Source organism: Prunus avium, chromosome 3, assembly GCF_965620075.1.
Source record: "Prunus avium chromosome 3, drPruAviu1.hap1.1, whole genome shotgun sequence".
Classification (NCBI taxonomy): Eukaryota; Viridiplantae; Streptophyta; class Magnoliopsida; order Rosales; family Rosaceae; genus Prunus; species Prunus avium.
The window spans coordinates 7766442-7872019 of record NC_142286.1 but is presented as its reverse complement, the minus strand read 5'-3'; the positions used below and the strand labels follow the sequence as shown (position 1 = coordinate 7872019).

Below are 105578 nucleotides of genomic sequence, written 5' to 3'. Positions count from 1 at the left end.
GTTGACCGAAAAAACCGCAAACCGGCGGTTTCCGACCGTTTTTTTCGGGCGGTAAACCGCGTTGACCGAAAAGTCAACGCCGGTCCGGTTTTTATTACCGAGCCGAAGGGTCTCGGGCGCGAAACCGGTATCAATTTTCCCCAAACCGCGGTTACCGACCGAACCGACATATATATATATATATTATTTATTCATTATTATTTAAATTACACGTGTCAGCATGTTATTGGTTGTAACGGGAGAGTTGTATGGGATTACACTACAACCGGCTACACGGAATCACCCGATTTCTTCTCCTTTGCCAAACCCTTCGATCTGTTTCTCATTTTCAGCTTAATTTAGCCCATTCGAACCCTAAACCCTCTCTTCTCCCGTCGTTCTCTTCTCTCCCCTGTTCCGGTCCTGCGATATCTTCGCCTAGCGCCTCCTCTTGTTCTCGTGTTCCTCCTCTCCTCCGACCCGATTATCTGGTAAGAAAAAAAAAATGGATTGCCTCTCTCTCTGTCTCTGTCTCTGTCTCTGTCTCTCTCTCTTTTTCTCTTCTTTTTTCTCTCTTCTTTCTTATCGCCTCTCTCTTTCTCTCTTTATGTTAATTTGTTAGTTTGTAATGGATGAAATTTATTAGGGTTTTATATTTTATTTAGGGTTTGTGTAGGATATGAATTGGGGATTTCGGGATTTAGGGTTTATGTTAGAGTTTTTAGAGGGTTATGTAATCTGTTTAGGGTTTTATTTTTTTTGGGGTTCGTATTTTTTCAGTCTTAAGTTAATTATCATCTTGATTTGATAATTAGTTGTTTCTATTAATTGTGGACAGATAGCTAGCTTGTGGGACCCGTGAGCTGCTGCTATTTGTGTTGGTGTGAGCTGCTAATTGTGGGCAAAGCTTAAATTCAGGTATAAATCAAAATCACAATTGAATTAATCTGCTGGTGTTTGTTTGAGCTGCTGGTTTTTGATTTGAAATTGAATGAATCTGTTTTTCTTTTGATTTGAAGCTGCTGGTGTTTGTTTTAGCTGCTGGTTTTTGATTTGAAATTGAATGAATCTCTTGTTGCTTTGATTTGAAGCTGCTGGTGTTTGTTTGAGCTGCTGGTTTTTTATTTGAAATTGAATGAATCTGTTTTTGTTTTGATTTGAAGCTATATTGGTTTGAGAACATGTTGTTGTAGCTGCTAGTTGGTTAGGTTTTGTATAAATATATTGGTGTGTTTTTATGTTTTTGTAGCTGCTGGTTGGTTAGGTTGTTATCGTGTTTTTTGTGTGTAGTCTGCTGGTTGGTTAGGTTGTGTGTGATTGTTTTTCGTTATGGTGTCTTTTGTTTATAGGATAAGATGGAGTCTAGCCAATCCAACACTAATGCCTCAGGAAGTGCACCTTCCATTCAACCCCAAACAGAACCCCAATCCCAATCCCAAACAGAAACTGAAACTGAAACCCAATCACAAGTAGACTCAGGTACTGTGGGAGGGAAGAGAAAACCCCCAAAATCTGTGGTGTGGCAACACTGCAAGAAAGTCCACAAGAAAGATGATCATGGGATCGATAAGGTACTTGCAATTTGCAACTATTGCAAATTAGAGATGCCGGGTGATTCTAGGAAAAATGGGACAACTGTTGTGTAGATACAGCTGCACCAAAATGAATTCAGTTGCATCCTCAACTTGTGATACTCGCAAGTGCACGAACCGTTGGTAGTTTAGCGTATGTAAGTGCGAGGTCGATTCCACAGGGATTGGTGATTGAATGATCCAATTTAGTTTCCCTACACAAAACAGAAATGAAAAGGAAAGGAAATAAATAAAACAAGGAAGAAAGAAATAACTAACTCAAGCAAATAAGTTCCCAAGTTCAATTAGATTAATGGATTGGTTCTAGCTAAAGTATGATTAAGCCATGGTGTGTGGTCATAACCTTGTGTTCCTAATTCCCTAATTTGATCATTTGTTGTCTAACCTAAAATTAAGCATTAGGAACCCATTAAGCATAGAAGAACAATTTAAACAACCAAGCATGTATCTAATCCCTGTTGTCGAATGTCCATACATACTCTTCTTATTCATAGTTCAATTCGAATTAAAGCATGGTGTATACTCTTAATTCAAACCAAGATAGCTAACATGCAAGCCTAAATGGTGATCAATCATTCAAACTAGCATATTAACTTATAAGCATAATGAATAAGAACAAAAACCATAATTGAAACTTGGAAACTAATTCAACTTGAAAACTTAAGAAAATAATTTACATAACAAAGAAAAATAAATTACAACTAAGAAGCAAAAGGAAAGCTAGAATTGAGAACTAGAAAGCAAAATTAAGAGAATTTGAGGGAGAGAAGGGAAGGGAGCTCTAGAGAAGTGTTTGAGAGCTCCCCCCCTTGGGGTGTGTTTACAAGCTTGGGAAACCTCACTATATATAGGCCTAAGGAAGCTGAAAATCTGAATTAAGTATGGCTAATGCATACAACACTTGTTTTATAAAATCTGAAATGGTTGATGCACTTCACTAATGCATACAACATTTGCATTATAAAATCTGAATTGGTTGATGCACTTCACTAATAAATCCCACCAGCAGCCCTAGCTCATCTTCATGTCACCATGACCAAGCTTCCAACCAGAAATAATAGCTCATCCTGAGGTCAGCATGACCAGCAACTTCAAGGGCTTACAAATTGGGCTTCCCTTAAGCAAATTAAGACTTTAAGCACTCAAACTTGAAGTTCAGAATGTCTTCTTTCCAGCCATATATCATTTGGGCCAATCCAAGGTCGGAGGAGGAAGTTAAGGCCAAAACAAATTGCTAACTCATTTTGCGCGCTGATAAAATCCATCCTGAGCATGGCTCTGTGTTTGCTAGGTAACAGGCTCCACAATTATCCAATGGGGCTGAATTTCGGATATGTTATAGTATACACCCATTGGAACAACTTTCATGAAGAATGTGGCCTCATCCGAGCTATGTAGGTTGCTGAAACAAAGCTTGCAATATGACCTACGAAACTGGGCTGGCAGGGGACTGTAGCCAAAATTGAGTTTGTCTTTAAGCTCTTCATCCATTCATCCAAATTAGGCCCTAACATGCATGGATTGCATCATTTACTATCCAAAGCCATCATTATTACCTAAAGCTCAATGAACTGAAAGATAAACACAAAAAGGATTAAAAGCACAAGTTTAACTCAAAAACATAACCAAATCATAAGCTAGAAGGGTACAAAATGATATACAATTATGAACCGATCAACAACCGGTATAAAAAATCACCTAGAGAAGAGATGCAAGCTCTCTCCTCTTTTTGAGAGTGGAGATAGAACTCAATCGATCTTGACAAATGTCACTATGGGCGGTGATCGGTGCATATTTACATATCATTTTGTACCCTTCTAGCTTATGATTTGGTTATGTTTTTGAGTTAAACTTGTGCTTTTAATCCTTTTTGTGTTTATCTTTCAGTTCATTGAGCTTTAGGTAATAATGAGGGCTTTGGATAGTAAATGATGCAATCCATGCATGTTAGGGCCTAATTTGGATGAATGGATGAAGAGCTTAAAGACAAACTCAATTTTGGCTACAGTCCCCTGCCAGCTCAGTTTCGTAGGTCATATTGCAAGCTTTGTTTCAGCAATCTACATAGCTCGGATGAGGCCACATTCTTCATGAAAGTTGTTCCAATGGGTGTGTACTATAACATATCCCAAATTCAGCCCCATTGGATAAATATGGAGTCTGTTACCTAGCAAACACAGAGCCATGCTCAGGATGGATTTTATCAGCGCGCAAAATGAGTTAGCAATTTGTTTTGGCCTTAACTTCCTCCTCCGACCTTGGATTGGCCCAAATGATATATGGCTGGAAAGAAGACATTCTGAACTTCAAGTTTGAGTGCTTAAAGTCTTAATTTGCTTAAGGGAAGCCCAATTCGTAAGCCCTTGAAGTTGCTGGTCATGCTGACCTCAGGATGAGCTATTATTTCTGGTTGGAAGCTTGGTCATGGTGACATGAAGATGAGTTAGGGCTGCTGGTGGGATTTATTAGTGAAGTGCATCAACCATTTCAGATTTTATAATGGAAGTGTTGTATGCATTAGTGAAGTGCATCAACCATTTCAGATTTTATAAAACAAGTGTTGTATGCATTAGCCATACTTAATTCAGATTTTCAGCTTCCTTAGGCCTATATATAGTGAGGTTTCCCAAGCTTGTAAACACACCCCAAGGGGGGGAGCACTCAAACACTTCTCTAGAGCTCCCTTCCCTTCTCTCCCTCAAATTCTCTTAGTTTCTCTTTCTAGTTTTCAATTGTTATAATGAGATCTTTGTGCTGAAATTTTCCTTTAAGTCTTTCCAAGTTCTACTTTAATTTTCATTGTTATGTAAATTCTTTTCTTTAGTTTCAAGTTTGATTAGTTTCCAAGTTTCAATTATGATTTTTGTTCTTATTCATTATGCTTATAAGTTAATATGCTAGTTTGAATGATTGATCACCATTTAGGCTTGCATGTTAGCTATCTTGGTTTGAATTAAGAGTAGACACCATACTTTAATTCGAATTGAACTATGAATAGGAAGAGTATGTATGGACATTCGACAACAGGGATTAGATACATGCTTGGTTGTTTAAATTGTTCTTCTATGCTTAATGGGTTCCTAATGCTTAATTTTAGGTTAGACAACAAATGATCAAATTAGGGAATTAGGAACACAAGGTTATGACCACACACCATGGCTTAATCATACATTAGCTAGAATCAATCCGTTAATCTAATTGAACTTGGGAACTTATCTGCTTGAGTTAGTTATTTTCTTTCTTCCTTGTTTTATTTATTTCCCTTCTTTTTCATTTCTGTTTTGTGTAGGGAAAATGAATTGAATCATTCAATCACCAATCCTCGTGGGATCGACCTCGCACTTACATACGCTATACTACCGAACGGTTCGTGCACTTGCGAGTATCACAAGTTGAGGATGCAACCGATCAAATACCCCCAAACCTAGATTTTGCTAGTCCTCGAGCAAAACAACACAAAACAAAGTTTAAAACAAAACAAGAAGTTAACTAGACCACTTTCGTAGGTAACTCGATTGCATTGAGCGAATGCAACAAGCCTTTAAACCTCTAGGCATCCCTAGTAGGAGGAGTTGTGTCTCCTGAGGGTTTAACAGATACGATACCCACAAACGTTTTTCTAACTCTACAAAACAAAATGGTTAGAAAACTTAATAGATTTGTTAGTCCTTAAGCAAAAACAAAAACAAAAACCAAAACAAAAATAATTACAAAAACAAAAACAAAAATAAAAGAAATAAAAATACAACTCAAAACAATCTTTCCGAACATTTTCTGAAGAGAAATGACTCATGCACATGACTCAAAAATTTTAACAATAAAAACTCAATTTTAGAAATTATTTACAAGGCGGCAAAGTTCAAAACACAACATGCTCAAAGTGTGGTAGTGTGATAGCCAAATGTAACAAATTCCCCAATCTTAGTTTTCACACAATTTCAAAAATCATACAAAGCACAAATTCAACTTCAAATCTCACCAAAGTTGTCCTCTCACAAATGAATCACTCAGAAGAGGGCTATAATGCAACACTCAGTTATAAACATGAGATTAGAGTTAAACCATAAAGACTTAACTCGAAATAGAAAGATGAAGAACTTGCATTAATATGATCTCAAGAAGGATGCCAAACACTTAAAAGTAAGAAAATGCATGCAATTCAACCATATGACATTTAAGATCAATTTAGGTCTTTAGCATAGGTTGTAATGGGGCCAAGGGTGTAAGGTGAGTAAGAAATGAAGGGTATGGATAAAACAAAGTCCAAGAAACTCAAAATATAAGAGCATAAAACAATTGTTTACAAGACTTCGAATCATCACGATTAGATTTTTTCTTTTACACGATCAAAACTCCTTATACCTTCATTTACAATTATTCATACTCCTTTCCTTGAATTGAACAAACACCAATTTATTTAGAAGGCCCAAAAATGAAACCCAAAAATGAAATTTCATTCAACCACGAGTTTATCACAATTTTTTCTCTTTTCTTTTCTTTTCTTTCACCAATTGAGTGAATTTTTTTTTTTCTTTATGTAATATCCCTTCCCAAACTTAGCATGAAAAACACATCCGAATTAGAGCTCATGAGTTCCTTATAAAGGTAAATTCTTGTTTTTCGGGCTAAGGTGAGGAAATATAATTGGTAAAATGAAAGAAAAGGTTTACATGTAGGCTCAAAATGGTTAACAATGGAAAATCATGCTTAAGCATGCATAAGGTTAGCTTGAAAGGCACAAACGATCCAAAGAGGGCCTTAATATCACTTCTTAAATGTCATGAAATCAAATTGCATAAGAATGAATGACTTTTAAGTGTTCAACCAAATCAATGAATAATGAGATCAACAACTTTGATGACAAGAAAATAAGAGTATGTATATAACACTCATGAATTGAAGTACAAGGCTCAAAAGCTCACTTTATATAGTTGGTTAAATAAGTCTAATTTATGATTCATACAATTCTTTAGATCATGCAAATCCTTTAATTGGAAAATTATGAAACAAATGGCAAGTGCAAAGAAGGTTTCGAACATGTCATGCTAGAACGATGCCAAATTAATTAATTAATTAATTATTATTTTTTTACAATAAAAATTTACAAGGAAAAAAAATAAATAAAAAATAAAATTCAATTTTTTATTTAAGTCATGCAACATTTATCACAATCTCATCAAATGTGTTCGGAAAGTGACTAAACAAAACAAGATTCAAAACAAGAAAGAAATTTAATTTTTTTTTTATTTTTATTTTTTAAAAAAATTTAAGAAAAACCAAGTTTACTTGCTAAACTCCAATACCCCCAAACCTAGAAATGAGCATTGTCATCAATGTTTAAAAATTAGCCACAAACAATGTCATAACAACAAATGAAAGGTATTAAAGCAAATAAAAAAAAATCACAAAATCACAAAAGAAAAGAAAAACAAAATAATTATAAAATAAAAATTACAACACAAACAAAAAAAAAAAAAAAAAAAAAAATGAAACAGTAAACCCTAATCACACAATTCTGAAACCCAAAAAAATTTTGAAGCCCAAAGCCCACAATTTCGAAACACAAACCACGGTGAATTTAACCCACTTTGAAACCCAAACTAAAGTGAAACCCGACCCACAATTTGTTTACATTTCCGGCTTTTTATTATTATTTAGTTTTGTAAAAACAAACTATCGAACCGTGATTAGCAACACAAAGAGCGGGATTTTAACATGGGTCATGATGTCTCGGTTCAGTGTAAGGGACCAACAGACAGGGCGAGACACGTGTCGACGCATAGAGGCGCCGCAGACTCCACAAGCAAAAATTACGGGCTCATGGAAAGGCGCGAAGACTTTACTGAACGCGTTCGTTCAGAAAAGACACGTCATGATAAATGAGTTGGGTATGGTTGGAAGGCGAGAAGGTTGTGGGACTCAAGGAATGCTTGGAGATTCAGAAAATGCTCAGATGCTGTAATGGCTAGGGTTTGTCAAAGACTAAGTCTATAAGAAAGGGTGAAAAAAAAACGCAAACTCAGAAACACACAAAAGAGAAAAGAAAGAAAGAAGAAAAGAGAGTGAGAAATCAAATGGCCTCTAACTACCCATTTTCGTTGGATCTCAACCTAGCTCCACCGACTCAGACACGAGGCCAAGCAGCGGCACCAGTATGGATGCCCTACTTTGCTTCCGCACGGGGGCCTGTGACAGTAACTGACTCAATACTCCTGGACAACGATGTTGCCATTGGAGTGGCTAGAAATTTAGTGACTCCTAAAGATATACGTGTTCTGGGGACAAGGGATGACAACCGGGTCGTGAGCGATGCCCTGGCACTGAGCGTGCAGAGTACGGCAACAGTCGCAAGTTTGGGTCATCGCCTACTTGCGAAGTCCCATGAGGTAGAGGTGCTGAAAGGTCAGTTGGCGGCGGAGCGAAGTATGGTTGAGGAGTGTCAGACTGCTATAAAAAGCTTGAAAAGGGAGAGGTCAAGGATAGTGGAGGTGAATCGACACCAGCTAGAAGTATTGCGGGACGAGAATAGAAACCTATCAAAGATGGTAGAGTTGTACTCTCGCGACATGCGAAAACAGCTGGAAGACCTAGACCGACCGGGTAAACGCAAGCAAGCAGATCGTGAGAGTAGTTACGCTCAAGCTAAGATTGCGATCTTTGGGAGCTCAAGTGGTGAGCCCCAAGAGGCTGTGCATGAAGCCCAGGAAGAGGACAGCCAGAGGGCCAAACTCAAAGCTCCAATGGTCGAGACACCGAGCACTGTGAAGAAATGACTTCTACTGCATTATTGATGTTTTTATTTTAATTTATTTTATTTTTTTGGTTGTTTTTGTCTTTATTTTGTTTTGGAAATAAAAGAGTAAATTTGCAGAAGGAAAAAGAAAACGGAAAAGAAAGCACACTTTCCAAACTTAAATCAAACGAAGACGACAAACGGAAATGGAAGCACAGTTCCCTAACTAAAATAAAATAAAGATGATAGCCGAAAGGGAAAGGCAAAAACACAAAGCTCTAGAAAATGAAAGTAACGGGCAAAACAATAAAACACCAGAAAACACGGAAAAAAGAAAAGTAAAGTGAAAGTAAAGGTGCTCCCCCTTGAAGCGATTAGGTCGAGCATGCCCGGGAAATCCGAAATGGTGTTGGCTCTCTCTCATCAGCATATGTCTATTTAAACCACACCTCTGCAAGCGGATGATACCCAGCATTTCTTCCTGCAACTCAAGGAAAAACATCAAAAAATCCAGAAACAGAAAAAAAAAAATGGCATCCTCATGCACTCACCTTGATGATCTCAACCTTGAGCTCTCACTTGCACCACCGAATGCCCAGACAAGGGCTCCTCCAAACACTGTCTTTCCAAACTCTTCATATCATCACGGCACGGCCTCAAACTTTGCTGAGGCAATACCGAACTTTTCTGAGGCACTGTCGAACAGAGCAGTGCTGCTAGGAGGCATGATTAGCAGCAAGCTCACTCCGACAGATCATCTGCATGTGGCACAGAGGTCTGATAAGGCAGCGGTAGAGGAGTCCCACAATTTAACTGTGCTCCACGCGGTCTCCGCTACCAATTTGGGCATGCGATTACTGGCGAGGACAAGGGAGTGTGCCGCGATGAGCGAGGAAATAGCTTCCTTGAAGGCTATGGTGGCGGACTTGCAGAAGCGTCTCTACTGTGCCAATCAGCACGTGGAAGCACTGCAGAGGAAAAATGAGGACCATGTCGAGCTGCTGCAGATTCTGCAAGTAAGAGAAAATAGAGGCAAGCCATGATGATGATGAAGATGAAGATGAAGAAGAAGAAGAAGAAGAAGAAGTTTTTTTTTTTTTTTTTTTTTTTTTTTTTTTTTTTTTTAATGCAGCGTTTGAAATAAAAATGTGTTTTAACACTCAGAAATAAACTAACTAACAATACCACGTAAATAAATAAATAAACTAACTTAACAAAACAAAAACAAAGACTATACAGAAAAGAAAACAAAGAAAATAAATAAATAAATAAAACTTAATTTAAAAACACACGAATATACAAGCAACTCACGGATGACCAGTTAAGGGCCTCAGAAAACACAGCCAGGGGATCCGGGAAGGTTGGAGGGGTCACAATGGTCCCGCTTAAAACCCAAACTTCTTAGACACCGAAGGTGTCGCCTAAAGAACTCCTAGACACTGTATTGACGGAAGTGCTTACTGGAGTTACCATAAGTCGGCTCATATGAAAAATCTTTTTTTTTTTTTTTTTATTTATTTATTTTAATTTTTAAGATAAGAAATAAAAACAAATTAAGATAAAATGAAACAACAAACCATAAACAAAAATGAACTAAGTACTGTAAACAAATTCAAACAAACAACATAAATTGTTGTACTAAACCAAGAAACCAAAGAAAAAAAAAAAACAAACAGCACTTTCTATCACCCGTTTATCACCATTTGGACAGATTCGTTTCTATGTTTTTCAGCTTCGACCTCTGTTCCGTTTTTAGGCTATAACTTTCCAACCGTAAGTCCAAATTTTACGTTCTTTATATGGTTGGATTCAGCATAGAAAAACAAAGAATTTAGCGCGGACCAAAAGGTAAAAACAATGACGGAAATAAACATAATTCAAAGAAGAGAAAGGATTGAAATGCTCCCCCTTGAAGCGATTAGGTCGAATGTGATGCACTTGGAGGTCGCGACTTCTCCCATTGCTCCACACTTCCCATTCTTATGATTGAGGTTGCCATCTCTCTCCATTTTTATTAAGCTATCATAAATTGCTAAAACAAACACACAAACTTGAAATGGAATTAAAAGGATTAGGAAATAAAAACTAAAATGAAAAGGAAAATCAACACACATCCAATTCCATGCTTCAAAGCAACAAGCACCAATGGGTTGTGTAAGCTGGGACTTAAACCCAGTTCTCTTGCTTGTTGGGCAATTGTCCTTTTCTGTTGGACTACAAACACAACTTGTCCATTAACGTCATTAACTTTAAAACTTGAAATTGTCTAGAAAAACATGAAAATGAAAAATAAAAATAAAACAAGTAGGGAAAAGAAATAGAACCAAACTATGTTGCCAATCCCCGGCAACGGCGCCAAAAACTTGTTGTGTAGATACAGCTTCACCAAAATGGATTCAGTTGCATCCTCAACTTGTGATACTCGCAAGTGCACGAACCGTTCGGTAGTATAGCGTATGTAAGTGCGAGGTCGATCCCACGAGGATTGGTGATTGAATGATTCAATTCATTTTCCCTACACAAAACAGAAATGAAAAAGAAGGGAAATAAATAAAACAAGGAAGAAAGAAAATAACTAACTCAAGCAGATAAGTTCCCAAGTTCAATTAGATTAACGGATTGATTCTAGCTAATGTATGATTAAGCCATGGTGTGTGGTCATAACCTTGTGTTCCTAATTCCCTAATTTGATCATTTGTTGTCTAACCTAAAATTAAGCATTAGGAACCCATTAAGCATAGAAGAACAATTTAAACAACCAAGCATGTATCTAATCCCTGTTGTCGAATGTCCATACATACTCTTCCTATTCATAGTTCAATTCGAATTAAAGTATGGTGTCTACTCTTAATTCAAACCAAGATAGCTAACATGCAAGCCTAAATGGTGATCAATCATTCAAACTAGCATATTAACTTATAAGCATAATGAATAAGAACAAAAATCATAATTGAAACTTGGAAACTAATCAAACTTGAAACTAAAGAAAAGAATTTACATAACAATGAAAATTAAAGTAGAACTTGGAAAGACTTAAAGGAAAATTTCAGCACAAAGATCTCATTATAACAATTGAAAACTAGAAAGAGAAACTAAGAGAATTTGAGGGAGAGAAGGGAAGGGAGCTCTAGAGAAGTGTTTGAGTGCTCCCCCCCTTGGGGTGTGTTTACAAGCTTGGGAAACCTCACTATATATAGGCCTAAGGAAGCTGAAAATCTGAATTAAGTATGGCTAATGCATACAACACTTGTTTTATAAAATCTGAAATGGTTGATGCACTTCACTAATGCATACAACACTTCCATTATAAAATCTGAAATGGTTGATGCACTTCACTAATAAATCCCACCAGCAGCCCTAGCTCATCTTCATGTCACCATGACCAAGCTTCCAACCAGAAATAATAGCTCATCCTGAGGTCAGCATGACCAGCAACTTCAAGGGCTTACGAATTGGGCTTCCCTTAAGCAAATTAAGACTTTAAGCACTCAAACTTGAAGTTCAGAATGTCTTCTTTCCAGCCATATATCATTTGGGCCAATCCAAGGTCGGAGGAGGAAGTTAAGGCCAAAACAAATTGCTAACTCATTTTGCGCGCTGATAAAATCCATCCTGAGCATGGCTCTGTGTTTGCTAGGTAACAGACTCCATATTTATCCAATGGGGCTGAATTTGGGATATGTTATAGTACACACCCATTGGAGCAACTTTCATGAAGAATGTGGCCTCATCCGAGCTATGTAGATTGCTGAAACAAAGCTTGCAATATGACCTACGAAACTGAGCTGGCAGGGGACTGTAGCCAAAATTGAGTTTGTCTTTAAGCTCTTCATCCATTCATCCAAATTAGGCCCTAACATGCATGGATTGCATCATTTACTATCCAAAGCCCTCATTATTACCTAAAGCTCAATGAACTGAAAGATAAACACAAAAAGGATTAAAAGCACAAGTTTAACTCAAAAACATAACCAAATCATAAGCTAGAAGGGTACAAAATGATATGTAAATATGCACCGATCAGGCGGTCAAGCACAATTGGTTCCCCACACCTTTAATCAACAAAGGTGTGAAGCCAAATGTGTGAGGTATGTCATTAGGGATGAGATCCCTTTTAGGCATGTTGAGGGTGGAGGGTTTAAGGAGTTTGTGTATGAGTTAAACCCTAAATTCAAGATCCCTAATAGACAAAAGATAGCTGCTGGAGTTTGGGATTTGTTTTTAGTTGAGAAGGCCAAAATAATGAGTGTGATAGGTAATCACAGGGTAAGTATCACAACTGATACTTGGACTTCGATCCAAAACATTAACTACATGGTAGTCACAGCTCATTTCATGGACAGTGAGTGGAATTTGCATAAAAGGATTATCAATTTCACAAAGATCACCAGTCACAAAGGTATTGACATAGGCAAGACTTTATGTGCATGTTTGAATGCTTGGGGGATTGAAAAATTGTTTAGCATTACGGTTGACAATGCTTCGGCAAATGATGGGGCGGTTGTGTATGTGGGAAATAGGATGAAGGATTTTAATAACCTTTTACTTGATGGGAAGTATTTGCACTTGAGATGTGCATGTCATATCCTTAACTTGATTGTTAATGATGGGTTGAAGGAGCTTCTTAGCTCAATCGAGGGGATAAGGAATTGTGTAAAATATATTCACTCATCCCCATCAAGGTTAGATTCTTTTAGGGACCATGCCTTGGAGATGAGGATGGATGGTGTTGGCGCTAAATCTGAACAGATAGAGATGAGTGCAACTTACAAGTGGGATGGACGATCGAGGGATCGATTGGATGTTGGATGCCAATTCTTCCTGTCCTTGGATGCCGATCCTGAATATAAGATAAGCGAAGCTCGTGAGGTCTATGGAACCAGTGTGGAACCAGCCTAAGACCCTCCGATGCTCAAGTAAGATTGTTTTTAAGAGCTCTTGCTGTTGACCATATAGAAGTATAAAAGTCAAACTGAAAAGTCTTACCCCTGTATTGTAGTGAAGGGGCTTATTTATAGGAGGCATCTTGTATGCTCTTAGTACTCATTTCCGATGTGGGACTCGTGGGAGGGCCCTATGAGGTTGACATGAGTATTTAGATATTTCTGGCGGGTGCTTCGAGGCTGATTCTGTAGAATCGGTATGGGATACTGATTGTAGGCTGTGTTGGGCCTGTAGCGGCTGTATGTGGCTTTGAGACAATGCCATCGGTAGCCGATGCCGATTGTTCGAGGCCTTGGGTACTTGGGTGAGCTGAAGTGATCCACGTGTCGTTGTATGAGTGGAGGGTCAGATATGGTACAAACAGTAGTCCCCCAAGTTACCGATTGAGAAGCTTCTCGGTTGGGGACTTGAATCTGTCCTCGGCATTCTGATCCGGACTCGATGGTCTCAATGCTGCCGATGGTGGTATGTAGTCCCCCAAGTGCCCGAGCGAGTGAGCTTGGAAAAGGAAACGGCACGAATGATGATTAGGTGCCGAAGGCATCGCTTCTGCCGAATGATGACAGGGTACCGAAGGCTCCGCTCCTGCCTAATGATGACAGGGTGCCGAAGGCATCGCTCGTGTCAAATGCTGACGGGGTGCCGTAGGCAACGCTCGCGTCGTATGGCTATTGCCGATGGCTAATTGTCTTCAGCACATGGGTGGCCAACATGGTGGATTAGCGGAGCTTTGTGGTTGTTTGAGCATGGGTGGTGCCGAACGGCAGCTGGATTTGCTAATGATGATTTCATCCTTGACTTGGGTCTTTGGGTGCCTTGAAGGAATCACTGACATGGATGCCGATCAGTAATTGTCATCTTCAATATGCATGTTGGGCTTGGGTGCCGTTTGGTTCCCTTTGAAAGATTTTCCAAGCAATGAGTGTAGAATGCAAAAAGACACGGTAGCAATCAAAAGCTTCCAAACGACAGATAAAGGGCCAAGTCCCCCAGTGGGTTGATAGGGAAAGGCTACCGAACGGTATGAAGGTGGGCTCTTTAAGCCTCTTGGGTGCCGTGAGCAATCTCATGGTTTGGCCAGTCAATTTGTTTGGAGGATGCGGTGCCGATGGCTACCTTGGAGTTTTCCATTCTGTGCTTTGCCATTCAGCCTTAGTGTGAGGCATGTGGGATTGCCGAACGGTTGGGTGTCTAGAGCAATTCATCGGCATGGTGTACACAGCCAGAGGCATTGATTCTGTACAAGTGCATGGACTTCGATAGCCATGGGAGATTTTATTGCTCCGGTGGGATGACTTGCCATAAGAAATTCAGTCAAGTTGAGTTGGTGCTGAACGACATGATGCCGATCCCTTGACTCATTGTCCACTGCATGGGTATTCCATTGAATTGCCGAATGGCAATTGACAGCTCATGGTGTGGTGGGGATGCACGTGGGCATCCGTTAGATTGGAATAGATTTCTGCTCCGTTTGCCATGCAACGTGACAGCCATATTTGGTTTGAACGGAAGCTGCTCCCACAGTCATGGAAGCCATGCGAAGCGAGGTGCCGAACGGTAAGGGCTTGCGATTTGAAGACGCACAGTGCACTTCGAGGGGTTGAATATTGACATGCGCTACAGGAGCTATTTATTTGCCGTTCAGAATCTTTGACCAAGTGGATGTCTTGAGAAAGCTATTGGCATGGCTACCGTTCGGTAGCTAGTTGGGGGCATGTAGATGGTGGTTTCACTCTTGGTCACGCAAGCCATGCAAGCCATGCAAGCCATGCAAATTGAGTCACTTTCTGATTGGCTTTTCCTATATAGCCAATAGGACAAAATAGTATTAAAATAAGAAGAATTGAAGGTGACTGGGTCACCGATTGAGCCCATGGTTTATGTCAGCCACTTGAATAATATATGGAATTATTGAATCCCATGCTTATAAATATATTAAAGTATAAGATAAGAAAATGTGCTTTTATCTCTTGGAAATAATGCACGTGGCTTTTCTTGACCCCAAGAATAATAAGTTTCTCCAATAATGCTTTCCAAGGAATATGCCGAACGGTAAGGCATGTCAAGAAAAGATAGGGTGGCCCATGTGTTTCTTCTTCTTCTTAATATTATATTGCAAGGATTTATCTTCTACATGTCGCTGCTTTAGCATTCATGGTTGCTCCAGCATGGTAAGGCTGGTGGCCGAAGGCTGATGCCGATGGCCGAATGCTGAATCATTGAGGGGATGTGAAGACATCGCACACGCCGAATGATGCAAAGGGTGCCGAAGGCCGATGGCAAATGGCAGATGGCAGATGCCGAATCATTGGGAGGATGTGAAGACATCGCACGCGCCGAATGATGCAAGGGCGCCGAAGGCCGAAGGCAGATACCGAATCATTGGGGGGATGTGAAGACATCGCACGCGCCGAATGATGCAGGGGTGCCGAAGGCCGAAGGCAGATACCGAATCATTGGGGGGATGTGAAGACATCGCACGCACCGAATGATGCAAGGGCGCCGAAGGCCGAAGGCAGATGCCGAATCATTGTGGGGATGTGAAGACATCGCACGCGCCGAATGATGCATGGGCGCCGAAGGCCGAAGGCAGATACCGAATCATTGGGGGGATGTGAAGACATCGCACGCGCCGAATGATGCAAGGGCGCCGAAGGCCGAAGGCAGATGCCGGATCATTGGGGGGATGTGAAGACATCGCACGCGCCGAATGATGCAGGGGCGCCGAAGGCCGAAGGCAGATACCGAATCATTGGGGGGATGTGAAGACATCGTACGCGCCGAATGATGCAAGGGCGCCGAAGGCCGAAGGCAGATGCCGAATCATTGGGGGGATGTGAAGACATCGCACGCGCCGAATGATGCAAGGGCGCCGAAGGCCGATGGCAAATGGCAGATACCGAATCATTGGGGGGATGTGAAGACATCGCACGCGCCGAATGATGCAAGGGCGCCGAAGGCCGATGGCAGATACCGAATCATTGGGGGGATGTGAAGACATCGCACGCGCCGAATGATGCAAGGGCGCCGAAGGCCGAAGGCAGATGCCGAATCATTGGGGGGATGTGAAGACATCGCACGCGCCGAATGATGCAAGGGCGCCGAAGGCCGAAGGCAGATACCGAATCATTGGGGGGATGTGAAGACATCGCACGCGCCGAATGATGCAAGGGCGCCGAAGGCCGATTGTAGGAGGTGCCGAGGGCATGGCTCAAAAGGGTGCCGAGAGCACTCGTGAAGGAGAACGACATAGCGTTTTGTGTCGTTTCCCACAGACGGCGCCAATCTGTTGGCGCTAAATCTGAACAGATAGAGATGAGTGCAACTTACAAGTGGGATGGACGATCGAGGGATCGATTGGATGTTGGATGCCAATTCTTCCTGTCCTTGGATGCCGATCCTAAATAGAAGATAAGCGAAGCTCGTGAGGTCCATGGAACCGGTGTGGAACCAGCCTAAGACCCTCCGATGCTCAAGTAAGATTGTTTTTAAGAGCTCTTGCTGTTGACCATATAGAAGTATAAAAGTCAAGCTGAAAAGTCTTACCCCTGTATTGTAGTGAAGGGGCTTATTTATAGGAGGCATCTTGTATGCTCTTAGTACTCATTTCCGATGTGGGATTCGTGGGAGGGCCCTATGAGGTTGACACGAGTATTTAGATATTTCTGGCGGGTGCTTCGAGGCTGATTCTGTAGAATCGGTATGGGATACTGATTGTAGGCTGTGTTGGGCCTGTAGCGGCTGTATGTGGCTTTGAGACAATGCCATCGGTAGCCGATGCCGATTGTTCGAGGCCTTGGGTACTTGGGTGAGCTGAAGTGATCCACGTGTCGTTGTATGAGTGGAGGGTCAGATATGGTACAAACAGATGGGATGGCAAATGTGCCAATGGATGTGGTGGCAAGGTGGAATTCAACTTATAAAATGCTTGATTGTGCTTTCAAGTACAAGCTTGTGTTCAATAGGATGGTGGCGGAAAATGTAGCTTTTCAAGCTTACTTTGAGGAGATAGATAAGGATGGGATGAAGAGAGTGGGTCCTCCGAGTAATGAAGATTGGGAGAAGTCAATCTCATTTGTTCACTTTCTTAAGAAATTCTATGACACAACCTTGAAACTAAGTGCAACCAAAACGGTTACATCCAATATAATTTTCCATGAATTGGTTAGTTTACAAGTTGAGATTGAACTCAAAATGAGTGATCCTAGAGATCCGGTCTTGCAAAGGGTGGCTTCATCAATGAAGAAGAAGTTTGACAAGTATTGGGGGAGTTTTGAAAGTGTGAACAAGATGATTTTTGTAGCATTAGTGTTAGACCCAAGATTTAAACTTCAAATGCTTAAGATAAGCTTCCAAAATCTCAAGGCCGAAGAAAACAAGATAGATGAGGTTGTGCGTGAAGTGAGAACATGCTTGTTCAATTTGTATAATGAGTATAGAGGGGCGGATAGCTTAGTGAGCCAACCAATGAATGAAGGCGAAGATGAGAATGTTGGCAATGATCTTGAAGGCTATGATGATGTTCAAACCAAAATGTTTCATCAACTTGTGCAACAAAGGAAGGAGGAACAACTTGTGGAAATATCCAATGAAGTGGATAAATACTTGACCGACCCTTTTGAAAGCCCTTTTACCAAAGGTTTCAAACTCTTGAATTGGTGGAAAGGCAATGAGAGTAGATATCCAATTCTTTCAAAGATTGCCAAGGATATCTTTGCAATCCCAAGCTCAACCGTTGCTAGTGAGAATGCCTTTAGCCTAGGCAAGAGGATTGTTGATCCTTTTAGAAGTTCATTGACACCTAAAATGGTAGAGGCATTAGTGTGTACTAGTGATTGGCTTAGGGCGGATGAATTTTGCTTCTACAAGGAACCAACGGATGAAGAGCTTGCATTCTATAAAGAACTTGAAGCACTTGAAACAAGTAAGACATAATCTACTATTTTGTTTTAAATAAATTATGTTTCTATCTTATTTTTTTAACATTCATGTTTTTTTATAAACATAATTTACTTGTTTTACTTGTTTTTTTTACTAGATGTGGCCGGTACTCAAACTTCTACAACACTACCTCCTCGATTTGATTCCACATCTTAGCTCAAAATTTGTTGTATTGTAACAATTTAAGTTTTCATTGCACATTTCATATTTGGGTTGTAATTAATTTTAAATATTCTCATTGCACTTCATTAATCATTTCATATTTGGGTTGTAATTTAATTTTAAATACGTTTTCATTGCACTTCATTTTCTATTTGGGTTGTAACTTATTAAAGTTTTCATTGCACTTCAATTTTACTCAAGTATTTGAGAGTTGTAACTGCTAAGTTTTACTCAAGTATTTTGATGCTCGAAAATCAAAAGTTGTGAATGACAAAAATTAGGTGGCCTAAAAACTAGTATAATAAACAAAGGCTTGAAAGGTGAAACAAAGGCTTGAAAGTTGAAACAAAATATGGCCTGAAAATGAAGCAAAATCTACAAAACGGGCTTGAAATTGAAAACGAATTGGGCTTCGCGGTAAGCCCACACCCGAACCGAACCGGCCGGCATTGCGGTTCAACCGCAGTGCGGTAAACCGCAGCCTGCGGAACCGGTTGCGGTAGCCAAACCGTCCATTCCGATGGCTGTCGGACGGTAACCGGTTCAACATGATCGGTGCGGTAACCGAACCGAAAACAGCACTATACATGATCATCTCCAGTCACAATCATATCATCAACATAAATAATTAAAGCAGTTAATTTACCTTTATGACGCTTCAGAAACAAAGTATGATCAGAGTTACTTTGCACATATCCAAACTTCTTCATAGATGCAGCAAATCTTCCAAACCACGCTCTTGGAGACTGCTTTAATCCATACAAGGATTTCCGTAGCTTGCACACCACACCCTCCTTAGAAGTCACAGGGATACCTGGCGGAGGATCCATATATATTTCTTCCTTGAGATCACCATGGAGGAATGCATTTTTGACATCAAATTGTAGCAGCGGCCAGTCACGGTTAGCAGCTAAGGATAAAAGTACGCGTACAGTGTTGAGCTTAGTTACCGGAGCAAAAGTCTCTGTGTAATCCACTCCATAAGTCTGAGTATACCCTTTTGCTACCAATCTTGCCTTGTAACGGTCAATGGAACCATCAGCCTTGTGCTTCAAAGTAAACACCCATCTGCACCCAACTGTTTTTTTTCCTTTTGGTAAAGGAACTAACTCCCAAGTAGCATTCTTGTTCAAGACTTCCATCTCAACATGCATTGCATCTACCCAGTTTTGATCAGATAGAGCATCCTGCAACTTAGTTGGCACACATACACTAGATAATTGACACAAATATGATGCATATGACTTAGATAAACGATGAGTTGACATATAATGGTTAATGGGATATTTAGACTTGGCATGTATATCAGGAGAATATTGTACTTTAGGTTTCCCACGGGTAGTACGTGGGGGCAAAGAATAGGTAGGCATATCACTAGAAAGTACCTCATTATCACAACTTGATTGAGGCAATGGCAGGGCAGAGGGGGGTATATTATCAATTTCATCTGTACGAGAGTCGCCAATATCACTGTTATGTCCTTCTGAGAGAGGCTCGAAAAAACCACAATTTTGGTCTGGTGACCGGTCGTCGCTTTCCTCGCGACCGGTCGCTTCCCTCGTATCGTTACTGTTATCGCTCGTCGACGCGGGCGACCGGTCGCTTCCTATGTGCGACCGGTCGCTTCCAAGCAGATTCATTAGCGACCGGTCGCCCACTTCTACGCGACCGGTCGTATCCAGACAGATTCGTTCGCGACCGGTCGTTTCCTCACAGCGACCGGTCGCTTCCCTCGTATCGTTACTGTAGTCCCAGCTCGACGCGAGCGACCGGTCGCTTCCTATGGGCGACCGGTCGTTTTCATCCTGTTCTGGAAAAATTTCCTTATTTTTCACTTCGAAACTCTTCAATTCACTCCCCCTCTCCCCCTGAATTGAAGAGGAGGGAGACACATAATAGGGTACTTCTTCATGAAATGTGACATCCAAAGTGACATGTACCTTCTGAGTAGGCGGGTGATAACACTTATAACCTTTCTGAGTCGTAGAATAACCAATGAAGACACAGCGGAGAGCACAAGGATCAAGTTTACTCCTTTGATGAGAGTAAACATGAACATACGCAACACACCCAAAGACCTTCGGAGGTAACTTAGAGACCGAAACCGGAGGGGTAAGAGCACATAACACATCAAGTGGAGTCTTGAAATCAAGAACCCGACTAGGAGTACGATTAATCAAGTAGGCGGCAGTTAAGACACCATGTCCCCAAAGGTGATGGGGAACAGACATATCCAACATCAGAGAGCGAGCAACTTCAAGTAACTGGCGATTCTTCCTTTCAGACACACCATTCTGTTGAGGTGTAAAAGGAGTGGTAGTTTGGTGAATGATACCTTGATCACGAAAGAATTGGGCCAAGGTATGATTCACATATTCACCGCCATTATCAGTGCGAAATACTTTAACACGAGCACGGAACTGAGTAGACACCATGGCACAAAAGTCAGGAAGAATAGAGACAACATCATGTTTAGTCTTCATCAAATACACCCATGTTAAACGAGTGCAGTCATCAATAAAAGTCACAAACCAACGGAAACCATGAGAAGTCACACGAGCAGGACCCCAGACATCAGAATGTACTAACTCAAAAGGCAAAGCAGCTTTATTATTACTTAAGGGAAAAACAGTACGGTGGCTCTTGGCCATTACACAAGTCTCACATTTGAAACTAGACTCATCACATGAACTAAATAATGAAGGAAACAAATGTCTAAGATAACCAAAAGACGGATGTCCTAAGCGACGATGCCATAACCAAAGTTGGTGCTTGTCCTTGACACTGCCACTCAGAGCTTTATTAGCGACACAATCACGAACTGCTGCAGCCGGCAACTGTAAGTAATATAACCCCCCTATCCGTTTACCATGCCCAATCTTCTCGTGAGTCCTGAGATCCTGGAAAAAACAATGGGTAGAATAGAAGGTAGCAGAAGCGTTAAGTGTATCAAGTAAACGCCCAACAGATAATAAATTGCAATGAATATTGGGAACCAAGAGTGCATGAGATAAGGGTAAAGAAGGAGTAAGATGGATGGTACCTTCACCGGTAACTGGGGAAGGTAAACCATTAGCACTAGTAATATATGGGTCACGAGGGTTATGCAACAACTCATCAAACATTTTATCATTATAAGTCATATGATCAGAAGCACCAGTGTCAATTATCCAAGTAGTAGAACCCATACCTGGCATAGTATCAGAAGCACACAGATTTGCAGATGGAGTTGGAGGACGGGCCTCATCAGGAGTCACAGTGTAAGTGGCCTTGGGACCATACATACGAGCTTTGTAGTCAGCAAACCAATCAGGGTAACCATGCTCCTTAAAGCACTTTTCAGAGTAATGATCCCCATTACAATGGCGGCACTTAGGCGGACCTTCAAGAGAGGTGGAGGCAGAAGGACGAAACCCAGCAGAAGATCCAAACCTTTTTTGCGGCGGGCGACCGGTCGCTACTTGCGAGGCGACCGGTCGGTGACGTGCTGGATCCACCTTAAGAGCCAGCGATCCTCCTCCAAGCATAGCGGACTGACGGGTATCTTCCTCCATGACCATGGCATAGGCTTCGAGAGGGGGTGGAACAGGGCTAAGAGCAAGAATACGGCTACGAACACCATCATACGGTGGATCTAGCCCACCAAGAAAATCATAAACTCGATCGGCTTCAATTTCTTTCAGACGACGAGCCCCATCAGTAGAACAAGTAAACTCATGCGGACGCAGACAATCAATCTCTTGCCAGATAGCATGAAGTTTTTCATAGAACACTTTCACAGATTCACCATTCTGACCTATAAGGATAGATTGCCGTCGGAGTTGAAACAAACGAGAACTATTCTGAGTCACAGTATAGGTCTTCCGAGCAGCCTCCCATATATCAAAAGCAGTATCACCACGTTCGAACAAGGCACGAACTAGTTTAGTCATGGAATTTAGAAGCCATGACTGCACCAGACAATTATCTTCTTCCCATTCGGTATAGTCAGCGGAGTCCTGAGACGGAGCAGGCTTCTTCCCATTGATCCAACTTGCCATACGACAACTAGTAATCGTAATACGCGCACCACGAGACCAAGAGGCATAATTGGAGCCATCCAATTTGTCAGATGTAATCAGGGTAGAGTAATCACGTGAGGGACGTGCCTCCTTCGGTGTAGAGGCGCTAGGACCAGTCACAACTATGGAATCATCACCCATGATAGATAGCAGCGGAAACAAACACAACACAAAGCAGATACGATAAACACAGCATAGGCACGGGCACAAGAACCCTAAAAAAAAATAGGGCACAGAGTAGAACACGGCACAAGAACCCTAAAAAGAAATTAGGGCACAGAGTAGAACACGGGTGGGCACAACACACACAGGTCACTAGAAAGTCGGCTCTGATACCAAGTCAAACAATATGGTAGAATATTTTCAGATATATTTCATTCTCCGAAAGGAGGTATTTATATTACAGGTTACAAACCCTAGTAGGGTTTAATTAGGAAATAAGTGGAATCCTAATTACATAATATCTACACAAAAGGTAAAATAAATAAAACCCAAATAGAATAGGACTAGGACTCGCCAACAATATTCATCCCAACTTTCAGATAATGTTCGATTCGTCATCGGAACCTGATGGTACCCACCCAGGTAATGGTTCATCTTCATAACTATGTAAAATATCTCAAATTTTAGTGAACTTTCCCAGTATTTCAGAAACCATAAATTATACATTATGTATTTGAATTGATTGGAAATAGCAAACTTCAAACCAAAGAACCAACTTGAAGATAAGGGGGGAAATGCCTTAATTAGTAAACAATAAAAAAAAATCTGGAGATGCATTGAAATGTACATTAATTAGTTATGTAATAAAAAATATTGAAAGCTTAGGTAGAGGTGAAACTATAATTGGGAACTGAAACAACATCATAAAGTAATGCAAATGGGCATTGAAAACAAGAGTTGATGATTGAATTCTTGGGTATACTGTACATATTATCTGATATTTCAGATAAGAGTGATATATAACAACATAGATCATAATATAATAAAACATCTCAACAGAGTTCATGATTGAATTATTGCATATACATACATATCGGATATTATAATGATTTTCCCTACTATACAACGTACGCGCTTCCAACACGATTATCTTCAAAGTGTGAATTCAAATGAGACTTCCCTCTTTGCATGCCAGAAAATACCTTCAGCTGTTGACATAAGAAAATCAAAATTTTCTTCAACTTCAATAAGTGTAGATGACAGATAAAATTTATGCACAACATTCATCGTATAAGCAGTAGAGTACTACATACCTGGAATTCGGAAATGGGGGTTGTTGGCACGGATCTAGGCCTGGCTAGGTAGGGCCAGGCCTAGCCCGAGACAATTTTTGAGAAATTTTTTAATACCTACATAACCCAATGAATTTCAAACCATTAAAAAAATATATTATATTATATTATATATCCTCTTAAAAAATATTTGCAAAATTTTAAAAAATAAAAACATTATCCAATGACTTTATATTTGTCTTTACTTTGCGCCCACCGCATGTGAGTTTTTTAAAGCCAAATTAAAAAATTTGTTTCATCATCAGTTTGGAATTTCCCAAAGAAAAAAATAAACATAAAGAAAAGAAGAAAATTTGTGATGATAAATGAATAATATAGATAGACATTAACAAAATGAAATCTTAATAGACATTACCAGAAGAAAAGGTGGAAGCGGCACTTGGCGTCTCATCATCATCAATTTGGTAAACTCCGTCTTTTTGTACAAATTTGAAACCAACTTTGATGTTTGGGATGTGAGAAATTTTGGGCCACTCTCCTCTGCCTTTTCGGCAACCTTGTGCAAGTGTTGGAGAGTCGTTGATGACCAACTCCTTCAGTGGTGTATTTTGTAAGAAGTTTGGCAGTGTTTTAAGCTCTTCGCAATAAGTAATTTCTAAGGAAGAAAGGTAGGGCATTATTGTAATTGTCTTCTGAGAATCCTCTTCTTCACTCCACCCTGTCATTCCTTCCCACTCTTCCCACATGTCCATAAACCCGAATTCAAGTCTTTTCAAACTTGGGAATAAAATAAGTGATGACGACGATGATGTTTGTGTTTCTATTGTTCCATCTATTCCCAAAAACTCAACTCCTACCTTTTTCAAGCTCTGCCAATGGAATATCTCTAGTACTTCAAGGGACTCCAATCTCCCCAAAGGAGGCACAAACTCAACAAACATGCAATCTCTGAGGTAAAGGCTTCTCAATTTGTTTAACGACGTCATCCAATGGGGCCGGAGTGTGGTGCCACTGTATAATTCAATAGATAAGGATTCTAGATTTGGATGTGGTTGTAAGGCATTCACTATTCCTTCCTCGATGTGATGCGTTGTTCTAGGAAAGGGGAACGCGAATTCCAGACTGACAAGGCAATTTTTGTTCACCAAATGCGCTTTCTCGGCCTGCCTCACGTCCTTGAGATCCTCCAGAAATTCTATTCGGAAACTCCCACGAAGCTGGTCCATGTTTCTCAAATCACTTAACTCGAATAATGCTTCTTTGTTGTTATCAACGTCATCATCGCCATGGATGTGAACTACATCTAGCGTTCGTAGACTTGTTAACCTTGCAATCTCCTTAGGCAACTTTAGATAAACACAATTCATAACATGAAGATGCTGCAAGTTAATCAGCTTTTCCATGCCTTCAGGTAATCTTTCAAGATCACTGCACCCAATGAGTCTCAAGGTTTGCAAATTGATTAAATTACGCACAGTGTCTGGCAATTTCATCAAACCATAATTCCAGGACAAATCAAGATACCTCAAATGTACCAATTCTCCAACCTCATTTGGAACTTCTTTCAGGGAGTTACGACTCAGATTCAAGGAGTTACGACTCAGATTCAACGTTCTAAGGCATTTTACTTGTGAAATTAACTCTAGACCAAAACTAGTAATCTTTGAATCAAAAGTTGCAAGAGTCCGTAAATTCTTGCAGTTGCACAAGGAACTCAGAATTAGTGGACCTTCGGGTGCAAACATTAATGTCAAATGACGAAACTTATTATCTCCATTAAACTCCATTCTTCTCTTAGTAGTATTACCACCCTCAACCTCCAAAACTAAGCATTCATTCTTAGTTAGAAATTGTAGAAAGTCATGCACAACATCATGCATCTTGCACTGCGTTATATTTCCAAGTTCATCTTTCTCAAATTCTTGAAAGAAAGAGCGCATTACTAAGTTATCAAAGTACATTTCGCCTACCACTTCTTTTTCTTTGTTTCCAATTGAATTAAGATAATTTTGTGACATCCACAACTCAATCAACTCATCTTTAACAATGTTATAATCTTTTGGAAAAATAACACAATACAAAAGACAACGTTTGATTGCCGGGGCCAAATCATAATAACTTAGTAACAGTGGTTGGAACACTTGTTCCTCAACCCCGTCTAACTCCCATATCTTATTATTCAAAACGTCTTTCCATTCTTTCCTCGTTTTCTTGTAGCGCATGAGACCACCCAATGTCTTTGCAACAAGGGGCAGGCCCTTGCACTTTTTGACAATTTCTTTACCAATAAATTCTAACACTTTAGACTCATTTTTTTCTCTATCAGCCAGTGCAATGTGATAGAACAATGCCCAACAATTTTCCTCACTCAACACCTCCAAATTGACAATATCAGTGGATGCTCCCACCACCATCCTCGCAACTTCCTCTTTTCGTGTGGTCACCAATATTCTACTACCCACAACCCCGTTTTGTAAAGGTAGCTTTAATTGTTCCCACTTTCTATAGTCTTGGTTCCACACATCATCTAGGACAAGAAGGAACTTCTTGCCCTTAACGGACTCATGTATAATGGACTTTAGAGTGTGCAACTCATTTGAAGCTGGGGTCTCTTTTTTCAGACCCTCAATGATGGCTTTGGCAATTTTGATCTCATCAAAAGGATCTGAGACACAAACCCATATTCTATTGTTGAAATGGGCTTGAACCTTTTCATCATTATAGGCAAGTTGGGCAAGAGTTGTCTTGCCAATCCCTCCCATCCCTATAATAGGGATGACAAGGCAGGTCGCCTCTCCTTGACCACTGCCACTCAGCAACTTTTCTACTACTTTGTCCTTTTCGTCGACTCGACCAAATGTCTTATCAACGAAAGAAGAACTTTTTTCTCGCTCAATTTGTTCAATTTCTCTTTTCGTGTATTGCAAGTTATAGTTTTGCCTTTCACTAGCAATCAGAGCTAATCTTTCATTTAGTTCTTTTATCTTCACAGCAATGTCACGACGAAGAGTTACTTGACTGACTTGGCCAAAACAAAACCAAGGGGCAGGAATGCAGAAACATACCTTCTTGGTAGTATTAGTACTACCAGCATTACCAGCTTCTTTTTCTTGTTGCTGAATTTGTTGTTTTAGGATTTCAGTACTCCACTCGTCCAACACGTCGTCCATCTCGTAGGATACATCCTTCAACCTCTCCAGCCATTGTCTCACGTCCATCTCCTTCACCTGCCTCTCCTCTGCATTCTTGAGCACAACTTCAATAGTTTCGAAATTGCGGGTGAGTTTTGCCACTTCTTTCTCAACACCCACAACTAGTCTGACCTCTTGTTGTACTTGTTTTTGGATGATTGAGGCCAATTGTTCTATGAGCACGGAAATGAGTGCTTCAGCCATTTGTTTGCTCTAGAATTGGATTTCTAGTGGAAGAAAAAGGAAAAGGAAAGGAAAAGGGAAAGGAAGAAATCTTTTAATGCAAATGATAACAAGGTATGTGGTGTTGGGAATTGTCGTAGGCATTCTCATTTCTCCCCAGCTAGTTTTATAATGCTGAGGCTGAAGAATGCTTGTAAGGCAATTCAGGCACCGCGACAACAACAAACACACACTTGCCAATCAACAAGAACAGAATTTATCCCTTCCCTAACTTGTTTGTTTTATTTTCTTTTAGTTCCTTACTTTTTCTTTCCCCTACCTTGTTCCCTTATTCTTTTCTTGTTTGCTTGGTCGAAGCATCCTCTGAACAGCCTCTTATTCAAATAAATAAATAAAGGGCTGAAATCAACAAGTGGTTAAGAACTACTTTGATTCTCTGCTATTAACCATTTTGGTGAATTTTACTTTGCATACCTTAAAATTCACCCATATGGTTAAGAACTTCTTTGACACGTGTACAGCTCAACTTCCATCAAGTATAAATGTGCTCTCCCTAGCATTTTCCTTTATGGTATTCAATTTCATTATAGAGGGGAAAAAGGAGAATTCAAGTTGTAACAAAAAGATTAAACTTTCCTAATGGAGACTGGAAAGCATTCCTCTTCATACAATTTAATGAAAACAAAATCGTGATAATAATTGATTTGAAGTCATCTGTACTTTTCTCAGAAAGAGCCCAATGGTACGCTTACAAAAAGCCTCACCAACTAATTGTAATACTCCAACAACAAATAACTATCACAAGAAATTCAATAAACTGCTCTGAAAATGAGGTACATTAACTAAAAAATCAAATATTCATGTGCCCCTCTAACCAGCTGCTTCAATGATATAAATCAGTAAATGCATCTACCAGGTGATTCTGTAGCATCTCACAAATGTTAAATTACAAGTAGACCAAATAAAACCTCCGCTACCGCACATTCAATGTCTTCACTTGCTGGCAAGTTTGGTAAGGCGTCAGAAATGTTTGACGGCACCGCCCATCCAGTACCCTTTCTGGAAGAAAGAGGAAAAATCTAGAGCCAAATTTTGGTCAACGGTGACTAAGTTTGGAGTGGACCTCATAAACACACCAGACTAGAGGTTGTCTCTCAGCCATTTTAGAGCACCGTTTGCCACAGACCTGCGTATTCCAAATACTTGTTTGGTCAATTGCATTGCACATGATGAGTACAATAATTAATGAAGAGAAGATAAAAGTAATGCATCTGAAGAACAGAATACTCTACACATGAAAACAGAATATATATCATCTCGAGAGCTTGGGATCAATTGCAGACTATACATGTTTGGATATGCCAGGTTTAAAACAGAATAGCACAAGGAAATTTGGTAGCAACCAAATTTTCTATATATCTTTTTAGCCTTGTCTGGAAATAGATTTTAAATTTTCACTCAGTAGTTAATGACCATAATAAGTAGTATTAATACTCGGTAGTTGGAAGAAATGAGAGAGAGAGATTATTACCCAGCAAAGTCTTTTAACTTCTTCCATGGGTCATTTTGATCTTCTCCTTCATCTGTTTTCTCCTCAACTGTTCCCACCTCAGGTTCTATATTATTTGCTACAGAAGCAAAGGAACAAATTCAAGTCAGATAAATCTGTACACTGAACCCGAAACAGTATAAGGTGTTCTGTCATGCAAATCTGATGATTAATTACATTAAATTCACCCCAGTTCAGAGTTCGAAAAAGGTTTACGAAAGGACTTGATCACATCCACCGATTGCAACATTCACAGACAGAGAACACATCCTCAGATGATAAGTGATTACTTACTAGCTGGCTGCATTTTAGGGCGAGTGCGTGAACGTCTGGTGGTAGTATTATTCAGTAAAGCAAGCTCTTCAAGCAGTTCCCGCTCATTGGCACTAAAAAGGAACGAACAATCCGATGGTTAAAATTTCAATGAAAATGTTCATTGTTTAGAGGTTACAACTTTACAAGAAAATAGAAACTTAAGGATCTCTTTGATGTGCATTACTTGTGAGGCTTTTTTCATTGAGCAAACAAAAATGCCACCCTGAGTCTCTCAGTCTCTATCTCCCATCCAAACACGACTCATTTTTGTCTGCATGAATGTGCTTCCACAGCATGACTAGGTATGATGGTAGCTGACACTCTTCCTCTCAACAGTGTTCATCTCCCTTTTCTCTTATCGTTTGTTTGAAAAAATTTAGTCCTTTTACTCAGAAGCTACTACCATATTTCTGTTTCTTTTAAATTTTATCCTTTAATCATGTTCATGTGCTTTTTATTTCATAACGAAGTTCTACTGCTAGAAGAGTTAATATTGCCACAAAGCATACACTAAACACTTAGAATAGTTTATATCTGTAACAGTGCGTATATCTGGGGAGAGATGAATCTGTGACACTATCAGCTACAGCTAACCAGTTACAATGAAAACAACGAGAAAAAGAGACACCTGTATACCTGATACGATTTGGTATTGTTACTTTAATCGTAAATATGTGGTCACCACGTATTGATGGTTTGTTTAGCTTTGGTACTCCTTTTTTAGCCAGGACAAGAATGTCGCCAGGTTGGGTACCTGGTGGGATTTGTAGTGTCGCAATCCCTTCGACTGTATTTACCTGCCAGAAATTCAAATCAATTGATCATGCAAAAAGTACTGGTGAGCAATAGGGGGGCAAAAAGAGAGGGAAAAAAAAGCGGATTCCAGACTAAGGGAAACCCTTTAAATCTCTGAACTCAAGATGTTGGTTGAAAGAAATTAAATAGAATTCCAGCTTCTAAAAGCTGAGAAGGAAATGACAAAAGGACATATTGGAAAATCTGGAATTATTAGGTCTCAAGTCATAAGTGTAGATACATAATAGCCACTTCCACATGTCATACTGACAGTAGTTTTGAAGGAGCATTACGTTATGGAGATGTAGCTTTAATGAAAAACTAAATGTTGAAAGTCATATAGCATGTATACTTCACAATTTTACTACTCCAAAGCATTAAAAACAGCATACCTTTAAACTGGAAGCTCAATAGAAATACAAACTATACCTTAACAACAGCCCCCAATATGGCATCCAGATAGCAGATAGAAACTGTTGAGGAGAGATTTATGCCATCTCTTTGAATTCCTTCCATTTCTTCGACATCAAGATATACATAAAGATCCCCAGGAGGGCCCCTGATGGAATAACAAGATAAACAAATGATTCTAAACCATGTATCACAATATGAGACATATATGAACACTGATGTTATATGCCCAAATATATAATATGTGAATGCTTTGAATACATCTTATCTTTCAGCCAAAACAAGTACATCTCCCTCTTGGAAGAAAAAACATTTAATATTCTGTCAGAGGGGCTGGCACGCAAAAATACGAGAAATGATGAAATACTGGAGAATAAAATTCTTAAGAATATGAAATCCTCAACACATTGAACTAGGTAAAACAACGGCTTACATTTTCCCTACAGTACAGAGACCAACATGACAGGAAGCAGACAAGAGAATGGCTTAAAACAAGATACAAATTTGACACAACACATATGCAAAAGTCCATATGACATAAATTTTAATAGAACAACAGGAGCAAGAAAAGAAATAGGGAAATAAACTATACAAACAAGATGAATAAGTCTTCAAAGTCTCAATCATCTTCATAGAACTTTTCTTTCTTATGAGAATCTTCACATGATTTTTCTGTTCTAATCCTATTTGTGATTTTGACCGATGAGCCTTCTACAAACTTTGTAGCATAAATAGTGCTCCTACAAAGCAGTTATATTGCAATCAAAGAAAATCTGTATAACAATTCTCCATTTCTAAATATTGATTATGAGATTTTTAAATACTTGAAAAGCATGAATGATGAGAATATGTAGCTCCTAAATAAATCTCTCATGCATTTCTATTTCATAAACACTGGCAATATCTACCTTGCACATAAACAAAGTAATGGAGATCAAAAAAGTAAAACAAAACCACCTACCCTCTTGGCCCAGCGTCTCCCTCTCTAGCAACCCTCAGAATGCTTCCAGTGCTAACACCAGGAGGAACTTTAACTTTAATATTTTTCTTAACACGAACACGCCCTTCACCAGAGCACTTCCGACAGTATTCAGAAATGACTTCCCCGTCTCCACCACAATTTGGACATACAGAAACCTAATATGAACAGAAAGAACTCAAACAATCATGTAACTATTTTTGCACAGAAGATATATTGAGTAATGCAATATAAACATAAAAATATGCCCTTAGCAGTAACTACTTGGGGAATATATCAGATGTATCATAGATTCATAACATTCATGAACATGTAAAGCTAAATGATGCCACTAAAGCAATAAGTTCCATTTACGAGGTAAAGAATTGGCCATTATGTCATCCCATTATTTGGCCTTCCTATGCGCAGAGAGCACCTTTTTAATGAACCATATCATTCCTCATTGACGTATTCATCACATCAAAATTTACACCTCCACCAATATTTTCTTGTCTTATCCCCAATTGGTGCTATCTAGCACAGAGACAGTTTTACAGTCGAGCTACTCTATAGAAATGCAATCAGTGAAGTGAATGTGAATTCAATATGTTTACAAAACTGCACAAATTATAAACCATAGGCAACTAAGCAGTGAAAAAACTAAGAGATAAAACATGAGAACTTTACTATAAGCACTTATCACACTAGATGAATTTTTTGTGATTTTGATTCGATATGCAGATGCATAGTTTAAAAAGTGAAAAAAAAATATCAACAGAGGCATAGAAACCAGAAGCCCAAAGTTACCTGCGAAAACAAGCCAAAAGGTGTCTGTTCTGTTCTCATAACTTGACCCCTCCCACCACAAGTAGAACAAATCCTCATTTTGGAACCTATTTTCCCGCCAGTCCCAGTGCAAACTTCACATATTTCCAGATGGGAAAGTTCAAATTCTTTTTCCACTCCAAATATAGCCTCAGAAAATTCTAAAGTGATGTCATAACTGAACATATTTGGACCAGGAGTCAACTAAGAAGTCGTCCATGGTATATTCATTTTGTATCACAACAATAACTGAACAATATGAGAAGGAAGATAATGTCTAAGACAATGAAGACAAATCACCACAAATCACTAGGAGCGATATAACATGTTGCAAACAGTAAGAAGTGGTAGTAAGAGATTATACATGTGAACAATGTGGCATAAGGCATGATGGAAGTTATCAAATAAGGTTAATAAAGGACAAGTTACAACTGTGCTTGTGATTACTGAAAGCAACTCAAGACCCATCATAACAACCCAAGAAAATGAAATTTCCACACATTTACATGAAAATAATCTTCTCAAGCAATCAACCAATTCCAAACTTATTTTCTTAATCATTGCTTAGCCACATCTCGGCTCAGACAACAAAATCACTAATCGGACATCCATTAGTAATCCTAATAATTTAGCCTTACTTTTAACAAGGGAAAGATACTATACTAAAAGACGAGGAAAATATGAAATATAATGGATTGAATTAAAATAAGAATTTCATAATATTTTTATCATCATAAAGAAAGTTTTCTGTAAAGAACAAAGCTATCCTATCTATCCTGAGTTGATTGTATGTTATAACTACTTTAAGAACCAACTTCAAATGCAACTAATTAACAACTAACTTATTAACTTTACTATGTGGCAAATTGGTATGGACATAATCAGGCCACACAACTAAGCAACATGTACAAACAGTTGTTTTACATATAATTTCTTAAGTATCAAGTGAATATATTTGCTGAACGTAGCAACTGGTGGTTATCAAAACACATGTATTTTCAGCAACATTAGGAGTCATGACTCACCGTATATCTTCACCCTTAGTAACAGTACTACGACGACGTGTTCCAAAACCAGCATCCATACCACCAAATCCACCCATACTTGGCCCAAAAAATGTCTCAAATAAATCAAAAGGATTAGTCTGCAACAAAATAAGAGTAAAACCGTGTAAATTTTGAACTTTCTATCAGCATTATCATTAAGCATACGATTAGAGAAACCTTGCACAGCTCTATACTTTCTTATTCAGGTACCTAACAATTATGTAAACAAATAACATCTTTTACCCATATTGAAGAATAAGAAGAATATAGTATTTAATTAAATTCAACATTCAGCAAAGAACTCAGATTAACGGTCGAGGAAACAGCTAAATGCGGTTTTTCTGATTTTAATACTTTTCGAAGAAATAAATTGATATTGCATAAAGGAAATGGGAAGCAATTCTCTCCCATGGACTGCAGGTGAAAGGGAAACTAGGCATGCATTTCAGGTGATCAGCATATGCTAATAAAATACATACATTCTACGGGCCATTCAATCGAGGGAAACTAGTGGACATATGAACTCAGAAAGAATATCAACCAAGAATCAATGCAAATATAAAACTAAAACTAACTAAAACTAACCAGAAACAAACCAGAAATTAACTAAAACTAACATAAGTACTCTAAATGATTGGTATGTTTCCCAAATAATTCCTCTATGTAGGGAAAATTGCAGAGACTGTAGCATATACCTTTTCAAATAATACTGCTACGTAAAGAATGTTGCAGAGGAAGTAACATATATACCTTAAAAATTAAATAAGGTTATTTATGAGAAAAATATTCCCTATTTTTGGATGACTCTGGGGCAAAGCAGCCTCTTATTATCTCTAAAGATGTGTGTGTGTGTGAAGACGCATGTTTGTTGTTGTTTACCATCATGCTTATAACCTTATATACATAAAGGAGAATGACCAAACGGAGGCCACATTGCATCAGAATACGTCCAAAACTGGACGCTGCATGGTGTGCAACGATATGATTGACATGTAGATGCGATTTTGTACATGCATCAAGTGACTGCCACACTTTTATTTATCAGATGAAATTAGGAAAAAGAATCTGCGACTACACCCAATACCGTATAGGCACTTGAAGATCCCCCTACAGTGCTCTTAACGCCAGCTTCACCATATTGATCATATAAAGCTCGCTTCTTATCATCTGATAGCACCTGACAGGGTTGTACTTCAGAATTCAACAGACAATATTATAAATGTGAAAAAGAAAAGATGAGCACGATAATGTATTTCATGGGAGAATAAGCAAAAAGAGCATATAACCCAATATTCACTGATTGCAAACTAAGAGAGTTTATGCATGTTTCAAAATTAGAATCCTGTTAATGAAGGAAAATCCAGAAATACAATCTGACTGCATTATTAGTGAAAGTGGGAAGTTGATTGTTGGTTTTTATCCTCACTGTGTCATTCATAGAGATGGAGGTCATGCTTGTAAAGATGATGAGCATATGCACTAATACAAATAAGAATAACTAAGATGAGTTGAGCTATTGTCGGCACTGTAGGCACAAGTTTAGGTGGATGTTGCTCACTGATTCAGAGTCTAACTTAGAGATATGCAGCATATGCTTCTCTTGCAGTTCTGTTGACAGTACCCCCTTTATAATTTAAAAGGGAAACAATATAGGAAAGAAAAAGGTGAACCACATTTACAAAATCAAATATTAGGCAATAAATTTAAAATGAGGTTTTAATGCTAAAGTCAAAATAAGGAGGAAAAGGTGAAATACCAGGAAATACAAGATTTTAAGGCAAAACCTCCTACATGATAACAATCCATATATGATACGTAAAAGGATCGGACTGAATGTTGATATTTTTTTTATCCTGTAAATATTTTTTTGTGCATTTAACTAAAGTCAAAATAAGGAGGAAAAGGTGAAATACCAGGAAATACAAGATTTTAAGGCAAAACCTCCTACATGATAACAATCCATATATGATACGTAGAAGGATCGGATTGAATGTTGATATTTTTTTTATCATGTAAATATGTTTTTTGTGCATTTAACCAATGTATGCCAGTAAAAGCTAATTGAACAACAAGTACCACAAGTATAGCCACTAGAATGCACCAACTGCATTTTCAAATATTTCGATTAAAATGCATTAACAATAAAACCTATCGTATATTACAAAGGTCATCACTTTCTATAGATATGCAACAAGCATGTCTTTAGGAAAGAAGAGAAAAAGAAAAAGATGTTCATACCTCATATGCAGCACTTATCTCTTTAAACTTTTCAGTTGCTCCTGGTTGCTTGTTTACATCAGGGTGGTACTTGAGAGCATAATAATACATAGAAGGTCAGGATTACATTCAAACTTATAAGATGAATGGTTATGGTGCTAATTACTACTTTGAAAAGCTAGCATCAAAGGAGAAGCAAATATCCTATGCTTCTCTATTGTATCACATAATGGAAGAATAATGCTAACTTTGGACAGTCAAAAGCACAAGATCAACTACAATGGGATCCGAATTTCCGCTGCAAGTCCCTCCTCTTAACAGAAAATCATACCGCTGAATTTTAAAGATACAACGTGCCTAAAAGCAAGCCAAATCTTTTGTAAACTTACTTAAAAATTCTTACTATACCAAAAGAATTCAAGTGGTACGGGACACATGACTCGCTGAGTCAAAGTGGATGTCAAAGGATGTATTTTGCTGTCATTTAATCTATTAAATTTTATTGACATTGCAAGTTACCAGTTGTTTGGTTGCTGAGAAAATTATCCATAATCACATGATAACCGACAATTGGAACTTCAGGTACTCACAATTTCCGGATTAATTTTCTTTTCCAAAAGGGGGTGAAAATAAGTACCTGGCGAGCAAGCCTTCGATAAGCGGTTTTGATTTCCTTGCTAGAGGCAGATTTGGGAACCCCAAGAGTGGCATAGTAATCCCCAGAAGCAGCAAAAACAATCCCAACGCGGCGTTTCGTGTTGAATTTCCATGACGAAGTGGTAGAAGAAGAAGAAGACGGCGACCAAGAATGAAGAGAAACGAAGCTCTTGTGGGTCCTTAAGTGGGTCCCGCCCAATACAAACGAAGAGGAAGAAGAGGAAGAAGAAGAAGAAGAAGAAGACGGTGGGAAGAGAAGGTGGGGAGAGGAGGAGGGGAGGAGAGAAAGAGCCGCGGCCGACATTGAAGCTCGGAGAATCAATCGTGAGATGAAGTGATTGAGTAGGCTAAATTGTCCATGGCTGAGCCTGAGAAAAAGAAACTACTGATACAAAGAAGATTGGTGTTGGTGAGATGGCAGAGCTTGGAATACAAAGAGGGGATATGTGTGGTGCGGACTTCCATTCATGCATCACGTTTTAAATTAAATTAAATTGTGCCACTCTTTTTGCCCCACGTCACATTTTTTTTTTTCTGGAAAAATAGTATATTCCTAAGGGCTTCTTAGATCTAGGTCCAAAACGATTAGCTGTCATTGGGTTTAGTCTTTGCGGTTTTTGTTTTAGATGTAGGTCCTTTGACATTTATTACTTTTTTTGTTGTGTCGATTTTACCCTTTGAGGTAAATAAGGAAAATACATTGAAAATCTAAATTTAATGCATTATTTCCTTGTAATTGAATTCCAAAATTTAAATTTTGAATTTTTTTCTTGATGATTTTCCTAATATATGGATAAAATAAAGATCCACATATTATACCAGTCGATCAGACAAGCACCCACATTAAATTATGTACCTAACATATAGGTAAATAGTGTTATTACTAGCAACGAACATACTTAGTGATAAATAATGTTACTTATAAGTTAGGAAAATAAATTAGAAGACTAAATATAAGTCAGATACAAAAATAGACAAAATAAAATTGTATGTTACCTATAAAATAAAATAAAAAGGTACATAAAATACTATTACACATTGTCGAAAATATGAAACAACATATATATACCTATGCAATAGGCAATAGGCAATATGACATAAATGATTATTACCCGATTCAAGTCATAAGGGGCAACATTGGAACAAAAAATGATTTTAAAAATAAAATAATAAAAAGATTACATCAAAAAAATATTTAAAAATGAATGTAATTCTATGTGACACAAAAGTCAAAAGACTTGGATCAAAGTCACCAAATCTGAGGATTAAACTCAACTTCTCAATAGGAATTTGGATCTATATCAACTTTTTTATATTCCTAATCTCCTACCCTAGTGGAAAAAAGGTTAAGAATTTAATTTAGGGGTGGATACAGTCTGGTCCGAATACATTAAATCGAACTAACCACCATTATGCAATTTGATTTGGACAATTTATCAATTTATGACTGAGCTCAATACTCTTTTACTTCTTGAGAGATTCTCCAATAAGGATTTTATGTTAAGGATTGATTATATACTTCTAATCTTGACTATTGGATTGCATTCATTAAATGTGTTTATAGTCTCTTAGATACAATCCAACGGTCGAGACTAGAAGTATGTAAGTAATCCTCAACTTAAATACTTATTAAAGAATCTCCCTTACTTCATAAACTTTTTAGTAATCACAATATAAATATTCATCATATTTGACTGTGAAACCCTAGAAAAATGTTTGCCTAATTTTGTCACTTGTAAGTTTCCATTCCCCTAAAAAAAAAAACAATTACATGACAAATATTGAAGTATAATAGGTTTTTTTTTGGAGAAGAAAAATACGAGTCAATTATATATGTACGTTATTGAACAAGCAGTGACAAATTTGATCATTATATAGTTTTTTATTATTGTTTATTTAAAAATTTAATGTATAATCTTTTTACTTAGCAATATGTGAAAATACATATAATATATGAGGTCTACGAGAACCATATTGTACATTCGATTTTATAGAAACTTATGTTTTATTGTATCTTTGAGAAGTGTACAAGAAGATTTCAAGTATAATGTTGTAGTTGTACACAGTAAAAGCAATAAGGGTAATTTGTCGAATTGCCCTCTGAATTTGTACCTAACTATCAATTTACCCCTGACCTTTTTTTTATATAGAAAATTAAGGACTCGAATTAATTTTTATTCTCAATGTTCCCCTACAGTGCGTTTGGATGAGGAAATTTAAAAGTACAAAGGATTTCATAAATGACGGAAATTAATGTTCTAGAATTTTTAAAGTTTCTTGTTTGGATGATGGATTTAAAACACGGAATTTAACCTTTATCTTTTTTAAAAACTTAATCTCTCTTGGGATTTTAGAAATGACGACTTTTAGATAGAATTTAAAGTTGGGATTTATGATCTTCAAATTCCATATTTTTTCCCACGTGGAATTTCTAAATTTCTATGTTTTTTTATCCAAACACGAGAATTAGTTCATGTCAATTTAGAAATTCTGACTTTTGTCAAAATCTCAAGTTTATTTCCCTCATCTAAACACACTGCTACCGTCAATTATCAACATTTCATCCAATTTGCCGTTAAATATGAGGGCAAATTGGTCATTGGTCATTGGTCATTTCATCTCTCTCTCTCTCGTACTGGCCCCAACCAGATCCATCAGCCCCACCCTTCAAACAACCCCATATATTCAGATCTTGAATCCATTAATGGATTGTGCGACTTGGGGTTGAGATTTTGGTGAAGGGGTGATGAACTTGTGAGGTAAAGGGGTCTGGACCTTGAGGGCTATGGGGGACAAAAAATCAGAGGGAACGGGGTGCGAATTGGTTTGGGTTTGAGGGTAGGGATACGATTTTCTATTTTGTTTTTTCTATGTGGGGGTGAGTTGTGGGTGAGGAAGGGGGTGGTCATTGGCTGTTGTGATTTCTATCGAGGATTGGAGTGGCATTGGAGTAGCTGAGCTGGGAGATGGGGAGGAGTTGTTCTGGGTCGGTGAGATGAGGGGCTGGCTATATGGTGATTGGGTGTGTAGAGTAAATTTGTAGAGGGAAGAGAGTGTGTAGTTGATGTGGGAGGGTGGGCTGCTGAGAAGGGAGGCGGCAGTGGGGAAGGGGGTGGTCTTGGGTCTGGGGTTGGGTCGGAGATCGATTAGGTGCTGTGATGGTGGGGAGAGGCGTGATGGCGATGGTGGGGAAGAAAGGTGACGGCTGTGAGGAGGGAGTTTTCTTTTCTTAAAAGTATTTTAATTTTTTTTTTTAATAATGATTTAATAAAAATTTAAATGAAATATTGAGAATTTAAACAGCAAGAGAAAAATTGAGAATAAAATTTAGTTCAAGTCCTTTATTTTCTAAAAAACAAGGTCGGGTAAATTGATAATTAAGTACAAGTTCAAGGGGCAATTCGGCAAAATACCCAAGCAAAAATGTAATAGATAAACCACATATCGCCCAAGAAAAGAAAATGCCTCATATTTCAATAGGAAAAACTAATTTAAACAATTGAAAGCTAATGGAATAAACCAAAGCTCGTTAAAACTCGAGGACAAAAAATAATAGTTCAACAGCAAGAAAAGGAAAACTGGCAGTAAAAACAACAATACAAGTGGGCATATATTAAGCCCACCGGACCGGATTCTCAAAACTAGGTTTGTACAAACAATTGATAGAGAATCTACAGGGGAATAGAGTCATGCATATTACTAAGATATATGGGAATAAAAATCCAAACATCATGAACACATTTAGCCAGCTAAAGGGAAGGAGGGTAGCGGAACCGAGCCAGAGACTGCATGGAATTTTAGCAAGTGTCTGCCTGAGTGTCTCAGATAAACAGTGCAAACCACATTCTGAAGTCAATACGGGCATTACGGTAGAAGGAATGCAGCTCAACTATATGCACCACCAACAATCATGTTCTCACCTTTATGTTAAATTCCATCTTTTACAAACTACATAGATGTAAAATACAAATTCACCAATATAAACCGAATAGTTCAGCGATTCCACAATTGATTGACAGATCGCCACAGACCTGGACTGGGAATATCAAAGACATAAAGCAGCCTCAATCTACAAATGCGCATACTTCAACAGACACAATCTTAAACGGGCTCACGACAGAGCATGTATTGCCGACTCTATATCATCAAAATGCTAAATTTGGTCACTTTCATTAAAAGACATCAGGATGAAAACGTCCAGGGATGGAGTTGCTTTGCTGAGCCTGCTTCAGATGCATTGTCAAGGCATAGTTGTTAACCTGTCACAAACCACACAAATTTCTCAAGATTAGTGAGCAGGAAAAACAAAGTTAAATGCACTTTCTTTGCATAGTAAACTAGATGCAGAGGTACTGTTCTCTTGCAAGATTGCATAGTATAGTTAATATGGATCATAGACCAATAGGTTCTCTGAACATATGCAAGAGAATCCATTGGACACAATAAACAAATTGCACAACTTTCTCATATTTCCTCCATTTCAATAATAGGTTCGCATCACATTCCAGTACTAAATATGGTTTCAGATCTTTTACTATATCATTTGAAAGACATTAAGGGAATCCTAACAGAAACACAGCCACTAACTCCCTCCATCCCAGCTTCAGGAATTAATTACTCAATCAATCACATTAGATATCCAGCAACAGTTTCTACTGATCAAATCAAACCCTATAAAAAAAAATTACGCATCTTCAGAAATTTTAAATTATTCTATGTCCCTTCAAAACATTCTGTATTCAATCATATTATCTTTAGAAGCATTTATATTCATCCTGATACTAAAGTGCCACACAAATCGTTCATTATCTTGTTCCTGACAAAAAAATAACAATTATTTGAGTAGCCAGACAATTATGATTCTGACCTCAAGTGTTCTCAACTGTTCCTGATATTGAGACACCAACTGCTTCAGATTCTGGAATTCTTGGTTCCGCTCCTCATACTCTTTCTGACGTTCATGCTGGATAGAAACAGCTCGTTTAAGAATGGTATTCTCCCTTATCAGTCCTTCAATTTGTTGTTTCAGCAGCATATTTTCCTGATTATTATAAAATCATAAACACAAATCATTATAAAAATAAATAAAATAAAAAGATAAATTGTACCATCCCTGGCTTAGCATCCCATCTACAAAGATGGGTCAATTTAAATTTTTTTTACTTCAAACCTATCGGACCTGTTATCCATATACTAAAGGTATGGAACAAAAGAACAAACATCAGGTTGACCAATTATCAAAGATAAGGCCAACACATAACAGAATCAGAAACAATTTACTCACCTTTTGAAAACTTTGGGTTGCCTCAGCACCAGCACGTGCACTGATGGATTTTTCTAAAACCTCTAGCACTTTTGCAGCACGGGCCCTAGCATCATCCACACTATTGGCACTCATCATTTCCCTGACAAACAGTTCAACCCATTCGGCACCATCTACAGGCAGGTTGCTAGGAACTGATGGATTCTCAGAAGCAGCTGCAGATTCATCATTAGTCAATATACCTGGTAAATAAACAAGCAAAATTCAAATTCTTACCCGTGGAAAAAAAAAACCAATTAAATGCAGCTTGATGGAAGAATGTTCATATTATTAATGGAATTATTTACTTGAAATGATAGGATTCAGGTAACAACGATCAACTGTTCTCGGGAACAAGTTGAAATAACAGAATAGAACAAATATTCCTGTGGCCTTTTCCTTTTCTTTTTCTATATTGTTTGTGAGCTAAAAATTACAGCAATCCGAAACATAAAACATATATTATAATGTAGCAAAAATTTCAGAACTTTTCCTCCCTTATGGGAACCAAAGCTTTGTTCTTTAAAACTGAATATTGTTCATTACCCAAATACTGGAAAAACTAGCTGAAAAAAAAACATAAACAGCGTGAAAAGGTGCTGATTTCAGTGGTTTGCAGGTTTGCATAATAATATTCCATCTTTCAAAATACAAACAAGAACCAGTTCATTACAACCTTGATGACAGAAGTGAACAGATTAGCACAGTTTAGCGCTCATCATAACTAGTAATGCCACTCAAAACGCATAAACACACAAACAAGACAATCTGTATCTGCAAGACATAGAGTTGTATGCATAAAACACTTTTTACAAATAATAGAATCTTACTGATAACATGTTAACGAACTTTCTTATTTTTCAAAACATGACAGAACTTTTACCATCCCTGAAACAAAAGTAACCATGGATAATGGCAAGCCTCATACATCATCAGTCAAGTTCTATCCAAACTAACACGTATAAATTAAGCCACCAGTAATAATGGTAAGTGAAAATAAAAATAAAAAGCTATTACAGAGATTACTAAAGAACGAAACTGAGTATAGCAGAAGAAGTATGGAATACATCATACCTTGAGCTACCGAATCATCTTGTTCTGCAGCAGAGGCAGAATTTTCTTCTGCAGATCCTATGCGAAGCTCATGCAGCATCTTGACGGCAGCATCTATATCATTGCCACATTCTTCCAATGCTCTCTCAAGAACCTAAAGATTTTCAAAGCAAATCAATTATTGGTTTCCTGAATACATCCAAGAAATTACAAAAATTTATTAAATCAAACTTAGATTTGAAAAGGTTAATTCTACATTGTTGTTCGGCCTTGTTATGAAAAATCAGCCTTTACATGAACTGAATGGTCCACTAGACCCATGGCAGTAAATCGTCCCCGCATTACCACGGAACTAGAAAACAAATCTTTTTGTACCAAAGTAAACGATGTGAGAAATCTACGCTATCATATGTATTAAATAGAAACAAGTTACAAATTTCCCAAATTCCAAAATACCTTTTTTTCTCAGAAATCAAACAGGCAATAGGAATCCAAAACCAAAAATAACATATAGTAACAAGAAGACCATATCCATTAATACCTGGGGGTCCATCTGAGGGAAGAGCGAGCGAAGCTGATCGAGAAGATAAGGAGCAGAGAAGCGAATGGGAGATGTAGAAGAAGAACAGCGAAGCCTCTTTGAGAGAGGTGGCGATGGAGGAAGCTCTTCGAAAAAGGACCTCTTGCTTCCACACACTGCCGCAGACATCCTTCACTCTATCTCTCTCGGCTCTCAATTCCGAACGAATCAACCACACCACCGATTCAAATCGGATGATTTTAAAGATAAATTAGGGTTAGGGTTTTGAGGGGATTGTAGGGATTTGGTGAGAAAGGGGAAAAAGTTATGGGTTTTGCCTTTGGGGTTAGGTTTCGTGTTTGGTGCTTTGTTTTGTTTGGTTCGGCCTTCTAATTGCCAGGGAGCATTTGTTATTTATATATAGTTGAGTGGTGGGGGAAAGAGACGGTCGAGGAGATGATATAGCACGCGCTCTATGCGCGCGTTGGTGGACTTTTTAGTTTTGAATCTTCGGAATTTGTTAACAATAACAATTAGACGTTAGACTATTAAATTTAAAATTATGGAGCTTATTAGGAAGATAACACATTTATTTATTTTCTATTTATGGCATGTTTACTCACAAGAATGGGAAAGTCACGATGAAATATAAGGAATCAAAAGTTATGAGAATTCACGTTAAAATTCTTAATCAAATATTTTTGAAATTAAGAATAAATTAGTTCCCCGATTCATGATTTTACTCATTTCTAGTGTTGAGATTGTTTGATTATGAATTTTAACATGAAATCCACATAATTATTTGTTTTTTATGTGTTAGTGAGTGAGGGAGATGTTAGGCATTGGAATAATGACAATAAGTATAAGTTAGTAAACACACTAAAAGAAGGATTTGGAATTATTCTAATACTCATTCCTAATAACTTAATGAGTAAACATGTCATTAGTTGTAAGGTATCAAACGAGTCGTGCCAACATGTCATTAGTTGTAAGGCATCATACGAGTCGTGCCAGCCCATTTAGAGTTGATCCATTTAATAAATGGGCCGTGCCAGACTTGCCTATTTAGAAAAATCATCAATTTCTCCCCAAGCCCGTAGTCCCCCATATAGGGATCGGGCCTTGCTCGTGCCGAGCCACTAAATGGGGCGATTTAAAGCCAAATTTGACTTTAAATAGGCCGGCATGGCCATAACAGGTCAAGGCCTGACCTGTCCCATTGGGCCTAATTATCTCGTTTCGGTCCGCTTAAAGATACGAGCCGTGTCGTGTCGTGCCAGACCTTACTTAATTGGGCTCGCCCCAATGCGTTTGATACCTCTAATTAGTTGCCTCTCTCGGTTATAACTTAATAGGTCTTATCATCTTGCCTTTTGATATTTTTGCTTCGGAAGTGAACATTAGTCTGACAAGATTCTTTCTTTGGAAAAGGTAAAGTTCTTAACCACCAAAAGCACGTGCAAAAAATAAAGAAAATTTTCCTCAAAAAATAAAAATAAAGGAAATTAATCTAAGTTTTTTCAGTTAAGATGATGTCCTAAAGAAGTCAAATTGGGCATTACCATAAATTACATTTTAGTTTAGTTTAGTTTAGTCAAATATCAAAAAATTTAGTGTAAAAATGAAATTAAAATCACATGGATTGTTTGATTTGGTTATTATTTTTTGGTGTCACTAATTAATTCATGATGTATCAACTATGCTGTCCACTCATATTATAACACGTATCCTAATAACACCACGTGGCGAAATCCCATGTATGCATGAACCATTTATTCGGCTTTCCACCCAGTTCCAGCTCCTATGTTGGCACAAACTCCAGTTTTTCCCAATTCTATCCATGCAATTTAGCAATCAGTTTCATATCTTACCAGCCAAATATTAGCTGGAAACTGCTTTCACAAAGTCGCAACCGAATGCAAGTTTGAATGAAAACTTTATTAAACTGCATTCACAATACTGAACTATATTATTCACCAAAATTCGACCCCTTACTATTTTCTTTTACACAATCAACTCCATGCTCAGATTTCAATTGCTGAGAACGGTTAGACAACACAATATTGTCCTCAACAGCGGCTCAGTCGGAGCTGACGTTATGACACGGTATCATCAGCAACAAATAGGCTGAGTAAAAATGGTAAGTTGGAAAGGCCCCAAAGCCTTGACTGACTGTTTCTGATTTGGGTAGTAATTCATGACACTTCTGTGTTTTCAGCTAGACCCCAAGGCCTTGACAGGCAACGTGACTGGACCCTTTTGGAACCTCTGGTTTGTTGCAAACTGGTGAATTGAGTCTTGAATTCCCTCAAATGCCACTAGGAACTCTGCTGCATCGGTTTCACTCAGTACCTTCTTCAACACCAATTCCAGTGCCTTGAACCTGTTGTACAGAATCAAATATTTGGTAGTTAGTCATTATTGCATATGCCCTTATTCCTTTGAAGGGGATACTCATAAGGAATAGAAAGAGCAAAAGCCAAGACACAACAATAACCTAACAAAGGCAGGAAGCAAAATCCCTACAACACAGTTGTCGAGAACTATCATGTTTCTTGAAGTTATAACAGTTACCAATTCAGGAAAAAATATCAAAGGAAAGCAAACAAACCTGAGTTGTTGAGCTCTCGTGATCACCCTTTCGATCTTCTTGAACTCAGACTGAACACAAGCCAGGGCAGCTCCACCTGATTGGATGTTGGTTGGAGCAAATGGAAGGTAAAGAATACATGTAGATTGGATTTCAGCCATTTCCTCATCAAGTATTGCCTCTTCAATCCGAATCTCATAAATGAGCTGTGATAAGAGCTGTTCGGTGCCAATAGAGTTTGAAGAAGAGGATGATGATGATGCTGAGGAGGAGGAGGAGGAGAGGGACAAGCCACGCACGAGCTCCAGAATGGCAGAGGGCCGCCAATCACCAAGCCAAGCTATAGAGGCTAGCTCGTCAGGTGGAGTCCAACTGGGCATAAGGATTTGGGCAACGCCCTTCAGCCGGGTTGGGACCATATCCAAGTTGTAGTGGGCATGGAACCTGTTCAGTTGTTCTTCAATTATCTCCTCAAGTTCCCACCTTACCTTGAGCCAATTCTCTAGCCTTGCAACTCTGCCCTTCTGTTCTTGCCTCCACATACCATTCTTCTGAAAAGATAGCTCTTCACCTGAATATACATAAATATATTTTCGCTCGTTATGCAAGCTGGCTTGCTGGATCCACAGAAACTAGGTATATACAGGAAAACCATTTGAATGCATGGAAAGTGTGTGTGGTCATGGTCTTCTAGTATGTGGCTTTAATTCTTTACAGAAGAGGCTCTAAACTCTCCCTTTTAAAACTAGAACTACGAATAGCCTCTTACGAACTAATTGAATACTTCCGCCAGAAATTTCCCGAAATAGTTTACCATTTCCATAAAAAATAATTTACAACATAATTTCACTGATGTTCCTGATCCATAGACTCACATTCATCAGTTTTTTCAGACTGAACTACTCAAGCATAACCATTTCATGCCAGGAAAATCTTGTTTTTGTTTTCTTGGTCCTGAATAAAAGAATATACAATGTTCTTGTTCTTCCCAGATAAGATTGAAAGCAAGCAAGAGGCAATATCTAGCATTCAAATTTTTACCACATCTCATTTTATTTTCTGAGACATACATGAGGAAGAAAATTTATGGGTTTTGGCTACTTTGATAAAATAAATTTTAATTGCCTTAATTTCCAACGAAAATCGGAGATAATTATCTTAATCACCTCGTTTTGTGGTGTCTCGCTTGTGAAGGCTCATGCACTGAAACTTCTCTGCTCCGTCGTCAATTGCGTAATCACCTTTTCCTATGTCTCTCCTTAACAATCCTTCATTTTCTTCTTGCAGTTCGTAGTCATCTTCATTAGAGTAGTTCCTGTAGAAATTCCAAGGGAAAAAGAAAAATACTTGGGTTTGTTATTAGAAAGAACATTTGGGTTCCTAACAATGCATGCCCATTTGTCCTTTCATCAAGAAAACTAGAAAGAACATTTGGGTTCTCATTAGTCCCACATTTTCCTTGTTCTTACTTATTTTCTCAGCAACCAAACGGTTCCAAAAGAAAACCAGAAAGAACATTTGGGTTCTTTGTGACAAGCCCCATATCCTCTATTTTCTCACCTTTTCTTTTCTTATTTCTCAAAAGCCAAACAGAGCTAAAAGAAGGAGGTGGCAGAGAACTACTTACATGGAGGATTGAGATGAAATCCCCTTCATTATCTTTTCTTTTGTGTTGCAGTTCTCTACGTTGATGGTTTTCTTGGATTTTCTCTCTCTTTTCCCGAGCCGGAAAACTGAACTGTAACGCTAAGCCACTGCTACTGACTAACTGGAGGGAAGAAAAAGGAAATACCAAGAAAGCACACACTGAATTTCATTAATTTATAACACGGCTAGGGCTAATTTGGTCATTTACAAGAAATTTCTCTAGTTGGGGCCTTTTGCTCGATGGCCAGTTCTTGGCCTTTCACAGTCAGCTTTTCCACAACTCAGAGAGTTTGGCTTCAATTGATTAAAAAATCTGAAAACAAATTTTAATATCCAGCGTGGAAATTGGATAAATTTTTTCTTTTTCTTTTGGGGTATAAAAAGGAAAGAAAGGGAAAAAAATACATGCAGTTGCTCTTCGTTTTGGGCCAACACTTCAACCTATATGGCTTCCTGCATATATGAATCAGATATAGATTTTTGCACTGCAACAGAGGGAGAATTTCCACAGAACATTAGATATATATTTATTTACACTGAAAGCAAGTAGCAATGGCATATTCTTTATATATACATATTGCATCATCCTTCTAATTACATACAGATTTTTTCTTTTGTTCCGAAACAGCTTTCGGACCTTTTCCACCACCAAAGTTCACTTTTAGTCTCACCCCATATGCGCTCGGATTAAGAGTACATTTTGGCCTGAGTTCATCTTTGCTATGGATAGGTTTCAGCAAACTTACCCATGCCCAGATGACAAAAGGAAACTACCTAGCACTGGCAGTAGAAACACCTTCTTTGAAAAGATTCGCAACCGGTGGAGGAAGCCAAGCTGTATTGCCACCACTCTGACCATCCTGACTATTCCCATCCCTCCGCATTGAGTTTCTTCGACCCTTCAGCTTTGCATTTACGTTTCGTCCAACAAATAAGCTGATCTTCATGGCTGTAAATAGACCAAAAGCAATTGTGAGAGGCCTTACAGCCCAGTGAAAATCCTCAATATGTTGATACTTTTGGACCACCCCAGGACAGGTATCAAAGGACACTAGCTCTACTTCAGCTGGATCTGCCAAGAAGCTATTAGATTCGTCTCCCAATACCAGCCTTCCAGGGAACCTCACAACCAGACAACCATTTGGAAGGACTTGTGAGATCCGTCCCGTTGTCCAAGCTCCTCCATTCTTGCGAGGCCACTCAAATCTGGGAGAGAGCACGTTTGCCTTGAGCCTCACAAACTCTCCCACATAATATGCATCAGCCATTTGAAGGTCAGATGACTTTCCTCTCCATAGAGTCTCTAACCCAATAAATCCAACTGCAACACTTCCATCACGCTGTATGGAATGAAGAATTCCAACAGGAGAGTGCTTCCTGCATTCACCCTTCAAGCTCACCCAATCACCCACTGCGAAGCCAGATGTGACTCTCTCAACTGTTGACACCAGTACTCTTACAGGGTTGCGTTCTCCAGGGATCTTCACCAGGGCAAAACCATCTCTATCGGAATCAGTCTCCAGACCAGTAACACTTCCTTCAGGGACATCCATAGCTTGGGGCTTGCGTGCATTCAGGGGCTTCCTTGAGCGAACTATGTCTCCAACCTGGAGACGATCTTTCAAGAGATACCATGTAGTATAACCACTGCTACTAAATTTTCCAGCAGGTGTACTGCTTCCTAAACCAAGCCATTCTCCATCACTTTGAGCATCATTTTGTGAGCTGCAAGTTCAGTTGCACATAATCAGCATACAAAGATATAAAATAAAATAAAATGCAGGATAATCATAATACTGAATTTTTCATTTCTATTTCATTGGTACAAAAAAGGCCAACAGAAAATTAAAGTTACAAATTCTATGACAGCAGCACCACTTTGAAGCTGCAATCTTAATTAATAGTGTATGGAAAAGCAAGTGTGAATGTCAATAAGTCCTCAAGGTTTTGGATGCTTAAAAAGGGATTCAAGATTTGTAGTTTGGAAATAGAATATTGGGCCCTGCAGAATCGTGAAACAGCAGGAATTTCTCGACAGAAACAAAAGAATGTAACTGGTATAAATGGGTTAACTGATAGCTAAGGGTTAAGGAAAATATCTAGCCAGGGATGTAAGAGGTGTAAAAAGATGATAGGGCTTGGTGTGGCTAAGAGGATAAAAAGGATCAAAAATTGAGGCTACACACAGTCAACTGGACAGGGGCAAGTACTTTGTTGCCTTCAGGTTGTTAAGTTTTGATGAGAAAAGGTTTGGGTTACTGTAAGTGAGATTATTACATAAGTAGGAGAGAATACCTTTCAAAAGCATGTATGATATCTTCCATTGAAGGCCGATTGCGGAAATCATACTCAAAGCAACCATTTATGACACTCTCAAGTGCAGAAGGCAAACCATTTGGAACAGGTGGTTTTTCTTGCTTGATCACAACTGAATGATAAATTTCTTCGATTGACCTCCCAAACCAGGGTTGAACACCAGTCAACATCTCAACAAAGCAACAACCAAAGCCCCATGCATCCGTTTCGAAGGATACAGGGCCTCTCACTTCTGGTTCCCACTGTTCTGGAGCCATGTAGTTTGGGGTGCCAAGTCTAAGAGCCATATCAGAATTAGACAATGAAATCCCAAGAAGTAGATACGGAATCCCAAAATCTCCTAGGACTGCCTGGTCGTGTTCATCTAAAAGGAAATTGGAAGGTTTCAGGTTTAGCACCAGAAGCCCTAGTGAGTGCAAGTCTAGAATTCCTTTCGCCAACTCAATTCCGTACCTGGAACCATTAGCATTATTGGGTCAATAACACCAGTTGTATCAATTATATGCTTCAGAAAGAAGAAGATATACACTCCCAATAACATAACCTTAAGACATCAGAAAGTTGAAGCTTGCCACCCTTCATCTGAGCAACTCGATCGCCAATTGATCCCTCATAAAATTTCATAGCAATGCAGATCTGCCAGGAATTATAATGAGTACAAATCAAGTTATACCCATATCAGAGTACAAAAGCAAAACAAAAAGATACAACTCCAAAAAAAAAAACAATCCAGGCAGTCACCTTCCCATCAACAATGGAGATACCATGAAGCCAACCAACCCCATGGACTCTGCGGAACTTAAAAAATAACCTTTCAAACTTGTGGACAAACTCCTGTCTGTCGTCTTCCTTCAAAGGATGCAACATCTTAACAGCTACCTCATGATATTCTTCATAATCATCTGCAGACTGATGATGAGTTGCTAGCCAAACGTCACCAAAGGGACCTCGCCCAATTCGGTACTTAAAGTTGAGTGAGGCAGGATTGATCCACGGACTAGTTGGAGTGAGTGTAGGCGTGAGTGTAGCTACAACAGTTCTTAGGTGATCAGGGTCCCCCTCAAAGAGCTCATACTCAAAAGAAATTGCCGGCTTTGCTTTTCCCACTTGCTCATCCATTTAATCAGCTATGTATCTGGATGAAAAATAAAGCCACAAGTCAACAATTTGTGCATCCTTAATATGTCTATCTCACAGTAAATAATCAAGGTCCTCACTCTAGAACGAGAAAATAACATTAACAGGTGATTTCACAAGGTCATCAGGTATAGAATCCTTCAGATAAAGCTTGAACCACCAAATTTTCTAAATAAAAGTTCACAATTATCACAAAAACGTAGAAAATTTTCTAATTCAGTTCATAAATCAAAGAGCGTTTTAATATATTAGATTTAAAACTCCATCAAATTCCATATTAATCATTCTGATACAAACGAAACTCTATTTAGCGGCAAAAATTTATCTTCCTATGACTTGTATGTTTATATCTACGCATCCATCCACACAGCCCAAATGGAAACAAAAACACATGGAATTAACAACGATAATTGTACAAAACCGGCCAAACCCATTTGCCTGATGCGAAAAGGAAGGAAATGAGAACAATATAAAAATTGAAAAGTAGAATCACTCCTTTTATCTTTCTTCTGTTGTTTAATCCAAACACACAGTTATTTTCTTTTTATTTTCCCATAGTTTCTCAGCAACCAAACATACACAAACATACCAGTAGCAGAGACTAGAGAGAAAGGGAGACTCTGTGACGTCCAGGAATGAAACTAGAACGGACCCAACGAAATTTTTCTTCTTTTTTCTTTTTAATAAATAATAATTTGGTTTTTTCTGATATATGCGAATGCGAGTAAGTTGAAGAAGAAGAAGCAGAAGCAGAAGAGTGCGGAACTGGAATTACCACAGGGGATATGGTATCTTCTGTGCGGCCTGTCTATCTGATCGCCAAGTCTTTGGAAGCCCCACGTGGAAGCTGCTTGTCCAGACACGTCACTAGAATTTATACAAAGAGTAGTATGACTCGTGTTAGGAATCTGAATCAATTATCCAAAATCTTGGACCACTTAATAGATTGAAGATACTTAATTGTGGGGCACACATTTTTTGGTTACTTGTTGGGATTTTTAATAATTCTTCTCTCTTTTTTGGCCTTTTTTAATAATTCGTAATCATGCAAAGAAATAAATAATACACTCTACTTCTTTTGTTAACATCTTGGTTAATAGTTTAGAATATCGACATTGTCAAAAGAAAAAATATAGAATAATTTTATTGATTTCTACAACTTAATTCCATTTTGTGCAAACAAACAACCCAAAATTCTACTAGTTTTATTGTTACTCAATTTATTTATTTATTTGTAATGAAAAAAGGCGTTATTTTTAAAAATATTTAAATGCACCGGAAGATGGTTCGAACTCAAATACAAGGAGGTGAGTCCAACCCACGGTGTTCTTAGTTGAAACTTGAAATTAGGTGTGATATCTTTGGTTTAACCTAAAATTTATTTTTTCTAACAGTATAAGTTACTAGTGACTTATCTCACAAGTCAACAAAGTAGAAAAACATTTTGATTTAAACCACATCAACATGAGCATTTTACCCTGAAAAACACAGTCATTGTTTCTACCATTAATATTTCCTCCAGTCAAGATCGGTTAAGGGGAGAAGAGTTAAAATTATCGACATGGATCTTACCGAACTAACATTTACAATAAACAAGTCCAACATCAATGTTTCTTCTTTTAATCCTACCTAGACATAGAAACTGGATGTTGAACTTGTGGAGAATCTTAAACCTTAATCTGGCATGCAATAGCTTCTTCACAAACACAAAATGTAAGCCAAATAACACATCCTAGCTCGGACAGGCCATGGCAATTCAAACTTTCCAAGTGGATTCTGTGCTAACTACCCTACAGTTGCACCCTTCTAGATCAGCTTCCTAATAGCCTGGATTTCGATGGATGGACCCTGTCTTCGGATCCCTTTTTTGAGACCCCCCATGAACTTGGAGCATGAGAGCCACCCACTCAAGTAGTGAACCACCTTGAATTCAGGCACAGGGCCTTCCTCCAGATCTTCATTGGAGTTGGAGTTGTCCTCATGAACTGCATTGTTGTCAGAACCCTCCAAACCACTCTTTTCTTCATCCTTGTGTCCATTTGATCCATATGTCAACCTTAAGTCAAAATCCAGTAGTCCATTTCTCAGTCATGCATCTATGAACAATAAAGAGCAAAGAAAACAAAAGAAGAATAATAGTGCACAGAGAAAAAACAAATCAAAATGTGGAAATTTTTGCAAGATCCCACCTCAATTAACCAACTCTATACAGCCTATCGCCTCTAGTAGGCTTTTTCTGACGTTTTATTTCTTGTACACCAAAATTTGGAGCGTCCAGAATAATAACTTTGGTTTAAGAGTCACAACGAAGAAATGAAAACTCATGAGAGCAATATGCTGAAGGCTATTCCCGTTTTAGTCTCGTTATTTCCCTCAGAATTTTCCAGCCTCAGGTAAATATTAAATAGCTTTAATGCATCTTTAAACTTGATTACCATTTCCCCTTAAATAAATCATAAGGAAAAACCTGGGAATGATTCTTACATTGAGTGCTGTTTGTAAGGAACACTCTCACTCTTGGACCGTCTTTTTAATGGTGAGTTGCTGATGGACATATGCCTAATGAACTGAAGCTGCATGTACCAGAAAACAAACATTAGCATAATAAGAAGAACATTGCTATTGCAAATTGAAGCACGAAATAACATCACTTGGCTAAATTGCATAATAAGAAGTTAATTAATGTGGACAACAGCATACATAAAAGGGCCGAACTGTGGACCAAACATAAATGCAACAATATGTAAGCTAGGGTATGCTTAATTCACTATCATTCAAATAGAAGCATGAGTTCTAATTAATTATACTGTGTAGCATGTCTGTGTGTATCTCAATCCCCTTTAAGGTTATTTTATTTCAAATCTTCATCAAAGATCTCAAAAAACAAGGCTAAAAATGGAATGGTATACAAGTTGATCATCATGTTTGTGTTCCTAATTAGTTATATCATATATGTCAGAATATCAGTGTTTCCATCTAGCCTTCATTCAATCAGGTACATATGTTACACACATATGCCCCTAAGAGAAAGCAATCAGAAACAATAAAACAATGAGTTGGAACAATGTGTTCCTTGCACCATCGGAGTTCGAACTTTGAACGCACGTACGATTCTTCTAACATTTCAACAAATGGAGTCATCAATACCATAAATTTGGTTAAAAGTGATACAGAAGTCATCCATAAACTCTTGTAAAATTGCAGCAATCCAAGAAAGTATACTGTATACTAGATAAGTTCATTAACAAATTTGATATTTTCAAAATTGAAAATGTGGCACATACTTGATCTCCATCCTTGATTCCAAAGTTCCGAATGTACGCCTTCTCATTGGTTAGCTTCTGACCTACATAGCACAAGCAGAAATGCCCCCAAACTAGTGACCTGAGAGCCAATCAAATAGGCTTACATGAGAGAAACAATTTTAAGCACCAAAGAAAGCATATTACAAATAATTTTATAAGACATTTTACCATGGAATCTTGCCTTCCAACAAACCAAAAACCTCTTCTACTGCTTGTTTAAGCTCTGCTATTGTAGCAGTCCTCCCAACATGAATTTCTGTAGAATTGAAATCTCATTAACTCTACAAACAACCCAAATAATAGCAATTCCTATCATCCATAAAAGGTAAATAGAAACTTGGGTGAGTGATAATGGACCCCATGATTTTGACAAAATTAAAAAAGACAGAAAAAAAAGAAAGAAAGGAAAAAGACATTTCGGGTAATAATTTTAGCATAAGACAAGAGATGCAAGAAAGGTTTAACTTTATGTAGATGTTGTATCCTAAAGATACTCATTCTAACCAAAATAGCTTTTTCCAAAAGCAGATTTTCTCCATTTCAAAAAGCAGCTTCCCAGAACCAAAGTCGAAACGAGGAACGAAGTTTTTAAAAAAGTTACCGAAAACAGAGCCATCGAGCTTGAGAACGGAGAGCTTGAGGAGCGGAAGCTGAGGGAGTTTCTTGTACGAGTGGTGGTTGGTGAAGGTCCGCGCATCACTCTCACGAACGACGTCGTCTCGCTTGAGCGGAGCCAAACACCGCCTCTCTATCAGTTTCAAAATCTTCATTCTCTACTGCTACCACTGCAATTATTCAAGCTTAAGCACACTTTGCTTATAGAGTTTAGAAATCCGATCAAAACAAAAAATGAAAAGTTAAAAAAAAAAAAAACTCATGGAGGATTTGGAGTTGACCAAAATAGAAAGTGCTGGGATTCACCGGAATATAATAGAAAAAGAAGAACAAAAAATTTCCCGAAATTGTGATGACGGTGTCGTTTTGCAGAGTTAGCTGTGAGGAATGTTTGCAGCAATGCAATGCATAGTGGTGACTGGTTAGGGTTTTAGCTTGGGAGTTGCAGAGAAGAGAGAGTGAAGAAATGAAGGGTTTTTATTTTTTGGTTTGGCTTTGAAGGCGGAGAGACCGTTATGCCTGTGTCGTATTGGCTTCTTTCTTATTGTGTGAGAGAGGAGGAGAGTGTGGCGGGGTTAAGATGAGCGAGTGCTTATTTATGAGAGTGGGGAATGGGACTCAAAGTGGCCAACGGGTATATTTTTGCTTCTTTATGGGCTGGGCTTAGATTGGGTATGAAATTTGTAAAATAGTTTTGGGGAAGTTTAGTAAAATGCGGGACTGGAAAAATACGAATCAAATACACATATATATACTAGACTCTTGGCACACACGTGTCAATTGGATTTTTATTTTTGTTTTTCTCATTTTAGAATTAAGAAAGAGAAAATGAGTTTGGTTATTATTTTGATTTTAAAAAATATTAATATGAAAAATTGTTAATTTATTATATTATCCTTATTTAATGAAAAGTTTCACTTCTTAATAAATTCATTAACCAAGAGTAATTTTTAGTATTTTGAATGTTCCATCATTCTCAACATATTCCTTATATATATATATATATATTATTTAATAGATTTATATAAATAAAAAAATATGGTGAAAATTTCAACCCTAATAGAGTATTTTATTGTCAATTATTTACACTTTTTAATATGAAGTACATGTATGGTATTTTATTTATTTATTTTTTAAATGGGTGTTTTCACCGTATCTTGAAAACTTCACGAAAATGAAAATATTTTTAAAAAATACGTACATATGTGTTTTTATACGCGAATTGGGGCTTATGTAGTTTATCAGAATGGTTTTGAATTTAGATGGACTGTCATGAATAGTTTTCATTCTAGCTCCTTTCCACAATGCAATCTAAAAGATTTCTTGTAAAAAAAATTATTCTTGTTAGGTGCTTTTTTAGAAAGCACTTACAAGTTTAGACTTTCCTTTATTCTCCACCCATATCAAACTGAAAACGACGAATTTCCTTTATTCCACCCACATCCTTACTGTTAGTTGTGTCAAAAAACTAGGATGCCATTGTCGTTTTACACTGTCTAAAGTTAGGATACCATTTGGTTTTTAAAAACTAAAAGTAGAAAGTAAAAATAATTTCCCACTGCCATTGATTCTACTGTGAAACAAAAATCATTTTGAGTTTTCAAATTTGGACTTCCCTACAACTCCCAACTGATATTTTCTGGCACCACCACCCCTGATAAGTCAACTTCTGTTTTACACTTCAACTTCTCTTCATTACAATCAGTTTAACAGCTCCTCAACAATGCCAAAATAGCTTATAGCTTCTAAATTAAGCAACTTTGAGAATTCTCTCAGACTTTTGTGATGCCTATTTGAGATTTCTCAAACACTCTGTGCTCAACAGAATTTATTTTAATAAGGAATCTGGTAATCTCAACTGGTTACAAACTTCTTTTTTTGGTTGAAATTTTTGTATTAATTTAATGTAATTTTATGATCAAGAGAAAATGGGAATAAGAAGGCAAGCAGAAAAGAGAGAAGAGGCTGTGGCATTGGCAATAGACAAGGATAGAGGAAGTGAATATGCCATCAAATGGATTGCTGAACATCTTCTCACCAGGCCTGGCCAATCCCTCACTTTGGTCCATGTTAAGCAACCAACTGCTGCTCCTGCCCTTCCCAACAAATCTAAAAGTATCTCTCTCTCTCTCTCTCTCTCTCTCTCTCTCTCATTGGGTTCTCTTAATAACCCCATTTTCACTCTGGTTTCTTTCATCTTATGTTGCAGGTGGAGAACTGCCGAGGGAGGTTGCAAAGATGAACAAATACCAAGTTGATGCTGAAGCCAAAGACTTGTTCCTCCCATTCCGTTGCTTTTGCACCAAAAAGGCTGTGAGTAAATGCATGCATGCATGCTTCTTAAATTTATTCAAACATGACTTAAAAATAAAAAATAAAAAATCTCCTTGTGATCTGATATTTTTTTTCCCATCCATTGTTACTGCAGATTCATTGGAATGAAGTCATACTGGAGAATGCTGATATATCAAAAGCACTCATCAACTACGTCACAGCTAATTCAATTGAGATTTTGGTACTTGGTGCACCATCAAGAAACGCCTTTGGATTTCTCAGGTGATTATTTATTAATAATTACTTATAGAAAATATTCTTTTTTGGATACCCTAGTTAGTTCTTCTTCCACATGTCCTAATTATATCAATCTTCTTCTTGTTTTCACCCCAAAAAAAAAAACAGATTCAAAACTAGAGACATTCCAAGCACTGTGTCGAAAGGGGCACCGGACTTTTGCACTGTATATGTCATTGGCAGAGGAAAGATAACACATACGCGACCAGCCACAGGCCGTCTAACCCCAAAGCCTCCCTTGCATAATCAAATACAGCAGCAACCAAGCCAAGTTTATGGTTCAAATGATACACAACACATGCTGCACAACCTGCAGTCCAGAGGTTTGTTTCCTCTAGTTCTAGCATCATGCTGCATTTTATTTCCCACCACATAAGTATGTGGTTAATTTTTGCCATTGCCTGACTCTAGTTTCTTTGATTGATGCAGAATCAGAGATAACACAATCTTCAACCCGTAGCCAGCTAAACAACATTAAACTCAAGTAAGCGCTGATTCTGATTCAATTCAACTATTTTTAACACATTTTAAAACCATATTGTAGTCCAGATCAGACTTTTTTTAATCTCCCATTTGAACCATAATTCCTTATCATAAACAATTAATCAGGCACCACCTGTAGGGCTTCGTAGATGAGGTTTCAATTAAATGTGTTAAAGGGCTCTAAAAGCCTGGTTTTTTTATGTGCTAGAAGTAAAGTTAATGCTGCAAAAGAGGATGATAGAATATATACAGTTAATAAGAGTACTAACCAAATACAAATAATGCAGGCCACCATTAACAAGAGCAATACCTATAACAGACAAATCATATGAGGCCTTTCCAGAGAGTGATAGGTTGTCGGTGAGCAGTGAAAGGCCAAGCACGGATCTCATGTCAAATTTTCCTAGTATGGCAAGAATGACCTATCAAAGTTCAATCAGCTCAGAGTTAGACAACAGAAGCTCTACGTCATCTCACTCCGGAATCAAGTTTATTGACATGAGCTCTGGACGGAATGAATTCTCATCGTCCTCAATTGAAAGTGGAAGATCATGGTCATCAACGAGCAGGGTAAGACAATTTCCCAGCATAGTAAACATGGAAACACCACCAACCTACAAAGCTTTCGAGCATGCCTCCAACTATAAGCTTGTGGTCAAATAATGTGTACCAGAAATTCCTTGAGTTAGGAGCAAGTTTAGAGTTAGATTTTCCATTGTTGCTTCTATAACTGATATATCTAAAATGACCAATAAGTGCCATAGTTTTGAATGAGTTTTATGCCATGACTGCATTAAGATACCCATTTACTACAATAGCATACGTGTTGCATATATGCAGAAAAAGTTCAGAATATTAATACTTAGTTTGCCTTGAAAATAATAGGATGAAATGGAGAATGAGATGCGGAGGCTCAGGCTAGAGCTCAAGCAAACAATGGAGATGTACAGTATGGCCTGCAAGGAGGCAGTTACAGCAAAACATAAGGTATCGATACGACTTCTTATTATAAGAATATGGACTTTGTTTAAGATTTGGTGTCAATGAAAAAAAGATATTGGTTTTGAACAACAATTCAAGCATGAATTATAATGACATATCTTCACAGGAAAAGGAATTTCACCAATGGAAATTGAAAGGAGAGTGTAGAATAGAAGAGGCGCGACAAGCTGAGGAATCTGCATTTGCACTTGCACAGAAGGAAAAACTTAAAAGTAGGGCAGCCATAGAGGCAGCAAAAGCAGCTGAAAGGATTGCACAACTGGAAACAGAAAAAAGGAGGAAAGCAGAAATAAAAGCTCTTAGAAAAGACGAAGGGAGGAAGAATTCACTAGACGGTCTCAGGTACAGGAAATACACAATTGAAGATATTGAAGCAGCAACAAATGAATTTTCCCCAGCTCGCAAGATTGGGGAAGGAGGCTATGGTCCAGTATTCAGAGGTGAACTGGACCATACGCCGGTGGCAATAAAAGTTCTGCGTCCAGATGCAGCCCGAGGACGGTCACAGTTCCAGAAAGAGGTATCTGAGTTGTGACTATGCAAATAGAAATGCTCCAATAGAAATGCTAATTGTGGTGATCATGTTTATATCATTATAGACATATCTAACAGGTCCTAATTATGCAGGTTGAAGTACTGAGCTGCATTAGGCATCCAAACATGGTTCTCCTTGTTGGAGCCTGCCCAGAGTTTGGTTGTCTGGTCTATGAGTACATGGCTAAAGGGAGCTTAGAAGACCGTCTCTTCCAGCGAGGCAACACCCCAGTGATTCCTTGGCAGCTAAGGTTCAGAATTGCTGCAGAAATTGGGACTGGACTTTTGTTTCTTCATCAAACCAAGCCCGAACCAGTTGTGCACCGGGACCTAAAACCCGGCAACATTTTGCTAGACCACAACTATGTGAGCAAGATCAGTGATGTAGGTTTGGCCAGGCTTGTCCCTGCATCAGTAGCCAACTGTGTCTCTCAATACCGCGTAACATCAATGGCTGGAACGTTCTGTTATATCGACCCGGAGTATCAAACAACCGGCATGCTTGGAACAAAATCTGACATATTTTCACTTGGGGTGCTGCTCCTGCAACTAATAACAGCCAGGCCACCAATGGGTTTGGCTCACCTTGTTGAGGAGGCCATTGAGAATGGGACCTTCACTGAGATGCTTGACCCTGCAGTTTCTGACTGGCCTGTTGAGGAAGCCTTCAAGTTTGCCAAGCTAGCTTTACAGTGCACTGAAATGCGAAGAAAAGACAGGCCGGATCTTGCCAAGGTTGTGCTCCCTGAGCTTAACAGATTGAGAGAAATCGCTGAAGATTGCATGAATCCTTTCATGCTTGGGGGTAATGGAGCACTCTCACCAATACATGTAAGTTGCATAACATAAACCTAACACTTCAAATAACCGCACAATATTCTCTTTTTCTTTTTTTCTTGTTTGCATATTTTCTTGAATTTTTTTTCATTTTGTTTGTTTGTTTGTTCTCAATTTAGGATGTGATGTCTGATCGCCATCTTTCGGAATATGGATATGATAGCCCAAGGAGCCCATCAAGCACATCATCTTATGCAGGGAGATCATACCGCTAGTTAGAAGCAGACAATTTCAGTAGATAGAATATGTAAAGATTGAGAAAAGCGCATTTTTGTAAAGTTTTCTCAAGTCATAGATTTGTTGTATTCTCAGATCATAAAACTGACTTCTATGGACTCCACAGGAAGTTAAAATGTTAAACTTTTGCAAATTGGCTTTAATGGCTTTAATTGGCTTTTTACGAAGACAGGAAAATTATCACTTTTTTTTTATATACAAGCGATAATCTACTTTAAACTAATCTCAATTACGGAAAAGGGGATTCGACCTCGGTGCAATAGGAAGCACATATACTCTAGCCAACTTGCCTAAGCCATGCAGGAAATTATCAGTACTTAAAAACCCCCACATTGTACGGAACTTGCATAACTGAAGCTCCAAAACAAAGCAAGGGGCAAATGCAAACAGCAAATAAACCACTGTTTTAAAATTGAATTATAACAAAGCGTTCAGTTTTTGTTTTCTAAAACAGAAAGCATGACAAAATCCCCAAAGACACATGCACATATTTCTAAACTTGGCTAGAAATTAGTGAATAGTTGTAATACAAGGATTCTGCCTCCCAACTCAAGGAGAAAGGGAGAAGAGTATGACAATAAAATTCATATCTTCGGCAACAAAACTTGTAATTTGCCTCTAGATCAAATATTTACAGGCCTCGTCTAAAAACATGAACATTACTAGTAGCTTTACAGGTGCACAGGCATATTAATTGCTAAATGGATTGCTACAACTAAAAAGGCTGTGTTACATGCCAGAACAAACGTTTATGTGAAGGTATCATCACGATCTCCCTCCACTGTGTCACCCTCCTCCAAGTTGCTGAACTCGAGGTAATGGGTCGGCCGATGGTCCTCGTGATAGTACTCCCTAGGGGTCCCAAGCTTGATGCCATACTTCATGCTAGGCGTATGCTTCACCCCCATGAAGTTGTAGTTCCATGGCCCTGTGTCCGGAATCTGAAAACCAAGCAGCAATTAAACAGATTAGCTCCCCAAGTAAGAATGGAAACCATCCAATAATTTCATAAATTGCCAAACTGAGGTTAATGCACTAGTCTTACCATATAGAAACCAAGGAAGCGGTCACTGAGAAGCATCTGGACCTTCTCATAATGTGTGGGAAGGTATCCGTGAGGATTGCTTCCGGTGTCTTTGTTGACACGTCCCCACTCATAACCAGATGGAGTAAGTTTGTATGCAGTTAACGAGCAGGAACCTGGAGTGAAACTGCAGGTCAAGATGATGCATTTCTCCCCATCCCATTGCTTGGTGTTCTCTAAAATCTTTGCGTGAGTGGTGAGATCCTGCAAGACAACATTAAACATGGGTTATTTCTTGTCTATCACGTTCCTCTACAGGAAAAGACAAATATGACAACAGATAACAAGGATTGAAACATTAGTCATGTAAACATACCTGCGGAGAAAGCTGAGGAAGCTCATTCGGCTGCGTGTGCATCCATCCCAAAGGTTCCAAGTCGTTGAGAAAATCATGCTCAGGAAGAGCTGATGGAAGATGAACTTGCTGATGGGTCCCCCACTGTGGTGCCATGGCAATGCAACGAATCTCCTTAACCTGAGGGTTGTCAGGAGGGCTTATCCCATACAAATAACCGGCAATTTGTGTCCTCAGATCCGCAATGCAGATGAATTTTTTCAAAATGTTCTTTGGCATAATATAGGTGTAGCCTGTTTCCTGTAAAACCATTTGGGCTCCCACGTCAGTCAACAAATAAGAAGCACAAAGAAAATAGCAGCAAAGCATAGAAACTATCAAATTACTAAAGATAAAACCCTACCTTTATATCTTCTGAATTCACATATATATGATTGACACGAAGATATAGATTTGTGGCTGATATTGCCCTGACACGCCAATCAGTTTTGGAACCAAAAGCATTTTGCTCATAGGGACTCGTAGTGGTGACAATGAGTTCATCACCATGCACATTCGTAGTCCTTGTTGTGACTGCTGTCAGCTGACTGGCTTCTTTAGCCTGAAAATAAAAATTCAGCATTTTATATAAGTTAATCTATAACAACATCAAACAAAGGTCTACATATATAACAGAGTAACACAAAACATGTCTGCAAATGTATGTGTGTATCTGTGTGCATCACAATTTAAACCAACACAAAAGAAACATCACCTGTTTTTCTATCTCTGCAATCTGCTGCCTTTGTTGAGAAGGTGGAGTGATCTCAGCTCCAAGTATAATGTCACGGATCTCGGATTGTGTCAAGGCCGATGTATTCACATTGTTCTTTTTTGCGTAGTCTGATAATATGAGATCCCTTAGAGCAACCTCAACCTGCACCATATTTAGAGATATTTAACGTGTTGGAGATTCATGTAGAAGTACAAAAAGAGTCGAATAGCACCCCCACCCCCCAAAACAGCAAAAACCAAATAATCTAATTAAAAAGCAATTCCAATGAAACTTCTTTAAACCTTTCAAGACCAAAAATCAAAATCATTTTAAAATTTCTTCGACCCATCTTAATAAGTAACAGATAATTGACTAGAGTTTATCGTAGCAACTCTGATGGGACAATAAAAAACTGTGTGCATACAAACATTCATCTAAAGCAATGCATCATCAAGCAAAATGAAGACAGTGAAATTACCTTCATCCATTGATCATCAGAAAGAGAAGGCCAGATGTGGTGTGGCTCAGTAATGACTGTTTTATCAGGCTTCAATAACATCTTTGCCTTCTCATTGTTTACATGAAGTGCACGAAGAATCAGAATTAGTCGGGAGAATGCAGTGTATGATGAAATACTCTTCAACCAATCATCATAAATGTTGAACAGAACCATCTGCGGTTCAGTTGCCTTCAATATCAGATCACCAAATTTCTCAATCTTCAGACAAGCCTGGAAAGGAAGCTGCAGCTCACTTCCTTTTATGACTATATTGGGGAAATCAAGCAAATGAACCTCCAATGGATCCAACATTCCCTTACGAGTCACAATAATTTGCTTCGGCTGTTCTTCAACAGGCAGAGAGCGCACAAGTGCAGCAACTTCTTCAGCAGTTTTCCACTTGGCCAATTGACCAAGACGCTTCTGTCCGGCCCAGACACTTGTGTGGATAACCTGCAAAATATGAAGTTCAAAACCATCACAGAGAGAGAGAGAGAGAGAGAGAGAGAGAGAGAAGTTGATTTCAAAATATAACAGAAAGAAGAAGAAAAAATAGAAAGCATACCTTCAGGAACAGCTGACCAGTCCTTGGATTGAATATGAAAATAGCTCCATTGATGGGTTTTGTAGTGAGATTTCCTTCAAATGTTTTATGTATCGTAACACGATATACATTTGTGTCATCAACAAACCAAATAATTTGGTTGCTGAAGATCTCCCCATAGTTTTGGGATGACAAATATGGTTCCGTGGGCTCAGAAGAATAGAGCTGCAATCCTTTCCTTATTCGCTCCCTCAGCACATACAAGGCTGGATTTGACTGCAAGCACATGACGAACAATTAGTTTGCTGCTTTCTGTACAAATTATGATGTAATCAGAAGGTAGCATAAAAAATTCAATTGTTATTATTAACATACTTTCATGATCTTGTTCATTGCTTGTTGAAGCAGGGGTTTTGACCCAGGAAACCAGTTACCAAATGCAGAATGCAAATTATAAGCCAAATCGAGACCAATCATCACCCCTGCATGGAACACAATCACGATTACATTTACAAAAGACAGATACAAACATGTGAAGTAGTAATGCAACCGGAAAAACAACATACCTGTGGGAGAAGGATAGATAGACATGTTGTCAGTGGTATAGTCCATAAACTTAGCTCGGGTGTAACGCTCAATATCATGAGAATCATAGTCACCCCAACGGAGTTGTACATCTATCCAGTACTTGTTGCTAGCTTTCTGATCAAACACATCCTTTGGCTCAGCTACTAGACTAGGTTTCGACATTGGCCATCTATGAGCAGCAAACAGAAGAATGTCAGCACAGGAGCTGTTCATTTTGTAACTCTTCCTGGGATGAATTGTTTCCTTCTGCACTGTTTCAATTTCCAACGCATCCAACTCTTGATCCAAAACCTGACAGAGATCCATGACAACACTTTCATGAATCTTCTGCCACAAGTGAGCACGGAATATCTGAATCAGTGAAATCTTCAAGGTCGGAATCTTGCCGTGCATGAAGATTCCAGTTAAATCTAGCTGCACTTGGAAACCGACATAAACATTGGCACGATTTATGGTAGGCGACCACCAAAGAGTAAACCTACGATTGGGGATTTGGTTAAGCCCAGATCTTTGTGCATTGGTCAATTTCTTATACTTCATCGACTCCTCAAAACCAGATGCCTTCTCCCAGAAGAGCCCCTCCCAAGTAGGAAAGCTGCAATAATCAAAAGGAGTTCAGTAAGGTGTAATAACATATGTTAAAACTGACATGTATGTTTTCCACATCAACCACATATAAGTACCAACTCTTATATACATAATAGCACACAAAACACATGCTGCATATTATACATCTATTATATTTAAACAAGCATATCAACCACATAAATCTGCTATGATATTGATTGATCTTCCCATGTAATGATGTATTATGAATAGTTATAAGAAATAGCATAATGTTATATAGACTTAGGGTCTAGGATGATGACAATGGAAATTGACAGCTAAGCAAACTAAATAGAATAATGAACTTACTATGTTCCTTTGAATAATGTATGCTCAAGGATTCCCTCAACACCTCCAAGGGCTTGAATAACATCAGTTCGGTAGTTGTTTAAGTTCCATAATTTTCCATCATGCCTCTGGTGTGTCCACCAGAAAGGATTCTGTTTCAAAACTTGGTACTGCTTAAAATCTGTGCGAACTCTCCACCCCTTGTCATATGCTAAAGTGTGCCGATCCTTCTGGAACAAAGTATTTATTCGTGGAATTCCCCTATCCCATGAATCCTGTCAATCAAATTAAAAAAGACACTTCAGAATAAATAATTTCCTGATGGTACTCTCCAAATATTTGAAACCAATTATGCCCACTAGATAAGAGTCAACGGGGAAGAAATTGCAGTAGAGTGGATGTAAAACTACAACCCACAAAAAATGAAAAAGAATAAATTAAAATTTACAAAACAATTTTTTTTTAAATGATAGAAAAGCATATGGAAAACTGGACGAGAACAAAATACTTACTTCCAAATCTTCAAGCGTTAGACGCCTATTTTGTGCCTGAGCTTCCTGCCTTTTCAGTGCATATTCTGCCCAAACACGCTGTGAATCTATAAATTCACTCTCCCATGGTTGTATGTAACGGTAAAGATTTGGAATCAGCTGGTCCTCTTCATGACTCATTCCACTCCTAAAGTGAGTCACACCAACATCCGTCTGCTGACTGTATCGGAGGTCACTTTGTGGAATCAATATATGACCCATAGATAACATACCAAGTCCTCCGATTTCTTTTGGTGTGTAGAAAATGACAGGCGGAAACCTGCTAGGCATCTTTGAATTCAACCCAATCTTAATACGGGTCTGTATTTTATTTTCACACTTGACCAGCAAATCCAGCAGCTCTTGTGTATGTACAGTTGCTTCACGGAAGTAAGTCATAAGACCAATAAGTGCTGTATTCCATTTGTTGACAATTTTTGTAAATGTTGTAGACCCTGAAGACATAAGAATCTGCCTCACACGATTTTCAAACACCTTCATGTGTTCATCATCAACCCGTAAGAAAGCAACTGCAGTCCTCTCCTTTGTCTGTTCATTCTGCAAATTCCAGACCCCATCCCTCGTGTTGCTAAATGCTTCTTGACTCATTCTTATCTTGGGAAGTATCCGAACTTCAAACCCACACATGCTGAAAAGCAAATTTGGATTATCCTTACTGTAAACAGAAACAAAGCTGTTTTCCCACTCCAAAGTGGTGATACTTCGAGGAAGACGGTTCTTCATATCCCAAAAAACACTCCTACCAAGATTGACATCATGTTTCATGAGCCTCATTCTGGCATCTCTTGGCCAGCATTTCTTATTATTGTATCCAACCATATTTTCATTATTGGGATCTGGATGCTCAGTCAGATATCGCTGGATAAGGTCTCGAGCCTCTTCATGAGTGAAGCGGAACAAGATATGCACCCTGTCTATGTATCGAGAATACAGCCTGATAGGATGCCGAGTCTCAACCTTTGTGTCCCAATAAGTGATGAACTCATTTGGCATCTGGGGTGGACCAGCAATCTCACTGGCTCGAGTCAATCCAAGAAGCAACAGATCCAACACAAGCCCATAATACTGTACAACAAACGATGCAAACTGAAGACCACGTATAAGACCATAAGAATTTGTATGACTCATATCTTTGTAAGACAATACCACGTTGTTTTTTGCAGTGACATAATCAGCAATATTATGGTCAAGGACAAGACGTAGAAGCCTATTTAGCATTGTCAAGTCAATCTTTTCAAAGAACTTCTCAAACTTCGTTTGAAGCATCACCACACACTGCCCCTCACTTGTGTCCCATATGCTCTGTAAATTGTTTATTCCCTGACACCATTTATAAACCAAGAGTGGGGGTGGCTCAGAATCTGCAGGCTTGATCCAGTTTGGAAAGAGATGACGTTTGTCACCCTCATACCATAAATATTGATCAAGATATGCATCCGTAATCTTCTCAAGAGGTTCAATCTCATAAACTGGAATAAGATAGCTATACAAATCCATGAACTCAATACCAACTTCTTTGAAGGCACGCTGAGTGAGCAAGTGCCGCTTAATTCGTGACAATGCCTCATGTGGATTATCATAGGCTTGTTCAATGAGACCCAGCTCCTCTCTTTGCAGCTGGTTCAATCTTACAGCCACGCTATAAGATTCCTTCAGCCTCTCCAGAGCAAGGATAAGTAGCTTTGTATCATGTTTGTATGACAATGGAGGGAATGGAATGGGGCTGAACTTTCTCGACTCCAACCAGTGCACTGTTGTCGTGTAGATTGCAACTGCCTCTTCAGGTGTAACATATGGACCATCTTTCAGATAATTGTGCTGTCGCTCCTGCTCTGCCTTTAGCCAAAGGCGAGTTAATCTTCCAAGATTCTTCCGACAAACTGTCTTATCTACTGTAGCACCTCTTCTTATGCGCTCACGATTATAGTGGGCAACATTTGTCCACCAGTCTGCCTTTGATTTGACATAACGAAGGATCATATTCTCAATAGGAACTGGCAAACCAGGAACCTTCCAAGGAATATTTGCTTTCCAGCAACGCCAAGCCTCACTCAGATGTTGCAAGATAGTTCTTGCCTTATTTTGCTTGATGCCCTCCGGCATGGCATCAAGAACGTCATGCATGACAGCAGCTCGAAGCTCCAAGTCAAAATGGCTTTCAACACGCTGCTTAGTTACAGTCTTTGCCACTCCTTTCGAATGCCGCCCTTCAAATTGCCTTGCAAGTAAATTTCCCAACCACCGTTCTAGAAGAGGAACTATGCCCCGAAGGAAGAACAACCATACCCTCCACATTGGTGCCCAGAACCCACATCCGGGTCCTTTCCCCACTGGCCCAGTATTGAACCGATAGTAAATCAAATGCTTCAAATCCTTGCACATTCTAATCTGCCGCATCAACCTATACTTGTAACGGTACATTCCAGTCAACTGACCAACATGAGAAAATGTGTATTGCAAGCCATCAGCCAATTGGAAGGCATCAACATTACCCAAGCGGAACTGGATATTAGCATCAACTACAAGCTTTGTCAACCGCAAGATTTCACGGCAAAGATGAAAAGCATTACCAAACCGAGATTTCTTACGCTCTTTTGTTGTCAGTGTTTTCACAGGCTTCAGATTAAAATTATAATCAAGATGAAGGTAGTTCAAATTTTTCCTATGAATCAACAGATTTAGCATGTTATAACCCTGCTTACAAACTTGAAGACCCGCTTCAGCCCAATCAAGCTCTGTAGTCTGGAAAAATTTAGTAGCTTGAAGAGATCGAAACAAATGTTTCTTCTTTTGAGCCTTAGGTGGTCTATGATGTAGCTCATTCAACACAAAACACTTCAGCAATTTCTGATAGCTGACCCGAACTTTAACTGGATACGACGGAGGGCAATGTTCCTTATACCACTCTGACACAAGGGGTATATCTTCTGCTCGACGTGTCCGACCAGATCTCATGTTAAAAGGGCGTGGAGCAAACAAGAGGGAGATTCCAGCAGCTGTGGTGTCAGTATAAAGCTGAGTATCTTGTAGAAATGGTCCCACCCCCTCTGGTAAACCAAAAACATCATCTTCCTCCTCATCAAAAGTTTTCTTCTCACGCCGCTCCTTGTTGGTGCTGGGTATTGGGTGTATCAATGGATCATAATAAAACGCCGGTAGATCAGGATCCTCGGTTTTTATGTACATCACCATGGGTGTGTGATACACACAAAGCTTTACCTTCCTGGGTCTATTGTTGTAGAGATGAGGGAATGCAATTCTGTACTCTGTTCTGAGAGGTGACCGAATAATGAGTTTATTAATGTCATTAAACTCATTCCAGTCCTCATCCCCTTTCTCCATATCCCGATACAATGGTTCAAATTTAGGTCCACCTGCAAAAGGTGTAGCAAAACAAAAGATGAGCATCTAAGTTCAAAGCTAAATACACCAACACACAAATATCTTAAGTCTGCAACAATTTCCAAAACCCATTAACCTTCATTACAGAACAGAGCTGTATTAAGGTTCAAATGAGGAAAACAGTGACCAGCATAGCATATCCGAAAACCATAAACATAAAACTGGCCCAGCCACCAACACCCAACATGGCTAGTAAAATGTATGTGTGGAACAATACTTAATTGCAGTAACAAGTTGACCAAAATTTCCCTAGACTGCAAATTCCACCACTTAGACTCTTACAAAGTGTGAAGACATTCGGTCAAACAGGAACCTAAAATACCTAACATGAACCCCCAACAGACCCTTTGGATCTGACAACTATTAATCCCACAGCCAGAATTATCAGAAGAATGAATCACAAACCAATTCAAAAACCACTGATGACATATTGAAGGTTAATGACATAAGGACACGCACCATAAACCACAAATGAAAAAAAGAGAAAATAAAATGACAGGTTTTCCTTTTGACAAGAACAAAAGTAAGTAACAAGAAAAGAGAGAAAATATGCATACCAGGGATGCACATATTAAGTGCTTTGGCTGTAAAAAAGGACTCCATGTCAAACAAGTAGAAATAATTGCGGTCAATCAAATCAGAAAGTAGCTGTCCTGCAAGTCGATGAAGGGTTGCCATGATTGGAAGCGAAAGATGCCACTTCCGATAACTTGGACCATTAATGAGCTTTGTCTTAACAAGAGGTTTATGGTCATAAAACCAAGTATACACAGCAGAATCTTCTTCTTCATCTAACTCCAGTTGAATTGGCTCTAGGGGATCAACATCTAACAGATTATCAGCATAGTCTAATGGAGGTTCTTCGTCATCAAATGGCGGAAACCGCATTCTTTTGAAATGTCGACGATCCCTCTTCTCTCTTCTCATCATAATCCACATTGTACCCCACTGTACAAAAAAAAAAAAAAACCAAATCCACTAAATATCATCAAAAGGAGGTATAACAGACCAGCAATTTCAAGAACTGGATGACATTATCTAATTTAAGCAGCATATAAACGATATGAAAGAGAGATAAGTACCTGAGCCAAATAGATGGGTTCAACAACCCAGGGTATTTCATTCACAAATGTAATTGCCCCGGTTATATGATACAAGACCTTCACATCACGGACCTGTTACAGCATTAATTAATAAAATGAGCTGGCTGTTATGTAGAAAGCATGTGATTAATAAATTTAAGCATCCAAATGAAAAGTTTGCAAGCATATGCAAGAGATATAGAATAGGTACCTGCTCCCAGGGCATTGGCATATTCTCGAGGAGCTTGTATACTGCATGTGGAACAAATTTAAGTGCTCCTAGATACACTCGTTTATCATGACGAAATTTCTTCGAAGACATGTCCCCATGGTCCCTGTCAAAATAAACACAAACTTAATTATCATGCAGGTGAGATCTATGTACTGTACTAATTTCATGATTACAAGCGCATTCATTACATGAAACCAAGCGAAGGCCACACTTGAAACAAAATATGGAATATAAGTTAAAGATTAGAAGCATGAAACAACATATATCATCTGGATAAAAAGTGATAAAGCATAAGAAAATCATACTCGAATTGAAATCCCTAATTTCTAGTTGAGGAATTGTTGTCCAGATCATCTTGCATATTCCACCAAAAAAAACCCATTTAGCTACTGCTCGTTTTAGTGTTCCATCGACACTACAAAAAGTTTCTCCTGCAATATTTAACCCCTCGACAATAACAATGAATCACAAACACCTAAAGCAACCTAGCCTCTTCAATAACCTCATTTACAGGCTTCGTGAGCAATTTCAACTAAGAAACACTAACACAAACCTATTATTCATTCTCCTTCGTATAGATTTTCTAGTCACTTCTTTGTCCAATAAGCACAAAAACACAAAGTAAATCCAATTATCCAAAAACTAACCTTAAGATCTTTCAAATCCAAAACGATAAGGAAAACTATATGCATCAAAAATTAAACAGAAGAAAACTAACCTAATGATCTTCCTGACATGTTCAGGAGGCATGTCCTCTTTCTGCGACTCGACAAAGCCGAACTTGCGCTTATCGCTGTACCGCTTGGAATTGAGCTGCTGCCATTTTCGGGCCTTCTCTTCGAGCATGGCCTCGGCATCAGCAGGGGAGGGCAATACCGTGTAAGAGGGCTGAGCCGCCGGCGGTGGCGGGATCGACGAACCGCCGGTGCCAGGCGGCGCTATCTGGCCGTTGTTCCACATACTGCGGAACCAAAACCGAATCGAGTATCAAACTCTGCACAAGGATTGTGAGAGAGAGATGGATAGAGTTTGCCTGCTCGTGCTTCCGCGCGAAGAAGCCTTCCGAGCTTCAATGGCGGTTCGAGTTTTCTAGGGTTTTGCGGGGTTTGGCTCTCTTCTCTCAGTGAGACAGAGAGAGTGAGAGATGTTAAGAAAAAAGTGCGGGTCTGAGATGTGGTATTTATTTTTGCTAAAGAGACAAAAGGCGGTGGCAAGTAACGGTAGTCGGGGGAGCGAGGACCAGACCGCTTCTGGACATGGGCTTCTTTTAGATTGAATTCTAGTGTGGGCCTTTGGATTAACAAATTATTTTTATTCCGGCCCACTAACAACGTTACAACACCTTAGGGCAATTATTTAGACTTAATTTATGGTGTGTTTGCTAATCAGGAATTGGAATTCTCATCAAGAATTGAATTCTACTTATGGAGGATTCCTGCATTTACTTGACTTCAAGGAATTGGAATTCTCATCAAGAATTGAATTTCATCTATGGAGGATTCTTGCATTTACTTCGCATCAAGGAATTGAAAAGTAAGTGACACAAAATTAGGAATTGAATTTCTGATTTTGAAAGAATTTAATTCTTGGGTGGGAGGTGGTATTCTAATTCCTAAAGAACTAACCAATTAGGAATTCATCTTTTTAACCTATTATATCCTCACACAATTTTTTAAATTTCAAATTTGTCATCTACTTTAACCTAACAACAAGGACATTTTAGTAATTAGTACCACTCCTACCCAAATTTCATATGATTTAGTAAACAACTTCAATAGGAATCCGGAATCTAACTCCTCTCAATCCATATGGTTTGGTAAACAACTTCAATAGGAATCCAGAATCTAATTATCCTCAATCAAATTCCTCCTCAATTCAATTTCTCCTAATCCAATTACGGATTAGTAAACATGCCATTAGTGATTATACTTTCAATAATCTATCTACTAGCCTACCTACACGAGCGTGCGGAAGATATTTTTTCCATGGGTGATTTTATTTGAACTCCACAATCTGCTCTTTTGATCCCACATACTTTTTACATCACATAACACTTTAGTGAAATTTAAAATGACTCTTTGCACCCATTATTTCTTCTTAAATTACCCTCACAAACCTAAACCCATCACACACTTCTTTTTTACACCCCATCAATTAACCCCGTCGAAAATCTAGGTATCCCTAAACCCCATCGCAAACCCGTGTCTCCCTAAATCCCATCGCAAACCCAGGTATCCCTAATCCCCATCACAAACAACACTACATTGAAAGGAAACAGCTTATGTGGCACATCACCTCCGAAATGCCACGATTCTGCTGCACTTCTACGACGCCACTAATCCCAAGTCAAGAAGAATGACGCCACCAATCCCACGTTGTGAAGAACTCAAGGTTAGCCTTCAATTTTGATTTGTAACTTTATATTTCTCAGTGATATTTCAAAAATTGGATGTGTTTTAGAGTATAGAGATGTATTTCTGGTTGTGATTTTGTTGAAAATGGATGTATGGGTTCAAACTTGGTTTTGCGAATATAAATGTGTAAACCTTGTTGGGGTTGTAGGAACATGATGGTTTGATAAATAAGTCTGATTAGGGTTGCAAAAACGTATGTAGTGAGCAAATTTAATTTTTATTCAATTTTTTTTTTTGGTCCTTAACGTTATATACAATGGTAAAATAGGTTATTCATGTTTAAAATTAGCGTGTGGTCAAAAGCATAGATTTTGGAGTTTTAAAAAATTTACCCTTTTTCCATAATGCCATTTTTTTTTTTTTTTTTGCAATTGTATTTGTCTAGATGGTCTCTTAAAAGTTTTCCTTTAGAGCAACTCCACCCATTTGCCCCTTGCCATGGCAAGGGGGGGGCTAGGGCAGCCACTATTCACGTGAATAGTGGTTGCCCTTGCAAATAGTATATTTTGTGTTTCCACCCGTTGCCATGGCTAAGGGCAATTACTATTCATTTTTTTGTTTTTTTCACAAATTTTTTTACCTCAATAATTAATTTGGATAATATTTTCGGATAAGATTTTTGGGTTCGTACATGTCAATATTTATTATAAAATTCATATCTCAATCGGATAAAATTTTGGTATTTATAGAAAAAAAATCAGTAATTTTTTTTTCATTTTTTTATTGCACAAAAATTGGCTGCCGTTGGATTGGAGAAAAAAAATTTGATCGGAGAGCTCAGAGCACGACACGTGGACTTTAGTGGCACTGTAGCGCTGACGTCGCGCATGACGTCATCCAAACCGCGAGTTGGACCTCGGGCTGAACTGGCCTTCGGGCCAGCCCGACTTGCTGGGACCCGCACCTTGCCCGGGCTTGGGCTCACCGCTGGAAACTGCTTTTTTTGGTTTTCTCCCCCCAGCCTTGGGCTAGGCTGATGGCTGGAACTGCTCTTATCACCAAGGGCAAAGCCCAGAGCCGGCCTTGGGGGTGGGTGAGAGGGACCTTGGCCATGGGCCTCCAATTAAGGGTCCCCAATTTTTACTTTTTTTTAATATTATATATATATACTATTGTCCAATTTATTTATTAAAAAAAAACACATAAACAACAAACGATTAAATTAGGTTTCTTCGTTTCCTCTTCCCAGAAGATTTCTTTGTTTCCCACGCATAAACAAAAATAACATGTGTTTGAGGAAGGCGATTCCTCTCCTAGTTAGTTTCTCCATAGAAGAACTTTATTTAATCTACCCATCTCTTAATAATCCACCACCATATTTTTCTCCATTTTCCCCATCTCTCTCCAATCCATTATTTTCAATTTCTCTCATCCTTTTTTTCTCATATCATATTGTAACCCTAAGAATCAATCTCACACTAAAAAACTCACAAATTGTCTTTGAGATTGATGGTGACCAAGAGGGGAGGAACATGAGAAATTGAAAAGGTAATCATATTTATATATATTTTTAATATATATTAGTTCCTATCCATCAAACTATTTTTTCAATTTCTAGATTATACATAGACAATGACTTTGTTGTTAAGAGACTTAGACTCTGCTTTATAATTGACCAGGTAGGATTATGCTCTATAATTATTTATCGTAAAATCATTATTCACGCGCTCTATGCGCTATGTAAAATCATTTTATTTGTTATTTTTCCGCAACTGTATAGAAGGGGCCTCATTTAGTTTATTGCCTAGGGCCACACAAAAGTCAGGGCTAGTCCTAGCGGAGCCACAACAAGACTTGCCATGGCCCTAGGCCCCCCTCCCCCAAATTTAATTTTCAATCTCTTGTAATATATTATAAAATATATGATATAGTAATACAATTACTACAATTAAATTCGTGATGCCCCTCCCAGTTGAAAATGAAAAACCTATGTGGAAGTGATTTTGAAATTTTGGCCTCTCCATGCTAGGAATCCTAACTCCGCCACTATTTATCACTCTTATTTATCTAGATGCATGTATCAACAGTTTACCTGCAATAAAAGAAAAAAAAAGAAATTGTTGATAAAAGAAAAAAAAAAGAATCTTCAGGCTATTGAACAGAATAAACTCCTTTGAGCTTTACAAATCAGATATGCAGGTTGGTCCCTATCTATCTACTACCGGCCTACATTCACAAATACATAGACAATGTAGAACTTAATAAAATGAGCTGCATAAAAAATCCCAAATAAATGGTCCCTCGGTCCAAACATTGATTCACTCCTTGCATCACTAAGAAAAACATCAGGAGCCCTCCCATTGATACCTGTTGAAAGGCCAATCTTTCTCCATCCATCTGCCAAGGCATGAAAGTATATTAGAAAAATTAGTTCACCAAACGGCAGAATATTGAGAACATTCAAAACTATAATTAGGTGAATTATGAGCAAGAAATCCCGTGAATTTCTAAGAGCTCTAACAATGGCTATGAAATTCAACACAGAAACACTGCTATAATTTGCTCTCCAGCCTCTATAACAAAGTGTTGGACAGCAGAACACAGCTATCCATTTTGAGCTACATCCAACCACCACCATCTGCAATAACCCAAAACAAAATTCAAATGAATAATTGTAACCACATCCACATAAATCTATAAGAGTTAATTGAAAAATAAACAAAACAAAACCCAATAAGAAATATTTTTATTTTGTATTGCGAAGGAAGCAAATATCAGCATAAAAAGAAACAAACCTCTAAAACGAGAGTAAGTCCCTCAGCAGTTTTCCTCCACAACATAATTTAAAATAATTAATTACTATTTATTAAGTAATTTATGAAATTAGTAAAATATTTAAATACTAATTATTCAAAGAAATAATAATTAAAATATAATTACTAATTAAAAAAATAAAAAGAAGGCTAAGATATTACTTAAGTATAAAAAAGAAAACCATTTTGTGCAGTAGAGCCTCTCGGCTATACTGTTAAAGTATTTCAACAAAAAGTATAGCCGCGCGGCTATACTATCTAAATATTAATATATTTGAAAAGTATAGCCGTACGGCTATCCTTTTAAGAATTTGGGTAAAAAGGAATCAATCTCAGCACATCTTTAACTCAAAAACTACATTCACATGCTACAATCAGAACTTCGCCAAACACATTCAAAGTAAAACTACACTAAGTAAAACTAAAATTAACAAAGTAAAACTAAAATTAAAAAGAAGAAAGAACTATATAGAATTTTTTTTATCCAACTGATATTGAGAGAGGAGTAAATTAAATCGCGTGCATAATAAATGTTCTTAACCACTTGAGCTACAAGTTCCTTGCTACTTAGAATTTTTTTTAGTTTTCTTCCGTATTCTTTTCATCGTTACTAAAAAAATAAATAATAAAAACAAAAGTATTACTAAAAGAACCGAATTCAACATTTTATTGGACGAAAAATTCATACTTAGAAAACCTTTACCTAACATACACTCTTCCAATGAAGAACGCCTCGTTGACAAAGCCTTTGCGACATTTGTCAACTGTCAATGCCAAACATGGCTACCAGCCAACCGCGCAAAAGAGAAGGGAATTTTCTATGGGATTGCCGTTGACAAAACTGTTCCTCTTGGTATAATATTAATAATCCCTCATGTTTTAGAGTGACAATGTGTTTCATAATTGAAGGAAGACCAAGTTGTTGCCCATCATGTTGGCATCTTAATTTGTTGCCAACATGAACATGAAGAAATGTGCTGGCCAAGCTAGGTGCAAAGAAAAGATCTCGAGTATATCCCGCGCATACAACGCTCCTCTCACATATCACACAACCAAGACAAAGCTATAGGTGTGAGAGAGAGATTATAATTTATATAAACACCCCTTGTATGCAAGAATTTTAGCCATATGGTTCATGATGCAGACTGAGGAGGAGGCAGTCCATGTAATGATCATGTGAATGAAGATGTAAAATAGTAAATTGATAAACAGATAAGAACTCAGGAGCAGCGCTAAACATAATCATTTCTTGTGTATTTCTGCACTAAAAGTTACCAAACTAGTATAAAAGCGATAGTGAGGACTGATGACAGCCAATAAACACTAAAAACAGTTCTTCATGTCATTCAGATGCTCAAAACAAACCAAAAAGAGAAGGGCAAAAGGAAAAGAGGAATGCACACAGATAACACAGCACTCACGAAAACAACGGTTGTGAACGAAAAGGCAGCTATAATCCCTGGAAATTCTAACAAATTGACAGCCAGTGCTACCTTACCTTAACCTTAAATCCAAACACACATCTATGTCTTTTCACATTTTCTCAGCCATTATGGCCAATCCTAGGCACGGCCTCCTATTTCGAATCCTGTTTTTCATCTTTTTCCTCTGAGATGAAATCTGAGCTATCTTCAGCTGCTGATGTCCCATCATTCCCATCATTATATTCTGGAGCCTGGGAGGTCTTAAATAGTTCATCATTCTCCAATTGAGCTAACTTCTCTTTCGATTCTCCCTTCAGTAGCTCGACCACCTCCAGCATAGTCGGTCTTCTCTCGGGTCGACTATGAGCACATAGCAGAGCCACAAAGATAACTCTTTTCAGCTCATCCTCTGCATACTTTCCGTTGAGCTTGGGATCTGCTAATTCATCAAACTTCCTCTCACAAGCCAATGGCAGTGCCCAATCAGTGACTGTGCGTTTCATTGTTGAACTCAATTTCTCAATGGGTTTCTTGCCACTGGCAAGTTCTAGCAGGAGAATGCCAAAGCTGTAGACATCACAACTCTCTGAAGCTTTCCCTAACATAGCATATTCGGGTGCAAGGTAGCCAAGGGTACCCTTCACTCTTGTGGTCACATGTGTAGCACCATCAGGGATTAGCTTTGCAAAACCAAAATCGGCAACTTGAGCCTGGAAATCTGAGTCCACTAACACATTGCTAGCTTTGATGTCTCTATGGATTATATGTGGAGTTGCATGGTGGTGAAGATAGCTGGAAAATTAAAGTAAGAGGTTAATATGAGTAACAGTTATAGAGTTAGGAGAAATGTGGGTTCAGTACTTACGCAATTCCCTCAGCAGATCCAATTGCAATATTCATCCGCCGGTTCCAATCAAGAAGGCATTCAGCTGAGTGCTGCCCATGAAGATGAGAAAGTAAGCTCAAATTTGGCATGTAGTCATATACAATTAAACGCTCTTGCCCTTCTGCACAATAGCCACGTAAACTGAGCAGATTCTTGTGCCGAACTCGAGCCAATATCTCAACCTCAACTGCAAATTCCATATCTGCTTTGTTACTCCAGACCTTTAACCTTTTAACTGCAATCTGTATAGATTTCATTGAGAATTAATTTGAATCGAGATATCATTCAGAATTATAAATAGTCCAAACAGGAGACAACTTTGGGTTTAATTTAGGCCAAAAAAAAAAAAACAGCCTAGATGGAGCACTAAAGGAAATTCCACCGATAACTATCAAGCGAAGAAAAAATTTAAGGAAAGACCAATGCACAACAAGAAGATCAAACATTTCAGAAAATTTTGATAATTTACAGAAGTCTCAGTATCTGGGAAGTAATTACGCATGGCCTTTTGAAGAAGCTACTTTTAGTTATGATTAAAATTTAGAGAAAAACTATACTCATACTTTGGGATCACTATTTAAGAGATTACTCGAACAAAAATATCAACTCCTTCATAAGGCTCACTCAAGATGGTGAAGAAACGTACTCTGACAAACTTATAGTTGATGCTAATCATAATGATATTAAGGACCTCAAGAAAAGTTTGTTTTTGTTAAAAAAAATTTGATGTGCACAATGTTGACCAACACAAATTACATTCTTCCAACCCTGTTTAATAGATTGAAGAATATAAGTACATATAGATATTGGAATCAGTCTTTTAAGCACAGTTGTCTCAACTGGGCTTCTCTAGGAAGCTCCCAACCAGGCAGGGTACGTTTCACTTCCTTTGAGAACCAACCAGCACTACGACTCCCAAGTCTCTTTCACCATCTAATCTTCTTAATATATTTCAATGTTGAAGCAATTCTCACAGCCTTTTGTGCATTAAAAGAATCACTTCCTTTGAGAACCAACCAGCACTACGTCTCCCATAGTCTCTTTCACCATCTAATCTTCTTACTATATTCCAATGTTCAATGCAATTCTCACAGCCTTTTGTGCACTAAAAGAATTAGTGTTTTTATAGCTTCTCTAAAATGAAGGAAAAAGAAAAGAAAATTTATTTGGTTCAGATTGTTCATTACATCTTACAAAAGGAAATACGTACCTAAAACCTTTCACAACCGTATCCTTAACGAAATGGCACAAGTAGTTCATGGATAGAGCATACAAGTGTATTTATCATTACAAGAAGAAGAATCTAAATCATCGCATACCTACTGCTGTGTCTGACCACATATTCAATTATATGAAGAAAATAGGTAATAATTATTTATACTACAACCATCCCTTTAAGGATTATGGCAAAGGTCCATAAATATTATTGAATCCACAACTACAAGCTCTAAAACACTGATGTGGTCTCTTCATCAGTCACACCCATTTTAATGCCAGACATTTGATCTACACTAGCACTTAAACATCAGGGAAAAATTCTAATCATATTAGCCCACTTTATGCCATCCTCAAATCATTTCAATTGAGAATCTAAAGTTAAAAGACCAATAAAAAAAATTATTGTTTAGAAATAAAAACCAACAATCAACCAACAGTATCCTTTTGATTTATGGTTTTTTTATTATTATAGTAGAATCAAGAATGATAACTCTTGTTTGTTCTTTCACCCAAAAAAAAAAGAAGCAAAACCACAATCAATTAAGTATATGATGCTAAACTTAACTGAGTAACCAGCAGAATTCACAATATAAAAAATTGACATATAACTGAAAATATTAGTAATTACTTGTGATCCATCCCAAAGCTGACCCCAGTAAACACTTCCAAACCCTCCCTCTCCAAGTTTGTTGTCATAATTAAAATTGTTTGTTGCTGCGTGGAGTTCCTTCAAGGAAAAGACCCTCCATGTTGGCTGCTTCTTTCCTCGTTCTTTTCTGCACATCAGGTTTCCATCAACTCAATATAATACCAAATTAGGTTTCTTAATGAAATAGTAATTTTCTTCAGAAAACACCCAACTGCTAAAAGCAGACACACAACAGCAGAAACTACAGAAGCAAAAACCAAGAACAACCCGAAACGGATACCAAAGAGGCCATCTAATTTTAAAAAATAAAAATAAAAAGGGGGGTAAATTCTAGTTGATTTCCTTTTCTTGTTTGCTGAAGAAAAACAAATTAAAAAGATAGATTGACTGTTGAATGTTTGTAAGTGGACAAGTCATTAGAAACAGGATAGAACAAAAGAGCAACCATCATCTGTTCATTGATGCCTGTTTGTAATCTGTTTTACTGAGTCATTAAGATTCCAGTCCGATATTAACTCTTTATTCTCTTTTTCCTTCCTTATACTTTGAAACCGACATTTGGATTAATAAATTCCTCTTGCTAACACCCATTTTCCTTCTCTGTTTAATCTGAGGAAAACCCAAGAATGCAAATCCTCTTCTTTTTGTTTCTCTGGTAATCAAAAAATGGTAACACTTCCATTTGCAATTTATTCTTCCTAACACCAATGAGCTCATCCTTCAAATCTGAGCTAAACCCAGAACCTAAGCCCACTTCGACTCTCATTTCATCATCCAAAAAACCACAGCGAAAGATTTCTCCAAATCAGATTCCACTACTACTTAAATAACAAAATTAAATTAAAAAAAGAACAAACCAACCAGCAGAAAATAATCAAAACCAAAATTTTCAAATTCAGCTCGGAAATATACAATGATTAACGTACCGACCAAAGCCCCTTCCACAGCAAAACATTGGACCAAAAGCCATAGCCAAACCCACCAATAAAAATCGCTTCTTTAGTCAATCAGAAAACGACCCACCAAACCAAATCAGCTCCTTGTTCGTCTTCTCCCAATTTTTCAAGCTTCTTTTTTTTTACTCTGAACCTCCCTCTTTAGCTTGTTGCAGAGTGAAGGTGAGAGAAAAGGTAAAGCCGAAGAAGACGAAGAGGATGAGATACCAAGCTTGGAGCTTCGGTCATTTGGTTGGGTTTTGGTGGGCAAAAGCTACAGTCTTTAAGGCGAATGTTGCGCTTTGAGAACCTGAACAACGGACGGGATTTGCAGAGAGCACAAAATAGTTGTTATCAGCCAGAGCCAAAAGTCCACACCCTTCTTCCTTAAGCCTTCTTTTCTGTCTCTGTTTTCAAGTTTCTGGTCCAGCTGTTATACAATTTTGATTTTCAAAGCGCAGACGCATACTCTCAGGGACCCATTTCAATTATTTAATTATATATCTGTTTTAACAGTTTGTTTATATTATTAATTGTAATTAAATTTATTAACAGTTTCACCATTTTCTCAGCTTTACAATTTTATTTTTTATTTGTAAATTAGCTAATATGAAGGAGTACGTAACTATTTTTCAGTGAAAATAATTTTGCTAGTTGAGATAATAAATAAATATTGAAAGAATAAAAACAACGGTGAGAAGCATAGGACAGCTTTCCTAGAATGTCAATAACGCCTCCCTTTTATTCTAGTAACGCACTCATTGTTGAGTTTGATTAACTTATTTTGTGTTAGAAAGAGATAAGAAGGTTTTTTTTTTTTTTACAATAATCATCCAGATTTATTACAATCATTCCAAAATTGTGTAAATGTATACTCAATCCTCTCATTACTTATTAATGGATTTGTCAACTCGTATTTATCATCTCAATGTTAGAAGATATCAAAGTTCGAATATCATCTGATCTAAGAGTATCCGCAATGGTTGCTCAATAGTTCATTTTAGTTCAGTTCAATAGTTCAATTTATTGAACTTTTTTGGCAGCTATTGAGTTGAACTGCAGTTTCATTTGCAGCGATGCAGTTTAATAGCTTACAAATTTAAAACTAATGTTATCCATGTGTCAATAAGAGAGAGAGACTGTAGAGTTATTATGGTGGGATAACTTATTGAAATGAATTTCATTTAAGAGTTCATTTTATTAACCTCTGAAAGGAATTATTGATTCCTAAAATGAAATATTGATCTTTGAAATGAACTGAACTTTACCACTGCAAGTCAAAGTTTAATTTTTTGAAATAAAATTGAAATCACCCTCACCATTGCAGATGGTCTAATGATAAATATTTAAAAAAAATAATTAGTTTAGGAGATAATATGAAACATACGATATGTTCTCAAATTGAAAATAAATATATTTTATTTATTTATGGTTTCATTCAAGTGAAACTATACATGGATCATCTTAACTTCTGTTTAAAGTGATAACTTCATCATGAAAGAATTAAAATTGGGGCTAAACATTACTGTTCAAACTTCTAAATCATAGTTAAATTTAAGCAATGATTTCATTTGGAACCAAGAAAAGAGTTAAATATGATATTATTGGTATGAGTTTGGCTCTAAACCGTCCACATACTTTGTGGGGCTTCCTTTGATTGCAATGGTGACAAACGCAGAAAAACTTTTCAAAAGATTATGTCCCACAATATTATTATGTTCATATATAGTAGGTATCATCTGTCGTCTGTGAGTCCATTTATAATTTTCCAATTGATATAGATGACCCTGTTGCCTGTTAGTTCTACACTTTTGAGAGCCATTAGCATAAGTGTGATATTAATTGCTTAATGTATTCATTTTAACAGATTATGACTTCTTAACCAACAATCTGACTGTTAAAACACAACAACAACAATCAAAAGGCTGATTCGGATTAACTCTAGTGGTGAGGAGAATTAAAAAAGGATTATGTTAAACTAAGATGGTAGCTTAGCTGGTTTAGTAAGTGAAATCAACAAAAAGTTGTCCAATATGTTTGGATAACTTCATTTTTACCATCTACGAATAATTTAAGGAAGATTGGCAGTATCTAAAAGATATATAGTTCCGAACACATTGCTAAATAAAAATAGGAACATAGAAGGTATAAACGGTAAAGATATTTCATTTTTCCAATGTGACATTAATATATCCCTTCATGGTAGAGTAACTTTTTTTTTTTAATACAATCGATCGGTACTCTAAACTATAAGAGGGTTTCTCACATGGACATACTACCAATGTGTCATGAGAGTTCGAACTTAAGACTAGTGGTGAACCTATTAAGGCACGAGGAGGTGCAGATGCACCTCCCCTCGTCGGAAAAGCCTTGAGAGGTGCTTTGTATTGTCCCTTCGGTGGTGCACTCCAGGTGTTCAACAAATTGCCTAAACCAAGCTTGTCTTTTTATGCTACGCTTCTGTGCTGTTGCGCACCTCTTTTTTTTTTATTTAAAGAAAACATATTGGCCAAAACGACTTCGTTTTGGACAAGACTTCAAATAAAAAGATTATAAAAGAAAAGAGGAAAGTTGGACTGTGTTTCTTGGGCTTTAATAAGGATTTTAGGGCCTACTTAATAAATAATAAAAGGCTTTTAAAAATGGGCTTTAACCACCAGAGCTTTTAAGAAGCTTTCTTATTCTTTTCTTTTTTTAACAAGGATTAATAAAACTTTTAGCCTTTCAAAATTGAACATCCGCTAAAAAATTCATGGGTTCGTCAATGCATGAGACCACTGGTCTGCAAGTCAATGCTCTTTTCCATTACGCTAAACCCCATATTAGCTCACGATAAAATAACTTAGGTAAATATATAGGCACCATATATTAAGTGACGTAAAAACATATACAACTTTTAAATCCGAGACAAAAGTTGCATGCTTTACCATAACAGAGTTAGAGTATCAATAAGCACAAATGTGAAAATGTGCCTGTTAGCTGTTTTCATCTTCTTCAATTTTTTTTTTCAGGCTTTAGAAATATGAAATTCGCACTTTTCTTGTGAGACAATGATTATTGGTTTACACCAATATGGACCATTTCATTTGTGCTAGATGGTTTTTATTTTTATTCTTTTGGTAATTATCTGTGGCAGATGGTTGAAACTTGAAAGCAGTGAGTTTTAACTTTTTAATTGTCCATATTGTTCACTTATTTTAAATTCAATTCCGTTCTTAACTGTTGTTGTTCGGGAAATTACAAAACTACGCAAGAACAAACATCAAATAAGTAATAGAATATGCCAAAGTGGTTGGAATAAGTTGGGTTTCCGCTAAAGATAGTAACAGAACCCAAGATTCTACCAATAAATAATTGATCAACAAAATAAAAATTAACAGAACCCAAGTGATAATAGCTAAAATTATATAAAATATCTTTGAGAGACAGGGACTTTCATGTGGTGGACTCACCAAGTCATGCTTGGCATGCTTGAGGAGAAATTATACAGTCCAACGATAATAATACGCGGCATGCTGATGTGGTATCACGAATTCACAATATTATAGTATCTATCAACGTCGTGTTATGATCAAATAGTGTTTCATTTCATTTTATGCATGAACACAAGTGTAACCTTCTTGTTATGCAAAAATGTATTTTTCTAAGTGGTAAAACCTAATCCTCCTTGAAAGATCCTTATACTCTCATCTTAGTTCTCATTTTAACAACCCAATATATCAATCTCATCTTCACACATATAGATAGGTATTTCTAGTTTGGAGCAACAAACCACAAGATCCAATTTCTTTTTCCTCCCACAATTGTTATTTTTTATCTTTTTAGAAATATTTTTTTATCCATGTACCATAAGAAGAACAAATTGAGATTGCAAGTCATGAAATTATTGTGTAATTATTTTTTAAATTAGACCTACCGATGATTGATGTCAGACCAAATTAAGTGGGGCACTGGTATTGGTGAGAATCCTAGAAGACAAACCCTTTCATTGGAGCTTTTTATGAAATTGGCTGTCTATATAGGACATGGAAATGCAAGTTGATCAAGGCTTTTAGTACATGGCATGACAGTTCTAGAAGGATGAGCTGCTATTCTTGGATTATATGCATTATGTGTTCTTTATTTGTTTGCTAGTTTGTACAATTGTCATTCATAGGAATATCTTCTCCTTTTTCTTTCCCCTACCCTTTTTTTTTTCTTTAGAATTGTATTTCCCATAATTACATGGTTAAGTGAAATGTCATATATGTGAGCTTTGTATATTTAATTTAATACTAAAGAGTGTTTTAACTCGTTAGACTCGAGTTAAATTTAAAATGAACAATTTAATTATATGGGTACAACATAATTATATAGTACACACTATCACGTATAAGTTCATTAATTTGAAAAGAGAAAGTGTGTAATTATGGCAAGTGGGCCACTTTAATTTTGGAAGGGTAAAGTGAGATTTGATTGAAGTTTTAGGGAGCACAACAGTAAATAAGCCTATTTAGAATTGGAGAATTATTATACAGATTTTCTTTGATTGCAATATAACTGCTTTGTGAGAGCACTATTTATGCTACAAAGTTTGTAGAAGGCTCATCGGTCAAAATCACAAATAGGATTAGAACAGAAAAATCATGTGAAGATTCTCATAAGAAAGAAAAGTCATCCTATGAAGATGATTGAGACTTTGAAGACTTAATTCATCTTGTTTGAACAGAAAAATCACAAATAGTTTATTTCCCTATTTCTTTTCTTGCTTATGTTGTTCCATCAAAATTTATGTCATATGGACTTTTGCGTCAAATTTGTATCTTGTTTTAAGCCATTCTCTTGTCTGTAGCCTGTCATGTTGGTCTCCGTATTGTAGGGAAAATTGAAGTTTTTGTGTTACCCAGTTTAATGTGTTTGTTATAAATAATGGAAGTGGAGCCCATATTGAAATTATGAAGTTTGAAAATATGGCAAAGATTTCACTGTACACTCACGGATGAAAGCGATGGTTTGAAATTGAGGCAGAAGATTTGCACTGTACACTCACGAGAAAACTTCAGAAGCGCCTATAAATAGGCTTGCTCATTCATTTGTAACATACACACCATCAGAAGAGAGAAGAAAGAAAAGGAGAGAGAAATTTAAGTATTAGTGAGTGAGTTTCTATTTGAGAGGAATTTCAACAGTGCAAACACCACAAGAAAAGATTTAATTCCACTATCAATTTTCAGTGGTAATTCCTTACTCTAATTATTTTATTTTTATAACACGTTATCAGCACGATAGTCTCTCCACTGTTAAATTTTCTCAGCTCAACACTATGTGGTTATTCCTCTTTCTCCTCTCCGTCATATGTCTCCTCTCACTCTACTACTACGATGACATGCAAACTTTCTTTTTTGTGTTCTCACAATTTTTGTGTTGTTTCATCCATGTTTGCTTAATTTATTTCTTTGTAATATAATTTGGAATGGCACGGTTTTATACCCCATTCTGTTGTTTTATGGTGGTGTAATTTTCATTACCCATCACGTTGTAACACAAATTATCATAATAAAATTATGGTGTGATCTTAAAACCCATCTACTATATAGTGGTGCAGTTATATTGCCCACAAAATATAATATGTACTTCCTATATTTTTAGTGGTGGTTTTATTCCCACACTTATTTTATTTACTGTATGATGTAGGTTTATTACCCATATGGCAGTATTTATTTAAAGTGTGGAGCGGGTTTATCGTCCACACAACTGCCTTTTATTTCTTAAAAGTATGGAGCAGGATTAGTGCCCATACCAGCACATTTACTTTTATTTAAAGTATGGTGCGGGATTAACGTCCATACAACAAGCAATTTACTTTATGAATTTACTTTACTGCACATTTACTTTCATTCAAAGTATGGTGCGGGTTTATCGTCCATACCAGCAAATTTATAGCACTTTATTTTTATAACCAACTAAAATAAGGGCCTGGAGTTCCTCAAACAATTATAGGGCCTGGAGTTCCTATTAATAAATGGCTTAATGTCCCAGATCCCGAATATGAAATTTTGAGTAAAATATTTTTGGCATGAAGTTCAAAAATATATTAAGCCTGAAGATTATTGCGAATTCTAATGCATCTCATTCTTCTTTTGAAGATGGCAAATCTGGCTAAATTGGAATTCGCTGCCCTAGAGCTTTCTGGGGACAATTACCTATCATGGGTCCTGGATGCCAAGATCCATCTGCGTGCTAATGGCCTTGGCAAAGCCATTGAAGATGGAGGTGATGCATCACCTGAGGAAAATGCGAAGGCCATGATTTTCCTTCGCCGCCACATTCATGAAGCGCTGAAGAGCGAATATGTGGTGATTGATGAACCATTGGTCCTGTGGAAAGCCTTGTGTGAGAGATACAATCATCAGAAGACGGTGACTCTCCCAAAAGCTAGATATGAATGGACACACTTGAGATTTCAAGACTTCAAGACAGTGTCCGAATACAACTCAGCTATGCACAGGATCACCTCCCTTATGAAATTATGTGGTGAAAATATATCTGAGGAAGATATGCTCGAAAAAACTCTGAGTACATTTCATGCCTCAAATGTGCTTCTGCAACAGCAATATAGGCATAGTGGTTTCACAAAGTACTCAGAACTTGTATCTTGCCTCTTGCTTGCTGAGCAGAACAACGAGCTTTTATTGAAAAATCACCAATCTCGCCCAACAGGCTCAGCACCACTTCCTGAAATAAATGTTGCATATCGGGAAGTGAATACCACCTCATCTCGTGGCAGTATCCACAAACGTTGGCGAGGAGGCAAACGTGGCCGATGGCAAGGGAGTAGAAAAGATCGTGGTGCTCACTCATACAACTTGGGGCCAAGAAACAATCCACCCATGAATGGCAAAAATGCACCCAGAAATAAGGGAAAAACACAAACAAGCTATGTGCCTAGAAATGATGAAAGAGCTTGTTACAGATGTGGTGCAAAGGGACATTGGATGCGTACATGTCGTACACCGAGGCACTTGGCGGATCTTTATCAAACTTCACTTAGAAACAGAAAAGTGGAGACAAATTATGTTGCACCAGATCCGCCAGCCATAGACGGCTCATCGGAAATATCGCGTCGTTTAGACAAGACGCATCTAGATGTTTCCGATTTTGTTACTGAAAGGGGGAATGAAATTTATGGGTCCGAACTGGATTAAATTCCTTCATGTACCATTTGTATTATCTGAAGCACTGTTTATTTTCCTTTCTGCCTTTAATAAAAATGGCAATGTTTTGAATGATTGTTGATTCAACTTATTTTATTTGTAGGCATGGATGTAAATTATGGATGCCCCCAAAACAAGAGCTCTAGCAAAGATATTTGTCTTACAGACAGTGCAACTACTCATACAATCCTTTGAGATCGAAAGTATTTCTCAAAATTGATGCTTACAAAAGCAAAGGTAACAACCATATCAGGACCTACAGATCTGATTGAAGGCTCAGGCATAGCCCAAGTTATGTTACCAAATGGGACAATACTGTCCATTCAAGATGCCTTGTATTCATCTAACTCCAGAAGAAATCTGTTGAGTTTCAAAGATATTCGTTTGAATGGTTACCATGTTGAAACAAAGAATGAGAAAAATATGGAATATCTTTGTATTACTTCCAATGATACCCAGAAACGTATATTGGAAAAGCTTTGTGCGCTCTCATCAGGGTTGTACTATACAACCATACGGACAATTGAGGCACATAGTGTCATGGATCAAAAGTCCATTGACTCAAATACTTTCAAGCTTTGGCATGACCGGTTGGGTCATCCTGGATCCACCATGATGCGTAGGATCATTACCAACTCTGAAGGACATCCCTTATTGACAAAACATATTATGGTATCAAATGACAGTTTTTGTCAAGCTTGTTCACAAGGGAAGTTGGTAATCAGACCATCACAACCAAAGGTTGATATTGAATCCCCATCATTTTTACAGAGAATTCAAGGGGACATTTGTGGGCCTATTCATCCTCCATGTGGACCATTTCGGTACTTTATGGTTTTGGTGGATGCATCTACCCGATGGTCACATGTTTGCCTTTTGTCCACTCGGAATATGGCATTTGCTAGGCTCTTGGCTCAGATAATTAAATTACGAGCCCAATTCCCAGATTATCCCATCAAGTCCATTAGACTCGATAATGCTGGTGAATTTACATCTCAGACTTTTGATGATTACTGCATGTCGTTAGGCATTGACATTGAACATCCTGTTCCCCATGTTCATACTCAAAATGGCTTGGCAGAAGCTTTGATTAAGCGTCTTCAATTGATAGCACTCACATTGCTAATGAGAACAAAGTTGCCAGTTTTTGCTTGGGGATATGCCATTTTACATGCAGCATCTCTGGTGCGGTTGAGGCCCGTCGCCAACAATCAATATTCTCCAATACAGCTTGTGTTGGGTAATCAACCAAATGTTTCACATTTAAGAGTTTTTGGTTGTGCGGTTTATGTGCCTATTACACCACCGCAACGTACTAAGATGGGCCCTCAACGCAGATTGGGAATTTATGTTGGCTTTGATTCACCATCTATCATCAGATATTTGGAGCCCCTGACTGGTGATATCTTTAGGGCACGATTCATGGATTGTCATTTTGATGAGACAATTTTTCCATTACTAGGGGGAGAAAAATCTGTTCCTAAAGAACAAGGCAAACTCGTTCATGAAGAACGACGTGAATTATCATGGGATGTACCCACTTTGCTTCATCTCGATCCTCGTACCGCTCAATGCGAAAACGAAGTGAGAAGGATCGTTCACCTCTAAAGCATTGCGAATCAGATGCCAGATGCATTTAATGATGCAACGAAAGTGATGAAATCACATATCCCAGCTGCAAATGCACCTGCAAGGATTGATGTTCATAATAAAGAAGGCAATGCGCCAGCAACCGGCTCATCTGTTGCACGCTTGAAGCGTGGCAGACCACTAGGCTCAAAGGACTCAGTTCCTCGAAAGAGGAAGTTGATGGCCAAAATGAATGCAATGAAATAAATGGAGAGCCCATAATTCATGTTTCAAATTCCCCCCATGAGGGACGGGTACTTCCTGAGAAGGAAAATGTCCTTGATGAGACACGTGCTCCTGAAGTGGTAGCTGTACCTGAAAGCCAAGAAATCTCCATAAATTATGCATCCACTAATGAATTGTGGAACAGAAATGAGATAATCATCGATAATATATTTGCATTCTTAGTGGCTACTGAGATCATAAAAGTTGATGATGTTGAGCCTTGCTCCATTGATGAATGCACACAGAGACAGGATTGGCCTAAATGTAAAGATGCAATCTAGGCAGAATTAGACTCTTTGGAAAAATGGAGTGTTTTTGGACCTATTGTTCCAACCCCACTTAATGTGAACCCTGTAGGTTACAAGTGGGTATTTACAAGAAAGCGCAATGAGAACAATGAGATTGCAAGGTATAAAGCACGACTTGTTGCGCAAGGTTTTTCACAAAGGCCTGGAATTGATTATGTGGAAACATACTCCCCAGTAATGGACGCAATTACGTTCCGTTACTTGATAAGCTTAGCGGTTTCAGAAAAACTTGAAATGAGACTTATGGATGTCATTACCGCATATCTGTATGGAGAGTTGGATACAGACATATACATGAAAGTCCCAGAAGGACTTAAGCTGCCCGATGCAGCCAGTAATAAACCACGGGCCATGTTCTCAATCAAATTGAGAAGATCATTATATAGGTTAAAACAATCTGGGCGAATGTGGTATAATCGTCTCAGCAAGTATTTACTGAAGGAAGGATACACAAATGATCCTGTCTGCCCATGTGTGTTTATTAAAAAAATCAGAGTCTGGATTTGCAATAGTGGCAGTCTATGTTGATGATATGAATCTAATTGGAACTCCTAAAGAGCTCCAAAAGACTGCTGATTATCAAAAACGCGAATTTGAGATGAAAGATCTTGGAAAGACAAAATATTGTCTTAGCCTACAGATTGAGCACAGTGCTGATGGAATTTTGGTGCATCAATCAAATTATACTGAAAAAGTATTAAAGAGGTTTGGCATGGATAAAGCCATCCACTTAGCACTCCGATGATCGTTCGGTCGCTCGACACTAAGAACGATCCATATCGTCCAAAAGGGAATGATGAAATGGTACTTGGTTCAGAAGTACCATATCTTAGTGCAATAGGTGCTTTAATGTATTTAGCACAATGTACCAGACCTGACATAGCATTTTCAGTAAATTTGTTAGCAAGATACAGCTCTGCTCCAACCAGTCGACATTGGACCGGTGTTAAACATATTCTACGATATCTTCGTGGAACGACCGACATGGGCTTATTCTATTCCAGTGAATTGACCAATGCCCCGAGTATTGATGGGTATGCTGATGCAGGATATCTCTCTGATCCACATCAAGGACGCTCACAAACTGGGTATGTATTTACATGTGGAGGAACTGCAATCTCATGGCGCTCAACAAAGCAAACGTTGGTAGCCACATCTTCCAATCACTCAGAAATACTTGCCCTCCATGAAGCCAGTCGTGAATGCGTTTGGTTAAGATCAATGATTCATTATATTCGAAGTACCTGTGCTTTGCCCTCAGCAACGGACACTCCAACCATTCTAAATGAAGACAATGCAGCTTGTATTGCTCAAATCACAGAAGGGTACATCAAGGGTGACCGGACCAAGCACATATCACCAAAGTTTTTCTACACGCATGAGCTTCAGAAGAATCAAGAAATCAAAGTCAGACAAATCCGTTCAAGCGATAACTTGGCAGATCTCTTCACCAAGTCTTTACCCAAGTGCACATTTCAGAAGCTAGTACATGGCATCGGATTACGACAACTCTGCAAGCAATCAAGTTGGAGCATGCAAAATCAGGGGGAGCATTCAAGAGTCCTCTAACACAGGACATAAGCGCGTTGTACTCTTTTTCCTTCGACTAGGGTTTTTCCCACTGGGTTTTTCCTAGCAAGGTTTTAACGAGGCAACATATGCGCACTCCACATTACTCTAATGTCCCGAGTAAGGTTGTACTCTTTTTCCTTCGCTTCGGTTTTTTCCCACTGGGTTTTTCCAGGCAAGGTTTTAATTAGGCAACTAATGAAGGGACATGTGGTCTCCAAGGGGGAGTGTTATAAATAATGGAAGTGGAGCCCACATTGAAATTATGAAGTTTGAAAATATGGCAAAGATTTCACTGTACACTCACGGATGAAAGCGATGGTTTGAAATTGAGGCAGAAGATTTGCACTGTACACTCACGAGAAAACTTCAGAAGCGCCTATAAATAGGCTTGCTCATTCATTTGTAACATACACACCATCAGAAGAGAGAAGAAAGAAAAGGAGAGAGAAATTTAAGTATTAGTGAGTGAGTTTCTATTTGAGAGGAATTTCAACAGTGCAAACACCACAAGAAAAGATTTAATTCCACTATCAATTTTCAGTGGTAATTCCTTACTCTAATTATTTTATTTTTATAACAGTGTTGACGATTTCATATTCTCAAGAATTTTAACCTCCAGGATTTCATCATTTCTCTTATTTTTGCGTGCCAGCCCCTCAGACAGATTATTAAATGTTTTTTCTTCCTCCTCTTGGGGAGATGTAACATTTTGGCTAAAAGTTCAGTTCAATTGCTATTGATTTTGTGATTGGCTTGTTTGTAGTTTTACCAATCTGGGTTGTTTATGCCCAAAATGAACAGGCAATGAGAGCAAGACACGTGGAGGAAATTGGGCTTGATCAGAGGTGCCATCGGCACCCCACCTACCTATCTCTCTATTAGGGCAACGCCCTCTCCTGGGACATGTGGCACGCTCCCAAGCGACGTCCACAGTCCCACATCGAAACTATCAACAAATGCACACCTCCCAAGGCCTATAAAAGGAGGCCAACTATCCCAAAATCGAGGTAATCAGAACTTGCGGCATACAAGCCTATTGATCTGTCAGTTGAACTTTCTATTCCCGAACTTACTTAAGCATCGGAGAGCCTTCGGCTGGTACCACACCGGTGCCCTAGGTCTTACCGTGCGTTTGCTCATATTGCAGATCACGCACACTACCGAGGCCACAAGCATACCGAAGACATAAAATTACTAAGTTGACCCTCAAAGTCAGAGAACCACTTTTTGGCGTCAACAGTTTGGCGCCGTCTGTGGGAAACGAGAAAATCGACCCTTTATCCCAAAACTTATGGGGACCAACACGAAAACCACGTTCCTACCATAGGAGGGGATGCCGTTCGGCATGCCTAGTGGGGTTAGCCCAGCGCCACCCCCATGCACCCCGGCAACTAATCCACCTGTACTCCAACCCGCTGAAAATGCGGAGCTTTTAGCCCAAGTCGTGTCCCTTCGGCAGGACATGGCTAGGTTGCAGGAACACAACAACTTCCTCTCGTCCAGAGTGGACGAAACACAACAGTTGCTCAATCAGCAGCAAACACAAAATATCCAGACCAATCGATCTTCCGAGAGCCTACAGACTCCCCGTCGGCAGAAGAAGGGCAATAAGGTGGCAAAGGCAACGCCTGCGCCGTCTAAACAATTGGTGGTCTCGGCACCCAAAAATAAGCCCCATGTGCCGAAGAAGGTCTATTCCGATTGTCGACACAGGCTGTTGGAGCGAGAAGTCGAACGGCAGTCCGAACGGCAGGAATCGCCGATCAGGATAAATGCCCGCCTGGACGATCCCCGACTGAGAAGCCTGGGGAGGAAGTCCCCGATCCGAAGGATACCGGTCCTGGAATCCACGGCCGAGTCTGACCAAGAGTACGCTCCTCCCACCAATCGGTCATCATCCTACCGTTCGGCAACCCCGACGAAGTTCTCTGAGGTCAATCCTGTTAGATCCCAGCAGCAATCGGCGCACCAGATTGCAGAGGAGATACCGGACAGGGACCCTGTCATTCGCCTCCTCCTTCAGAGGGTGCATAAGATGGAAGACGATCGGACTCGTTCACAGGAGCCATACTGGGGAAGGCTTCGGCCAAGACCCTTCACCGAGCGCATAAGGCACTCACGGCAGGATAGGGACGTACAACCCCTCCGCATAACCCCTTACACAGGGGTGGAGGATCCACTGACGCACCTTCATTCTTTCCAATCGGCAGTGGGGTGCCGAGGGCTAAGCGACGAAGGCCTGTGCCTTTTGTTCCCTTCCTCACTCACAGAAGCAGCTCTGAATTGGTTCTACTGTTTGGAACCAGGGACGGTCGATTCCTTCGACGAGCTGAAGCAAATCTTCCTGAACCACTTCATGATTCAGACGGACAGATTGTACTCTGCTGATGATCTGTATACCATCCGGCAGAGAGATGACGAACCATTGCGTGAATATGCCGCACGATTCAGCCACGAATACTCGAGATGTCTGGATACCGATGACAGGGCAGCCTACGGTGCTTTCAAGAGTGGCCTACGGTCCTCACACTTTCGGTATCTGGTACACAGCAGCAATTGGCGTACGTATGATGAACTCATGAAGCAAGCGGCAATCCACGCCAAGGCTGAATACTTCAACTCAAGGGCCGAGCCCACGGCTCGGCAGAGCGAACCCATACAACGTTCCTCCACGGCACAGGCATCGCTGTTCGCACCAGCAACCCAAACTGCTGCGTACTCTGAAAGTCACAAGCGCAAAGATGCCGGAAGCTCCCAAAAAGGGCATTCCAAGAAGAACAAGAGTAGGTACGGCAGGGACAACTACCGAGGCCCACTATCGGCACATAACTAGGGGACGGAAGTGTTCACCCTGCTCAATACCTCCTACGAGGCAGTACTGATGAACGAAAATGAGATCATCCCGAAGCCATCGTTCAGAAAGCCTAATCGGCAGGACGGCAGGGATACCGGAAAATTCTGCCGATACCATCAGCAGAATAGCCACAACACCGAGGACTGCATAAGTTTGCGAAAAATCGTTGAACGGTTAATTCGGGAAGGCAAACTGGATCAATACATAGCCAGGTCCCAACAGGCGCCAGTCCCGAACGCTAATCGGCAGATCAACATGATCAGCACGATCAGCGGAGGCCTAACCCTTGCCGGAGCATCTAACCGATCGATAAAGCAGTATGTCAGGGCGGCACAGTACCCCCAAGTCCTCGGCATTGAAAGCAGCCGGCACACAAAGATGCCGAAGGTCAGGTGGGAACCCATCACTTTCTCCGAAGAAGAAGAGGAAGGGATCATCTACCCACATAACGACCCTATGATCATCCGAGCCGAGATTGCCGAGTTCGATGTCAGACGAATCCTGATCGACAATGGGAGTTCGGTAAACGTCATCTTCGCCGATGCATTCAAAGAACTTGGGATAGATGACAGAGCCAGGTCAATCGGCACCTTTCGCCTCTCCTAAGCTTTTCAGGAGACCTGGTCCAGCCCATCGGCAGTGTTCGTCTGCCAATTTCTTTCGGTACAGCCCCAGGAAGGACCATGGTCTACGACCAGTTTCTTATGGTGGACTGTCCTACAGCATACAACGTTATTGTCGGCCGAACGGCGCTCACGGCAATAAAAGCCCACTTGTCCCCCCACATGCTACTCATGAAGTTTCCAACCTGCTACGGCACAGGGGCAATCAGGGGCGATCAATTGAGCGCTCGAAACTGCTACGCCACAGCATTGAAATCGGCAGCTCCCCACAAACAAAAGGAAGCCTTCACGGTCGCAAGCTTGCCGAACGGCAATGAACCAGTGGACGATCCAAGGGAGGAAATGCCCACTCCGGTAGCACAACCTGCCGAAGATCTCGAAACGGTGGCGCTGGACGAACGTCAACCGGAACGATGTGTAAGGATCGGAACCATGCTGAATGCCACCCTCCGTTCCGAATTCATCCAGTTCCTTCGGCAGAATTCGGAGGTCTTTGCCTGGTCCTACAACGACATGCCGGGCATATCCCCTGACATCATCAGCCACAAACTGAGCATCTCGCCAGCATTCAAACCTATCAGGCAAAAGCGCCGATCCTACGATGCCGAACGGTATAAGGCCATGAAGAACGAAGTGGACAAACTCATGACCATCGGCTTCATACGGGAGGCCATATACCCGGAATGGCTGGCAAACTCAGTCATGGTTCGGAAGGCAAAGGGCGGATGGCGAATGTGCCAGGACTATACCGACCTCAATAAGGCCTGCCCGAAAGATAGCTTCCCGTTGCCGCGCATCGACCAGCTGGTGGACGCCACTACCGGTCACGAATTGCTCAGCTTCATGGACGCATACTCTGGATACAACCAGATCTTCATGCACCCTGCCGATAGCGAACACACGGCATTCATAACTGACAAAGGCCTATATTGCTATAACGTCATGCCGTTCGGCTTGAAGAATGCAGGGTCAACATACCAGAGGCTGGTCAACCGAATCTTCGCTGAGCAGATCGGCAGTACCATGGAGGTCTACGTGGATGACATGCTAGTAAAGAGCCGAACGGCAAGGGAACACCTGACAAACCTATCCCTCATGTTCGGCATCTTGAAGGCGTACCGAATGAGACTCAACCCTACGAAGTGCGCCTTCGGTGTATCTTCAGGGAGATTCCTCGGTTTCATGATCAGCCAGAGGGGCATCGAGGCGAACCCCGAAAAAATCAAAGCCATAATCAACATGGAGGTGCCGAAGACACAAAAGGACATCCAGAGCCTTACCGGACGAGTGACAGCCCTCACTCGCTTCATCTCCAAAGCCACAGACAAATGTGCACCGTTCTTCAAAGCCTTGAAAGGGGGCAAACATCATATAGAGTGGACTGCCGAATGTGATAAGGCATTTCAAGACTTGAAGGACTACATGGGCAGAGCTCCGTTACTGTCAAAACCTCTTCCTGGGGAAGCACTCTCCCTGTATCTATCGGTATCTACCTCTGCCGTCAGCTCAGTGTTAATACGAATACCGGAGAAGGCAGAACTACTGATCTTCTACGTCAGAAAGGCCCTTCAGGGGGCAGAGTCTCGGTACCCCCCACTCGAGCAGCTGGCTTTGGCTCTGGTCGTTTCTGCCCGGCGGTTGAGGCCCTACTTTCAGGCCAACACCATCATCGTTCTGACCAACCAGCACCTTCGGCAAGTTTTTCAAAAACCTGAAACATCCGGAAGGCTGGTGAAATGGGCGATCGAGCTAGGAGAATTCGACGTACAGTTCAAACCCAGGCCTGCCGAAAAAGGACAAGCCGTGGCTGACTTCATCGCTGAACTGACACCTTCGAAGGCTTCAGAACCTGAAAAAACCCCTCCACAGGAAGGCCTACCGAACGGCAGTTGTCTCGACCAGTCAATGTTGCGTAGATTTAGCTCCACCAAAATGGATTAAGCTGCATCCTCAACTTGTGATACTCGCAAGTGCACGAGCCGTTGGTAGTTTAGCGTATGTAAGTGCGAGGTCGATTCCACAGGGATTGGTGATTGAATGATCCAATTTAGTTTCCCTACACAAAACAGAAATGAAAAAGAGGAAATAAATAAAACAAGGAAGAAAGAAATAAGTAACTCAAGCAAATAAGTTCCCAAGTTCAATTAGATTAATGGATTGATTCTAGCTAAAGTATGATTAAGCCATGGTGTGTGGTCATAACCTTGTGTTCCTAATTCCCTAATTTGATCATTTGTTGTCTAACCTAAAATTAAGCATTAGGAACCCATTAAGCATAGAAGAACATTTTAAACAACCAAGCATGTATCTAATCCCTGTTGTCGAATGTCCATACATACTCTTCCTATTCATAGTTCAATTCGAATTAAAGCATGGTGTATACTCTTAATTCAAACCAAGATAGCTAACATGCAAGCCTAAATGGTGATCAATCATTCAAACTAGCATATTAACTTATAAGCATAATGAATAAGAACAAAAACCATAATTGAAACTTGGAAACTAATTCAACTTGAAAACTTAAGAAAAGAATTTACATAACAAAGAAAAATAAATTACAACTAAGAAAACATTAAGGAAACTAAGAGAACTTTGAGGAAGAAAGGAAGTGTTTGAGAACTTTGAGGAGGGAGAAGAAAGTGTTTGGGAACTTTAGAGAATTTTGGAAGAACATGTGTTTGAGAGCTTTGAGGATTTTGGAAGGGAATGTGTTTGTGAAGTGTTTGAGACATGAAGACTTTTGGAAGAGAAGGGAAGTAGAGAGATGTTTGATATTTAGTACAAAGAAAATTTAATAGAATGATCTTATTACAACAATTGAGAACTACAAAGGGAAACTAAGAGAATTTGAGGGAGAGAAGGGAAGGGAGCTCTAGAGAAGTGCTTGAGAGCTCCCCCCCTTGGGGTGTGTTTACAAGCTTAGAGAACTTCCCTATTTATAGGCCTAGGGGAAGTGAAAATCTGAATTCAATATGGCTAATGCATACAACACTTGTTTTATAAAATCTGAAATGGTTGATGCACTTGTATTAGAAAATCTAAATTGGGTGATGCACTTGTATTAGAAAATCTTGAATTGGTTGATGCACTTCATCAATAGATCCCACCAGCAGCCCTAGCTCATCTTCATGTCACCATGACCAAGCTTCCAACCAGAAATGATAGCTCATACCTAGCTCACCATGACCAAGCATCCAACCAGCACATGCTGAGGTCAGCATGACCAGCAACTTCAAGGGCTTACAACTTGGGCTTCTCTTAATCAAATTAGGACTTTAAGCACTCAAAATTGAAGTTCAGAATGTCTTCTTTCCAGCCATATGTTATTTGGGCCAATCCAAGGTCGGAGGAAGAAGTTAAGGCCGAAACAAATTGCTAACTCATTTTCCGCGCTGATAAGATCCATCCTGAGCATGGTTCTGTGTTTGCTAGGTAAAGGACTCCAGATTTATCCAATGGGGCTGCATTTTGGATATGTTATAGTACACACCCATTGGAACAACTTTCATGAAGAATGCAGCCTCATCCGAGCTGTGTAGGTTGCTGAAACAAATCTTGCAATGTGACCTACGAAACTGGGCTGGCAGGGGACTGTAGCCAAAATTGGTTTGTCTTTAAGCTCTTCATCCATTCATCCAAATTAGGCCTTAACATGCTTGAATTGCATGAATTATGCTCTCTAAAGCCATCATTATTACCTAAAGCTCAATGAACTGAAAGATAAACACAAAAAGGATTTAAAGCACAAGTTTAACTCAAAAACATAACCAAATCATAAGCTAGAAGGGTACAAAATGATATACAATTATGAACCGATCAGTCAACTCCTTTCTGGATCCTACACGTAGATGGCTCGGCAAATCAACAAGGGTGCGGAGCTGGCTTGGTACTCACCGCTCCCGATGGAGTGAAAATTGAATATGCCATCAGGTTTGGCTTCCGAACGTCCAACAACGAAGCCGAATACGAGGCGCTTTTGGCCGGCCTACGGCTCGCCAGAAGCATGGGGGCGATTCAGATCAGCATCTACAGCGACTCGCAGCTAATTGTGAACCAGGTGACTGCCGATTTCGCAGCAAAGGACGCGTCAATGACGGCATACCTCACGGCAGCGCACCAGCTGTTAAACAAATTCCAAGCGTATGAAATTCGGTAGATACCAAGAAACGAGAACAGTCATGCCGACGCCCTCGCTAGATTGGCTTCGGCAATCAACGACAAGGTAGGTCGAAAGATCCCCGTCGAGATACTGGCCTTTCCGAGCACCGCCACTGCCGAGATCTACGCTATAGAGTACAACAACACATGGATGTCGCCTATTCACGCTTACCTATCGAACGGCACCCTCCCTGCGGACAAGGCCAAGGCCAGACAGCTGCGTTACCGATAGACGAGGTACATTGTCATCAACGACATTCTGTACAAACGTGGCTACTCGACCCCCTACATGAAATGTATAATCGAAGAGCAGAGCGAGTATGTCCTTCGGGAGATCCACAGTGGTGTCTGCGGTGATCACTCCGGTTCTAAATCCCTAGCCCACAAGGCCTTCCGGCAGGGATACTATTGGCCGTCAATGCATCGGGATGCTGTCTGCCGCGCAAATCTCACGGCCTGGAGTTCCGGGCCGAGGGGATGTGCGTTAACACGGGGTTTCCTGCTTTTGGGTGCGGTGCGGTTGTGCGCGGGCGTGCCAGCACAGTTTACCGTGCGTTGATGTTTCGATGAGTTTTGGATGGATGAATGGTGCGCCTGTTTGATCTGTCTTCCTAGTCAAACGATTGTAGCCGAGAGAGGAACTGGTCTCGGCTGTTAGGTTCACGGCCTGAACTACAAGGCCGTCGAGTGATGGTGTTGGTGGTGGATTTTGGGCGGTGCTCCGGCGCGCTGCTCAGGGAGCGACGGTCGTGTTATATATGGGGTGAGTGAACGAACAACAAGGATGGTGCTCCGGCGCCTTAAAAATCAAGGGTCGTATGATATATTGATGAATGGATTCTGCTTACAATCTAACACTACTCCTAGGAAAGCAAGTAAAGATATTGAAAGTGCATTACAGAAAAAATAAGTTGCTCCGTGGGAGGCTTGTTTTGGTGTTTGAACCCTTTGAATGTAGCTCGAGTCTTGTATTTATAGGAAGAGTCCCTGGATGAGTAATCGAGGCTGAATTTGCGCATAGTGGAGTCTGATTAGCGCAAGTGGGCAATCCAATCGACATTTGGGATCGTGAAGTATGGTGATGAGACCCCAGAAATCCTGGTGAATCTCGGCCGCTGCGCTCAATCGTGGGTTTTGAACCTCTGGCCGTGGAGACGCATTTATTGCCTGGATAGCTGGTGAACCAACATCTCAAGCTGTCAGAATCCTTGTGAGAATGTCCACGTCTAATCATTCTGATCTTCATCACCAAATCCTGACTTCAGTCACTTCCCACCTTCCCTCATGCATTAAATGCTACTTTGTGGCCAATGGGTTTTGCTGCATTAAACAGGCACTACTTCATTAAATGAAGCCTGGGACCCTGTTGTCACGTGATGATATGACTTTAATCCCTTTGGCCGTGACCTTGCTCTACCTCGGCCTCGGCCTATGCTTGAGGCCGAGATGATCATGCCTTAGCATTTCTTCTTTTATTCTTTAAGGAAGGCGAAAATGCCCTGGCGAAACGCTGCGTTCCAGCCTCTGCGAACAAGTGCCAGGGCCGAAAGAAAGGGCTCCTTCGGCCAGCTCGTGGCCGTGATTTATCAGGCACAAACAGATGCAATAGCAATGGTGAAGAGGTGCGATAAATGCCAACGGTTCGGCAATATTCCCCACCTGCCTGCGATAAATGGGGGCACGACCTGATTGGTCCAATGCCACAGGGCAAGGGACAGGTTAAGTATGCAATTGTTGCCGTGGACTATTTTACGAAATGGGTTGAGGCCGAGGCCCTAGCCACCATAACGGCGGCAAGAGTCGAAGAATTTGTCTGGACCAATATCTGTTGCCGCTTCGGCATCCCCTACGCCATCATCACTGATAACGGTAGACAGTTCGATTCGGAGCTCTTCAGATAGTTCTGCACTCGCCTCAAAATCAACCTGTTCTTCGCCTTGCCAGCTCACCCACAATCGAACGGCCAGGTAGAGGCCGTAAATAAAATCATCAAGAAACTCTTGAAACGGCAACTCAACAGTGCCAAGGGCGCTTGGCCAGAGAAGCTTCCCGAAGCTCTGTGGGCCATACGAACATCCTACAGAACCTCCACAGGGGAAACTCCCTTCAGCCTTGCATTCGGCTCAGAAGCCGTTGTCCCAGTTGAGATCGGTGAGCCTTCTTACCGAACGGAAAGCTTCGAGCCAAAGGCTAACGAGGCGGCACTCGTATTGAGCCTGGATTTAATCGAGGAACGCCGAACGGTAGCCAACCTTCGGAACGAAGCTTACAAACAGCGCGTCTCTCGATACTACGACTCAAGGGTCAAACCACGCTCCTTCAGAATCGGGGACTGGGTCATGCGCAAGGTGTCGCTTGCAACCAAAAACCCAACGGAAGTAACCCTCGGACCTTCCTGGGAAGGACCCTATGAAATCATCGGCATCCTTCGATCCGGCACCTACAAGCTCCGAGGCACAGATGGGAAGACCCTCGGTTACCCATGGAATGTGGATCATCTCAAGAGTTATTTTAAATGAAGCCCCCTAGCCAACGGCAGGGAGGAATTTGTATTTTTGCCAACGGCATATATATTTGAAACGTTATAGCCTAAACGGCACCTTGTTCAAAGAAAAATGTTTCGGTAGGGCTCATTAGTTACGAGCCACAGCAACATTGCCCACGGCAATCAAAAGCTACGCTCTTTACTTTAACCTATCGATTCAAGGATGCCTTGGCCGTTTTACAATTTTTTGGCAACAAGCATTGGGTACGAGCCAACGGCAGTACCACGCTCTGGAATTGCCTACGGTATTCTCAACGAGCAGACTGTAAAGCTATACAGTATCCTAGACTTGCCCACGGCATCTCCATGGACGAAAGGCTATTAAGACCTTGTTCCTACCGATGTTGGTTCAACTTGGGTTCGGGCAAATCGATATGAGCCAACGGCAGTATCGCTACTTTGGGTTTATCTACCGAAGGTAGGGACACTTCGCTAATCCAAGGCAAGTAAGCTCCTAAGTGGCCAACGGCCCAATCGGTAATTATCCTAAAAACAGTTATTAGCCTACGGTAGTAACAAGTATGGATAAAATTCAAGTAAAATAATAATGATAACTTGAATAAAAAATGCCCTCGGCATTAAGGCGTCTAGAAATTTTGCCAACGGCAATCAAACAAAATAAAATTACAAAATGTCGAGTAGCTCAGGCCTCGGCATCCCGATCTTCCTGGTCATGGGCAGTCTCCACTACGGCGTCAACCTCGGCATCAGGGGCACCCTCGGCATCAGGACCATCGGCATCTTCGGGAGCATCCTCCCCCTCATACTCCTCGATCATCTCTTCGGTAATGCCTTCCGGTAGAGGAGGGGGATCGGCAGCAAAATTCAGGTTCAGCTTCTGGCCTGGGTTAAACCGTTTGAAACGGTAGATAAGGTCCGTCATCTCAGCAGCCACTTCATTGTCCACCAGAGAAGTGAACTCAGTGGAGGAACGGTAGTTCCTAATCGCTTCACTAACGGCAGCCTCGACCTCTACCGCTTTAGCCCGCTCGGTGGCCTCTAGTGCCGTCTGCGCCGACGCCCTGGCTCCCTCGGTATCCCTAGCCGCCTGCTCTGCGCCATCCAGAGCCTCGCGCATCTCGGCAAGCTTCGCCTCGTGCGCCCGGATCTGCCGTTCGGCAGCATGCATATCCTCCACGAGATGGGCGTGGTCCTGGAGAGCCTTCGCAGCCTCGGCAACCTTGGAGCGGCCGTCCTCATAAAGCCGTTTCGCGCGTTCGGCAGCGTTGATAGCCCTCTTCATACACAGCCACATGTCCATCGACGCCTGAAAAATGAAGCCGCAAGTTAGTACCGAACGAAAGATAACAAAAACAAAAACACAATGGGAGTCAGAAGGTTACTGTGGCTTGGAGGCGGAAGGCGCGCCCCGCCTCTTCCCGAAGAGCCCTCTTCGGCAGCTCGTCGATTTCAGACAGGTCCATCTGCGAAGCCACGATCATGTGGTTCGCAAATTGAACTGTCTTGGATGGACAGGCAAGTGTTACCGCTTCGGTAGGGCCCTCCTCGTCCTCAACCGCGAAGATGGCCCTCTAGGAATCGACAAGTCGCACCCGCTTGGGGGTCGAAGCGGCATCCAGGTCCACCGTCAACATCCGTTTCCCGGACGCCTTAGACAAGTTGGCATCGGCACCCTGGCTCGGAGTGGGTGCCGGCTCGTTGACAGACGCCCTTCTGCTCGCGGGCTCGGCATGGCGTTGCCTGTGCCGTTCAGCAAGGGGCTGCTCCTCAAGGACTGCCTCCGAGACCCTCTCTGCCGAAGCCTCGGGATGCCGTTTCTGCTTCTTCCCCTTTGCAATCACCCTGAGGCGCCGCTTCGAGGTCTCCGACATCTTCTTGGCCTCGGCAGTCTTCCTGGCCTCTGACACTGCAGGAACGGTGGAGTTAGCCGAAGAAGTAAAAAAAAAAAAAAAAAAAAACCAAACAAAAGGGTGAAGTGAACTTACTCTCGGCAGGGTTTGCAAGACCGGCTCTGACGAGGTTCTCGGTGAAGAGGAACTGTGGGTATTCCCTGTCACCAGCAGGAACTCTTAGCCTCATCGTATCAATCTGCCGAAGCTCTGATTGGGTTGCCGTTGGTTGCTTCAGTTTGCCTACAAAAATAACGAAAGAGGTTAATCCATTGAACAAAAAAAAACTAATCTACCGATCGGTATGGTAGCAACCTACTGGCAATCTGAAAAGTATTTGGGATGTGGAAGCGAACGGGAACTCCTGAGGGCGATTCCCAATCGCCAGAGAGGAGAACCCGCCGATTCCTCCAGGACTTCTGGGAGGTTGGCACTTCCGTAAGAAAATGGCCCCTTTCGGAAGCCCTGAGACAGTTCGCCTGGACCCAGCCACCATGATCGGTACTCTTCGATTTGGTGATGCTGTACAGATGGGAGAACTGTTCGTAGGAAGGCCCCTCCTCATCGGCAAGCCCGAATGCCATTACTACCCCCATCAGAACGGCCCAGAAGTTCGGATTGAACTGCCCAGGGGCATATCCAATCTGGGCCAAGATTCGCTGAACTGGAGGCTGCAATGGTAGCATAACGCCCTGCTGAAGGACGTCGGTGAAGAACGCAACCTCACCGTCCTCGGGGTTGCTTAGGGATTCGGTAGGGCCTGCGATCCTCATCCCTACTGATTGGGGAATCTTGAACTCCTCCCTGATCCTCGCCAGCTCTCGGTAGGTCAGCTTGTTGGGCGGCAGGTAGTTTACATCAAAAAGCTGCTCTCTCGCTACCCCCATCGGTACCCTTGGGTTACCGCTGCTTACTATCGTCACCCTCGACATAGGAAGTGACTCGGAAGGCTCTCCACGGGCTGAAGTGGAAGCCTCCGGACGGTGACTGGAAGATGCCTCCGGCATCCGAACGTTCTCTTCAGGCTCGGAATGCAGGCCCAAGCCAACCAGCCGACCGTCATTGTACACGACCGTCAACAGTAAGGGCTGACTAGTCATAAGCCCTTTACCGATTCCATGAGTGGGCACAGATCTAACCCTCTCGCCAACCACTTCCACCTCAGAACCACTATCGCTATCGGTATCCTGGGCTTACTCTTCACTATCGGTAGTCTTTCCCCTATCTGAAGACTCCTCCTCAAAAGCGTTGGGCTCACTCTCGAATCCCGACTCGCTATCAGACATCTACAAAAGCAACGGAAGGAAACTAAGGGCCATGCATGGAACTATCCTACCGATGCCTACGTCTCTACCTATGGCAACTAGACTACCGAACCACATCCCACTTGCATAAAGTTCTAGTCTAGTTCAAACCATGGAAGGACGTATGCACAATGAAAGAAGAAATAAAAACGGCAAAGTTACCGAACGGTACCTTGTGTGTATTGGAAGTGAAAGGGCTCAAATCGCTTCTAGTACCGTTTGCTGTCACTGGAAATCGCCTGTGTTGTCGTTTGCTGTCACCGGAAATCGCCTGTGTTGTCGTTTGCTCTCGCCGAAAATCGCCTATGTTACCGTTCGCTCTCGTCAGAAATCGCCTGGACAGAGCTCTCGCCTCACTCACAAATGCAAAGTGAATTTCACCTCTGGGACTCCTCCTATTTATAGGGCGAAAGTTGCAATGGTACTCCTCGGGATACCAAACGGCGCATTAATGGCGCCGCTCCGTGTGATAAGACACACCACGTGTCGAGCGCTGAGTGGAACCTCTGACAGCACGGTGGGTGCAGAAGACGAAGCATCATCCTGTCTCATCGTTACCCCTCGATGTGCGCGAAGTCACATGAGAGAAAATCAAACTCGCCCAAGTTAACAAGAAATCGGCAAGCTTCTCTCGGGACCCGTGAACATACCACAAACTGCCGAACGGCAACCCTCGAAGTGGCGACTCTTGGGTTCCCAGGCAAGTTTACCGAACGAGTCGGAACTAGGACAAAGGCTCAGGACGCCCCTTTGACAGGCTACCGAACGGTAGGGCAACCTAGAGGCTACCGAAGGACAAACAAGTCCCCGACCGAGAAATCTCGCTCGAGAACTTGGGGGACTCCTGTTTATGCCCAAAATGAACAGGCAATGAGAGCAAGACACGTGGAGGAAATTGGGCTTGATCAGAGGTGCCATCGGCACCCCACCTACCGATCTCTCTATTAGGGCAACGCCATCTCCTGGGACACGTGGCACGCTCCCAAGCGACGTCCACAGTCCCACATCGAAACTATCAACAAATGCACACCTCCCAAGGCCTATAAAAGGAGGCCAACTATCCCAAAATAGAGGTAATCAGAACTTGCGGCATACAAGCCTATTGATCTGTCAGTTGAACTTTCTATTCCCGAACTTACTTAAGCATCGGAGAGCCTTTGGCCGGTACCA

General features: G+C 39.7%; 10 protein-coding genes across 12 annotated transcripts; 2 read left to right on the top strand and 8 right to left on the bottom strand.

Annotated features, from left to right (window-relative positions):
* Positions 1-23305: 23305 nt before the first annotated feature.
* Positions 23306-27153, bottom strand: LOC110767458 (putative disease resistance protein RGA1). The gene is made up of 3 exons (XM_021971002.2): positions 24063-27153; positions 23669-23764; positions 23306-23563 (listed from the first exon to the last, which is right to left on the bottom strand). The coding sequence occupies exons 1-2, from the start codon at positions 27040-27042 to the stop codon at positions 23703-23705; spliced, it is 3042 nt and encodes a 1013-aa protein (XP_021826694.2). The 5' UTR covers positions 27043-27153; the 3' UTR covers positions 23306-23563; positions 23669-23702.
* Positions 27154-27692: 539 nt separating this feature from the next.
* On the bottom strand, positions 27693-36257 carry LOC110767445 (Molecular chaperone Hsp40/DnaJ family protein). Its single transcript, XM_021970988.2, has 11 exons — positions 35775-36257; positions 35159-35227; positions 34005-34097; positions 32900-33018; positions 31857-32052; positions 31053-31228; positions 30110-30239; positions 29522-29682; positions 28865-28956; positions 28553-28649; positions 27693-28207 (listed from the first exon to the last, which is right to left on the bottom strand). The coding sequence occupies exons 1-11, from the start codon at positions 36096-36098 to the stop codon at positions 28162-28164; spliced, it is 1503 nt and encodes a 500-aa protein (XP_021826680.2). The 5' UTR covers positions 36099-36257; the 3' UTR covers positions 27693-28161.
* A 3431-nt stretch (positions 36258-39688) lies between these two features.
* Positions 39689-43074, bottom strand: LOC110767446 (uncharacterized). Of its 2 annotated transcripts, none has more exons than XM_021970989.2 (5): positions 42691-43074; positions 42171-42303; positions 41079-41299; positions 40662-40835; positions 39689-40053 (listed from the first exon to the last, which is right to left on the bottom strand). In XM_021970989.2, the coding sequence occupies exons 1-5, from the start codon at positions 42856-42858 to the stop codon at positions 39967-39969; spliced, it is 783 nt and encodes a 260-aa protein (XP_021826681.1). In that variant the 5' UTR covers positions 42859-43074; the 3' UTR covers positions 39689-39966. The 2 variants fall into 2 exon arrangements, with proteins under 2 accessions (XP_021826681.1, XP_021826682.1); XM_021970990.2 differs by having other exon boundaries at positions 41079-41272.
* Positions 43075-44596: 1522 nt separating this feature from the next.
* LOC110767447 (seed dormancy control protein) lies at positions 44597-47282 on the bottom strand. The gene is made up of 4 exons (XM_021970991.2): positions 46887-47282; positions 46426-46574; positions 45281-45830; positions 44597-45052 (listed from the first exon to the last, which is right to left on the bottom strand). The coding sequence occupies exons 1-4, from the start codon at positions 46913-46915 to the stop codon at positions 44884-44886; spliced, it is 897 nt and encodes a 298-aa protein (XP_021826683.2). The 5' UTR covers positions 46916-47282; the 3' UTR covers positions 44597-44883.
* A 126-nt stretch (positions 47283-47408) lies between these two features.
* Positions 47409-51108, bottom strand: LOC110767448 (protein KINASE OF THE OUTER CHLOROPLAST MEMBRANE 1). Its single transcript, XM_021970992.2, has 5 exons — positions 50949-51108; positions 49964-50357; positions 49767-49858; positions 49202-49675; positions 47409-48631 (listed from the first exon to the last, which is right to left on the bottom strand). The coding sequence occupies exons 2-5, from the start codon at positions 50339-50341 to the stop codon at positions 47677-47679; spliced, it is 1899 nt and encodes a 632-aa protein (XP_021826684.1). The 5' UTR covers positions 50342-50357; positions 50949-51108; the 3' UTR covers positions 47409-47676.
* A 722-nt stretch (positions 51109-51830) lies between these two features.
* On the bottom strand, positions 51831-54893 carry LOC110747574 (uncharacterized). Of its 2 annotated transcripts, XM_088250061.1 has the most exons (6): positions 54586-54893; positions 54266-54449; positions 53833-53920; positions 53644-53743; positions 52844-52932; positions 51831-52415 (listed from the first exon to the last, which is right to left on the bottom strand). In XM_088250061.1, exons 2-6 carry the CDS (start codon positions 54432-54434, stop codon positions 52166-52168), a joined length of 696 nt encoding a protein of 231 aa, XP_088106187.1. In that variant the 5' UTR covers positions 54435-54449; positions 54586-54893; the 3' UTR covers positions 51831-52165. The 2 variants fall into 2 exon arrangements, with proteins under 2 accessions (XP_088106187.1, XP_088106188.1); XM_088250062.1 differs by lacking the exon at positions 54586-54893 and having other exon boundaries at positions 54266-54474.
* A 1314-nt stretch (positions 54894-56207) lies between these two features.
* Positions 56208-59922, top strand: LOC110767460 (U-box domain-containing protein 35-like). Its single transcript, XM_088250060.1, has 10 exons — positions 56208-56394; positions 56489-56592; positions 56708-56835; positions 56959-57177; positions 57621-57709; positions 57773-57903; positions 58219-58320; positions 58442-58855; positions 58963-59700; positions 59826-59922. Exons 1-10 carry the CDS (start codon positions 56208-56210, stop codon positions 59919-59921), a joined length of 2208 nt encoding a protein of 735 aa, XP_088106186.1. The 3' UTR covers position 59922.
* A 509-nt stretch (positions 59923-60431) lies between these two features.
* On the bottom strand, positions 60432-71024 carry SUS2 (Pre-mRNA-processing-splicing factor). Its single transcript, XM_021970993.2, has 15 exons — positions 70587-71024; positions 69848-69971; positions 69637-69729; positions 69112-69502; positions 65114-68526; positions 64623-64876; positions 63686-64302; positions 63495-63601; positions 63141-63395; positions 62555-63028; positions 62077-62238; positions 61726-61923; positions 61344-61622; positions 60989-61231; positions 60432-60884 (listed from the first exon to the last, which is right to left on the bottom strand). The coding sequence occupies exons 1-15, from the start codon at positions 70826-70828 to the stop codon at positions 60693-60695; spliced, it is 7044 nt and encodes a 2347-aa protein (XP_021826685.2). The 5' UTR covers positions 70829-71024; the 3' UTR covers positions 60432-60692.
* A 5244-nt stretch (positions 71025-76268) lies between these two features.
* Positions 76269-80592, bottom strand: LOC110767439 (PTI1-like tyrosine-protein kinase At3g15890). The gene is made up of 4 exons (XM_021970978.2): positions 80139-80592; positions 79192-79339; positions 77325-77587; positions 76269-77251 (listed from the first exon to the last, which is right to left on the bottom strand). The coding sequence occupies exons 1-4, from the start codon at positions 80180-80182 to the stop codon at positions 76612-76614; spliced, it is 1095 nt and encodes a 364-aa protein (XP_021826670.2). The 5' UTR covers positions 80183-80592; the 3' UTR covers positions 76269-76611.
* Positions 80593-86272: 5680 nt separating this feature from the next.
* LOC110774079 (uncharacterized) lies at positions 86273-87349 on the top strand. Its single transcript, XM_021978644.2, has one exon. It carries the CDS (start codon positions 86273-86275, stop codon positions 87329-87331), a length of 1059 nt encoding a protein of 352 aa, XP_021834336.2. The 3' UTR covers positions 87332-87349.
* The last annotated feature ends 18229 nt before the right edge of the window (positions 87350-105578 follow it).

Excerpts from the sequence above, each read along its gene's own strand:
- LOC110767458 (XM_021971002.2), bottom strand. The coding sequence starts at position 27,042 with ATGGCTGAAGCACTCATTTCCGTGCTCATAGAACAATTGGCCTCAATC. Across the intron at positions 23,765-24,062 it reads CGCTTCCACCTTTTCTTCTG|GTATTAAAAAATTTCTCAAA; the intron begins GTAATGTCTATT and ends TGGGTTATGTAG.
- LOC110767445 (XM_021970988.2), bottom strand. The coding sequence starts at position 36,098 with ATGTCGGCCGCGGCTCTTTCTCTCCTCCCCTCCTCCTCTCCCCACCTT. Across the intron at positions 33,019-34,004 it reads GATCTTCAAGTGCCTATACG|ACTAATCCTTTTGATTTATT; the intron begins GTATTGGGTGTA and ends ATTTTGTTGCAG. Across the intron at positions 30,240-31,052 it reads GGAGACGCTGGGCCAAGAGG|GGGCCCTCCTGGGGATCTTT; the intron begins GTAGGTGGTTTT and ends TTATTCCATCAG.
- LOC110767446 (XM_021970989.2), bottom strand. The coding sequence starts at position 42,858 with ATGTCTGCGGCAGTGTGTGGAAGCAAGAGGTCCTTTTTCGAAGAGCTT. Across the intron at positions 41,300-42,170 it reads AGATGATTCGGTAGCTCAAG|GTATATTGACTAATGATGAA; the intron begins GTATGATGTATT and ends TTTATTTACCAG. Across the intron at positions 40,836-41,078 it reads CAACCCAAAGTTTTCAAAAG|GAAAATATGCTGCTGAAACA; the intron begins GTGAGTAAATTG and ends TATAATAATCAG.
- LOC110767447 (XM_021970991.2), bottom strand. The coding sequence starts at position 46,915 with ATGAAGGGGATTTCATCTCAATCCTCCAT. Across the intron at positions 46,575-46,886 it reads ATTTCATCTCAATCCTCCAT|GAACTACTCTAATGAAGATG; the intron begins GTAAGTAGTTCT and ends GAATTTCTACAG. Across the intron at positions 45,053-45,280 it reads ACGAGAGCTCAACAACTCAG|GTTCAAGGCACTGGAATTGG; the intron begins GTTTGTTTGCTT and ends TCTGTACAACAG.
- LOC110767448 (XM_021970992.2), bottom strand. The coding sequence starts at position 50,341 with ATGGATGAGCAAGTGGGAAAAGCAAAGCCGGCAATTTCTTTTGAGTAT. Across the intron at positions 49,676-49,766 it reads CAACTTTCTGATGTCTTAAG|GTACGGAATTGAGTTGGCGA; the intron begins GTTATGTTATTG and ends TAATGGTTCCAG. Across the intron at positions 48,632-49,201 it reads ATCATACATGCTTTTGAAAG|CTCACAAAATGATGCTCAAA; the intron begins GTATTCTCTCCT and ends CTGAACTTGCAG.
- LOC110747574 (XM_088250061.1), bottom strand. The coding sequence starts at position 54,434 with ATGAAGATTTTGAAACTGATAGAGAGGCGGTGTTTGGCTCCGCTCAAG. Across the intron at positions 53,921-54,265 it reads GCTCGATGGCTCTGTTTTCG|AAATTCATGTTGGGAGGACT; the intron begins GTAACTTTTTTA and ends TCAATTCTACAG. Across the intron at positions 53,744-53,832 it reads TTGGAAGGCAAGATTCCATG|GTCACTAGTTTGGGGGCATT; the intron begins GTAAAATGTCTT and ends ATTGGCTCTCAG.
- LOC110767460 (XM_088250060.1), top strand. The coding sequence starts at position 56,208 with ATGGGAATAAGAAGGCAAGCAGAAAAGAGAGAAGAGGCTGTGGCATTG. Across the intron at positions 56,593-56,707 it reads GCTTTTGCACCAAAAAGGCT|ATTCATTGGAATGAAGTCAT; the intron begins GTGAGTAAATGC and ends TTGTTACTGCAG. Across the intron at positions 57,178-57,620 it reads AACCTGCAGTCCAGAGGTTT|GCCACCATTAACAAGAGCAA; the intron begins GTTTCCTCTAGT and ends CAAATAATGCAG.
- SUS2 (XM_021970993.2), bottom strand. The coding sequence starts at position 70,828 with ATGTGGAACAACGGCCAGATAGCGCCGCCTGGCACCGGCGGTTCGTCG. Across the intron at positions 68,527-69,111 it reads ACTTAATATGTGCATCCCTG|GTGGACCTAAATTTGAACCA; the intron begins GTATGCATATTT and ends CACCTTTTGCAG. Across the intron at positions 64,303-64,622 it reads ACATTATTCAAAGGAACATA|CTTTCCTACTTGGGAGGGGC; the intron begins GTAAGTTCATTA and ends TGATTATTGCAG.
- LOC110767439 (XM_021970978.2), bottom strand. The coding sequence starts at position 80,182 with ATGGCTTTTGGTCCAATGTTTTGCTGTGGAAGGGGCTTTGGTCG. Across the intron at positions 77,588-79,191 it reads AGCTTTGGGATGGATCACAA|ATTGCAGTTAAAAGGTTAAA; the intron begins GTAATTACTAAT and ends AAATCTATACAG. Across the intron at positions 77,252-77,324 it reads GGATCTGCTGAGGGAATTGC|CTATCTTCACCACCATGCAA; the intron begins GTAAGTACTGAA and ends TTAATTTTCCAG.
- LOC110774079 (XM_021978644.2), top strand. The coding sequence starts at position 86,273 with ATGGCAAATCTGGCTAAATTGGAATTCGCTGCCCTAGAGCTTTCTGGG.